This window comes from Ruditapes philippinarum, unplaced genomic scaffold (assembly GCF_026571515.1).
Source record: "Ruditapes philippinarum isolate M1 unplaced genomic scaffold, ASM2657151v2 ctg814_1_1_1_1, whole genome shotgun sequence".
NCBI lineage: Eukaryota > Metazoa > Mollusca > Bivalvia > Venerida > Veneridae > Ruditapes > Ruditapes philippinarum.
Window position 1 is genome coordinate 73 of NW_026853158.1, and position 144,142 is coordinate 144,214.

General features: G+C 32.0%; 6 protein-coding genes across 8 annotated transcripts; 1 reads left to right on the forward strand and 5 right to left on the reverse strand.

Moving 5' to 3' along the window:
• Window positions 1-3,563: 3,563 nt before the first annotated feature.
• Window positions 3,564-35,201, reverse strand: LOC132735419 (CD109 antigen-like). Of its 2 annotated transcripts, none has more exons than XM_060722365.1 (39): window positions 35,183-35,201; window positions 34,359-34,470; window positions 33,810-33,970; window positions 33,416-33,441; window positions 32,732-32,900; window positions 31,761-31,831; window positions 28,445-28,582; window positions 27,671-27,710; window positions 27,353-27,437; window positions 26,309-26,423; window positions 24,618-24,782; window positions 23,858-23,947; window positions 23,064-23,267; window positions 22,484-22,585; window positions 21,727-21,795; window positions 21,325-21,522; window positions 20,839-20,988; window positions 20,418-20,495; window positions 19,912-19,996; window positions 17,509-17,574; window positions 16,572-16,604; window positions 15,632-15,716; window positions 14,576-14,693; window positions 13,929-14,042; window positions 13,413-13,514; window positions 12,719-12,974; window positions 11,746-11,922; window positions 10,413-10,494; window positions 9,340-9,496; window positions 8,965-9,039; window positions 8,383-8,578; window positions 7,733-7,938; window positions 7,246-7,392; window positions 6,733-6,831; window positions 6,263-6,372; window positions 5,698-5,857; window positions 5,010-5,121; window positions 4,242-4,327; window positions 3,564-3,696 (listed from the first exon to the last, which is right to left on the reverse strand). In XM_060722365.1, the coding sequence occupies exons 2-38, from the start codon at window positions 34,421-34,423 to the stop codon at window positions 4,242-4,244; spliced, it is 4,392 nt and encodes a 1,463-aa protein (XP_060578348.1). In that variant the 5' UTR covers window positions 34,424-34,470; window positions 35,183-35,201; the 3' UTR covers window positions 3,564-3,696. The 2 variants fall into 2 exon arrangements, with proteins under 2 accessions (XP_060578348.1, XP_060578353.1); XM_060722370.1 differs by lacking the exon at window positions 17,509-17,574 and adding an exon at window positions 18,256-18,288.
• A 1,538-nt stretch (window positions 35,202-36,739) lies between these two features.
• On the reverse strand, window positions 36,740-44,796 carry LOC132735324 (uncharacterized). Its single transcript, XM_060722268.1, has 7 exons — window positions 44,500-44,796; window positions 43,910-43,997; window positions 42,750-42,871; window positions 40,064-40,148; window positions 39,610-39,731; window positions 38,475-38,601; window positions 36,740-37,913 (listed from the first exon to the last, which is right to left on the reverse strand). Exons 1-7 carry the CDS (start codon window positions 44,667-44,669, stop codon window positions 37,848-37,850), a joined length of 780 nt encoding a protein of 259 aa, XP_060578251.1. The 5' UTR covers window positions 44,670-44,796; the 3' UTR covers window positions 36,740-37,847.
• Window positions 44,797-49,435: 4,639 nt separating this feature from the next.
• On the reverse strand, window positions 49,436-68,029 carry LOC132735434 (cation-dependent mannose-6-phosphate receptor-like). Of its 2 annotated transcripts, none has more exons than XM_060722387.1 (7): window positions 67,881-68,029; window positions 66,128-66,218; window positions 52,457-52,584; window positions 51,815-51,899; window positions 51,097-51,212; window positions 50,716-50,842; window positions 49,436-49,724 (listed from the first exon to the last, which is right to left on the reverse strand). In XM_060722387.1, exons 1-7 carry the CDS (start codon window positions 67,940-67,942, stop codon window positions 49,662-49,664), a joined length of 672 nt encoding a protein of 223 aa, XP_060578370.1. In that variant the 5' UTR covers window positions 67,943-68,029; the 3' UTR covers window positions 49,436-49,661. The 2 variants fall into 2 exon arrangements, with proteins under 2 accessions (XP_060578370.1, XP_060578362.1); XM_060722379.1 differs by lacking the exons at window positions 66,128-66,218; window positions 67,881-68,029 and adding exons at window positions 53,005-53,095; window positions 55,149-55,585.
• Window positions 68,030-72,913: 4,884 nt separating this feature from the next.
• LOC132735450 (uncharacterized) lies at window positions 72,914-78,095 on the reverse strand. The gene is made up of 5 exons (XM_060722400.1): window positions 77,745-78,095; window positions 76,506-76,596; window positions 75,613-75,740; window positions 75,020-75,104; window positions 72,914-73,771 (listed from the first exon to the last, which is right to left on the reverse strand). Exons 1-5 carry the CDS (start codon window positions 77,903-77,905, stop codon window positions 73,586-73,588), a joined length of 651 nt encoding a protein of 216 aa, XP_060578383.1. The 5' UTR covers window positions 77,906-78,095; the 3' UTR covers window positions 72,914-73,585.
• A 2,684-nt stretch (window positions 78,096-80,779) lies between these two features.
• On the forward strand, window positions 80,780-89,605 carry LOC132735454 (uncharacterized). The gene is made up of 7 exons (XM_060722412.1): window positions 80,780-81,131; window positions 82,203-82,293; window positions 83,497-83,627; window positions 84,777-84,861; window positions 85,317-85,420; window positions 88,320-88,446; window positions 89,406-89,605. Exons 1-7 carry the CDS (start codon window positions 80,971-80,973, stop codon window positions 89,466-89,468), a joined length of 762 nt encoding a protein of 253 aa, XP_060578395.1. The 5' UTR covers window positions 80,780-80,970; the 3' UTR covers window positions 89,469-89,605.
• A 49,487-nt stretch (window positions 89,606-139,092) lies between these two features.
• LOC132735474 (zinc finger protein 679-like) lies at window positions 139,093-139,864 on the reverse strand. The gene has a single exon (XM_060722432.1). The coding sequence runs from the start codon at window positions 139,857-139,859 to the stop codon at window positions 139,383-139,385; it is 477 nt and encodes a 158-aa protein (XP_060578415.1). The 5' UTR covers window positions 139,860-139,864; the 3' UTR covers window positions 139,093-139,382.
• Between the last annotated feature and the right edge of the window lie 4,278 nt (window positions 139,865-144,142).

Here is a 144,142-nt window from a genome sequence, read left to right on the forward strand (position 1 = left end):
TTTCTTTTTAAAAACTCACCAGGAACCACTATCACGTACCCGACAGTGAGAACAAAATAATACAATTTCTTGTCAAGGCAAATATGTTTAGAAGAAACTTGCTGTATACATTTCTGCATTTTATGATTTTTATAGACAGCTTAATACAGATACTTAAGATGCAAATGACAACCCAGAAACAGATTTTCAAAATATTGATTTTGATAATGGGCTTAATGACAGCATAACAATATCTGAGATACAAAAAGCAATGGTCAAAGTTAAAAATGGTAAGGCGGCTGGTCTGGATCAAGTTACTAACAAATATATTAAGGGGAACAGTACTTTACTTATACCACTATATCAAAAATTGTTTAACTGTATTCTAAACACTGGTCTTTCTGACAGATTCTTGGTCGACAGGATGTATTATCTCAATCTATAAAAAATAAAGGTAATATTGAAATGCCTGAAAACTATATAGCTACTACATTGTTTAGTTATATAGGGAAATTATTTACAAGTATAGTAAATGGAAGATTGACAAACTATCATGAAAGTTATAATTTATTAAATTCTTAGGAAGCATCGTTCAACTGTTGATAATAATTTCATTCTCCAAATTTTAACAGATTACCTTAAACATAAGAAAACTATTATTTTGTGCTTTTATTGATTTTCAGGAGAGCAGTTGTTTGGTGTAAAATTGTCAAATATAATATTCCTGGAAAGAACTTGAATATAATTAAAAAAAAACTTGTATTGTGAAATCAAGTTATCTGTAAATGGCAAATTTTCATTTTTTTTGTTACAGGGGCTTTAAATATGTAGAAAATTTGACACCGGTATTTTTTTTTCTGTATCTTAATGACTTAGAGAATTACATGTTATGTAATAACGATGTTTCAATTATACTAGAAATTAATAACATTGAAATATTTTTGAAATTAGTTGTTTTGTTATATGCTGACGTTACCATTCTTTTTGCTAAAATTGAACAAGATCTTATATTTCTGTGTTGAACACCTTTTCAAATTATTGTCAACCCTGAAAATAAATGTAAACTTTGATAAAAGAAAAGTAATGGTATTTAGTGATAAAAGAAATAGACACAGGAATATTATGGTAGATAATCACGTTTTAGAGATCCTCGACACGTTTAAAAACCTATGTGTAGTTTATTCTAAGAACAGACAATTTGCGGTTGCAAAGAAACATCTTGTTGAACAAGCAAGACGTGCAAATATTTGGTTTTTATAAGAAAATAAGAAATCTACATTTACATATTTTACTGTCAGTTAAAGTAATTGGATCATACAATTCTTTTTCAATTTTTACTTATGGAAGTTTGGGACTATGCGTACATGCCGCTTATAGAAAACAATGCATACAGATTCCATTTAATATGTATTTCATGTTAAAAATGTAGAACGCATGTTATGGTTTATGGCGAACTTGGGCGATTCTCATTATCAATTACTATTTAAAAAAAGAATTGCTGGTTACAAGTACTTGTTAGATTCATTTGAGTCAACAAAAATTAAGCAATACAATTGTCGTCAAATATTTATAAGCTTGTATCCGAAGATTTTGTAAGAATAGAAAAGAGTACAAATGGTAATGTTAAGAGTATTTTTACGAAACAGGTATGAATTATATTTGGTTAAATCAGAAGTTTACTGGTTCAAATCACTTACTGTTAAATTCCTTGATATATCAATGTGTAACCAATATGTACAAAATTGGCGTATTATTTTCGATTCAATCCAAAAGTACTTAAATTATAAATGTACAAAACTGATCATTGATTTGAACCGAACCTTTGTTTACTCTCAGACAAACATTTAAAAACATTTTTTTAATTTTCGATTGTGTAAAATCCCCTCCCTACAGAAAGAGGAAGATGTTTAGGTATTGTTCGAAATGAAAGAAAATGTAGTCTTTGAAACTCAAATGATATAGGTAATGCATTTCATTACATTCTTTCATGAAGTTATTTTGAAAATAAACGAAAACGACTCTTACAACCAATTAATCAAATAACAAAAATATTTTAATGTTTAGGAAATTAATGAATGAAACAGATCCACAAAAATTAAACAACATGGTTCAATTTGTTTGTGATATACAAGAACGCTTTAAGAACCCACTTAGCAAGTCACCTTGTTTTATTTATAATCTATAAATATTTTCTGTTTTACAATATTTAGCATGTATACATACCGGTAGTTAGTTACATTGTAGATTATGAAATATTGTAGTCATAAATACTTTTTAAACCTGCAATAGTTCATTGAATTTGTATACACAACCTGATTACAAATTTGGCACATTTGTTTATATATTATTGAAAACCTCTTATCATTTGTTAATTGTTTGAGTGTATCAATAAAAACCTGAAATTTTGAAACTTGCAAATTTGATTAGATACAGGGCGATAACGTGGTACAGTTAAAAGAAGTGATTTACTTGGATAAACAATGTATATGTAATATAATTTGTTGGTATTCAACTATTAATATATGAACAAGAAAACACGATTTAACCCTGTTTTGTGTAATAAACAACTATAACCATATCTTGCTCTGACTGTCGATCCCAGTGTGTGACCTTGACCATGACCAAAGGCCTTAAGGACCTTTTTTTGCGTCTGCATTTGAATGGTGAATATTTGTGGCATTTTAGAATACTAAAATTCTATTGCGCAAGTAAAGTTTTGCTTAGAACAATCATTTTGTTCTAACCTTTTAATGTGATCTTGACCCTTGACCTGGCTATCGCGTATTTGTATTATCATCACGGACATTTGTATCCGGTCAATTTTGTGTGGCATTACAATTATGACTGAAAGAGAATAGAAAACATCCAGTTATCAATTTCTTATATTGCAAAACCAATATACATGTATTTTTGCTCGATTTCTCAAACATGGATTTGAACAGTAATGCTTATCTTCCATATAGAATCAAGTATAAGGTTTTCCATACTATGTCCGCCATCTATAAATTGCAAATCCCTTGCCTTTCTGTTGTGGGCGAATGTTTGTTTTTTTGTTTATAGAATGGTACACAGCGAACATATAACGTATGCACCACAAGCACAACAATGGCCTTAGTGTTCTGGACAAATGGACAAAAGTTAGATGTTGAAACATGACTTTTTTTTGCGACAGCCGGTTCAAAAAGATTATTGTTATTGTATCATTTTTTTGTGAGTTTTTTTCTCGTTATTTTGTTTTGTTTTTGTTTTATTTGTTTTTTTTGTGTTGTTGTTTTTTTCTTTTTTTGTTTTTTTTTTTGGTTTCTTTTTTAACTTCTTTTTTTTATTTTGTCTCTGAATTTTTCTCACAGAGAAGCCGTCACTGTATTTCTTGGGGTTTCAATATGAAAATGTTACATGTACAAATGAGTATCTTGAAATAAAGTGCTTGGCCCGATTAGTCTGATTATTGTTTTGGTGGCATGAAAGCCATTCATATGACCACCTGGCATGTTATAACTTTTCGTATGAAACAGTATCAATACAGCGAAAGAAATGTTGTTTGTACAACTACGGAAAATCAAACAATAAAAATGCAAAAAGCGTTTGTTTCTTTTTTTCTTTGCGAATTTAATAATTTAATCTTTAAGAGTACATATAAACACAAATGTCTGTTTATTCTATTCTGATTCTATTGATATTGTTGTTGTTGTTGTTTCAAACGTGTGCTCATTTTATCTGCAAAAGAACTTCTATGATAAAGCAGCAAATAATACAATTTGTAAAATATTTCTCATATCAAGAACATAAAAAATTCTTAGAGTGAACATAGTTAGATAGTGTTAGGATTAGAGAGAAACTTCCATATTCTTATGAATTTTAGATTCCCTTTTTTTCAGACCGTATTTATAGTGTGAGTAGTCAGTCAGATTTCATAATGGTGAGTTAAAATTTATGATGTTTTTTTTAAAAAAAAAAACCCTACACAAATGATTAATTGTATCAAAACACAATTCGTGTGGGGCCAAGTTATCAATTTTTAATCAAATGTTGAAGGATCTAAAACTTAGAAAACTGATTGCTCAAACGAAATAACGAAATAAATCAAACGCACTAATACCTCTTTTTCTGAATTCAAAGTATCTTTATCATAAAATTTTTAATCTGTTTTATTATTTTTATTATCATTTAACATATTTCAATTTCGCTCATTTTTGACCCTGTAGCTTAGTATAATGGATCTTTTTTTATGAATCCAACACTAGGTTTTATGTTATACGTACCTATGGACAACCGCACGAGCTACATATATCGCAGTAAGAGGAGTCTTTCAGAAGCTGGGACTCGAAGAATGCCAACGCGCGGTTATCTGAATAACATGGATCAATAAAATTATATAGCAAAAGTAGTAATTAGAAATGAATCATATACAAAGATGATCAATGATGATGATGATGATGATGACTATGCTGGTAGTACTGCTACTGTTTCTACTAATGATGATGATGATGAAATGGAGGATGATAATGATGAGGATGATTATTATTATTAAAGTATTATTATTATTATTATTATTATCATTATTGTTATTATTACTATTATTACTATTATTATTATCATTATTATTATTATTATTATTATTATTATTATTATTATTATTATTATTATTATAATGTTAACGACAACAACACTAACTCTGCTGCTAATGATGATGACGATGCTAATGATGATGATGATGACAATGATGGTGATAATGATGAAGATGATGAAATGGTTGGTGATTATTATGGTAACGACATCAATGATAATGAAGTTGATGATGATGAAAATATTTTATTGCATATTATGTAGTTTAACAAATGTTTCAGACTTTAATAATTATATCAATCGCAAATCTTTTCAATCTGATGTCTGGAACTTTGAATAATAACAATACGGTAAACAAAAACAAAGACAATTCAAATAAACCTTCAACATTTTTGTGAACAGTTCTGGGACATCTATAACCCGCGTCCTAAGTAAAATATCGGATGTTATTGTAGATATATTACCTGGTTCGTAGTAGTCAAATACCCGGATGGCAGCAGGTTTAGTTTTGGCAACAAGGTCTGTTCTGATCAGTTCTACAGTGGCACATGTTTGTGGATAGACGTTTGGTAAGATCTGATTACAAATATATAACAACAGTTACTTATATCAGCTTCTGATAAAACAACTATCTATTACTGGAATAAAATGTGTTTGGAGCAAGTTTATTTATTCAAAGAGCTGTTACATCACATATTTTAGTGGATACTCCGGACTGTTATTACGCATCAAAGAATTCAAAGTGTCCGCTTGAATCGCGACATGGAAAGAAATTCAAAAAGAAATAAATCAAACTTAATCTACAATAGCGTATAGACCTATGAGTTTAATTTAAAGGCACATTAAGCCATATAAAAGAATCAATACTATTTTCTGTAGAAAAGTTAAAACTGTTTCATAATGCCGTTGTAATGGACTTAGAACATATTAGATCCTAATAACTTGTATGAAGTAGTACTAAATGTGAAATATTCTGTAACAAACTCAGCCAAATGGGGGTATTTTGACTTCCATACAAAATATTAAATTCGTATACTAGTAACTGTACAGATTGACAAAACAATGGTTAAAGCTATAGCAAATATAAAAATTAATTTGTATTTCTGAAGCTTGAGGGGTCTTTAACTTGAAATAAGTAAAATAAAACCCTACCTGATCATAGTAAAGGACAACGGTCTTTTCATCTCTGATTTCAGATTTTCTAACTTTGTCAAGGTGCGTATCTGGACTCTCCAAATCAGCTGAGAAACCGGAAGGAAGGTCTATCTCTATAACGGCCATGCCAGGGTTGACGAAACGCTGTGGCAGGTATCTGTAAAAATAGAGATTTTTCAACTCAAATATATATCATTACAAATTTTACAATCTAAAACGAATATTCTTGATGACTTGATCACACTTCTTTCAAATATTCAAAAATAATTATTTGAACTATTATATAAAAAGAAAAAAGAAGTATGTCTTGTGTATTGTTGGGGTTTTTGAATTACATTAACTGACGACTGGCTTTGTAGTCAATATGGGGACACATTGCCAAAATATCAAATAACTTTTAACTGAACTAATTGCCAATCTGCAAAACAAAACAACAAAAGATGACTTAGGTATATAGCAAATGAGTAATTTTATAGAAACTGTAGCGGAACACCAAAAAGAAAAAAGCTTTTGAAAAAATAAAATGATGCATTTTTGAGAGTGAGACTAATTTAACTGGCACCTTGTACACGTCTTTAGGACAATCGAGCGAAGTGTTTCCCGTAAAATGGTTGTCGTTATGTTAAACGCTGGCAGGGATACTTCTGTTTCTACATTGAAAGTAACTGAAACCTGTCGAATAATAAATCAAAAAATGTATTAACATGCGTTAAAAGGATCGGTGTCATATATTTCTTTTACAAACACACTGATATAAAGTCATACATTTTAGACAATTAGTGTCACGATCGAATCCGGACCAGAAGATTATATTCGAGCGGATCTGACCAAGTGCGCGATGTAAAAATGATATGACAATTGAAAGAAAACCGTTCATATATAAATAAAATAGCATATACATGTAGATAAATACCCAACGAATAGAATTAATCAACGAATACATGTACTACTATTGCCTATTATTTCAATCATATAGAATTTTATTTAGATTTACAAAAAAAGTCATGTACTTCCATTATGAATAACTCTTACTTGAACTAAGGCAGAGCCGGTTCCGTGACCAGTTAAAGACACTGCTGGAGGATGGTTGAAACTGTTGTTCATGCGGGGACCAAGTGCATTTGCAGGAATCTAAAAACAAGAATATGTATGTAAAGGTATACCAGCAAACGGTTTGTTACACCGGTACTCTTTACACGCATCTAGATGAATGATGAAAGTGATATTTTTTTGTAGACCAAAGAAGCGAGATCGAACTCCACGTTAAGCCTTTTTTTATCTTTTTACTTTCATTCATTGGCTTGGTTCTATAAAAAAATTTCATTTGGTCGGAAGCCGGTAATTAGCGAACTTTTTATTATATATTCGTGTTAGAATAAAAGAATAAAAAAATTTCTCATTTAATAAATGTTCAATTTGTAGAGAAAGAACAGTGTTTCTTGAGAATATGTCAATAAATGCGATTAAATTACTAGTGATATGATATTATTTTCGTATTATAACGTCTTTATGTTCACATAATAAGCTATCAAAAATTAGACATACGTCGAGGAGTTTTAGGACCATGGCCTCGTTCTGGTTTATATGAATGTTCTTGTGAAAGGGACCAGACTCCACGTCAATTGTTAGATCTAGGTTATCTTTGAATATTGATCCATATTCCGACATAGCTTGCAGTCCAAGAACTGTATCCTGTAATCAGATTACATGTCCAAGAATGATTGCATAAACATTGCATTGTATATAAATATATGTTGAAAGATAGTGGTTCATCTTTAAACAATCTGGAAAAGATTGGGAGGCAAAACAAACGATTATATGGTCGTGTGCCATGAATTAACATTTATATATTTGTATCAACTGCAAGCTTAATATATAACACTAGACGTAAGACAAGGGTTATGTAGTTAACAACCCTTTATATAATCAATTATAAATTTATTGACAGGCTATATAAACGGTCGTTTGTATTTATTCATTTAATAACAATAGCCGTGTTTAACTAAACTAAATTAACTTATTTGACACTTACCTGTGTGGATCTGAAACCTCCTCTCGAGTTACGTTGAGCTACTAACCATTGTAGAATGGGGAAGCCTGTCTGAAGCTGCCTGCTATCAATAAGGTATAATAACGCATACGATGCAACCTCAATCTCTAATGGTGGACTCTGGTAATAACTGTACTGCCAGCTACTGAACTGGTGTCGCCTTGTCGAGTTCCAAAACATTTTCCCATCTACCGAAAAGGAAAAAGAAACATGTAAACATTTAGTAAAAACTTGTAAAATTCCGGCCAATTTCATCACTTTCCGCGTCATAATATTATAGATATCAAGGAAATGGCTGGCTTATTTCACCATGTTCAGGCAATATAGTGACAAGGACTAAAGACACTGTGACCTCATTCATTTTTTTAGAGACAATAATAATACAATAACTTTTGTGGTTTTATCAAAGAAAATGTTGTTTTATTATTTTTTTTGATGAAATGAAAAAAAATATGTCCTCTCCTAATGTGACACGTAATAATAAAGTATTAAAAACAGGGAAAGTTTAAATCATTAACTTTTTTCCCTATCACATCTATTAGTTTCTTTGCAAAACAAAAAGAACTTTAACGATTATAAAATTCAGTATATAAATATGTATGATTTAACATGAAAATGATGAAAGAATATACCTCCAGTTCTTACAGCCATTTTCTCAAGTTTCGTCCACGCTTTATATGAGTGGATACTTCCAGATTTGCTGAGCGCATAACTGACTATGGATAACTCGTACGGATCGTTGAGAGTGTCTGAGCGGACCGCATTCTCTAAATACGTCCTCGCTTTAACGACGCCATTGGCGTAGTTATACAAATGGTATGGACTGTTCTACAATACATTTTCATTGACATATTTTAATATTTACTCGATTTTAGAACAAAAATATAATTTATTCACTCTATAGTTGCTTGTTTTTTTTGCGATCTATTTTCCAGCTATTACAATTCTTGCAACAACAAGAAGCTTGTGATTCAGCATGAAGCCTTTTGACACTAAGGTACTTAAATTATTTGCTTAACTTACAACCAGTCAAACATATACCATTTTAGCCTGTTATCCTTACTCGAAACACAACTGATAAGAGTAGCATGTCGTCTGATTGTTCTTATACTTTTTATCGTGTCATATTTTTAACGATTTTCAATGATACTTAGCTAAGGTTTACGTTTCCCGAAAATATTTACGTATAGAAGTAAAAACAAATATAAAATTACATGGATGGTATTCTCGGCTTCGGCAAGGGCGATCAGCACGAACGCTGTGAGACTATAACCAGAGCTTGATCCTCCCTGAAACACAGTTGGCACGATGTTATCAGTCAATTTTCTAATCACATTAATAATGAGCAAATATAAAAAAAATGCTCTGAGCTAGCTGGGAAAACATTTTAAATGCATACAGTTTCATAGAGTAGACACATATAAGCAATCTATGTGAAATATTTAAAATTCAATCCTCAAAGCTGGTACAATTCAATATTTATGTGCTCATGACATCTTCTTCTTCTTCTTCTCCTTCTTCTTCTTGTTATTGTTAGTATATTGTTGTATGTATATTGTTTGTATATGTTTTTCAAAAGATTGTCTCACCCTAAGTGAAGAGCTATGTACGCTTCCAATTTGTCTGAAAGAACCGTCGTAGTTCTGGTAATTGAGCATCCACTGTGCTGCTCTACTTAAAACGTAATCTGACACATACACGTGCTCGTGTGCTTGGTGGAAAGACTTCAACACAAACGCTGTCAACCTAGTTTGGATAACAACAAAGATTTATCCGTCGTACTGTTAATTAATGAATGATTCAAAAATGGTTGACATGTGCTTCAATAATATTTATCTTAACATTTCATACAGGAAATTAAATAATATTAACCTTAATATTTTCACACAATTTGTAGCTATGTAAACGTAATTATACAGAAATTTATTTTGTAACGTACATTTGGAAAACACCAAAGCACACACATTTGCAACGAATCGAGTGATGAAGCTTTTCCACCACAGTGTCTATAGGACAAGACTGGCCTGTACATCCCTGCAGCCTGACCAGATTATATATACTGTTCTAGCCCTTTTCTTATTGTAATACTGAAACCCGTTAAACCTTAAGATAGGCTGTTCCAATTAATAAATAATGGGTAAATTCATTGTACAAATTAAGAATGTTAAGGCTTGAAAAAGGTTAAGGCTTGAAAAGGAATGAAAAAGGTTAATGCTTAAAAAGGTTTAAGGCGTAAAAATGGTTAAGGCTTGAAAAGGTTAAGGCTTGAAAAGGGTTTAGAATTGAAAAATGTTATGGCTTGAAAAGGGTTAAGGCTTGGAAGGCTAAAAAAGGCTGAAAAGGGTTAAGACCTCAAAAAAGGTTAAGACTTGAAAAAAAATTGATAAAGGTAAAGGCTTGAAAAGGGCTTAGACTCCAAAAGGTTAAGGCTTGAAAAAGGTAAGGCTTAGAAAGGGTTAAGGCTTCAACAAGGCTTTATAAAGGTTTAGGCTTGGAAAGGGTAAATACTTCATAAGGTTAAGGCTTGAAAAAGGGCTTGATACAGGTTAAGGCTTAAAGATGGTTACGACTTCGAAAAGATTAACACTTCAAAAAGGTTAAGGCTTGAAAAAGGGCTTGATAAAGATTAAGGCTTGAAAAACAGAAATTTTAGTTTACTCACCACATGCTTCCTACACTATCACGGGGACCCCAAATACTAAAAGAACCATCATATCTTTGGAAGGTCAACTCACGTTGATATCCTGGCAATAATATCATATGAGCCGTGTCACGACAAAACCAACATTATGGGTTTGCGACCAGCATGGATCCAGACAAGCCTGCGCATCCGCGCAGTCTGATCAGGATCCATGCTGTTCGCTTACAAACCCTATAACAAGTAAAGAAACTGATAGCGAACAACATGGATCCTGATCAGACTGCGCGGATGCGCAGGCTGGTCTGGATCCATGCTGGTCGCAAACGCACTATGTTAGTTTTGTCATGGCGCGGCTCATATATATACAATTTTCTAACATACAATATTGTTGTTTATTTTATAAAATGTACTACATGTTAAAGTGTTTGTCAAAATTAATGACATGATAAAGAAAATATGATTAGTCTTTTTATTTTTTTAACAAATGATGATCCCACCGCCTCTCCCCCCACCCACACACACACCGCTAATACTCCTTGTGTGTTTTGTTTACAACATGGTGTAGAGATATTTATAAAAAATTCATAATCATCATAATTTGAGCTGCGTCATGACAAAACCAACATAATGGGTTTAGTCTGATCAGGATCTATGCTGTTCGCTTACAAACCCTATAACAAGTAGAGAAACTGATAGCGAACAGCATGGATCCTGATCAAACTACGCGGATGCGCAGGCTGGTCTGGATCCATGCTGGTCGCAAACCCATTATGTTGGTTTTGTCAAGACGCGGCTCATTTCTTCTTCAAACATGCATTGCAATTGGAAAATCAAATTCTTTGTAAATAAAGAAAAAGGTTTTTGTCAAAAGACTAGAAAAGTCAATAAACAAATCCTTCAATTTATTCTGTCAGTCAAAAGGTACCTTCATCACAATACCCATATCACGTGACATCCCACGCGTTATTTTATTATTAGAGTCTGCCAGAAAGCCAATACATAAGACGGTCCCGGTTTTATTTTCTGCCGTAACCTTTTGTAAAAAAAATCAATTTATTTTCGAGATAAAGTGAAGAACCCGCTCATTCTATAATGAGGAAACCATACGGTAATTGTTTCCTAGGAAATAATTTCTTTTTCTTTAAGCGAAACCGCGTGAATATTTGATTGTTCAAACACAAAGATTTCTTTTTAAACATTCGATGTTACTCGTTCTACAATTAATTGTTCTTCATTTTATCTGATTAAAAGAAATGAAATATTTAAAAACTAATGGAAGAAAATGAAACTGGCACCGTTTATTGTTTAGTTTTTGCCAAAAGTGTCACGTAGTTTAGACACTGTGTTTATATACCTTTATACATGTAGTCTAGGGCCATTTCTGCAATATCTTGTTTCAACTTGTTTGTTTTTCGTAGATAATTGTAGACGAAAACATCCGGTGCCAGACTGGTCATCGTCTGCTCTCCACATCCGGTTGGCATTCTTAGTAAACTTTTTAGGTTCTTTATGGTGGGACCCATTGTATCGCCTGCATAAAAAGATATTTGTTATTTTTAATTGGTATTTGTAATTGACTTAATGATATGTATTTTTGTAGGAAACATTTGTTACCGATAAACCACAAAAAATATCAGTGAAATAGCATTCTGTTTATTGAATGTTTGTGCTGTTATAATAAATGTATTTATTTGAAATTGTTTTGGTTCTTTGCGGCAAGCGACATTGTCGTCAATGGAAAAAAAATTAATACGAGTGGTTTCAGGTCATGTTTTTTTTATGAAATATGTTTGCCTTACACAATGGTTATTAGCACAGTCTAAGAATATATTGAAAGCCCCTCGTAGTAAAGTTATACTTCATACCATTTCAGTCTTTGAAAAAAAAATGTTTTCGTACAGATATATTTTAAAGAAATATTCTTTGGCTGCTACTTTACCTATAACATATATATCTTAATTTAGGTTTTAACCTTTCAAAACAAAACGATACACTAAGCATACTTTATTTAAAAATATATCTACTTAACAGTTAACATTATTTTACAAGTGAAACTTAATGAAAACTGTGGACTTTTTCCGACAAAGCCTCATCATTATTTCACTCTACAACTGGTGTCTACAGATCAAAACCTATTTATTTTCAACGAATTATCCAAATAAGTAGAAGAAGTAAACGGCGACGGTAGATACAACCGACATGCGCAAAACTTGTTGTGTGTAAACTCATTCTGCAAAAAATTCTCTCTTAAGCAATGGGAGCAGACAAAATTTTCTTTCTTCAGTTTTACGTATTTTAATTTATAATAAAATAAAAAAATATTTTACCTATTGCTGACACTTGAATCTTTTGGGAATCTGTTACAAAAGTTGGCGGGAAACTTAGAGGAACATCTACTGAGGTGTCCTTGTTGAGAATCAATGGAACGTTGAAATGCATTGGTGTTCCTTCAGCTTCCACAATCAGTTCTCGCTTCACTCTATCAGCAGAGAATGGTGTTTGTGCCTTAACTGTGATGGTAGCAACGCCAACGATGTCCGCGACTATAGGTATAAACACTGATTCCGCCTGGCCGGCTACAATCTGTTAATGTGATACAAAATGATACAAAAAACTGAATAAGTTTCTATGTTTTGTCCGATTTCAAGCAATTTTCATCGTATTTTTCCATCCATTAAGATTCATATTTCATATATAATAGTCTTACCAATTGGACTTATATAAACACTTTTTGATCATTGGAATCTTAATAGCACAAAACGCAATTGATTTTACATTTTAGCTAGCATAGAGGATCTAACGGATTGGATTTTCACAGATATACAAACAGTTGTTAAAGAATTTTCCCTACTCTAAAATTCAACACTGGATTTGTATTTTTTTACTAACATACCAAAAATTGCTATTCGACTTTGCTATCATTTAGTCTAGCTTGCATAAAACTCATTATTATTATAAAAAAGTTACTTATTACGGTTAATGTTATACTCTGTAGAATAAGTACTGGAATATTATACTTACATGTATATTTTTAACAACTTCTTTGGCAACAAAAGTTACATGTCCGTTGGAGTCATTTAGTATCACTTTAAAGTCGCTAGATTGTTCCAGTGTCACAACAACCTGTGCCAATATCACACGAAACAAAATATAAACAAAGTATATGTTAGCGTTTATTAAGTGAAATTTAAACAATTAAGAACCAAAAAGAAAGCGACCGTCAGGAAGCAATTTCATTGAATGGCAAATTATGTTGAACACTTAATCCGAATTATTTATCACTCCAATGGATTTTATATTCATTAACACAAAATATTTAGTGAATGAATTAATCAATCAATTACTTATTAGGTAAAATAATGCGTCATGTCGAAATATTCGGCTCACAAATAGCTCATAATGTTTTACGGATACCACGATGCACTCAAAAGACTACACAAAAAAACGACCTTAAAATTATTTAAACTAAAATCCTTCAGATGGACTACATTTGTGAAGAATGGCCATAAAGAAGACTTCATTAGTTGCAGAACTTACGTCAAGATCTTGTCCCATGTAGTTAAAAACGTTGGCTTGTAGCACAACCTGTTCACCTCTGACAATGGAGTAGGGAAGGTTCAAGTTGATGAAAAACGGACGGAAGGTAACAAACTAGAAAAAAAAGAAGTAAATTAAAGATTTGTTTTCAAAATGCTAATATTTTATCATAAATGAGGCTCTCATCGTTTAAGGTTCGAGCCACACAAAAGTCGTCGCATTCTTCATGTGAGAAAGCTATCTAGCTAGCTGGTTCTACTCATGTGCCCATTTGTGCCTGAAATGATGTGCAGGAGAGCACTTGAGATCTTCTTTCACATGAAATGTAGAAAGTGTTTCACATGATCTTGACTGTGTTGGTGCGAGGTAAAACCAAACAAAATAGTCATAAGAAATATATAAAGTAACGGTATATATAAAGCAGTTAAAAGTCTTCAGCATACGAACACTTTCCCTATCATGGCGATGCATGTTTACATGCCGAACTTGCGGTAGATGTTTTTACACTTTAATTTATGACACGTGTACCCTAAACATTTGTGATATATCATTGAAACCTTAATTTATCACATATGTACGTTGTACATGTTATCAATTATTTTTTCTGTATAAATTAATTAAAATAATATAGATCTTATAAAATTAACCTTGCTAGGTCCATCAGTTACTCCCAACCCAGATTGTTTGTTGACAGAAAAGGCCGTGGTATACCAAGAGGTTATTGTATCTGGTACAGTGGTCGTGAGGACAGCATTGCCACTGGCACTGCAATATGATACAATCAGAATAACAAAAATATCATAGCTTTGAGCCATCGAATTTTGTATTAAACATGTATGCACGGAAAAGCTTCAATTTGAACTGTCTGGTTGCTTATTCCTCTATATGCTATGTTACAGAAATAACCGATCTTATTTTCTTGGTTTGAATTAAAAGTTATTTAATAAATATGCTGGTTTGGCGAAGATATCAAAGCATCTATCAGCTGTTTGTATGAACATGGAAATGAATGGTATACCTTCATAAAAACCGCAATATTTCACGGTTACACGAATATTGTCTCGATTCTATGATTCTTAAAGAGTTCGTTCTGACCTTTTACCAAATGGCGTTATATAGGACTTGAGCTATTTTCTAAGTGCTGTATAGGACTTGGGCTATTTTCTAAGTGGCGTAATATAGGACTTTGGCTATTTCCGAATGGCGTTATAACGGACTTGAGCGAATTTTTAAAAGACTTGGGCTATTTTCCAAGTGGTGTTATATTGGACTTGGGCTGTTTTCTAAGTGACGTTATATAGGACTTGAGCTTTTTTCCAAGTGGCGTTATATAAGACTTGTACTATTTTCCAAGTAGCGTTATATAGGACTTGGGTTATTTTCCAAGTGGCGTTATATAGAACTTGGCCTTTTTTCCAATTGGCGTTTAATAGGACTTGAGCTATTTTCCAAGTTGCGTTATAAATGACTTTAGCTATTTTCCAAGTGGCCTTATAAAGGACTTGGGCTGTTTTCAGTGGACCACTTCAGAACCGATTGATAATACAACAAACTAGTGTGTGAAAAAGGAAATGAAAATGTCATTCTAGAATCTATCTGCATATTTGCTATTTTCTTGATGTTAGACAACATTAAAAAACCAACAAAGGACCATTATTTATTCTACAAGTCAATGATGTTTTTGTTTAAAAGTGAATGTTTACCCAACGGTGATGTTTGTCCATAGCCATGTTTCAGGGAAGAAATCTCTAGTATGAGTGACCTGTTGAAGTTGGCTACCACCGCCCCCTATTGGAACAGCAAAAATTACAACCATAAAACACATTTCTATTATCCACGTTTATTTCGGTACACGTAGTAATATAAGGTAAATGCACTAGCCTCTATTACTGCCAATAATCAAAGCACTTAAAACGCTTTTTGCGACAGTTTCCAAAAATGGTATGCAAATAAATATTCTCGCTTAGCTTAACACGGCCTCGTGTTTACAAATCATATGCTAAATAGAATTCAAAAGAAAGGATAAATCAAAGCGTTAATGGTTTATGTTGGTTCTTATCAACAAGCATCCTTTTTACAGTACATCTGGGGAAGAAATTGTCTCTTACAAATTCTAAGGCATATGAATTATATGAAATAAATTATAATCGTCTATAAAAAATAGATGTATATTGTGTGATTTCTAAAGGAAAATGATATAATCATACAGTTTAAAAGGTATTTAGCATTTGATAAAGTTGTATGCAATTCATAGAAAGAATATGCCCAGTTTGCTAATAAGTTAATTTTTGTCACAGATTCGATTAACGTGCCTCTTATCTTACATTAACATAAAAGAAATATGTCATTGACACTTTTACGGTTTTTTTTTTTTGTTTTTTTTTTTTGTTTTTTTTTTTTGGTAAATCGTTTTTTATATTTAATACTGGCTCAATAATATCCAAATTTGGTTAATAACCGGTCCAGTATTTGTATTAAGAGAATAGATATATGATGTATGGTTTTATTACAAACGAAATAATGTGCATTCCAGCTTCTAGATTTACACTAGTTACGTCTTATACGCACTTGTAACGTACAATAACGTTTTAATATTGAAATTTCGGCTTGCAACAACTTAATTTAGAAAAAAAAAACGATTACCTGTTGGGACCTTTCCTGGTGCATAGGTCATACCTGTATAAATACAAATGTACTATAAATATAATAGTTTTATAGAAAAAAATCTTAGAATAATTAATATGTACATATTCTTAAGACATCTTTTTTATTTATTCTTAAGACCATGTTTTACTTATATTTTACATTTACATATGATAACTTTAGGTAACACTTTAGTTACCCTTTAAACACAGAATTTAACTTTTAAATGTACATACTTTAGATATCACTTTTGGTTTTTCTCTAAACTCAGAATTTAACTTTACATGTTCTAACTTTTCATATCACTTTCCTTATTCTTTAAACCCAATATTTACATTTACATGTTCGAATTTTATATATCACTTCACTAATTCTTTAAACCCAATATTTCAAAATGTTCAAAATGCACGAAGCGGACTTGCCAAGCGGTATTGACAAAGACAAATCAGTTTGTGTCGGAATATAATTTTCTAATATTTTAACAAATTTTCGATGATATTATTTCTCATAATATTAGTCTCGTCACGATGAAAAACAAAACGCATATATCAACCATTATGCATGCTTTGTGTATATTAAAGTAGCATGCTAATTTTCATGAACATTTTGAAAATGTATTTGAATGTGTAATATTGCGAGTTAACCATCGGAATCAATTTACACATTATCAATGGCACAAAGAAATCACATAAATTACCAAAAATGGGTCAAAATATGCATAAATAGACTTTAGCACGTAAGTTACCCAGTAGAAATAGAGTAGTAGATACTGAAAATTTAGTCATTAAAATATATTTTCGGACATAATATGTAAAATTTTACTTGAAAATTGACACTTTTTACTTTTTCTTACATCCTAGGACAAGTTTGATTTTATTGAAATGTTTGACTCATCTGCAGGCATTAGGTTTACAATAAAGCAAACAAAAAGGATTACCGGGTGCAGGTGTGGGGACCATTCCAGGCACGTATGTCGGGTACATTCCAGGCGCGTATGTCGCTCCTTTAAGAACAAACAATATACATAAATGATGTCTTCATCCGCCGGGATTTTATCAATCAGGTGCATGCATTATTTTCGTACTTTTATCTTTTCATGCTGTAACACGGTGAATTTTGAACGTGTTTCGATTCTTTATAACATCAACCATATGAGACGAAAACTTAAAAAAAAAACGTTCGTATAAATTCGAGTGTTTAAGATCCAAAGCACTATATAATGCTCGTACCTGACAGGGGTTTGCATTCTTTGATTCATTAATTGAAAAAAGTTGACATTTATCACCGTGTATATCTGGTAAAAATAAGACATTGTTGACATACCGTTAGTTTCAAAATTATAAAATTCCCTTTACAAATTAACGTTCTAGTAAAACGGTATGATGTTTTCCTGATAAATTGTTTCTACTGAAATGGGTTATAAATTTTAGTGTTCTTTGTTCTATAATGCATAAAGCTACAATCGCTCCTCATTCCAATCAGTTATACACGGTGATATTTCAGGGTTTTGTCCATGTACCCAGGTGGAATCACGTATTCTGCTTGTTTTTCTTGTCAATAATGGTAAAATTATCATGAAAAAATCTCCATGATGATTTGACCATTATTTAAAAGGTAAATGAGTCAAATGCATGAAGTTGGAGCATTAACCTTTATACAAGGCATTTTTATTATGGAAAATTACCTGGGTATGGTGCCATAGTTGTTGTAAACATTCCTACAAAATTTAAACTCATTAAGGCTTAAACTTAACTCGATACGTGTGTTTGTGTATATCTTATACTCGATACGTGTTTATGTGTACATTTTATACTCGATGCGTGTTTATGTGTACTTTTTATACTCGATACGTGTTTACGTGTACATCTTATACTCTATACGTGTTTATGTGTACATCTTATACTCGATGCGTGTTTATATGTACATCTTATACTTGATACGTGATTATGTGTACATTTAATACTCGATACGTGTTTATGTGTACATCTTATACTCGATACGGGTTTATATGTACATCTTATACTCTATGCGTGATTATGTGTACATCTTATACTCGATGCTTGTTTATGTGTACATCTTATACTCGATACGTGTTGATGTGTACATCTTATACTCGATACGCCTTTATATGTACATCTTATACTCGATGCTTGATTATGTGTACATCTTATACTCGATGCGCGTTTATATGTACATCTTATACTCGATGCGTGATTATGTGTACATCTTATACTCGATGCGTGTTTATGTGGTCATCTTATACTCGATACGCGTTTATATGTACATCTTATACTTGATACGTGTTTATGTGTAAATCTAATTATACTTGATATGCGATTATGTATACATCTTATACACTATACGTCTATAAATGTGTACATCTTAGACTCGATACGTTTATAATTATGTACATCTCATACTCGAAACGTTTTCTTGTACATGCTGACCTTATACCCGAAACCTTAATAAATATGTACATCCCATACTCGATACGCTTTTTGTACATCTGAAACGTTAATAAATATGTACATCTCATTCTCAATATTTTTACGTGAACATGTATACCATGTACTCGAAACGTTTATAAATATGTACATCTCATACTGGTACACTTTCTTGCATATGCACACCTTATACCCGAAACCTTAATAAATATGTACATCTCATTCTCGATACGCTTTTTGTACATCTGAAATGTTAATAAATATGTACATCTCATTCTCAATAAGTTGACATGAACATGTAAACCATGTTCCCGAAACGTTTATAAATATGTACATTTCATACTGGTACGCTTTCTGGCATATGCACACCTTATACCCGAAACGTTAATAAACATGTACAATTCATTGTCAATAAGTTTACTTGCACATGTACATATTATACTCGATACATTTATCTGTTAATACTATACATGAGCTTCATTAAAGTGCACATGTTTTTGCATGCACTGAAGGGAAAAAATTATAATTTTGCACATATCTACAACTTTACATTATCAAAAATACGAAATCAGCACATTTTTACGTAATGATTACTAATATTGAATAAATTTCATTTTCATTAAAACAAAATCTAATACATGTTTACGATTGTCAGTAGTAATACGCTATTAAGCATCGGTTAACCAATTATCATCTGGATTTTAATCGATAAAATAAACTTCATCTATAATTTTATCATATCGATATATTCAATATCTTTGTAAAAAAATATATACAATATTTTGTGTTCGTTCAGTATAGTTGAAAAGGTGAACACCATGAACAAATGATGAAAATTGAAAACGGAAAACGTAGTACCTTGGGTAAAGGGGTTGTTGTAGTGAAATAAGCCATACCTGGATTACAGTCGATCTGACGCTTGTAATACGGGTGAGCCCAACTAAATGTAGATACATCAGTCAGCAGCTGCATACCGCTTGTCTACAATAAAAAAACATGTTATTTTAGCCCGACCTTAACATGGACTTGTCATGATTTCAATTCAGAACGGATTTTTCTTTTTATATCTTTATTATTATGTCTTGCTTGAATTATTTTTTCTATCTTAAATGATTTCGGGTAGTACCATTTGATATTTTGAATTTTGAAGTGATCCTTTTTTTCAAATAGTATAATTGATAAATAAAATTGAATGCCGGAATTGTATTCCACTGAGGTCCGAAAAAATAAGTTTCGAATGTCTCCGTAGATAAGCAGGGACATTTAACACAGAAAGGTATGTATGCAAAAGATTATTAAGAGATATACTCTGCAATAAATTGAAAAACGTATTTTGTGCTATTTTTAGCACCATTCGAGTGAAAAGCGTTGTAAGTTCAAAATGAAGGGAACAAGTAAGTACCTTGAGAACTCGTTTCGGGTCATGGAGTTCACTCGAATCTGATGACGAGTGAGACTTTAATTTCAACGAAGAAATAACCTGAAATTTAAAAAAGTTGCAACAACGATAATTATCTGAAATGTAAAAAATGACTTTAATATAACATTTTTAATATATTTTAATGAAATACTTCTAATGTCCTTCTAATGTCTATTTGACAGCAAGCTTTCAAGGGTACGAGATAGTATATTCGTAAAGTGATGAAAAGAAGCCGAACTAAACGTTATTATTGAGTAATCAACCTTTTTTTCGCAATGGGCATTATTATTATTATTATTATTATTAATATTATTATTGTTATTATTATTATTATTAATAAAAGTATTATTATTATTATTATTATTATTATTATTATTATTATAAGATTTGAAATAATTCTTACATCCGCTTGTGTGACGTCATTTCCGGAAGCTAGTAACAGCACGCTCTGGTCAACCGCAAGAAGGTTAACCATCGATTGGGGATCACTTGTGATGGACAACCTTACATTCTCCCCTGGTTCTGCTTGATTTTTGTCAAATGACAAAGCAACCTAAATTATAAATGAAAAAAACAAAACAATTGTGTTAGCATTAAAACTGCAATAAAGAAAGTCGCATCGAAGATTTTCCAATAAGTTTACAATAAGAGACATAAAAAGGACTATCGTATAATTAACGCCAGGTTCTTGTAAGCGCACCTTTTTGAAAACACTTGAATTCTAAAGTAGCAAAGCGAAATAGAAAATGAAGGATTCGATTCATATTCAGACTGAAAAAAAAACTCAAAGTTCAAGTTGTAAGAAATGGTTGCCAGTTTTATTTACTTTCTACTAGTATAAGCTCCTTTTTAGACGTTAAAGGTTATTGTTTTAAATGCATAACTTCACCTTGTTTTTGAATTTATTAGCATCTTCTTTAACGTCGAAATAAATAGCGTCAGCATTCCAAAAGTCCGTGTCGAAATAATAGGCAATCAGTTTTCCGTAGGGCTTCATTATATCTGACACAGAGAACGTGATATGCAGCGTACTGGATCCATTATCGAACAGATAGCCGTTGTGAACCATACGATCGTTAGCGATAACCTGGAAAAAACAACCCATTTATATACATATACCTAGTTTTATACATAGTATTTATTTATCCTTATGCAGAAATGCTAAAAACACCACTCGTTATGATTCAGTTTTCAGTAAGCAAAACCATTAATTTCATTTATATAGGAAAATTTACCAGAAGTGTTACATGAGGGAGGTAACTAATGTCAGCAATTACTTATGAATACTTACAGCGTAAAATATTGGAATATGGCTGATACCATCTGACCGTTTCACGTTGAAATAAGCGTCCTGTCCTACCTGTATTTATATTTATTAAACATATCATAAAATGTTATCATATTTTAATATCGCCTTATGTCATAATTATATATCATCTATGTAAAAATCTTTATAACTAACGAATTATTGATGGACTGTTGTAATTGTATATGTACTATTGTGATGAGATTTTTATGCTTAAACCAAGAATTAAAATGTCTTTTCTGTTCTGTTCTGTTCTGTTCTGTATAAAAAATATCAGCCTTACAGACAAAGATATTGTTTTGCGAAATATTAAAATACAGACATAAGGGTAAAAAATTAAATGTTCTAGAATGCCCACTATGTTATCTATCTCTCTAAGAATACTAAACATCAAGATGCATTTTATAATCTACATGACACGATTTCGACCAATACGATTGTCATAAAAGATTTATTCTAGAATAACTATTGTCGTTTAACCTACTAAATTTATTTATCGATGTCATGGGAACATACTTTACATCGCTTCTGGCTAGAAGCTTCTTCGGCATTACGCAGCTTCTAAAGGTACTTATTTACACCTAGGTAAAGTTAGTCCAAGAAGGTATTTTTATTCAAAAAAAAAATAAAAAATAAATAAAATATGTACAGCGCCCTGGAAAAGTCTAGCAACCCGGAACCTTTTCAAGTATGCGTTTTGATTATTATTATTATTAATTTTCTTTAAAAAAAGCATGCTTACCACGATGTTGCTGGAGTTTTGGGACACTTGTATGTTTCCCTCATCTAGTAACCAGTATGGTTTGTTAACATTCAGGGTGTCGGATAGGCCTTGGTAAAATATCTGTAATATCAAAAGAGTTCTTCGTCATCCTTACAACAATGTAATTGCATCGTCTCTATATATATTTTTAAAACATATTTTCGGGTGCCATGTCCACACTGAGTTTTTTGTGAGAAGAAGGGACTGGAAATAATTGTTCGAGAGTTGTTTGCAATATAATGTAGGTCTTGGCTAATAACATATACATGTATGCAATTTTAGACCATTGATTTGTTTCGTTTTCCTACAAAAACCATTTCTACTGTGCAAATATTCCAAATGAAAAGCGTTGCTTGCAACTCTTTTCACTGAAACAGAGCTTAATGTATAAGACTTATAGGATGTTCTCTGAGAAACTTATATTTCTTTATCTATTGCAAAAAAAACATTAAGTGATCTTTAGATTTTTGTAAACAATTATATTTTCATGTTAAAATCAATGATTCTCCTTTAATGTAATGATCAGCAGTGTAAACGTTTTTACTTAAGAATAACTTACTTCTAAATGGAGAGAAGTTGCATTAACTGGTGGATCTACGAACACTTCAAGCGTACCAGTTGAAGGAGGAGAGTATTTCTGTTCTGTAAGGTACTGGGCTCGGTACCTGTGCGATGTTTCGTCATAGAATTTCACATAGCTCACAAGTCGAACATCTTCAGTGCTTGAAATGATTGGATTACCATTTGCTTGTGTCAGTGAAACCTGTAACATAAATCATGGACTATGGTTGTTGTTATTTAGTGTTTTTTGTTTGTTTGTTTTCTCGACAAGCCAAACACACAGAGTGTATATTAATGGTAATGTTAATATAGCCTGTAATACACCATGGATTTTTTTGGTCAACACCATAACAATATTTTGTCTTTAAACGGTTGTATCCGTCAATCTTTTTTTTGTTTGTTTGTTTGTTCTTAAAAGAAAGGTCAAGGCATAGACTTCTTCGTACATTTACATTTCATGTTTCGGGTTAAAGTCTTCAAAAAACAGTAATTTAAGGAGAATCAAAACCCAGAGGTTATGAGTTCGAGCCCTAATCGTGTAACGACCATGTTTCTTCATATGAAACCAGTATTGGTTGGGTTCAACAAGCGGACTTGAAAGTGATTAAGTTGCAAGAACTTATTTCGTAATCGAGCTTAAATAAATATAAAATTATTCAAACCAAATAACTTTGTCACAAAATTTAATAATATATGTTGTGAACAGTATGGCGCTGTTCTAAATGATAGAAACAAATATGGACTAGTCCGAAGATTTACAGGAAGGGAAATAAAAGCTAAAAAGTATCTTACGTGTCCGACATAGGGAAGCCCTGGTTTGAAGAATGACATGCTGGATGAGTGGTCAAAATTTATCTTGTACGGTTCCTGATAAAACACAACCTGTAAATAAACAAAACAAACAATTGTAAGTATATTTTATTTTGCTAGATTAATTTACTTTAGTTATAAAACAACATAAAACAAATTGTACTCTATTTTTATATGTATGAATTTGCTTGTGAAAACATTATGATTGGTTAAAAAAAAGGTGTTTCCATAATTAAATTAAATCTGCTGTACAACTGCACTATATATAAAAAAAATGTTTACTTCGTTCATCAATAGTAAACAATTTACGTTGATTTGTCTTCATCTACATTCTATACGGTGCCCCCACTGGGTGCCTATTGCCCTGTTGGCGGAATAATACATGGGCTGTCCGAGAGCATTACTCTCCCTTGCTTACCTTTTCTCTCGTATTACATTTTAAAATACTGCACTTTTGTTACGTCAATTTTCATTGGATAATCATGATGTTTATATATGTTTATATACACGGCTGCTGTCAATTTGTGAAGATTTTTTTTCTTTTTTTTTTTTCTGAAAAGATGATGTTTGCTGTATCATAAATTCGTTTCAAAAATTATGGACAGGTTATATGACTGTATAAAAACGATTGTTTGCAATATAACCATCACCTTGCAGCTCGGTTTTTTTCTTCTTCAAATTACCTTTTATAAAGGGTCATAAAACCTGTCAAAATTCTTTATAGCATATAATATATACAAACCTGTGATGAAGCATTTCTAGTTATATTGTTGATGCTCTCAGTTACTGAGGCTTTAATAAGAAGATGATAGCCTGCAAGTTTTTCTACAAGTGGCTGGAACGAATTCGGGTCAACCTCGTTTGTAATTCTGCTAAAAGGCACTGTAAATTTGGCTTCTCCATTGATCTGTAATTAAAACAATTATATAGTATTTTAAAGGTCCATTGTGCCCAAGAAAAGCTTTAATTTTTATTTATCAAAAGCTTTGTTTTCAAAAATGCTGAACTATATTTTGCATGCGTTTCCTTTTGGCAATTAGTACAGTTGTAGTAATTAAGTATTTTGTATGAAAGTCATGATACTATTTTGTTTACATTTTGCTACTTTTATGATCAATATTTGCAATTTATTCAGGTGAATGAACATCTTAAAAGCTCTTTGATAATTATATTTTAAGTTTACAAGACCCACTTTTTGACTTTCTAAATATCGAAATATGTATTCGTTTCTGAAACATTATGTGTCTTTTAACAGATTATTTATTAGTTCGGACGAGCTTTATTATGCAATTTATATTGCTCCAAAACAACGCTACTAATCAAATGTAAATGGGATTACATGGAATAGGGAATAAAAACTGGATTGATTCTGTTTTTCTATTTTAGTCATAAAGACGGATGCACAGTGCGAGTGTAAATGTAATTTTACGCAATTAGAGGTACTGATTCAATTCACTTGAAAAGCATTTTGATCAAAATTCATTTAAAAAATAGTAAGGCCTGAATAACAATGAGGGGTTAATTTACTTTTGAATAGTCGTATGAAGTTTTCAATGTTTTAAAGATCCTGTATGTTATGTGATTGATATTGTTAGTGTTTGTATACCACACTTGCAAAATATTAGAAACTAGGATTGAAGACGAGTATCATTTTATTCTTATATGCAGTGTTTACCATGAATTAAGAATTCGATTAATTAAACGTTATTTTTGTCATAGACACAGTATGTACAAATTCATAGAAATGCTTAAGTCAAACAATAAATCTGTTCTTAACAATCTTAGCAAATTAATTTATTTAGCCAATAAGAAAAGAAATGATTTATTGAATTCATATCCTAGACTTTAAGACTATAACTATATTCATTATATTCACTGTTAGACACTTTATTAGTGAAAAATTGCTGTTATTCAATATCTAATTCATGTTTATTAGAGCTTATTCTCCATATTGTATAAACTGAAACATTAATTAGTCTCTTTCATTTACCAACCGTGACAAAAAATTTTATATGTATTGAACTATAACGAGATACATGTAATATATGTATAAGTTAAATAAAATTTTCTTCTTCTTCTTTCTATATGTATATAATTATGCAAATAAAACAATTTTCAAACACCGAAGAATATGTAAAATGTGTACTGCAAATATTTATGCACATTATATTTAATCAATAAATTATATGCATTCATTTCTTAATGGCTAAGAATTTATAGAAAATAAATTTCTAATTACCTCCCTTTATTTACATGAAATTTTAAATTCGGTAACATCTTTATAAATAATGCTCATTGGAACTTAAATTATTAACAAATCTTAATTTGAGCATCATATCTTTGAAATAAAACCATGAAAAAATGTGTTACAGGATCTTTAATGTACATACGATGTGTGAAACATAGACAAATCGGTCAAATATGTAAACTTACATCAAAAGCAGCCTCAACCATGACTTCATCTCCATGATATTTCCATGGCGTATTGCTGTAGTCAATGTCAGCATATAACTTTACTGTGCCTATTACAGGCTTACCATATGTGTATCTGTGATTAAAACGGACATTTTTTTGCATAAATAAAAAGACACATAGGTAAAAAAAGTGGTACAAATAAGAATAAAATAATCATAAGCATCAGCGTAAAATACGTTAAGCATCAGCATAAAAAACGTACAAGTACAACAGTGCAGAATGTACGGAATACCGTTAGGGCTATCGTAGTTATACTTTATAATCCATAGAATGACAGTGCGATTGTGCGATGACAATAACACGATAGTGCGATTGCGACAATACAATAACGCGATGACAACAGTACAATAATGCGACAATGCAATAGCGACAATGCGTTACCTCGATGGAGACGGCATTGTCGCACTTTCGCATTGTCGTATTATCGTACTGTCGTCATCGCGTTATCGCACTGTCGCTATCACACTATGGCAATGTCGTCATCGCCCTGTCGCATCGGCGCCCGCTGGATTATAAAGTAAAACCACGATGGCACTAACAGTATTCCGTAAGAATGTCCTCTCTAATAAATACACAGATACAATTCTTCTTTCTTCAACTCTATATTTAAGATTTCAAAAGGTTTGATAAAAATGGCGGCACACGATATAAAAATGAATATGAACACTAGAACTCTTAAATGGAGGGCTGTTGTAAAACTTTTTTGTAAAAGACGTGCATAAAACAACCGATGTCTGCCAATATGTACACTAGAATTCTTTAATGCAGGGCCGTTGTATAACTTTTTAAAAGACGTGCATAAAACAACCGATGTCTGTCAAATACGAAAGACTTGTGATGACATATTAACTTCATTTTTTACTAATTTCATCTTCGAGAATTAACCTTTAACTTCGTGAATTCAGGTTTCCAACATACGAAAATTCACAAGTTCACGATTTCATCTTCATGAGCTTGAAATGTCCACACAGGTCTTTCGTAGTCAAAGGTTTATGTACTTACTTTGCTTTAACAGTGCCGTGCATTTCCTTGTCCCTGGTTACGACAAAGGGAGGTAACTCTACGCTCACTTCGAACTTCGGTAGCACTGAAGTTAGTGGGGGAAATGACAGTTATAACAGCCGAGTTTTTTTCACATATATCTATCAAACTCAAATACCAAAAATCATGAAGATCATAGAATGACATGTTGTCATAAATGTTTTTCGTGTGTTTTAAGTCAAAATATGTGCAGTACCAGAAATTCCAAAATTATTCAGAGCTGAAGTATCTAATTTTCATTTCTTTACAAAAAAATTCGCTCTTTTTAAAATGTATTACCATATTTGTCGACGGTGAAAAACTTTTCTTCAAGTGCACTCTGAAATAAAGTATATCCATTTTATAAATGAAATCTTGAATACTCCGAAATAGGAAGTTTAAAATTTTCAAATAACGTTACAGGCTTGTAAAGTTTTCTGTACCGAATTTGTTCGTCGAGACAAGAACTATACTTTATGTTTGTTTTATACCAAATTTTTTTTTCGTGATTGATATTACACCAAATGTTTGTATTATACCAAATCTATTTTTGTCGTGGTTGAAAGTACACCAAATGCTTGTTTTATGCCAAATCGGTTTTTGTCGAGACTGACTGTAACCAAATGTTTGTTTTATACCAAATCTTTTTTGTCGAGGCTGAACTTATACCAAAAGTTCGCTTTATACCAAATCGTTTTTGTCGAGGCTGAATTTATATCAAAAGTTTTTTTTATACCAAAGGTTTTTCTTTGTCCAAATGTTTGTTTTATACCAAATCCTTTTTGTCGAAGCTAACATTATGCCAAATATTTGTTTTATACCACAGTTTTTTTATGTGGCTGAATTATACCAAATGTGTGTTTTATACCCAACGTTCATTTGTTGAGGCTGAAATTCAACCAAATGTTTGTTTAAAACCAAATGTGTTTTTGTCGTTGCTGAACTTACACCAAATAGTTGTTTTATACCAAATGTTAATTCGTCGAGGCTAAAGTTATACCAAACGTTTGTTTTATACCAAATGTTTATTTGTCGAGGCTGAAATAATTAAATGATAAATAATGAAATTTATACCGCATGTTTGTTTGTCCAGACTGAAATTTTCCATTTTCCTAGAACTGGTTCTGTGTCCATGACGAGGAAGTCTTCAACAACTCCCCATTGTGATTCCGATACATTTGTCATCTTTTTCATCATGTTCCCTTTAGGATCCTTTATAAAAATAATAGAAATAGAAAAAATAAGACCTAGTTATAAATGTATGACTTATTTTGTTTTGTTTTATTTTTCTTCATTCGTGCTCGAGTGAATTCGTACTCGAGTGTTTTAATGCTGTTGTTGAGTCTTTTTTTACTTTGGTGTTTTCATCTTAATTCTTCTAGTTTACGTCTTCGTCGTCGTCGATGGACAACCTCCTATTATCCTCGGTATTTACATTTGCTAATTTAATTACATCCTTTATGGATTTTGAACAGAACAAGTAATTCACGACAGATTTTTTTTTCAATCTAATTAATTTACCTTTTTTTCTAACGGTTTTATATATCCAGGAAGGGTTTTTGCTCTAAAAGACGTACAAGTATTACAGGTATTTAGTAAAATTATTAAACTACCTGTAAAACCATCTGTCCACAGGAAATACCGAACCTCGGAAAACGATGAAATCGTTAGAAAATTTTAAAAATTACCAATTAAAAAATTAATCGAGGGAAAATTTTTTTATATACAATTCAAGTATGGCTTTTTTTAGAAAAAGTGTAAAAGTCAAATGGAAAGGGAACGGGACAAGAATTATGTCAGTTTGATTTTAAGTGATTACACACAGTTTGCAAAATAGCCTTAACTTTATGTACAGTTGTTTGCAAAAAAAAATGAGCACACTAGTATGGAAAATCGATATTTTTGTCTATTTTTTCACGTCTGTTTATCGATTCCATTACATTCTTATGCTGATAATGTACTGTTTATATGATATTTATTCAAATATTCAGATTCAACAATGCATTTTCAGTGTTTATTACTGTTCTTTTCCAACGGGCAAATACAGAGATTTAATTTCCCATTTGATTGAAAATCACAATATGGATGAAATAAAGTGTGTGCAGGGTCGGAAGCAGGGTCGGGAGCAGGGTAGAACCATCAAAATTGACGATAAAAATATTTAAATGCATGTCTCAAGAGAGACCCATCTCTGAAAAGAAGGAGAAGAAAAAAACATATTTAGATGACATTAATAATAGGTTTTTACAGAAGAAACTTATCGAACACACTTAGTAAAATATTGGCCCGAGGGCTTATGCCGTCCAAGGCATGCCGATAATTTCGTCTTAACCTTTTACTGCATGAGCAGGGTTATTGCGAAAAAAAACCTGGTTTTCATTGATTAAAGCCTCTTTTACAAGTTCAAAACTGCTATGAAACTAAAAAAAAATGCTTCAATACTGCAATCAAAACTGGCACAAATATTGGCATGGACCGATTAGCCTGTGGAACAAACCTTCACTCAATTTTAAAATTTCCAGTTACAATGAACAACGGGGAGGGACGTCTCAAATATTGCCAAAAATCTCTTTTTTTTGCGTTGGTTTTTTCCCCATCAAAACTGATTTCAAGGCTGCAGCATACTTTCTCATATTGATGCAAATTAAAGTTTTCTAAGATTTTCGGCGTGATTACACGGTACGTTTAAATCGTACCTGAGGCCATTTTTAGCCCCCCCACAAGTCCCAAATCTTCTCGGCGATAAGAGGGGCTACTGTCCCACTTCAAACCCCCAAACAGAAGGGGCACCCCCCTGTGGCACCCCCTTGATGTACCTTTTTAATGGGGGGGGGGGGGGTGGCGCCGAAAAAGTGATCACTCTTTTTAACAACATTTCTCAAACTCAAAATTTCTAAATAGCGCATGTTTTACACTATTTGAGGCCTCAAAAGGGGTGGGGTGTAAAGCCTTCAAATATGATAAACAAGAAAAGGAAAGGAAAGGCGGCGTTCAATGAACGCAACCCCCCTACGACCCAGCAACACGAACCAGTGGCAAGGAGTCCAGGCGGACCCCAAACAAAAACAGGACAGCACAAGACAGCCCTAAAACACGCCTTTATGAGGTAAAAGGTAATAAGGAACATAACCTTCTTATTGCATCTGCTGCCCTTTATCATAATCTTATCAAAATCCATTATTCGATTTTTTGAGCTGTACCCGCTCGGCAGTCATACGGTAACTCATTGCTAATGACGTAAAACATTTCATGTGCAGACGGTCTGCCGTTGCTAGAGTGCAGGTACAAAATGACCGAAAGTTACCTTTATATGGATTTTTGGCATAGTAGGAAGTCGGTTGATAATAGATATTGGCACACTTGCTCAATACCATCTAATATTGACAATCTTGAGGCAGCATTAATGCACTTTGGATGCTTTTTTTACTATTTAAAGTAAGATATGCAATATTCATTAACAAATTCTGGAAAGGTTGATCCTTCGATAGCAACGAGAACTTTGTAAACACAGAAAATTGCTGAGTTCGTTCGACTGAGATTTTTCATGAGCAGGAATGAAAATCTGGATTATTTGCAGATGTTTCCAGTAAAGTACCTCCGAACTCTGCATATTCTGCACTTATAGTGTAAATAAGTATACACAATAAGAAATATTTAAAATTAAATGTGGTAAATACTTTGTGTTTACTACTTGCATTTACTCTTTATTGATAACCAATACTCATTACACTAAAAAGCAATACTCGTGACACCATCGGGCAACTCCAACGCAATACTCGGTACACTGACATGTGTATTTATTCTCAAAATGCACTGTCATCTGGGGTTCTATTGTTGATTGAACATTTACATCATAAACATTATCATCATTATCACATTTCACTCGATTCAAGTTTTTCTTTTAAAGAAGTAAATGCACAAAAACATCAAATTTGACTGATCCGAGCTCATTTATCACGTGAGCAAACAGACGGATTTTACCTCCTAATTACATTTCAAAGCTATTTCTCAACATTTTTTGGGTTTCAGCAACTAGAGAAATTATCGAAGTATTTGTTTTTCTATAAAATTTATATCAAACAAATTCCAAATGACTAAATATCGTCACTGAACTTACCTCCTTTCTCGTTCAAAGTCGCGAAATGGGATGAAAGTCCTCATAATATCGAGCAATATCCGGGGTACGGTATACCGCAGTGATTATCGTTATTTACATTATAAGTATTAATAATTTCATGATTAATTATCATCATCATCATCATATAATTGTCGACATATTTATTTATTTCATTTTTTTTATCTATTAATTTACCCTTTTTCTCTCTACACATCTTGAGTATCACCAGGAAGTTTTGTCTAAATTTTTAAACTGTCTACATAGAATACTTACGCTTATAGTAATATTAAAATCACCACTGTATACCATCATGTCCGAGGATATCCCGAACGTTCGGAAACGAACTGAAAACAAAGAAGAATGATTTCAAATATTGTCGATGAACAATGTATTACTTATCCATGGCTAAAAATTGTCTTTATAATATATCAATTGAATTAATTGGATCGATTTTTTAAAAAAAAGCTAAAGATGCCTCAAATGGAAATTGGGGAACGGGACAAGAACTTATTTTCAGTTTGTTTTCATTCTTTTTCTCTAAAGTGATTATTCCACCACACTGTTGCAAATCATTTGCTTTCTTAATTACCAAAAACTATGAAGTTGTTTGTTTAAAATTTAAATAACAATACACAAACAAGTCATATTAAACATTCCCTAAATAAATAGTTAATTATATTCAAACTGTTTCTGAAACGGGCCGTTTTCTTATGTTGTTATCGTGTATAGTCAAATCTATATGCATATGCTTTTCTTTTCAAATGGTATATATTTATATTGTTTGTATGGATTGACATATATGATAGATTATTGCTTTTATTTTCATATCTCCAAACTTTATACGTCGTTGTACTTTTATAGTGTATAAAAATTTACTCTTTTGCAAATTACCGTAACCATCTTTTTTAACTGTTGCTGTTTTGGCAATAAGAACAGTTATAGTGAGTTAATATTTAAATAGAGGTCAAAATACTATTTTGTTTACATTTAACTACTTAAATGACATAATTTTTTACTTTTATCGCTTCTTTTTTCAGGTAACAAGCATCTAACATTTCCCTAAAACCATTATTTAACCGTTACAAAATTCATATTTACCCTTTCTATAGAAGTAAAATTAAGGCCTAATGTATCTTTAAACTAAACTATATTTTTGTTATCTTAATAACTGATTCCCAACTAAAGATTTGATTCTTATGTATTGTTTATAGAAAATAAATCTGTCGTTCAAAACGTTCACTTACCCGTCTGCCCAGGTTTATAAATGCCTTTGTCCGTCTGTATGTGAATTGCAAATTTTTCAGGCATAGATCCGGAATCATAGTGGATAAGCCCGTGCTCTTGAAAATACACCCCACTTAACCCGTTGATGAGCACGGTGTATGTATACGGATCATCACCAGTGCTTGGTACCTTCGTAGGAAAAATAATTTAGTAGTCATTGATTCATAATTTAGCCGCGTCATGACAAAACCAACATAATGGGTTTGCGACCAGCATGGATCCAGACCAGCCTGTGCATCCGTGCCTTCTGATCAGGATTCGTGCTGTTCGCTTACAAGTAGTTCTATTACAAGAAGAGAAAATGATAGCGAACAACACGGATCTTGATCAGAATGCGCTGATCACAGGCTGGTCTGGATCCGCAAACACATTACGTTGGTTTTGTCATGACGCGGCTCATGCTTTATACTTTACTTCTTTTGATAAGACCTTCCTATTATACGTTCTTCAAATGATTATGCTATCCGCTAAATGAGGTGACCATTGCTTATCTTACGCCAATTTCGAAATTTACAGTTAAATTAGGTACATTTTAGAAAGAAGTTTTTTCTGTTGTGTGTTTTTTTTTGTTTCTTCTTCTTTTCTTCTTTTTTAAATACAATTTGAAGATTTTTTAACATTGGTTAGGAGGAAACGAACCGTACCTGTAGTTGAATTATTTCAGATTTTGCTGAAACGAAAATAAATGAATTGTACAACTCTATCACTATATAATTAATTTGTAATTGTCAAGTCTTTGTTATTCAGACAGTTGCTGCGTTTATACACGAGATTAAATCGCAAAAACTTTACCAAATGAAAATCAGTCACGTTTGAATTGCAGCATATTGCACAAAGATAACATTTCAAAGTATGACTTTTTTTCGTCGTCAATGAAAATGTAAAACGGTAAATAACATTTTTTTTTAATAAAATAATTAATATAGACCCGTGACAGCCCGTTTGAATAATTTGTTATATCACCAGTACTTCTTTTGTTAATAATTTCTCATTTAAACAAAGGGAGATAACAAAGGTAAAGAATAACTTTCCGCTTACCTCCCTGGAATGTATGCCTAACTGTTGCCACGCGATGGTGATCGTCACGTATGAGATCCACTTGAACCAAAATATCAACACCGGAAGTGTTATAGAAATTAAAAGTTAGCGGAAGAGATGCCCCAGGGGTATACTTATCTGGAAACACTATCCAGTGAGTCCTGTATAGAATGAAATAAAATGAATATAGTTCATTAAGATCAAAATGATCAATTATTCATTTCAACAGAAATATATTTATTTCTTCTATTTGAGTTCTAAGTCAGTCCTACAGATTATGTACAAGAAATAATTACGTGATTTGATTGGATTTTATGCGATCAACCGTTTGGCTTTTTTAAAGCTGTCTTAGATAAATAATTTAGCATCCCAAAATGCACTGCATGGTACAGCTTTACGACGTCTATTTTGTGTCAAAAAAGGTAACTTAACATTGTACTCTAACCAGTAAAAAGTTAATAATAATTATTCTCTGACGTATTAACTGTTGACATTACAATCAGCCGCATAATTATCATTCATATTTCAAAAATGTAATCTTATACATACCCAGTAACTTTTGTCGTTGCCATGGTAACATGGGCGGCCGCTAGGAGGCCAAATAATACTAGCATTATTGTACTCCTTTTTGTTTTATTTGTACACGATATATGTCTGCAAACTGTACGAAATGCGAGTACAAATTACTATACAATGATAAAAGTTACATATTATTATTAATCGGTTTATATGTTATTTATCACTGATATGAAATTAAGCAGTACTTTTTTTTCATTTTAATGTTGTGTTTTTTTGTATGTCGAAAGGTAACGAGGAGGAAAAGAAGGTACCACCTTCAAATATGTTTTTTTTAAGTTCAAGCCAATAAATCATAAGATATTGAAGTGTAAATTTGACGACATGACATTCGGCACGTTGTCTCTCTCAACAGATAGAACATACGATTAGACATCAAATGGTTTATCTTCAAATTCTGAATTATAAACATTTTAAAAATTTGTGTTCTTATATTTGACATGTCAAGGTGAAACTCCCATTGTATAACTTTTTTTGTCTTCTTTTCAATAAGAATAAAATTTGTTCGGGTGTGGTCGATGGGGGTTGATGTTGACATCATCAGGAAGAACGATGGTTCTCAAAGGAAGGACAAAGCTAAATGCATGATTATATGTTGAATGTTTTTCCAAACTTTTATATCTGTTTTTTATATTAAAATAGAATCATGATTCTATGTAACTCAGGCGTTTTTGTTTTTATTCATTATCACCTTACTTCCATAGACTTTAAACTGGTTAATTTAATGACATTAAAACAATTTAGATAACTTATAAAAACAAACAAATGTTGAAATCAATATCAAAGACTCTACTTACATTAGAACTATCCTTAGCTTATTTTTACTATGTTTCAATGCGCATTTGGCACTATAATCCCTCCTTTAAATACTTTTCAAAACGTCAGTACTGTGTTGACATTAAACTGAATTATTTCAAAATATCGGAAAGGTCACTTACATCCGTTTAACTATTGTCGGATTCCTTATCTATAAACATTTTTGGCCTACCTTTAATAAGGCTTGTTTCAGGACACGACATATCTTATCATTGTAACACAAGGATATAGCTATCTGTCTTTTACACTTACTACTGATGAACCTCCGTATTAAGTATGTCTACGTGGGTTAAAGTAGCATTTAAATCTGAAACCACCCCTTGCCATCCCTAGGGAATTAAGTGTTATATCATTAAGTCAGCATGTACAGATTCATATTGGAACACCTTAGTGGCTTTCTTAATAATGACGTGGCCTTGCACTAGTTCTGTGACACAACGGATGTTCTATCGTTCATACAGCTAATTAAGGGCGGTATTTGATTTATTGCGGAACTTCATTGTTATAATACTAGTATTAGTAGTAGGAGCTAGAGGCGTGACCTTGCTAGAGGGCATGATATATTGTGCATCTTTCAGACTCACGTTTTTACTCTGAGGCATCATTCCTCTCAAAAGACTTCAACACTTTCAAGAAAGTTTCAAAAAACCCCTCGTGCATTCAAAAATCATCGTCAGCATATAAGGTTACTGATTATGAACTGCATATTAAATTGTATACGTAAAGAGAAGTTGAACGCCTGGTTTACCAGGCGATATTAACAATGCAAGAAGAGAAGTATCTAGTAGCAAAGCTGGAAAGTCAAAATATAATCGTCAAAAGTTTCTGTTTCATTTAAAGCCTAACCAAATAAATAACCATCTTGTTATCTGATCAGCATAAAACAAATGGTTTAGCCAATTGAATTTATCAATGATAGGGATTACAAAAAGCATGATACTTTCAGACTGGTATGACTTGTTCATATATATATTTTTTAATAAAAAACTAAATTGTATTATGGAAATGAACTCCGAAATATTACCTTACTTGTAAAGGGAGAAAACTATTACTGGCATGAACATTATGATATTTCCGGTGTTGTCTCCCTTCTAATAAAAAAGTGCATTAATGAAATTACAAGATGTATGCAACCACAAAACAAACAAACATACACGCACGTACGCACTCTTTAAACTTGTATAAACACATTGTTCATGCGTCGTTCAAATTAAAGCTGTACAGATAAGCCAATGAATGCGGTTCATTTTTTGGAAATAAAAACAAAATTCAAAACTATTTTACACACCAATCCTGTAAAACAGACACATTTTTCTATGACGTTTATCGGTAACCTATTTTCTAGTGACCAAACCCATGAGCTAGATAATTATCAAATCTTGTCTGTGCTTAACTTTACAAGCATCAACAAAACCGACGCAATCCCAGCATAGAAAATAGAACAAAATTGTAAAAGAAAAATAATATTTAAGGTAAGATGGTTGTTTTGTAAATACAACTTTCTCTTAAATATCGATATTTTATAATAAACAATGGCATAAATTTGACTATATTTATGAACAACGACAATATATTTAACTACAAAAGCGAACGATGTCATATAATTGACTATAATTAGATGTGATATAATAGACTATAATAAGATGTCATATAATTGACAATAGTTATGGGCAGTGTCATATACTGTATTAGTGGATATTTATGTTTAACAAAAAAATTGCGTATGTTAAAAAGTGGACATTTTGCGGGCAAATATGATTTCTTAAATTTTATACTGTATATGATATCATTGTTTGTTTGATAAGACTTGATCACACAATTTTTGTCATATTCTAAAACATTATTTTGTTATATGAATAACCTACTGTGTTATTAACATATATTTTGTTTCATTAAAACACTTGTGATTTTTTAAGACCAAACATAAACAACAAGCAATGAGGAAAATTAATTTCAGTACCTGAACAGTCAAACTTATTTATGTAAGATGATGTAAAAATCATGTTTTCAAATTATAGAAGAAAGTTTGCGAAAAAAGAAATAATTTTTGCGCCATCATATATTTGCAAAAGATTTCGAATCGCGAAAAATCGCAAATATTTCCACGTCGCAAATTAACCACTTATACAGTAATTCATAACATGTAATTGACTATAATAATGAACCATGTCATAAAATTGATTATCATAATGAAAAATGTCATATAATTGACTATTATAATAATTGATGTCATATAATGTCAATTTATATTGTCATCTAATAATGAATTATGACGAATACTCGACTTAATTCAACAATAAATTAATGTAAGTGAATTTAATTTTTAATTTTTTTTTTGGCATTATATCTGGTACAATGCTAGAAAAAAACAGAATATCATTGCTCATAAAATAATGACATAACAATTTAAAACAAAAAAATAGTCTTTAAAAAGTCATGTGTTTGAGTGTTTTAGAGTTGTTTTTGCTTCACATAAACCTAATCTCTTATAATAATGTAAGTTTGTTTTGTCGGATTTCATTGCAAAATCTTAATGTTTATATGTATATAACAATAATATTAACAAAATAATCTTAATTTTTTCCAGTTAATTTTCTGTTATCTTCCTTTGATGAATAAGTCGCACAAATGAAGCGTTGAGACTGTTCAATTTATGTCATTATACTGGTATTTCTTTGGCAAACACTTGCTGAAGGTAAATCTAAATCCAAGCTGCAATATGAAAAAAGAAAATCAAATTCTATTAACAAATCTAAACCACTGAATCCTAATACATAAGACGTAGATGTTTCATAGTTTTCATTCACCGGTTAATTCATAGTGATTTTTCTGAGATATATGCTTTACAGAATCAAAGTTCTCCTGCATTCTGATATGTTTTTGATATTGTTGTTTGCATGAAATTAACAATGCTTTGTACATAAAACGGCATCTCACCGAGGCAATTAATTACATTTAATAACTATACGGGTCTTAGATGCGAGATTTTTATCTAGTTAGAGAAGAGGTCCGGGTTATACAATTTGATTGGAAATTTAGGATTATCACAAATACGCTAAATGCCGACCATTCTCCACCTAGGTTTCGAATGGAGAAGTTGTCATATAATTGTCGGGTAGAGTATTGCTTTATTGAGATACAGGCAAGTATTCGGAAGGTATCAGTTCGAATCCAGGTAAAGCTTCAAATGTGTGCCACAATGTGTAAAGCCGAGCAATATCGTTAAGGGCAAACACTGCAAAAGTCATGGTGTAGTGAAAATGTAAGACTTACAGTTATTAGACCAAATAAACCTTTCCACCTGTCTTTGTTCGGAACGAGATCGGTTCCAGTCGCTTTGTACTTTACTTTTTGGAATACAGTACCAACAGCAAAATACATTAACGCAATACATAAGCATCTGAAAGCATAATTGAAAAAAAAAGAATGCTAAAGTACAGTTATGAATAAAAATAATAATACGTACACAGCGTTACTTTAAAGAAGCTCAACTAATATCCAAAGGCCTAAATTATAAAATCTTAAATTGTTATACATGTATGTATCAACTAAGACGCTTATTACGAAAACATACAAAAAGACAATAAAGGAATTTACTGAGCATTAAATGGAAAAAAAATGATTTTATGCGATTTTTTTGCCCGATTTGAAATAAAGCATTAAAGCCTGGAGGTCACGATTAAAATGGTTAATCTGGTTTGAAAATATTATTGGTCCAGACCTGAAACAAATGATATAATATTTTTTGTAAAATACATGTATAATGACAGCCCCGTCATGTCAAAAACCTCAACAGAGGTCCTTTAAAATCGGGAGTAAAAATGCATATCTATATTTCTGTTTTATTTTAGTTATGCTGATTGGTAATTAACCAGTTCATATTGTAATATTAAATTACTAATTTGCATAAATACCGGATGCATTTGTTATACATTTGAAACATACCGTATGCATATATTTTTCTTTTGGATATTTTGCAAATATTCTGTGGGAAAAAAAATAGTAAGAAAATAAAAAAGCATACTCCCGGAATCAAACCGTTTAGACAAAAAGCCTTTTAAACGAGCGTTTCACAAATGATCCAAAGAATTGAATTAAAAAGTAAATGTGTTTATAAGAGCATAGGGTCTTGTCAAGACAAATGATCCAGATCAAAATACACGACTTTAATTCTTTTTTATCTTTTTTTTATTATTTCATCTTTTTTTTTTTAATTGACTCACAGAAGAAAATTCTCAAATGCATTGTAAGCTTTCTGTTAATAAAACGAGTGGGACAGTCTTCTAATATTCTGGGCAGTTGTTATATATTATCCTAAGACTTTTTTTATTATCAAGCATTGGTCCAGTTCAGCTTAACCCGACAACGAAGTAGATGAGCATAATGTCACTGATCGAAAATAACTTACACAATTATAAATACATAGCCGAAACCTAAACCACTTCCGGTGCCGGACTTTGGAACACAGTTGATCGGTCCCTTCTCGTTGCATAGTCCAGGACACGCGCAAACATGAGTGAGCTGGAAATTCTTCAAAACAAAAACAAAAAGCAATTATATTTTTTTGACTTTTATTGTTATTTTTGTTGTTTCGTTATTTCAATAGCCATAATTATTATCATTACACAAATAAATTAGATTGTTATATAATTCACACTTCATTCGAGTAACATGTAGAAGTACGATACATATCTGTTATTCATTTTTCAGTTTGATTGATTTTCAAAAAAAAAATAAGCATCAAATGTCAGAATATACTATTAAAACTAACAAAAATGATATACTTTTAACCTTTGGCATATAAAGCAGAAATGAATACATCTAAAACATTTCATAAAATAATAGAAAATGAGAAAACTTACGAAAAGGCCTACAGTTGATTGTCCTTGAGGTAAAAATACAGGATCACACGCGGCCGGATCACAGACCAACTCAACTTCAGATACCCTGTAAGATATATGTTCAATTAATTTTAAACCTTAAATTGTAACAAACGAAACTAACATATATAAAGATAGGCAACTGACAAATTTATAAAAGATAAAACTAACAATACAACAATACAGAACTGACAATATATGTATTGAAACAAAGCTGACAACATATGTAGATATTTGATATACATAATAACATATATGCATAGCTGACACATAAAACATAAATATATAGAAAGCTGATACACAGATGACATATACAGACAGCTAACAAATATAACGTAAATCGATAACTAATATATACTGAAAGAAAAAAGTTTAGCAAGTTCGTATAAAATATAATATTTTGATATGTTTATATTTCATTGAACAAAAACTCAATGACATACATCTTCAAGCTTTTAATTCCATTTGTAAATCGAAAACAGATATTGAATTCTCTGGATTCTGTCGAGGTCCACGGAGTCTGGCAGCGTGAAGTCTATTGCGCACTGTCCTGTCACAAATTCTAGTACCGGTAGAATTTCTGAGGTGATGAGCCAACCTGCGACTAGCATAGGAACTCGAGAACGGGACCGCAGATTGCGGCGTATATTTTCGATCTTGTAACGGTTTTTAAATACGTTTCTGCTACATCTAAATATCTTTTAGTATTATCCGAGTGTATGGACTCAAAAAATATATTATCAATTGAACCCAATCTGTCTCTTTTAAAATTGGTCAAATTTTACGGTATTATAAAAAAAGACAAGGAGTGACATCCGCCATTTGCCGCAACGTTTTCGGCATGAGTTTTTCCCCTTTGGCTACAATTGATTACTATTTTTTCAGAATTTTGTTCCCGTTATTTTTGTCAACTATCAGGTATCGTCCGGATATAACGTTAACGGTTTATTGTTTGTACACGTGTTGACATGTATAGGCGGCATTATAACGGGCGTATTCGTGTATTGATTTGTTAAAATGGAGAAAACAGACACTTTAGTAATATGGTCCAACTGATTTTGTCTAACTGAAAAAAGGAATATTTAAACATGATCCATAGATAAATATTTTAGGCACTCATCTCGTATTCATTACTAGAAAAATTAAAACAAAAATCAAGCATATCAAGGGGGGTAACTTACGCCGAACGTTGCGGCAAATGGCGGATGTCACTCCTTTTCTTTTTTCAATATACCGTATATTTGACTGATTTTTAAATTAGCAGATTATATTTAATTGAGATTAGATAATTAAAGACCACCCGCTCGCATAATATGAAAAGATATTCAAAGGTCGGACAAACAATATGTAAAGCCGGTACGGATTCGGATTTATGCGCCGCAATATGCGGTCCTGTTCCAGAGTTCCTATGGCGACTAGACATTCATCGATTTCGCCGTGACGTCACAACAATATAACGGTCTTCTGCAAACGTTGATTTTCGTGGTCTACCAGAACGTAGCATATCTTTTACATCCCCTGTGAGATGATATCTAGTTTTGAGACGACTATTAGTCGATTCGCTTACGTGAAATTGTCGTGCAACTTCCCGCGCGGTCATTCCAGCATTTAGCATGCCAATAGCCATATGACGTCCCATTGAATAATTTCCAAAATTAAATGTGGTTAATTTGTTTATGGTATAAGACTGACAAGGCTATATTACGTTTGGATTTTATACATGACAGATTTCGTGCTGCACGTGCTCTCCATGGTTTACCAGTTACTACACGTTTTGACGTATCATCACCATAGATGCGTAAAACTGTACAGGGAATCTATGGTATAGGTCAAGCTAGACATTATAACCGCATAAAACATGTATACATACATTGTCCCTAAATCTATATGTACCCCTACAGAACTTGCTAAACTTATTTCTTTCAGTATACATAAAACAAATAACATCGATAGCTGACAGACATATCATATACATATTGCTGACACATATAACATATATAGATAGCTGACACATATCAAAAAATAAAAAGCTGACACATAAAGCATATATATAGATTTCTTGCATGGCAGCCAGTGTAACATATTTATAAGATTCAACATAAAACATATCAAGATAGCTGACATATGTAATATATGTTATCGATATCTGACACATACAACGTATATAGATTACTTACACATATAACACTTATAAAAACTTACACATATAACATATCAATAGTTAACATATGTAACAATTATAGTCAGCTTTCATATATACCGTGTATAGAAAGCTGTAATAAATAACATAGATAGATAGCTTACACAAATATTTATAGATAACTTACACATATAACATATATAGATAGCTTACACATATAAAACTGTTAGATATAAATTGCTGACATTTATAACATATATGAATAATTTACAAAGATAGCATACCTAGATTGTTTACATACATAACGTATATAGATAGCCTATACATATAAACACTATAACATATATAATAAGCCAACACATGTAGCATGTTCAGATATTTGGCACCTATAACATAGATGTATATTTGTCACATATCATATAACAATTCAAAATAACAAACACATATCATAGTTTAGACAGATGTCTCACATAATATGTGGATAAATGACACATCTAAAATGTATAGAAAGTTGACAGAGTTACTTACATTATAAGGCTACCTCTGACCACATATGCGGCCGTTACACTCTCGGTTCCAGGATCGTACTTGAACAATGTTCTCCCGGGCTCCCCAATCACTGTTTGATAACCCTCTTCTTGCATGCACATCTTAAAATACACATGAATAAATGATGAATAAATGATAACATGCAGCGTTTAAAAAAACTAACCGGTGCAAGACCTGAAAAACTCAGCTAGCAAATTTCTTTGGAAAGTGTCTGTAAGATACTCTTTTTTTTTCAGAAATTCTAATAGGATTGGATTTTTTTTTCAATATAAATAAATTTGTGTGGGTTGATTAAAGGGGACGACTTTTGGGAAGCGTTCAAGCTCCGTGAAATCTCGCGAGGATTACATTAAAGGGACTCAACTGAGGTAGGATAGTATATAATAAGTGAGTGTTTTATGCAAATCATGATAAATATAAGATAAACAAAAATTTAAACCATCATTAACCCATTACTTCATGAGCATTTTGTGAAAAATGGCTGTTTTCATTGAAAAGTCTCCCGTTACAAGTTCAAATTGCTATAATACTATAAAAACTGCTTCAACACTAATCAAACTTGGCACAAATGTTGACTGGACCATTGCCCTTGAAACAACATGCTCAGGCTTAAATTTTCTGTTACCATGGCAACGAGGGGACATCTCAAAATTGCCAAAAAATCACTAGTTTGCGTTGATTTTTTCCATCAAAATTGATTTCAAAGTGCTGCAACTTCTCAATGGATTGAGATAGAGTCAAATGCTTTTTAGCGTTGGTTACACATTACCTTATGATCAATCTGGGGTCATTTACAGCCTCTCACAAGTCCAAAATTTTCTTGGCGATGAGGGGGACTCCGCCCCCCTTCAAACCCCCCAAACAGAAGGGGGCACATCCCCCTTCTGGCAACCCCCTGATGTATCTTTTGGTTGGGGGGCCGCGCCGAAAAAGAGGTCACTTTTTTAACAACATTTCTCAAACAAAAACAAGTGTTTGGGCCCTAAATAAGGCATTTTTTCATCATTTGAGACAACAAAAAGGGGGGGGTGAAAAAGGCGTTAAAAGGCGTGTATATGAAGTAATGGGTTAATATATATTGTATATAATGTAACATACATCATTAATTAGGATAAAATTGTGACGTTAAAAACCCTTACAGCGGCATTAACACATTTTCCTTCTGTAAAGGCATTGCACGCGCTGAATGAGTAAACATTACTATCTTGTCCTTGAACATCTTTGAATCTGAAATGATACTCAAAAAGTTCAAAAATGTCAAAGTACTCTTAGTCAGTGAAGAAGCATATTAAGCGTTTACATAATATTGACTGAAGTACTCCAAGTAGATCGAAATGAATGTACTGATAAATTAGAAATAGCCCTCTTGAATAAGATGATGTGGGTTTTTTCTTGTATATATATCAGCTAGTTTTAACTCTTTATCTATATAAATACTGAAGTGTAAGTGATGTTAATTCTTAATTAAAAAGCATGGCCTTATGCTTTACATAATCAAGGCTTTTCCATTCTATAGCAGTATCATATAAAGGCATCTGCCCATCTTGAATATTCTTTTAAAATCATAGTTTAGTTTTCCCCTAGAAATCAGGTAAAAATAAGTGTGTTTTTTTTCTTCCACTTTATCAAAAATCACATGTAATGTTTCACAAAATTTAATTAAATCTGTAATGTTGTGAAAAATGTGTGGACACTTCAAATATTTGATTTCAATAATTCAAATATTTACCTTGGTGTATTATCGGATGTCCCAAGACTTGTCAGATCAATAATTCCACTATCGTCAGAAAACTTGCACGAACACCCCTGTAAATCGTTCGGCAAACACTCTTTAGGTCCTTCTGAATCAACACGAGAAACTCGTGCAAAAAGTATAAATAAACAAAGACACCACAGCATACTTGATAAGGAACAATAAAGTTCTTTAAAATTCTACATGTTAAAAGAATTGTTTAAATCTGATTTTTGCACAGGGTAAAATTTTACCAATATAAACAATTGCAGTTAATATAAATACAAGATTAGATTATTACGTCGATGATGGTTTTATCAGATTATCTATTTTTAGTTCGATATTGTAAGGTTAAATATAAGGTTAACATCACTGAAACCGAGGTCAATATTTATATGGATGTAATTGTTTATCTGTAAGATAGTAACTGATATGATTTTAAGCTTGACATTAATGTATAGTATAAGTTATAAACATTTGACAGTATATGGCGAGTTAAAGAAATGAATGTTTGCTATTATTAGGCTTTTAAACATAAGTGTTTCATAATACTGAAAGTTTTTAATGCTGCTTTTTTTTGTTGGTATTTAAATTGATTATAGTTTTTGATATATACTGCATGTAAACGCGTTGGTTCATATAACCGTGCCGCGTTTTATTTTTACAACATTATATAATTATGGCTCTTTCAATTTATGATAAAATCTCACTTTTTTCATAAATAGAAGTTTCTGTATTATAAATTCGTTATATTATTCCTAACAGGTTATATGACCGCATTTAAACGGGTTTTTTTTTGCAATATAACCCGAGCCGTTTATATAGAGCCATATAACCTGTCAAAAATCTTTATAACTAATAATATACATGAAAAAATTATATACGAAGAAATCTAATTTTTGCCTTTGAAAAGAAAGTGTGCAGCATCATAGATTTGTTATATAACTTCTTGACGGGTTATATGGCCATTTATAAACGATTGTTTGCAATATAACCCTCGCATGTTGTCTCGGGTTATATATTATATAAAACACCATTTATAAAGGCCATAAAACTTGTCAAAAACTTAATAATAATAATTAAACATGAAGCAACTGAGTGTTTTTTAAAATTAAATATAATTTCTTTTAAAACCCTTATATTAATTTTAATATAAATGGCTGATATTCTTAAAATTATAGTGCTGATTTTACAACACTTTGTCGCGTCAAATGGAAAGAATTGGCTTAATCGCCTGGTATGACTTGCGACCCAACGGTAAGCATTCGACAAGGCATGATTGATGCCTAGCTCAAAAACCAAGCGCAGAAGCAACATGAAAAATAACGCTGACTAATGTAACACGTGCGTTTGCAATGCCGATTGACAAAAGGCGATTACGATATTGTTTTGTATTGTCTAGCGACAACGGACGCACAAAAGTCACAAATCAGCCACCATAAAAAAATCGACATCCAAAGCTATAATGTATCGCGACGCGTCAAAATTGTGGCAAACAATCTAACTTCTAATTATCGGCATTGTTATTCCTAATGATTGTGTTTTTACCTTTTTTCTTAAAGACCTATTATGCCCCAAAAATGAGTTAACTCTTATTTTTTCAAAAGCTTTTTAGATTTGCTGTATTTTTATAGTTTCCAAAATGCTACATGTTTGCCAATAACCTGAACAATCTTTTTCTTCTGTTGCATATTGGCAATTATACAGTCATAGTGATTTTGTATTTTATATGGAAGTCAATAAACTTCTTTGTTTACATTGATACTTTTATGACATATTTTCAAATTAATCGCTACTCTCTTCAGATAATTAACATCCAACATGCACTAAACATAACACGCATGTTATAAAACTCGAGTTTTCCCTTTCCAAATAACTAAAATTCTATCTGTTTCTGATGCATAATGTGCCTTAAAAGTACACGACTTTTCAATCGATGACAATTTTCTTATGGAATCTAAAATCCTGCACTTACGAGCGCCTTTTATCATTGTTCACAAATATCGTGATGTGGGGGACATTCCTGTTGTCAGAAAGACAAAAAGTTATTTTTCACAATTTCATTTTTTCATTTTGTTTTCAAAATCAATTATATTTACTTCCAAAATTATTAGTTTTTCTACATGCTTGATAACGAGGTTTCTGCATTGTTCAGCGAACAAATTCAGGCATTCTTTACAAGTCAACAAATCCAGCTGGCATTTCATTCTGATCTTGGTTGAATGGCCTGACGCAACAATGTCACAACATAGGCTAAGTCCGTGCAACTTCTTGAAATAATTTTTCATTACACATTATCACAATAAACATGAGGTATCACTTATTGATAAGTCTTGAACAGAGTGATAGGATACCTTTGATTAAACAAAACAGATATTGAAATGTCGTCGCAGACTTGACGTCATTGTCTTATAATATTTCTGCAAAATCCAGCGCACAACCATTTAAGTCACCGTTTCCGTCTTAATACCAGTTTATGTCACGGAGACAACAATATTTATGGCAAGTTTTTTGGTCTTTGTTTCTAGCAATAACATGAGTTATTTCAAAGTAATAGCATCCTGACTTATTTATATATATCTTGAATAACTATTAAGCGATTATATTAGACACTGTGAAACAATATCATATGATACTGTAATGCGATAACATGATCTACTGAAAAGAAGTATAATAAGCTACTCATCGATTAACAGGACCTCATGTTATCGCTTTACACCAACATTACTATATGTTATAAGTAAGCATTTAACCATGTTGTCGGTTATATTACTTCATGTTATCACTTCATTTTATCATTTTTTTCGATTTAAAGAAACATAAGGTACTTTAAAGCGAAAAGATCATGAATTGAAGAGATAGCATGAAGTAATACTATAAGCAATAGCATAAGGTTTTGTAAATTAAGTACTGTAAAGTGATGACATAAGATAATGTAAAGAGATTATTTTGGGTACAGTGAAGCGATAATATGAGTTATTAAAAGGAAATCAGATAAAGTAAAACATATCATGTTTTCGATTTACTTGACCACATATTGTCACTTAACAGTCATGTTAACACTTTACATAATCTTATGTTATCCCTTTACAGTACCAAGGTTATCATTTTTACAGTAACTTTATAGTTCATTATGTTACTGACTAACAGCCCCTCATGTTTTATTATTGCAGTACTTAATGTGATTGTTTTTACAAATTCTACATCACCTCATGCTCTTGTTATACATAACCCAATGTGGTCGTTTTACATCCCCTTATCTTATTATTATGCATTAGTTCATATTATTGCTTTACATTACCTCGTGTTATCGTTATTATTGCAGTACAAAATGTTATTGTTTTTACAAATTTTACATCACCTCATGCTCTTGTTTTACATAACTCAATGTGGTCGTTTTACATCCCCTTATCTTATTATTATACATTAGCTCATGTTATCGCTTTACAGTACCTCATGTTATCGTTTCAAATTGCGTCATGTTACCACTTTACAATACCCAGTGGAATCTTCTGATATCAATTTGCTGTTCTTAATAATATTGTTATAATTATTGTTTATGTTATCGCCTTACATTCTCTCAAACTATCACTTTACATTGTATCATAGATTGTGGACGTTTCTGTTGAATTTGTGTCCGAGTTAAATCGTATAAATATACATGCACTGTGCGTTAACTGGAGCCCATTGATTGGCCCATTTGTGCTTGGGTTTACTTATTATTACGGAAGAGAAAGAGAAATTGATAGAAATATCATATGCAGATGTTACTTTTTCATGTTATTGTGATAACAATGAAGATGTTTCTATGTTTGACTATGATACAAAAGAGAAAGAATATCAAGACACTCGGCAATCTGATTAATATTCTGGGCTACGCCCCCTCGTACAAATCAGTTAGCCTCGTGTTTCGACGCCTTCCTATTACATATTTCGTAATTATCAAATTACAATACATTGTGCTCACACTTTACAATGGCATCGCTTTACAGTACCTCATGTTATCGCTTGGCAACACATGTTATAATTATCATGTTATCGTTGTAATTAATTAATTAATTAGTGTATCATAGTTTGGGGACCTTTCTGTTGAAAATGTGTCAGAGTTAAATCGAATACATTACATGCATGGTGCGTTAACTGGAGTGCAGGTATTAGTTACCCGCACTCTAGAGCATGCCCATTGATTGGCTCATTTTTGATTACTTATTGTGACAGAAGAGAAAGGGAAAGCGACAGAAATATCATATTCAGATGCTTGTTCATTGGTTAGTTTTTCCCGGGGTTTCATATTGTGACAACAGGAAACTGTTTTTATGTTTGACTATGATACAAAAGAGAAAGTACAAATTAGATAGCCTCGTGTTTCGATGCTCTTTCTATTACTAATAGCAGCAATTATTAGTTTATGTTACCTTATACATCATCACTATACGGTACCGTGTGCTCACAGTTTACATTACCTTTTGTAACCGCATTAAGTACTCCATGTTATTAGTACCTCATTTTAGTAAAAAAATAAATTACATGTAATTCCTTCTGGTACTTGAAGGAACAAAAGTTCTGTAAAAATTAATGTGACATAGGAAGTCATTATATATTGTTAAGAAAATTACTTATTCTATTGGCCTCGTACGCAGCTGCAAAACGAATATCAGACTCGGTCAGCCCATCGTCCAATATAGATTCAACAGTTTTGTGCTCGTCCAATAAATTCAGTATGGAAATCAGCAATGTACACAACCTCATATTACTAGAAGAAGTCAAACACTTATTTGTAAAAGGCAAAGTTTATTTGTTGATATGATTACTTAAGTTAAAACATGATAATGGTAAAAATAGAATTAATGTGATTGGAATTTTAAACAGGCAGATATATCTAATGAGAGAATTTTTGCGCACCATATTTATTGTATTCTTGTCAACTATTAAATACTAAACAATCCCACGTTTATTCATTATTATTTTTTTACATAATTTATCCCAAAATATAAACAACCGTAATAGAATTAACAAATAAATATTATTTATTGCACGTTAATTAAATTATAGAAGGTTTAAAATATCATTATATTGTATCAATATGGCGGCCTTTAGATCATATTGACTGGTTATTCTAACAGTATCCAACTCATTGTTTTTGTTTCCCTTTAATCCAATCAGATCTGGTCATACGTCGTAGGCTTTCTTGTAATTTTACTGATCACAAATTTGTTTCCATTCTGAAAATATAAATGTCTTTATATAAACTCGGCAAATATTTGAATCCTATGTAAATAATGCTTGCCGTTGAATGTAGGCCTATATAAGCATGTGTTGGACGTAATTATATCTGTTCTAAAATTAAGAATTTCCATTTTGAAAATAAAAATTTATATAGTCTATATATGATGAATATCCATTCTCCCTTATAGTAATGCTGTGAGGACAAATATTTAAAAGTATTATAATAATGCTGCCGGAACATATATTTAAAGTATATCAGTTTTATCGATTTAAGTCAATATAATTTATTTTGTACACCTTTTACCACATGAGCATATTGTGAAAAATGGCCGTTTTCATTGAAAAGCCTCCTGTTACAAGTTCAAACTGCTATTTAACTATAAAAAGTGTTTCAATACTGATGCAATTTGGCACAAATGTTGACTGAACCATAACCTCTGTAACAGCATGCTCCATCTTAACTATCCTGTTACCATGGTAACGGGGAGACGTCTCAAAATTGCAAGTAATCACTATTTTGCATTTTTTTCCCATCAAAGCTGATTTCAAAGTGTTACAACTTAATGCATTGAGATGGAGTAAGAAAACGGGCACTTCCCCCTTCTGGCAACCCCCTGATGAATCATTTTGATGAGGGGCCGCGCCTAAAAAGTGATCGATTTTTAAACAACATTTCTCAAACAGAAAACAGTGTTTGGGGCCGAAATAGGTCAATTTTTATGCTTGAGGCCTCAAAAAGGAGGGGGTGCAAAAAGCCGTCAAAACACGTCTATATTAGGGGCAAATATTACTTTTGTTTTTGCATATATATGAACACAGATCTTTAACTTTGTAGGGGGGGGGGGGTATCTTGAGAAAAATTTTAATTTCTGAATCAAAAACGAGTCTTAAAACTTCCATTAATTAACCGTTCCGTTATTTACAGGTATCTGTATTCGTATGTGTATTCACATAAGTTTGAAAAAGCATGAAATGGTTATTACTTACCACAACATTTCTCGGAATACTCGTCCATAAACTTTTATTTGGTATCAGGTCTGTCCCTGTCGCTTGGTTCTTGAATTTCATGTATAGTATACCGGCAACAAAGTAAATGACAACGAGGGTGAAAAATCTGAAATGAGAAATTTATTAATTAAACGACATAATTTAACAAACAAGAAGTAGAATTGCTCGGTCAAAAGATAGAAATGCTGATGATGATGTTGTTAGTGATGATAATGATGATGATAACTATTATTATCATTATTATTATTATTATTATTATTATTATTATTATTATTATTATTATAATTATGATAATAATAATTATTATTATTATTATACAATGATGATCTTAATAATTATGTAAAATAAAGGGATACGTACGCTATTAAAAGTATACTTCCGCCGCTGAGCCCGCTAGAACCAGATCCTGAGCAAGACGTAGGTCCATTCGGCCCACATTTGCCTGGGCATGCGCATACTGTCGTCAACGTCATTTCCTGTTGAAAGATAAGAATGTCAATTAATTAAATAAGAAATTATTGTTATGATGTAGTATAATAACTCACGGAATTCATATTTTATTTCACATTCCTAAAATAGACTTCATACAAGTCATAGATAATGAATAGTAGCTCATTTTAGCTCAGGAAAATAAGTAATCGAGAATAAGGTAAGAACCAAAAATATGAATTAATATGTGATAACATGTTATGAGCTTTGAATCTGATTGATCAAATTTCGATTTAAAAGATATGTCTACGTATTGAATGCATTGAAACATGAACAGAAAATGTATTGTTATTATTTCAGGCACGCATAAGCACCTAGGTAGAACCACCGATGTTCCATAGGCTAGCAAGATAGCTTCCTCACATCAAAGAATCCAAAGACTCTTGAGTGATTCCAAACAACAGCGGTAATGGGCAACCGATTTGAAGTCAAAGACCTTAACCACTCGGTTACAAACGCTCCAAAAGTTTACGTTTTGATATATAGAAAGTAATGATAATTAATTTCGAATATAATCGTCATTTTATTACATAATAATAATTTCATTTCTTTTTACTAAAAGAGTACACAAATCGGATAATTTATTTACAAATTGTCCGGCTCCTTGTTCACCTTCTGGCTGGAATGTTGGCGTACACGCATTTGGATCACATATTAGATTTACTGTTGACAACCTGCAAGTGTTACAGGCAATAATCTATATCTGATGTTTGTAAGATAAAATTGAACAGTGAAATAAAAAATGAACAAAGAGTGCATATAAACAAAGCACTATGAAAAATGACAAATTCTGTAAGTATATGGTAAAGTATTTTTCATTAAAATGTTCTTGCAAGTCAATACAAACGTGCAGCCAATATCCACCATAACTGATATTCAATAGTCCTCCCCTCCCTAGCATCAGTTTTAACTTAATTAAATTTTAAAGTTGGAGTCATTCAAGCTTATAAATCTGTAAATACCTTGTAGGGGAAATACAAACATTCATATTCTAATAAAAGTGTGTTTTACAGAGTAACAGATATGCTTTCCTTATCTGTCAACAAAAGAAACTAACTGAGAACCAACACTTCCTTATGAATAAATCTTCTATTTCATGACTAGTGTATACCAATAACACCGTATCGTACTTGTCACTTTATTTCAGTGGTCATACATGCTTTGATATTTACTCAAGACACGCAGCCAACTTTTCTTACAACTTACGATGTTTAGGCGAAAATTCCCATACCTTAGAACACCTTTGCCTGACGTATAAGCTGCAATAACATTGTTACTATCATCATCCCATTTAAAAGCTGCTCTAGAAGCGTCTCCAATCTGTTGTTGTTCAGACTTGTCTTGATTTGAAACACAAACCTGGAAAACACCTCATAACATTTCGCATTTTAAAGTAACAAAAATAACGATTAATTTTATGGAGAACATTTCCACGTAATAGCAGTGAAAAACAATTAGTTCTGCTTTCTCAAATCCGTTCCTTCAACCAACCAGTACTTAGCAATAAATGTAGATTCTTGCTCAAGGAAAAACGACTTGCCCATAACAGGGTTTGGACCCACACGGTCAGCAACCATTAAATAAGTAGTCCGACTCGTTAACCGCTTGGCCGCGCCGCCACCATTGATTTGTTAACTGACCACAAAATATATTACTGGCAAGGCCACGTTGTTTTGTGTAAACCAGATCAGACAGTCCTAGCATAGCAATTGGTATGTTTTCTATAATTAGAATTAGATTTTGATTTTCAATGGAAACAATAAAAAACATTAGACATACTGCGGCGTTAGAACAATCTCCTTCATCGAAACCTCCGCACGGGTTGTACGAGTAATAATATCCCTCGTCACTAAACAAAACGTCTTTAAACCTGAATAATATAATTACAACACATCATAGACAACTTCCACACAACCTATAATTCATGTAAAATGTACATAATAATGACATTAATAAGCTGTTTTTCAAGTCGCCCAGGGAACACATTTAAGTCTAATAAGGTTTCATTGTCCGTCAGTGTCAGTAATCAGCTTCACCAAACCACAACAAAACTGTTTTCGTCTTAAGATCTAGATTTACGATAAAGGTGAGTATCATGAATTTAATAAATCATTGCATGACATTGCAGATTATTTTTCACCAAAAACATTGTAATCGCAGCATCTGAAAATACTTTAAAATTGTATCTATCCGGCTAAATGTCGTACTTTGGATAGATAATGATGTCTTAAAACAATTAAGAAAACGCAGTAAACTGATTCAAAAAGCAAAGCCCTAGATGATGATTCTTCTCCACAGGAGTCCACTCTGTCTAAAATACATTTACGACATCGTTTCAAATATCCATGCAAATTTTCGTCCTATTGCTGACGACACGGGCCTCTACATAACTATCAAAGATCTACTCCTCAGCTGTACTATTGAGTTGCGATCTTATAGAATTTCTTTTTGTCAAAAACTTAGCTTTTCTCGATTTAATCTTAAAATCACAACATGTTATTTTCTTAAGAAAACGAAACAAACCTCAAGACCCTTGTCTTGTCTTTGATGATGTGAATATTTCTAATGTTAAAGAATCTGAGTTGGAGAAATGATATGTAGCCTTCTTAAACCTTAGCGTGATTTAGGATAATTGAACTGGCATTGAATAAGTACAGCATGAAGAAGCAAGAATCAAAGGAGCTACTAAGCTTTGTAACATCAACAAATTAATTAACTACCTCAGTTAGGATACCTTAGCTGAAAGAAAACAAAAACTATTTCTTCTATACAAACTTAAAAATGGTCTCGCTCTTGATTATCTCTCTGATCGGATACTAGTAAATGTTCATCAACTTTTTATCAACCTTACACTCTTCGCTCTAATACAAATATCCCATTAATACACAATAACTCCTAGTCATTTGTTACTTTTTTTTCTTCACCATACATTCGCCAATGGAATTTCTTACCTTAACATAAGAAAGGGATACATCCACAGTACGTGCTTTCAACAACAAAAAAAATCTTTCATACAAATGCGTCGTCTACAGCGACAAAACATCTGTGCATTTTGTAGTAGGAAGAATCAAGAAACAACATACGTTTCTCAGGCAGACTTGGATGCAGCTCTTTTAATTTTGGATTGACTAGCTAGAAGAACCTTAATTTCGTCTCCTTTGTGTCGTATGGTGCTACTGACACTGTCACTTTCTGCTTAATAGTACTAGGTATCACACCATATGTCAGCAATTCTTTAACGATCTACCCTTTGCACAAGGGTTAATAATCTTCTTTTTGAGCAGTGATCGCCTAAGTACGATCTTAAATAAAAACATGTTCACACTTGTTCAGGGCTTTATTGCAGCATCAAATCTTTCGGTTCATAATTCCCAGCGCAACATTTCCCACATCTCTTTCCATTTGCAAACTCTGCGACACAACTATTATATTATTATCATAACCATACTAAAAGGAATGGCTTAATAAATTAAAAGCCAGACCAAAAAAAAATATTATTCGAAATTTTGTTAATTCAGATCAAAGTTGAATTACAAAAACATGCACTGGTCATATAAAGTGATATAATGAAGAGGAAACTCTTTCAAAGAAAGAAATTTATATGTTATGTTTGTTTTCCAATCCATAAATATTGTGATGTTATATGAAACATGCCTGTAAATTTACTAAACAAATCATTTTAAAACCTAACACGATTGGTCGACCCACTCCGGTAGTTTAAATTTTGTAGCCAATTATCAATGCATATTTGTGAATACACAACTTAGACAACGGAAAATCGATGCGGATGTACCGTACGTGTTGGGAATGTATTTTATTCCGCTGCAAATGAACATAGATTCCTCAGCTGCTGCCTCACGAATAAATAAAAATCATTTAAAAAAAGCCAATAAATTTAAAGTAATCTCCCTTATCATACTTACTTTGCCGTATTATCTGAATTTCCAAGACTTGTTAGGTCCACTTTACCACTGCCATCATCCATTGAACACGAGCATTCGTCATCTAATGTGCAGTCCTTACACGCAATATACGTTACATACGTTACTAGACAAAACAGCAAAAATGTTGCTCTCAAACCCATTGTGATATCCTGGTACGAACAATCCTACCTTATATTGTATTATTTTAGTTTTCAGTATCTTTTAATGAATAATAGTTATATTCTTTACATTAACATATAATCCTTTCTTATCATAAGCATTGAAATTTAGTCCAAAAACATTCTATAGCGAGCGTAGGGATTAGGTTTTGGAATAAGTAGATATATACATAAAATATGAGTTGACATTTAATTAGCGAATATTAGTACATCAATGTGTATCACATGATAAAACACAAAGATAAAGCTGTTCAGATATGTATACATTTGTATATATTTGTATATATGAAAGATAAATTATTTTCAACTCTATATGTTATGTCGAGTAGTTATCTACATCGAGTCAATCAGCAACTTGATACTGGGTGCAGTATAAACTTATCGCAAGGTTATGAGATAAAATATTTTGAACATATATTCCCTATAGATTAAACCATTTATAAATTAATTATTACTTATAAAATAAGTTTTGCTGTGACATTGTTTTTTATTAATATTTATTACAAATAATTTTTTCTGTGAGTATAAATTATAATGCTTTATTTTACTGCTCGTGCCTGAAATAAACAGTTATGACTATACGACTTATAATTAGTCCCTGCTTCCATAACTTTGTTTGCTCGTGCGCCTATTTGATGCCTATTTAAGTGTCGTTTCTTTTGGATATTGTGAGGACTTCGTTTCATGAATATTACCCTTTGTTTTCATATGACGCCTTAACAATTTTAGTCATTCATATTATTGTCTCAAGTACAAACATCGTCAAACAATGCTTTCATAAGCTGAGAAGAAAAAAATATGGTTGAATAAATTCTTTTGCTGATTCAATTAAGAATGCCTTTAGTTCTATACTTGTCATGTCCTTCAAAATTGCCGCCATCTGCCTAATCCACCACTTGATTCTATCACTACAATTTTAACTGCAATGTGGACACTCATTAGATACGAATGAACTGAAGACCCAGTGACATTTCTCGAATTATATCTCTTCTTTTCAGACACTTATATTTTAGTTTATGGGGTAAGGTAAAAGAGAAATGGAAGATTTAAGCTGACGGTTAGTTTCTCAGACGCCAAAACCTAGGACACAATGTTTGTCTTATGAGTGAGAGCTTTATGGGTGGGTACAACGTCTTGCTAAAGGCGAATTTGTAGTTGAGTTCAATTGTAGGCTACAAAGATGCTTTATTTCTTCCAATCCATCTTACGTAGCGTCACAGGATTTTTCTAAATACAGTGGACTCATGCTTACGATTTTGTTATGGACCAACTGCCCTTTGTTCATCCGGCATTTATTTTCAGAATATATCAAATGTTGTCGATACCACTCTTAATTATGTTGTTGCAGGACGACCTGCCCATCATGTATTTAAACTGCACGTACTCGTTTCAAAATTAGGCCACACATACATCTATGGGATATTTGGTCATCGTTTTTTCAGCGTGGTCATTGCAGACAATTTGTATTTCTTGAAAAGGTTTCTATGCATTATCTAGTAATGATTTAACAAATGATAACTATGCTAATTACTATTTCTTGTATTTACGATTTCTAGGAATCGTGGAAACACATTCAAATAAAATTTTGAAATTTTAATAATTGCCAAATCCTAAAATCATTTGGTATACATTGTTCTTACTTACACTTTGTTTTATATTGGCCGGTGCAATCAAGTAGGCACAATCAAGGAAACCCATTGGAAAAAAGATTTCGGTGTTTCCTGGGCAATCCAAGGTTGATTTTTAATTTGTTTCTGTAATATTTCAAATAGAGGTCTTTCTAAAGATCTTTAATTTTTAATTTATTATATAAACAAATAAGTTACTATTTGTGATTATTAAATTCATATTGTTCAATTGACACTTTTGCTAGTGGTCATTGCTGTTCTGTACCTTAAAATGTAATTTAAAGGTTTAATATAAGAATTTTATTTGGAATGTCCCTATTTCTTGTCAAATTGTACTATAATATGCTTTATAGGAGCTTCTACCTCTAGTTTGATCAGCTGCAGTTGAAATACCTTATTTCATTCGTTTTATTTAATTCTACATTTGCATCATTGTGGGTCGTAAACCGCCGTTAAATTTTGTCCTGCAATTTCTTTTCTTAGTTATTTAAAGCATCCCAATAAAAAGTAAAATCTATAGGTCGTAATTAACCTGCTGCAAAAAAACATACTAAGCAAATAAAATCCAAACGAGCAACGGAAACTAAGTATTTACATACCAGAAAGTACAGCATTTTTTATTATTATTATTAGTGTTGTTTAATATGCTTTATTACTTAAAGACAAGAACGCTTTGCCTTAACCTTAAACAAAGGAAATGTAAATTCCCTTCATTTAATTTGGTGTCTCTTTTGATTGTTTTGTTTTTCAGAATTTCATTCATTGTTGACTATAACTATTGTGAAAAAGTCCATTTGAGTTGTGTGCTGTCGCGATTTCACTCCCCGTGTGGTGAAATGTTTTAATAGAAGTCTTGAAGGTTCATGAAGGACTAAATTAGTAAAATTAGTACTTGTATATCAATCTGTTTGTTTTGTACATTTCTTTTCTTAAAGGTTTGCTATCAATCGGTGCTGATGAATTGACTTTATGGTCATAACCTTATCCCTAATTAAAAAAATCAGTTTATATTTAATACAGGTACAAAAAAACGCCAAAAAAGAAAAATTGCAAAAATTCTTCAAGATGGTTAATTGCCATTGTTTTGATATTACATACACAATTGTTCTAACATTACAAAAAATCACAATTGTTCTAATATTACATACACATGTATTTTATGATTTTGTTGTTGATGGTGAAGATGAGGACAATGACCATGATGATAATGCTGATGTTATTTCTAGCGTTGAGTCCATCCGCACCGCTACTGCAATAAGAATTTATGGATCCGCTTGGACCACAATTGCCTGGGCATGCGCATATCGTCGTCAACGTCATTTCATGTTGTAACACGAGTAAATAAGATTCAGATTAAAAACGATTTTTGCATTTTCTACTCTAACTGCTTCCCTATAATTCCTCTGTTCCGATGTTATAGAATCCATAAAATGAATGCTTTTATTTCAATATTCCAAATGAACTAAATATAGAAGGAAAAAATATCTTAGTTAACAAAATAAAATCGAAATCCACTTTATGATTTATTGCAAGCTTTTCTAATTGAATTTCATAGATAAAAAACAACTGTATTATGTTATTTATACAGAATATTGAAAATGACCGTATTCTTAATTTCTGCATATATGATGATAGTATGTGATCTTTGATACCATGGTAATACATTTTCCTCCACTGCGCGTATGGAATTTGGAATAATTATTCTTATCTACTCATGCTACTATCATTTTTAATAATTTTGTTAATTCGATGTTTATATAATTTTTCATGTTTAATCATCTTCTTTCAAGAAAGTTCTGTTCATGTTCATTCTGGAATATTTTTTCTCTAAGTAGTTGAGTATTCTAGATTGTTCATTGATAGTATATATATGATGAATGTTTGTACTTCGAGGTGTGTGCTAATTTATGATATTGTGTGATACTGATTGTGTGCTACTATACTGCTTACATAGTAATATATAAGTTTGGATTCTGTAATTATGTGGGAAGTATTTTTGATAGTCTGCAGTGGACATTGGACAGTGATTAAATTTGAGTTGTATACAATTGAATTTCGAACTGTGAGTTAAATTTTAGGACATTTGTTTAATTCAAGGTCTTGGATAATACTTTGTTAAACTTTATTTTCATATTTTCTTATATTATTGTAAATAACTGTTTTTCTTTAATTACAATAATTTATTTTAAAATTTGTTGCTGCGTTATCTTCTCTGTTGCGTTTAGCTCGTAACATCAGTGATATTAGATGATAAAAAAATATCAAAGCATGTTCTTTGTCTTTTCACCTATAATAATACTCATTTTCTACAAATAGCAACAACTAAAAATGGAAAGAAATATAAAAATCCATATGTAAATAAGCCAAAACAAAAAACTTTCATCGACTTTATTTTTCAAAATGTCCTTTACATGTTTCGCGGCAAATGGTATATCATGATACAATAAGAAAGGCATTGGTGCAAAACATCAAATGGCGTCCAAGCAAGAATTGCAGTAAAATGGGGTTCATCTAGTAGACATCTGATGACCAGATATTCTTATAAATTGTTCAATGGTTAATTGGATTTTACCAGAATTGTATATTATAAATAAATGGGCGGACAAAAGACCTTGTTCATCATGAACGTTGGTAGGCTATCTAGAGATTAGAATATTAAATGTATTTTCTGTGGAACATACAAAACAGTAGTCAAAATGAACAAAATCTGTTTTTGTTATTGTTATAATTGTATCAGATATAAAAAATAGTAACAAAAGGGACTTATATAGTAATATTTCATGCATTTTTAATGTCTTATTTAACAAAAATGGTTCCTATCAATACCTGGGGCTTAAGACACAGTAGTTATATGTCAATGCCCAGATAAGTACTAAAAGTAGAACACACACTGGAATGGAAAATTTGGGATGAATTTCAAAAAGACCAAATTCAGGATTTTTTTGTTATGCACGTTATATGGTTAAACATTATTTATCATTACAATGGAAGACTGTTACCTGAATTTTAGACAGGTATGAGGAAATTCACTAACATCGTATCCGTGCGTTCTTTAATAAGATATAAAAGGTACTTGTCATTGGTGATAAATAAAGGGCTATCATTAACTGATTTATTGGAAGATCAATCTACTATTTTCTTGAATTGCTTCAAAATCCTCGTCTTATTACATTCCTATCAATAAACCTTAAACACCTCATGTTAAAAGTGCAGACGAAAGTTTCTGTTCTTAAAATGTCACAGTATTCGGCAAATCAACATTCCATTCAAACCACCATAAAACCGATTGCCTTAAAACAAAATAGAACGAAAATTCGAGAAATCAGGGTCGATTTAAATATTTAGGGCAAAAAAAACGTCAGAAGTGCAAGCAGGGCCGTTAAAAAGAAAGGTACTTAAATAACTTAAATAACTGAAGCGTTTACTCACGTATTGTACGGGTCCCGGTTCACCTCCTGGGTCACAAATGAGATTTACTGTTAACAACCTGCAAGTGTTACTTACGATCACATGTATGTAATGTACGAAAAATAAATAATAAGAACGACGGAAATCCCTACACAGAAAGAAAGAAAGTTTGTTACAAACGTTTAACAAATGTTTATGAACAAATAATAATCCTTCGATGCGCATAGTGCAAAAATAAAGCCAACTTCATTAATATCCCTCCCTAACACCGACGAGTTAATCAGTATTTTATATATTTTATAACTGGAGGTACTACGCATACATATACAAAGCCAAGTATCGACCTACCTTTTATATAGGCCTTAATTTCGAGCACATTTTTAGCTCTTTTTCCCAGGCATTTTGTATGCAGTCTAACGAAATTTGGAATAACGTGTACTGTCAGTGACGTTATGAGAGAGATTTCGCTATGTTCCGCACAAGTGGTTATACTGTATCGACACGTGGTTACTTTAATCACGGTTTTCATTCTTTTCGCGAGATAATTAAGCTTCACTTGCAATTTTTTTTTTCGAACGCCTCTCGTAATTAGAGAATTTTCGTGCACCATATTTATTGTATTCTAAACAATCCCACTTTTTTCATTAATTTATTCTTTCATTTAGTGTGGTGTTTAAAAAATATGTTAATAGGTGTTTCTAAAAATAGAAGTAGGCTTGTACCCTTCTTGGCACCATTGTTGTGGTGTTGAAAATCAAAAGCTTTTTGTTTCTATAACAAGTTTTTAATTACTTATTTACTTATATTTACTTTTAACTGTTCTTAGTTTGCTCAGGCGTACTCTTTAATGGGATAAATCTAATCATCAGGTTGACACAACCCTTTGAATGCAAAGGGAATAAATCACAAATGTTGAATAAGTTTAAATCAACCAAATTTTCAATAAACTAAATTTTTATTTACACTTTACTAAAAGTTACTTAAAGCTTAAATAGTTTACAAAAATCACTTTAATATATACTGTTCTTATTTAACCAAAAATATGAAAATCAGAAATCTAGTTGAATAAAAGATTTAAACCAGATGAAAGTTGTTAAAAATGTAATAACTGAAAATATGAAAAATAACCTTAATGATTCTGTGCTATTAAACTAATGAATCTGAATAGTAGCAAGCCCTGTTTTAATCTATATCTCTAATAATTCAAGATGGCTGCTACTTAAAACAAAGAAAATATATTCATTAATCTTAATAAATTCTGTAAAAAAATAATTACTTAAATTACTTACAAATTTATCAAAAATGTTTCAGTGAGTTTAGATAATCTCTAAGGTTCATTTAAATGCCAAAGTGCCTAAAATAAACTAAATAATTGATTAATTAACCTTAGAGAGCTTTTAGAGAAGTTACTTTTCCAAAAATTAGCAGCAGAATGTCAAAATTCTCTGAGATGCCTGGTTAAATGAACTGCTGTATCCCAGAGGTAGCTATCATCTACCTTCAGGTGGCACTGTATGTAGCAATTTATCTGATTGGTCAAATTACAGCCAACCAGAATTTACTTAACAAATGCTCTAGGCTTATGAGTACTTTACATAACTATTCTAAAAATAGATTATGCTTCATTGAAAAGATTAACATGAAACAAATAAACATACACTAAAAAGATGATAATAATGAATAAGTATTACAAAGTAATCAAAAGAATCACAATACTACTAAGAAAGTAACATAGTTATAAACATAATTATGTAAATGCTAAATCTACAACTTGTACTTCACTAAGTTTAAAGGCTAGTGTAAGTAAAAGTAGAACCATTCTCTATATTTTTGTATATAAAGAGTCTTAGGCTATACAAAGTTGCTGTTAAAGAGTGTTTCAATAATTTCTACAAAGTTACCTAATACAATTGTAATCAACATTAAACTAGTAAATGATAAGAATGAAATGTCTGTAAAACAATACATGTTTGATATCATTAAACTTTAGAATAAGCTTAAATCTCAGTTAAAGTTTAAACCCTTTATTTTTTGAAAAGTATTCCTTAAGATATTCCTTATATATGTTATACTTCTTAAGTAATATTATACAACATTATGTTATGAATATAACCTGTTGTAGTTGGAATCCATCTTTACAACACATTCTTTACACCGAAATAATAACAACTGTTATAAAGTTAACAAATAATTATTATTTATTGCACGTTAAACAAAATATATAACATGTAATTATAAAAGTTAAAATATCATTATATTGTCTCAATATGACGGCCCTCAGCTAATATTGACTGTTTTTTTCTAACAGTATCCCACTCATTGTTTTTTTGTGTTTTTTTTTTCACAAATTATCTTTAATCCAATCAGATCTGCTCATTCGTCATAGGCTTTTTTGTTATTTTAACTGATTACAAATTTGTTTCCTTTCTGATCATATAAAAATCTTTATATAAATTCTGCAAATATTTACATCATTTGTTATTAATGTTTGCCGTTAAATGTAGGCCTATAAAATCCTGTGTTGGGCGTTATTATTTCCATTCTGAAAATAAAAATAAATATAGTCAATTAATGTTGAACACCCATTCCCCCTTAATAGTAATGCTGTAAGAACAAAATTTTTAAAGCCGGAACAAATATCTAAAGTATATCATTTTTTTATTAATTTGAATTAATTTAATATATTTTTTATTCTTTTTTGCATATATTTGAAAACAGATTTTTTAGCATTTTTATACATCATATATTGGAATCAAAACCCGAGAGGTATCAGAAAATTATTACAACAGTGGCATGAACATCTGGACATCTGAGTATTGTAGTGAGATTAACATTACTGAATAGGGGAGATAACTTTTGAAAAATCTAATATCTATAAAAGAAAACGAGTCTAAAAACTGTCCATTAGTTAACCGTACTGTTCATTACAGATATTTGTTTTCTCATGTGTATTCAAATTAGTTTTAAAAGGCATAGAATGGTTATTACTTACCAATACATTTCTTGGAATACTCGTCCATAAACTTGTATTTGGTGTCAGGCGTGTCCCTATCGCTTGGTTCTTGATTATCATGTAAAGTATACCGGCAACAAAATAAATGGTAACGAGGCTGAAAAAATCTGAAATGAGAAATTTGTTAATTAAACGACACAATTTAACAAACAAGAAAATTGATCTGTCGGAACAATAAACATATTTTGTCTTCCGTTATTGTTTTCATGATGATGATGATGATAATAACGATGATGATTATCATTATTACAATGATGATATTAATATGTATAAAAAAGGGGATACGAACGCTATTAAAAGTATGCTTCTGCCGCTGAGACCGCCCGCATCACCAGAGTCAGAGCAAGACGTTGGTCCGCTTGGCCCACATTTGCCTGGACATGCGCATACTGTCGTCAAAGTCATTTCCTGTTGAAAAGAATGTCAATGAAGGATAAAAAAAGGGAATTCGTTTTTAGAGACGGAAGTACATATAAATCGTTTTAAACAAAAAATATTTACTGAAGTTTGAATAGAGAACAAAAGAGTCCCACTCATATATGCAATGGTACTTTAATTTCAACTAGATATGTAAATGTGTTAAAGATATGTTTAATTTCGGACTGGAACGTATACATTACTAACACAGTGACTTTCCAGCTTTAAAGGTGGAAGAAGACCTCTATTATTTTAGGCACGAACGGACATCTGAGTAGAACTATCGACGTTCCGTTAGTTAGCTAGTTAGTTAGTTAGTTAGTTAGTTAGTTAGTTAGTTAGTTAGTTAGTTAGTTAGTTAGTTAGTTAGTTAGTTAGTTAGTTAGATAGCTTCCTCACATGAAAAAATCAAATTTTCCTTAAGGGATTCCAATCAAAAGTGGTTAGGGGCAAGAGATTTGAAGTCAACTACCTTAACCACTCCGTCACGAACGCCGCAAACGTATACTTATAAATATGTATCATTAATGCAAATTAATTTCGAATATAATTGTGCGTGTACTAAAAATAATAGTAATTTTATTTCTTTTTACTAAAAGAGTACACAAATCGGATAGTTTACATACAAAATTTCCGGATATTTGTTCACCTTCTGGCTTGAATGTTAGCGAACACGCAGTTGGATCACATACAAGATTTACTGTTGACAAGGTTCCGTCTGGTGTGTGTAAGATAAAAATAGAACAGTGAAGTAAACAATGAACCAAGAGAAGACTTTTACCGTGTATATAAACAAAGCACTAAAAAAAATGACAAATTCTGTAAGTATATGGTAAAGTATTTTCCATTAACATTAACTGTTCTTGCAAGTCAATGCAAAAGTGCAGCCAATATCCACCATAACTGATATTCAATATTCTTCCCCTCCTTAGCACCGGTTTTATCTTAATCAAAATTTTAAGTTGGAGTCATTCAATTTAAGCTTATAAATCTTTATATATACTTTGTAGAGGCAATACAAAACATATATATAAAAATAAAAGGATTAAAATGTTATTGTGTCTTTACAGCGTCACATGTATGCTTTCTTTCTTGGTCAAGAACAAAAAAACTAATTGAGCACAAAGCACTTCCTTAAGAATAAATCTTCTATTTCTTGAATTGTGAATACCATTAATACTGTACCGTACTCATTACTTTATTTCAGTGGTCGTATATGTCTTAAAGTCATATTTACTCAGGACACGCAAGCGAACTTTTCTTACTCACGATGTAAAGGCGAATTTATATGAACCTTTATACAGGTTGCGTTTATTGAAAGCCGCCTTTCCTTGTTGATCTTGTTTATCATATTTTGCCTCACCTTACAACATCTTTGCCTGACGTATAGGATGCAATGACATTGCCACTATCATCATCCCATTCAAAAGCTGCTCTAAAAGCGTCTCCAAGCTGTCGTTGTTCAGACTTGTCTTGATTTGAAATACAAACCTGGAAAAAGTCATAACATTTCGCACAGAAAAATCTAAAAGTAACAAGAATAACGATTACTTTTGTGGAAAACATTTACACATTCAAGCAGTGAAAAACAATTAGTCCCGCTTCCTCACATCCGTTCCTGGAAAACAACCAGTACTAAGGAATTAATGAACAGGGTTTGAACCCGCGCGGTCAGCAATCCTTAGATTACTAGTTCGACTCGTTAACCACTTGGCCGCGCCGCCACCAATGGTTGGTTAACTGACCACAAACTGAATCACAAGCAAGGCCACGTGTTCTTTTGTGTAAACCAGGTCAAACAGTTCTATAAGGTCCCATAAAATTGAAGCAGATATATAGATTTAGGGTTTTATCTAGTCATATGAAATTGGTTATCAATAGATTAAGCGTAAAACAATTTACAATAAGTATATTAATTTAATTCAATATGTTATATTATAATTGCAAAACCAATGTTAATCTTTAGGACTCTTCTTTCTTTGTTTTGTTAATATTACGCATCAAACTTTAGGTTTGCCTGTAAAGAGAACACAATTGCATGAATGCAACTGAAAGAACATTATTATTGAAGAGTTCTAAAAGTTTTCTCAACCAAAAGACCTGTCATACTACGAATTATGTGAAATTCGGCGATCTTCGAGCCCCGTTATAACTATTTTGTATACATGTATTTTAAAGATCAGATAATAAGTAAACGTGACTTCCAATTACTCTAAAATTGTTTTAGTCATTTGCTGTTAGATATATAAATATCCATAGATAATTGATATGTCTTCCATAATTAGGATCACATTATGATTTTCAATGGAAACAATTCAAGAACATCAAACATACCGCTGCGTTAGAGCAAGCTCCTTCATCGAAACCTCCGCACGGGTTGTATGAGTAATAATATCCCTCGTCACTATACAATACGTCTTTAAACCTGAATAATATAATTATTACACATCATAGACAACTTTCACTCAACCTTAAATTCATATACAATGAATATAACAATGACATTAATTAATATGCCTTTTGTGTGATATACGTTTGTTTATAGCCGCCACCGGGAACACATTTAACCCTAAAAAAGGTTTCACTGTCTGTCAGTGTCAGCACTAAACTTCACCAAACCACAACAAAACTGTTTTCGTCGTAAACTTTGGATCTACGATAAAGATGAGTGCCATGAATATAATTAAACATTGCAGATTTGCATCGCCCAAGACATTCTACACGCAGCATCTGATAGCATTCCAAAATTGTATCTATCCGGCCCAATGTCGGACCTTTGATAAATAATGAAGGAAAAGAAGCTCTTGCAATATTTTGTGATATATCATGAACCCGTCTACAAACGTTCTTCAATTGGCATGCAATGTTCTTTACTTCAGTGGTTCTCATCTTATCTTCTTGATAGAAAGCAAGAACTCATTGTATGTGATACCTCTTCCAAACTTTATTTATCAATGCTTGGGTCCTCCCACAGGAGTCCACTCTTTTTAATATAAATTTAAAACATTGTTCCTAATGCTAATGCAAATTTTCGGCTATCTGCTGACGACACTCGATTCGAAGATCCTCTTCTGCAATATTGAATAGCGATCTATTAAAAAAATTGTGCTCCAAAGCTTGGCTTGTCTCATTTAATCTTAAATTCAGAACATGTTCTTTTTTCAAGACCCTTGTCTTGTCTTTGATGATGGGAACATTTCTAATGTTAAGGAATCTTGGTGTCATAATTTCTAAAAATGGTAAATGGCCTTTACATAATACAACAAATGTCAATAAAGGATTGCAGGATTGCAGATAATGCATAGATCCCTTACCCGTATAATTAGTGGATTAGTGGATACAATACAATTTTCACGACAACATATTTTCTGACAAAAGAGTACATGTCAATGTTTGTGGTTTAATCGATTATTATTCAAGTAAAAGGTCAGGGTAGGGATCTATCAATTGGTATTGAAGTCTGAAATTTCTTATTTTATTTCTAGAGCTGAGTTGTAGAAATTATATGTAGCCTTCATTAAACCTATGCGTGATTAATGATAATTGCAGTAATGACCTAAAACTGACACATTGAATCAGTACACCATGAAGCAGCAAGAATTGTAAAAGGAGCTTCTAAGCTTTGTGACATCAACGAATCAATAAACGAGCAAAGTCAGGAAACCCTTGCTGACAGAAAACAAAAAGTAGCTCTTCTATACAAAATTAAAAATGGTATCGCTCCTGATTATCTCTCTGATCCATATATATTAATCAACCTTTTATCAACCTTACACTCTTCTAACACAAATATCTTATTAATACACTGTTACTACGAATCATATTCTACTTTTTTCTTCAGCATATTTTCCGCCAGTGGAATTCTTTACTTAAACATATAGAAAATGCATCCACAGTAAGTGCTTTCAAACAAAAAACTCAACTCGTCTTAAACGACAAAACATCTGCACATTTGGCAGTAGGAAAGTACCAAGAAAACCATACATGTCTCAGACAGAGTTGGATGCAGCTTTCTTAATTTAAGATGGAAGAGGAGAACCTTTATTTTGTCTCCTTTATGTTAAGAAATCTCCCTTAGCATACTTACTTTGGCGTATTATCTGAATTTCCTAGTCTTGTTAGGTCCACTTTACCACTGCCATCATCCATTGAACACAAGCATTCGTCATCTAATGTACAGTCCTTACACGTAATATACGTTACATACGTTACTAGACAAAACAGCAAAAAATGATACTCTCAAACCCATTGTGATATCCTGGTATTCTTTTTTTTTCAGTTTTGTTTTTAATTTTTAATAAATAATTGTTATATACTTCACATTAACATATAATCCGTTCTTTTATAAACTTTGAAATTTAGTCTCAAAACATTCTATAGCGAGTGTAGGAAATAGGTTTTTGAATATATAATTTAGATATATACATAAAATATGAGTTATGATTCAAGTAACAAATATTAGTACATGAATGTGTATCACATGATAAAAAAACAAAGAAAAAAACTTCGATATAAAATAGATATAAAATATATATAGACAAAGATATAGTTATCTATATATATAGAGACAATCAGCAACTTGATACAGGGTACAATATAATAATTATCGCAATGTAACATGGTAAAATATATCATATATATCTCATCGATTGAACTGTATTCAATTCATTAATTTATAATAAATTATAAAGTTTGCGGTGACATTGTTTTTTTTAAATTTTTATTTCAAATAATTTTTTCTGTGAGTAAAAATTATAATACTTTATTTTTACTGCTCGTGCCTGAAATAAGCAATTGTGAATATACGACTTATAATTTGATCCCTGCTTCCATACCTTTGTTTGCTCTTGTCCCTTTTTGATGTCTTTTTGAGTGTCGTTTCTTTTGGACATTGTGAGGACTTCGTTCAGCACGTCATTATTGTTGTCCTTGTGGTATTTTTAGTTTCAATTTTTCGGCATTTTCTAGTTGGGTGGTTCCAATATTCCTACTTGAATAATGTTGATTCACCCGTAGGATATGTTGCCTACTTTTTAAATTTGTCTTTTGACGTCTTATCTGTGATACGCAGGCCTCATAATCTCTGATCCCCTTTCAAAATTCCATTTTATTAAGTTCTGCCCATTGTTTTCTCGTTTAGGGCACACGCTTTTTATTACTTGGGGACCATACGCCGCTTTTCATGGAATGGCACGGAAGTGTCACATTGAAGGTTCCATGATAACCGCCGTATGAACACATCTGCAGATGTTTCTAAATTCAAAATTTTACTGTATCATGTTTAAATGTTGAATTCTGCTTAAGCCGGTGCTAGGGGGCGTGGACGGTAACTTGCACTTTCCAGTACCGTCCATGAACAGGCTCAATCAAACCGAGCCTGCAACATTTTCAATTTTGCCGTGTTGGGCTTTCTTTAGGGATTCTGTATTTATCTATTTTATGATCACATCCGTGTTATTTGTGCCGTGTGGCGGCTGTAAAAAGTCTCCCCGTACATTTAATCAATGATGTTATATTTTCGATCCTTGAAGATCGTTCAGCACGTCATTATTGTTGTGCTTGTGGTATTTTTAGTTTCAATTTTTCGGCATTTTCTAGTTGGGTGGTTCCAATATTCCTACTTGAATAATGTTGAATCACCCGTAGGATATGTTGCCTACTTTTTAAATTTGTCTTTTGACGTCTTATCTGTGATACGCAGGCTTCATAATCTCTGATCCCCTTTCAAAATTCCATTTTATTAAGTTCTGCCCATTGTTTTCTCGTTTAGGGCACACGCTTTTTATTACTTGGGGACCATACGCCGCTTTTCATGGAATGGCACGGAAGTGTCACATTGAAGGTTCCATGATAACCGCCGTATAAACACATTTTCGTTTCGTGAATATTGCTCTTTATTTTCATATCCTTATCAAGTTTTTATCATTCATATTTTTGTCTCAAGTACAAACATCGTCAAACAATGCTTTCATAGGCTAAGAAGAAAAAATATGGTTGAATAAATTCTTTTGCTGGTTCATTTAAGAATGCCTTAAGTTCTATACTTGTCATGTCCTTCAAAATTGCCGCCATCAGCCTCATCTACCATTTGATTCTATCACTACCATTTTTAACTGCAATGTGGTCACTCATGAGATACGAATAAACTGCAGACCCAGTGACATTTCTCGAATTGTATCTGTTCGTTTTAGACACCTATATTTTAGTTTATGGGGAAGAATAAAAGAGAAATGGAAGATTTTGGGTGACGGTTATTTTCCCAGACGCCAAAACCTCGGACACAATCTTTGTCTTATAAGTGAGTGCTTTATGAGTGGGTACAATGTCTTGCTAAGGCGAATTTGTTGTTGAGTTCAATTGTAGGCTACGAAAGTGGTGCTTTATTTCTTTCAATACATCTTTCGTTGAGTCACAGGATTTTTCAAAATACTGTGGACTCATGCTAACGATTTTGTTATGGACCAACTGCCCTTTGTTCATCCGGCATTTTTGTTCAGAATATATCAAATGTTGTCGATGCAACTCTTAATTATGTTGTTGCAGGACGACTTGCCCATCATGTATTTTAACTGCATATACTGATTTCAAAATTAGGCTACACATATATCTACGGGATATTTGGTCATCGTTTTTTCAGTGTGGTCATTGCAGACAAATGGTATTTCTTGAAAATGTTTTTCTATGCATTATTTAGTTATGATGGGGGTTGCGTTTATTGAACGCCACCTTTCCTTTTTTATCTTGTTTATCATATTTTAACACATGATAACAATACTTTTTGCTATTATTGTATTTACGATTTCTAGGAATCACACTAACACATTCAAACTATATGAAATTTTGAAATTGTAATAACTGCCAAATCCTAAAATCATTTGGTATGCATTGTTCTTACGTACACTTTGTTTTATATTGGTGTGTGCAATGAAGTAGGTATAATCAATGGAACCCATTGGAAATAAGATTTCGGTCTTTCTTGGGCAATCCAAGGTTTGTGTTTTTTGTATGTTTCTACATGTATAATATTTCATATAGAACACCTGTCTAAAAATCTTTGATTTTTAATTTATTATACATGTATAAGCCAATAAGTTACAACTTGTGATAATTATAATTGATACTTTTGTATGTAGTACTTGCTGTTTTGTACCTTAAAATATAATATTAAGGTTTAATATAATAATTTCATTTTCATTGTTCCTAATTCTTGTCAAATTGTAATTTAATATGGTTTTTGGCAGCTTGTACCTCCTGTTTGATAAGCTGCATTTGAAAAACCATATTTCATTTGTTTTTCCTAATTCTAAACTTGTATCATTGTGTGTTGTAAACCTGAATCAAATAAAATTTCTCTTTTATTTATTATTTCAGCATGTTCTTCCCAGTTATTTATAGCATATCATAAATAGTAAAATCTATAGGTCGTAATGAACCTGCTGCACAAAAGCATACTAAGCAAATAAAATCAAAACGAGCAACGAAAACTAAGTATTTACATACCAGAAAGTACAGTATCTATTATTATTATTATTATTATATTATTATTATTATTATTATTATTATTATTATTATTATTATTATTGGTTTATATGCTTAGTTACTTAAAGACAAATAAAAATTTGATACGAACTAGAAACGTTTTGCCTTACCCTTAAACAAAAAGAATTGTTTATTATCTTCATTTATTTTTGTGTCTCCTTTGATTGTTTTTATTTATAAAAAAACAAGTTCCTATTCAAAATACATTTGATTTACATTTTAAACTAAATAGAATGGTTCACCTTTCTGTAATACTCAAACTATCAATATGTATTGACAACTTGGATTTGTAAATATAGACTTATATTATTCATGACCTGTGAAGATTGTTCTGTAAAATTAAGTGAAACATCTTTTCACTAGAACCTGAGTTCTGCCAACCCCACTCATATTTTGCACGACTATGTACAGTACTGAACCCAATGCGAGAACTGTAGTTAAATATCATAATGTTAACGATATCTCATGTGAATTGTGTAATCTATAAGATGTAGGATATTAATGCTGCATCGATACTTATTTGACTAGCAGCTGCTTGCTCTTCTAAATGCTATACCTCTTTCTCTTAAAGCGGTCTTCAGCTTTCTTCTTTTTTACGAAAAAAAAAACAATCCTGTGTTGTATCAAACTAAGTATTTCAGTATTTTATACATGTTAATGTAATCCTTCTTTAAAACAGCGTCCCGATAGTATTTTATTGACGACAAATTTCATTTCCAACCTTCATTTTTTTGATTTTACAATGATATGAAACGATTTATCTAACAATATTATACCCTTAGAAAAGCTAAAGGCCGCTTTAAAAGACTGCCTCGTTGATAATGGTACTGCCAGAAATTATTAATTTAACGCTTTCATTTTAGTTAAGTTTATCATTTAAGTGAGGATAGTTGTCTTGTGAAACTCGAGATGGGAAATATTTGAATGTCTAGCTCACTGTTGATTCTAAAATACATTGTTAATAAGCGGATATCAATAATTGATTTGAATCTTGATTTTTAGCTGGACTCTGAATGTCGAGTGTTGGGTTTTGTGTTACAAAAGCAGTTTCTGAGCTCAAACTCAGATTTCAAGTAACTTATTGGTCTGAAATTAGCACAGAACGTTTTCTGATCAATGTAAACCATTACATTATAACCTCAGTGCTTGGTTGTCTTTCAAAGTTATTGCACATTTACATGTATTTGTTTTGGCTTACTTGTTTTATTTTATTTATGTGACGAAAACAGGCTGGATAAAAACAAGGAATATTAACGTTTAATCAATGTATCGTGGTGTACTTTACACATTGTCAGCAATAAGTCTGTTCTACATATGTTCGCTGCATCTGGTTTGCGATATACTTTAATTCTCTGTGCTGAATGCTTTCAATCAAATGTTTACATGTATTTGCGAGACATTAAGTAATGGATTCCAAACATCGTTGGGAAAGTATATACCGTATTTCAGATTTAACGTTAAACAAGTGTAGCCTAAGAGACATTCTGAGTAATATAAATGTAGTAACAGAACAGGTTTTTCCCCGTGACATCATTATCGTTTACTAAAAAAAGCACGAATCAAAGAAAAACAACAACAAAATAGCTGTATATCTAGATAGTTATAATTATAACCACTGATGTGAAAAGATATGTGCAGTGCAAATTATTCAAACATCCGTTGCCATATCTAAAACAAATATAAAAGACAATAAGGAGTAAATGAAAAAGGAAACATCGGTTTCCCTGTTTATTATTATCAAAGATAATAAGGAGTAGAACAAAAAATAAGAGTTTATTGAACTTATATTGTAAAAGCAATTCACTGTTACTTGTGCACCTCGCATGTTTATTCAGAATTCATTCATTGTTGAAATATAACTATCGTAAAGAAGTCCATTCGAGTTGGGTGCCGTCGCGATTTCACTCCCCATGTGATGAAATGTTTTTGTCAAAGAAGTCTTGAAGGTTCATGAAGGACCTACTACAGAAAACTGTTTAATGAAAATATATAACTAGAACTTGTATATTATGTTGTTTTGTATATTTCTTTTCTTAAAAGTTTAATATCAAGTCGGTGCTTTTGAATTGATTATATGGTCATAACCTTATCCCTGTGTAAAATAGTTTATATCTAAAACAGGTACAAAAACAAGAAAATGCATTTAAAAAAAGAATTGCATTAATGTCTTCTTCAAGATGGTTCTTTGCCATTGTTCTAATATCACAAACATAACTGTTCTAATATTACAAAAAAATCACAATTGTTCTTATATTACATACACGTGAGTGTCATAATATTGTTGGTTGTGGTGGTAAGCATGAGGACAAGGAACATGATGATAATGTTGATGTTACTTCTAGAGCTGAGTCCACCCGAAACGCTATTGCAGGTAGAATTTATGGGTCCGCTTGGACCACACTTGCCCGGACATGCGCATATCGTCGTCAACGTCATTTCCTGTTGTTACACGAGAAAATAAGTTTCAGATAATAAAAATAATTTGTTCATTTTCTACTCTACCTACTTTCATAGAATTTCGACGTTTTAACAAACGTGTTTTATAATCCATAAAATGTATGCTTTAATTTTAATATTCCAAAGAAACTAAATTAAAAAAAGTCTTCTTGAAAAAGAAAATAATTTGAAATCCAACCTTTTTTTTATCAAAATCGTCATATTTGAGAATGATTTCTTTTCATTGCTCCTTTAATTAAAAAAATAGGCGGAGATATATATGAGCCGCGTCACGACAAAACCAACATAATGGGTTTGCGACAAGCATGGATCCAGACCAGCCTGCGCGTCCGCGCAGTCTTATCAGGATCCATGCTGTTCGCTTACAAATCCTATAACAAGTAGAGAAACTGATAGCGAACAGCATTATCCTGATCAGACTGCGCGGATGCGCAGGCTGTTCTGGCTCCATGCTGGTCGCAAACGCATTACGTTGGTTTGTCATGACGCGGCTCATATCATAATGCAATTTTGTTGCTCTCTTCCACAAACTGTCATATTGTCAAAGCGGCCTCCAGCTTTTTAAAAGTTAAATATGTTATTCTTATATAAATCTGTTCATATAATTTTCAAATAAAAAAATAAGGTAGAAAATGAGATTTTCGACGTAAAAAAACATAAACAATAAGGAAACCCCTCGATACTTCAAATCTTCCGGTCAGCTCTCCAAATTAAATTAAAAAGCATAGCATTCGTTTTTCGATCTTTTATTTTTAGAAACGAATGTCACTGACGCGTTTTTACAGTTTACTGGAGGGAAAGAAAATACTGGAATATTTAGTATGAAACAACACAGAATTATTTTCCTACAAAACTTAAAAACTTGAGGCCGCTTTAAACGAGGCTGCAATTTTTAACATATCAAAATACTTAAGATAATCGTCTCTTTAACTACAATCTATAGTCATACTATGATCTATTTTTAAACTTGTTATTCTAAGAAAATATAATAAAAAAGCATAAAGTATTATCATATTTCATAAGACAAAATTAAAACATCTATCAAGTTATGTTATCATATTTGACACAATGAAACCTGAAATGCAGTTTTACTTCATTACAAATAACAAAAATACATCGCAATAATTAAGTCATGAATATCAAATGAAAATCCTACAAATAAATTCAAAAACAGTTTTAAAAAACGTTGTTTTATCGCAATTTATAAACAAAAAAACGGTGATTACTTACAAATTGCCCGGCTCCTTGCTCACCTTCTGGCTGGAATGTTGGCGTACACGCAGTTTGATCGCATACAAGATTTACTGTTGACAACCTGCAAGTGTTACAGGCAAAAATCTATATCTGATGTTTGTAAGATAAAAATAGAACAGTGAAATATAAAAATAAACAACGAGTGCATATAAACAAAGCACTATGAAATACCTACTCAGGAAAAAAAGAAAGAACATGCAATAAAAACATTGCAAACTCGATATGATCATAAGTGCAACTAAGGTTCGAACAACTGTTCGATGCAAAAAAAAGTGCAACAATAAAGCCGATACCATTAATATCTGAAACTATTGTTCCTCCCTTCCACAGGCAAATTAATTAATATTTGAGATATTTTATATAACAGGAACTTCTAAGCAAACATATACGAATTATAATAATTGATACTGTAATTGCAGCTTTGCACCTTTGCTTTCTCTGTCAGCACGGGTGACCAACGTGTCCAAATATATAAACCTTGTGTTGTACACGTGCTATCGTATGTAATTAAATTACTTACGGTCATACATTTTTACCATATACGCACGTGCGTTCAACGTTTGTCTCACCTTAAAATACCAGTGCCTGACGTATAAGCTGCAATGACATTGCCACTATCATCATCCCATTTAAAAGCTGCTCTAGAGGCGTCGCCAATCTGTTGTTGATGAGACTTGTCTTGTTTTAAAACACAAACCTGGAAAATATCTCAATGGAAAATACAAGAATAACAATAATATTGTTTCATCATGTAAAAAATCAATGAATATAGATCCTTTTGAATTCAATATATTATCCTTTAATTGCAACAAAAATTAAATGTATTCTCCTCTTTTCTCCTTGTTTTTGCATAAGCTATGTAAGGGCAACATAAAGAACATTTTAAAAGTTGCAAATTTTCCATAAAAAAACATGCTTGCAACATTTTCTTTATTATTCAAGAGTCCCATTTTAACTGTTTTCGAGTATCAAATAATGTGAGTTGAGTAAAATACTGAATTCTACCCTTTCGGTGTTGTTTAGACCATGTGATCTCAAATTTGTATCATTTTCAATCTAATTTTATCAATTATGTTTTCATTGTCCGAGTCCAAAAACAACATATTTAAATCCTTATCATTATTAACGGAATTCTTTGATAATCTAAAAGAATAGTTTGTAAAGTTATATAATATTGAGCAGAGCTGTAAAACCTATATAAGATTCAGCTAGCATCTCGTTCAATTTAGACTTGACAACTGAGAATAATAGTCTGTATAGTTTTATAATATTGAGCACAGCTGTAAAACCTATATAAGACTCGTCCAATTTAGATTTGACAACTGAGTACTGTTGAATTAAGAATTGAACTAAACAATGTATATTAGCCTTATATTGCTTTGTTTATGCAATTATGTATAAATTATCAATATAGATAAGTTTATATGATGCTCAATCGAGAAAAAAACAACATCAAACGTACCGCAGCGTTAGAGCAAGCTCCTTCATCGAAACCTCCGCACGGATTGTACGAGTAATAATATCCCTCGTCACTATACAATACGTCTTTAAACCTGAATAATATAATTATAACACATCATAAACAACTTTCTCTCAGCCTATTATATATGACAATGACATAAATAACCTTTATTTTTTATATATATATTTTAGTTTAATTTAGAGTCCCCACCGAAAACAAATAAGGGCGGTTAACTCCAGCAGTCGCAACTTTTTGGTCCTTTCTATTAAACTACGTGTAAGGACCTTGAATTTAAGCAGAACTGATACGGTGTTTCAGACAGACCTACGCTGCGATATTTACTACTGTATATTTGCTGCGTTATTTAATTTCATTATATTGTGTATAAGTCGTTTAAGATATAACGTACATTGCTTATTTGCTCATTATGCTAATAGCCGAAAAGTACAAATGACATGCTCATTTATGTAATTCATATATTATTATAAATGTATGACAATGGGTATTGTACGAGTTGATTCTGTTTTACAGGCATATTCTTAATCATATTATTACCGATATACAATTATATTTTAAAACGGATGTGAAATTGATTCATCCTTTACTTAACAAGCTCTGTCTTTGTCAACATAAAAAGTTAAGTATTAGATCTATATGCACTTTCAATCCGTATTATTTCCTTGATGATTACTTATTATCCGCCAAGTGTTCCGAATGTCACTCCAGAAGACCAAACTTCGAAACAGTGGTCTCCCTTTGCTTCGCTACACAGAGCGTAGCCAATCAAATGACTGTGAAGAGTTTGCCTGAAGACTGTGAGTATTTCTATTTTTATAGCAAACTTTAGTGCACAATCATAACGTCAAGACTCAAGCAACATCCGGTGTTGAAAACGGAAAATCAATCCGGATACTTTCATTTTTCTTGATATTCAAGACAAAGTCGGTTTTGTAATTAGATATAATTAAGATCATTTTTCTTAAATAGTTTTACATAGGCCACCAATATATGACCACTTTGTCACCGACCAAATTAAATTAAAACATGCAGCAGGGACATAAATTAACCTTTTGATATAACTTTATAAAAACAAATGAAAGTGGACACAAGCAAAAAGTTTTAAAGCATGGACTATAATTAATTATTTGTAAAAAACCACTGAAAGTGCAACATTTTTAGCTCCCCCCCCCCAGCACCGTCATCAGCGGTATACAATATGTTTAAACATATGATACTTACATTGGCGTATTGTCGGATTTTCCCAGACTTGTTAGGTCCACTTTACCACTGCCATCATCCATTGTACACGAGCATTCGTCATTTACAGTACAGTCCTTACACGTTATATACGTTACATACGTTACCAGAAATAAAAACAAGGATTTCAATCTCAGACCCATTTTATTTCTTAAAACGAACAACCCTGCCTAAATTATAGATATTCGTTTGCCGATATTAAATAAAACAGTAAAACTAATGAAAGTATCCAAACTTCAAATTTGATTTCAAAAAATTGAAATATACATGAAATATGAGTCAAGATTAAATAAGATGAAAATTATTTCAAAATCCTTAAGTCCATTTATCTGAGCGAGTCAATCAACAAGGTGATACAGGATGCTGTATAATAATTATCAGAAGGTTATAAGATAAAATATTTCATATTCAACTTAAGGACAAAATCATTTTCGAATAATCATATATTTGATTATTTAAATTATTAACAAAATTTAAAAAAGTGATCATTTATTTTGACTTTCCGTTCCCGTTTCTGCTTAAAAAAAAATTTCGGATGAACTTTTTTACGGAAGAGGATGGGACAGGAGGAAAGGGTAAGGGTGTCAAGTTTTGAGTTCTAAATCTACCGATCCGACCTCTCGAGATAAATTCCAATCCCCTCAAAATCAATAACAATTGGTAAATGTATTGTAAAATAAAGTACAATAGAAAATGTACTGGTTCCCCTGATTTTTTTGTTGTAACATGCGTTTGATTTCGTTTAAAAGATAAAAAAAAAATCGTTTAATCACAAAAAGAAAGCAAGAAAAAAAACAAGACGTATTATCGTTAAATATTATTCAAACAGAGACTTACATCACTGAATAAAGTTCTATGGTTTAAACAAAAATAAATTTAAACAAAATAAGATATATATGACATTAAAAGTGCGTATAATGCCACTTAAGCTATCTCTTTAATTCTAAAATAAAATTTGAGGAGGAAAATAACCTGTCGTAGTTACTTCAGACATAAATGTAAATTACACGTTGGACACGTTAAAATATGTAATGCGCGACATTTTTATAAGAAGATTCTCGTTTATCAAAATATTTAAAATGGGACACTACATATATTTAACTATGTAAAATATGAAAGTATTTAGACACATTCATGTGATACACTGAACGCAGTTACTATCTTGTGACAGAAGAGGTATCTGTATCACATGTTACTCACTTGACACATTAAAAACATTGTATATCTGGACATTTGCCCCCCGGACAATTGCCGTCCTATTTCTTAGAGGCGGCCGTTCGCTTCCTCATATCTCATATCAAAAATTTAAGGGGACACATGTCCGCCCTTTCAAAACATACGATGGGGCAAATGTCCGCCATCGCAAAAAGGGGAGGGGGGGCAAACGTCCGGGACCAAATGTCCTAGAATCGTATTTTATGCGCGACATAATTTTATTTAAAGGAACTTGATAATGGAGATGTTTTTGACATTAAAGGACCGGCAAAATGTTTTCGAGACTTTACTATTTCGTGTAAATCTTGTAAAAAAATCGTGTAAAAATGGTCATTCCCCTACTCCGTGTTTTTCTTCAGATTAATCATTTAATTGATTAAAATGACCCACAATGAAAACGGTTGTAACGTTTTTACTCAAATCGGCCTGAGAATGGCGCAAAAATCTATTATCAATTTAATTTTAAAAAGATGTCTTCATTATCGTTTGCAGATTTTCCATTGTTAAGCTACAGTCTCACTAATCGCGGCAGAGCCCCGGCAGAGCCCCGGTAGACGTCCGGGGTGATCCGGGAACGACCGGGGTTCGACCGGGAACAACCGGAGTACATCCGTAACTCTGCCGGCAACGTCCTGGATGATCCAGGATGATTCGGGAACATCCGGCATTCGACCCCGGATGGAATAAAATATTTAATATCACCGGGGTGGTCCGGGATGATCCGGGAAGGTATAGCTTTGCCGGCTTCATCCTTAGCTCTGCCGGGAACGACCGGGGTTATACCGGGGAAGCACCGTAGCTCTGCCGGCACAAACCGGATATGATCCGGGGTATGATATAGCCGGTAGAGCTACGGTAGAGCCCCGGAAAATGCCTGCAGAGCCCCGGCAACTACAAGCAGAGTCCCGGATGATAAAGGTAGGGCTACGGTTGATCCCGGTAGAGCCCCGGCAAAGCCCGGATCATTTCAAAAGAATAACGACAATTTGCGATGATTGCACTTGCTGGTATTAAAACCCCTCCCATTTCCCTTCTATCCAGTATGGCATAAGGATTTTTCAGAAAATCATCATGCATTACTATTCTGGAACAATAGATATTATATTAAATAAAAATTATGTATCAATGTTATCATTTTCGGGCGTTTTCAATCCACCGGGGTTCTACCGGGGCTCTGCCTGGACCGTCCTGGGCTCTGCCGGGGCTCTGCCTGGATCGACCGGGGCTCTGCCTTGGTCAACCGGGGCTCTTCCGGCGTCATCCGGGAACGACCGGGGAAGCACCGGCATGAACCGTAGCTGCACCTGGGCGCTGCCTGGATGATCCGGAGCGCATCCTGGGTGGTTAGTTTAGAACTACCGTAGTGCTGCCGGGGTAAGTGTGACCGCTATAATTTCACCCCGGATCGTCCCGGATCATCCCGGTAACTTACCGGGATGGTCCTGGGCTCTGCCGGAAGTAAGTGAGACCGAGGCTTAAGCGCATCACTGGATATATATGTTTGATATTCGTATCTCATTTGTTACGGCTTTTTTAACCTCATTTTAGCTCCTTTGATATATTAGAATGAAATGTCACTCAATGGATATCAAATTATTAAATTAACGGTTATTATAAATCAGGCGCAGTTTTTATATTGAAAAATGCGATAATGAATTTCGGTAATTTAGATCTATACGATGTAATATCTAACACGGTGCGACCAAAGTTTTAAATGGCGGTCCTATTTCTAATCTTTATTTTGATAAAATTGACGCTGAGCTATTAAAATATACGAGCGTACATGTAAACTTTACTATAATGATACAGCAGTCTGATATACATGTATAAATATCTACACTGATTAGATACTGTATAATTAAATTTTACAATTTTCGATCCTGAAATTTAGGTTTTAAATAAATTTTATGTTTCAAAAATAACGTATTTTGGATATTAACATATGTTGTTAGATAAGGAAATTTCTCTGTTTATGTGATAATCAATTTTGACGATGATTCGGGTAAAAATGATTTTAGGGATAGTCACATGCGTTTTATATTTCGGTTCGGTAAGACTGAAGGATTGTAATCAGAATTCTCAATGCAAGTGTACATATGATGACGGCGGTGTTGTTGATTTAACAAGTCTCGGGAATACAGATAATACACCAAGGTATTGTTTCCATGGAATCAACGGTCATACTAGGTTTAAAAGTCATGTGTCGCTGACACAAAGCGATGACATGTGTTCGGCGCGTCGATTGGTCGCTACACCCCACCCTCCCAATTTTACCCACTATACCACCCTCCTATTACGGACCCTAATGGTCACCGATAAGAATAAGTTTTTATAACTCTTTTTCTTACCTAGATAGTATAAAACAATTATTTTCCAACTGACTATTTCTTCTATGAATGAAAATGATGCTGTGATGATCTCTTTTTCTATTCTTAATTTGCTGCTCTCTATTCTTCACTTAAAACACGTTTATTCAGAATTATCTAGCATGCCATTTTTATGTCTTTAGTATGATAACTTATTTATTCATTTATTCATTTATTTATTTATTTATTCATTTATTTATTTATTTATTTATTTGTTATTTGCCTTATTCAAACACTCACACTTCGTACTTGATGTTTCATTTTTGCCTTTTTCAAACAAGTACTGTATGTTTTAATATTGGCAGATTTGATATTTTATTGTAAGTGTCATTTAAATTAATAATGCTAGATTAAGATATGCACGTTATGTGTATAACTAAAATGTGTACTTTGTATTGCATTATGATAAGTCAACGAGCGGGGCCGAGTGGTTAAGGTCGTTGAATTCAAACCACTTGCCCCTCACCGCTGTGGGTTCAAATCCCGACAAGGACTTTGGATTCTTTCATGTGAGGAAGCTATCCAGCAAGCTTACGGAATGTCGGTGGTTCTACTCAGGTGCCCGTTCGTGCCTGAAATAATTCACGGAAGGGCTCCTGATGTCTTCCTCCACCAGTAAAGCTGGAACGTCGCTAAATGACCTATACTGTGTCGGTGTGACGTAAAAGCCAGTCAAACAAACAAACAAAAAACAAACAAACATTACAATAAGAAATAAACATGTGAATCTTATTTAAATTTTTGTCAGATTCAAGCATGAACAATGTTTCAAATTCATCTTTATTGTATACTTCCCAGATATACTTTATATTTATAATTTTTTATATTAATTTACTTACTTTACTTTCTATATTATCAGATTTAAAGATATATTGTCAAGTAGTGAAGGCAATTTTTACTCCTATAACCCGTGCACACCGTTTCAAGAGGAAGAATGCACGGACGCTGCGGTAAGAATTCAAATATATTATATCCATAGTACATCAGCCACAGCCCCGTTAGCTCAATGGGTAGATCGTTGGACTGTTTATCGGGCGAACCGGGTTCAATTCTCGGACGGTGCGAGTCTCTTTCGTTGTGATGTATCATGAAATTTTTCTTACGGTCATTCATACTGTACCTCTGGTCTGGCAAGTACAGAAGTCATCAGTTCATTGCGAAAGTGTAGGCAACTAATATTTGTAAACTGTCTGATAGCTTGCCCAGGAACGATGCGATGACTGAATTGAGCTCTTGTAAATCCATTGTGACTTACTGCTGTGATCCGGAGTGAAAACTACCATCACCACTCCGTAGAACATCAGTCTTATTATACCTGTATCACATTCTATCACAACGTTTATCTCCCCTTGTTTGTTACTGTATCATAACAACAACGCGTTTAAGTTCAATTGCGCACGTGTAATACAACAATTTCAACAATTTCAACTGTTTTCTTAAGAGAAATTGCCAGTATTGTGACTATAAATGTACAAGTAAAGACTAAAGAGCACATTTTTAAAGTATATGCGGAATCCGGTTCATTTCATTTCAAAGCTCAATGCCTCCAGATGTGTTCAACATATTTCAAAAATGTCAAACTTGAGAAAAATGTACTTAGATTTTAAGAAAAGTAAAACAATGCCAATTTCAAGTAATAATTTACAAATTATGTGCAATTAATGGCACCATTACCCTATTGCTACTGAGTCAGACTAACGCAGTAAGGATTTTTTTACATATTTTGACATCTGTTTGGTGATTTACGTTAATTGTAAGTACCGTTGAAAATGCATGCTACTTTCTATGTTCACTTCACAATATTTTACTCTTACATACAAAAATTTTATGAAAATTAGCATAAATCTGGAGGCATGCTGCGTTAAAGTTGTCGCTCTTTGATTTTGCTGTAGGCCAAATGTCAAACTATACGATATATAACAATTAGACATGTATAGACATAATACATAATTTATGTTTGTTGTTTTGTTTCTTTCTCTCATTTTTCCTTTCATTTTGTTTGTTTCGTGCTATTGCTGTTGTCTTTAATGCTACTTATGTTGTTTTGTCAGTAAAAAGTTCATCCCTTGGTAATTGATCTTTGTTTACATATTTTGGTATACATACTTGTTTTCAATTTTGACTGAAAATACAATATTTGATGTTTATTTAAGGTATGTATCATAAATCCAGACAAAACACAGTCAATCACCATAGGGGACGCAGCAAAGGCCGCCTTCAAGTATGATGACGACAGTGGGAACCTTATTGCAGGATATACTTCTGGTGATATAACAAACTTAAGGTAATATAACCATTTTGTAAAACTTCGTCATTATTCGCCATTTTTCCGTCATTTTCCCATGTCGTAAATAGAATAAACAAGCGTTGATATGACCTGAAAAACTTACCCCGTTCCAGAATTGCTAGAATACCACAAGAATATAATCGTGATATCCCTGAATTGGTTGACTGAGTTTGTTTTCAAATTAATACTAGACGACGAAGCTTACAAATAATAATCGTATCATCTCATCGCTTTTAAAAAATGATTGTTATAAACGGAAATTGGCGAAGTTGGCCGCATTCATGCGAAATACACATGTTTAAGGAATATACATGTTCCTTTATGTATTTAGAGAATTATGGAGTCCAAAAACTGTCGACGCGATTTATTATTCAAATGTTTGATGATTTATTAGAGAGAAGTATTATGATCAAAGATTGCAGCTTCCCCGCAACCTAGGGATCGTCGGTTCGAGCCCTATTTTGGGTCACGACCATATTTTCTCATATCACCCTAACACTGGTTGATTTAGGATATATACCCACAAATGGTCCAAATATCATTTAAGCCTTTATTACAATTAAGAAAAAAAATATGTTTATACTCGTCTGATATGTTTTTATGCTTTAGCTTTTTTAATTTTGGTTGTCTTTTAAGAGGCGTTAAAGTCACATCATGATTCGGAAACGATTTTTTTAACTTTCTTTAGGAAGAGCAAACATAAGTATTATAAAGTTTAAACAATGGAGTTAGAGCATTTTAGACGCGTACCATCTGACGAAAATATTTATTCATCAAGAAAGTAGTAAAATGTAAACAAATGTAATATTATGACTTCCATACAGAAAACTAAATCAATGTAACTGCACTAATTGCCAAAAATCAACAGAAGCAAACTGGCCAGATTTTAGCTTAATTGGACTCTATATTTAGGCATACACCAAATAAATCAAACTTTTGAGAGAAAAAAGAAAAACAAAATGGGCCTTTAGATAGAAACATTTATTTATAAATAATTTATTTATTTATTTGTTTTTTGTTTGCTTGTTCGTTCGTTCGTTCGTTCGTTCGTTCATTCATTCATTCATTCATTCATTCATTCATTCATTCATTCATTTATTCATTCATTTACTCAGTTATTTATTTATTTATTTATTTATTTTACAGACTTTCTGAGATTATTTTAAAGTGTGACCAAAGTGCATGTGATCCGGAAATATCGGCAGACGGTCAGCAGAACGCGGGCTTTTTTGTAAGAATTCACCTTAATTGTGTGTTTGTAAACAGTTTAAGTACAATACATGCTTGTATTTTACCTTTTGGGTTACTTTCATTATCATATAATCTTACATGCAAAATCATACAGAATCTGGATTGTAACAAATTGATGTAAAATACTTTTGGTGTCACCATCAATCTGTCCCCTGGTGCTGCTTTAAGTTTGTAACACACTAGGTTAGTCAAAATCATATTTCCTGTTTCGGTGCCATATGACCTAAATTGTGTCTATGGGCCGTAAAACGAAACAAAAATACAAACAGACAAGAATGCATCTTATGTGACAGGTATCATTTCCACTTTTAGATTTCACAGGAAGTATTGATGATATTTACGAAAAAATCCACCTTTGTAATTGTAATCGCCCTATTGGATGAGCTTTTGAAGACAATTTCAAAATCCGAACATCTTCCATGTTATCTCTTTTAGCAAATGACGCTTACATCAGTCTGCGCATGTCCAAATGGCTGCAGTGCTTCCGGTCCAAAAAACTGCTCAAGCGGGATTTCTGTTGGAACAATCCTTTGCATCTTGTAAGTTAACACTCATTAAATTTTATTTCATAAAAATCAGAATGATCCAATTTATTTTCATGAATTAAATACTTTTAGAACCTTGCAGGTTCTTTCAAAATGACCTACGAAAGATGCAAAATTTGGCGATTTAGCTCAGTTTCACGCATATATTCTGGAAAAAAAAATACTATCAGAATATTCAAATACATGCACCGAAATAATTGTTCTATGCTGAAAATTTATACCAATTTTCACAGCGCTTAGTTTATAAACAAAGTTACAGGCAAGTTTTGAAAAACCTGTGTAAACCTTGGTAAAATTACGCCCGTGTGATTATTACGCGACACCGGCTGTTCCAAGGGGGCAATACACAGTTTTCAAGGCTTCTCGTCAAACAACTGACTGTGCCACAATCAAAACCTCACACACAAGTCTGTAATCACACACCTGAAATAAATGCATTTCATATTTATCATATACATATGTATCTCACAGCAAACAATTAAAAATACATGTCCACCTTCTAGTTTTCTGGCACATAGCCCTGTGTTTTCCATTGTTTTGGTCGCGAAAATCAACGACAAAAAGAGTGGATTACCCCTATTCGCATAATAACCAAAATATATTAACGTCAAAAGATTAAATCACAAGCTATGGTGATTCTTCCTTCTTAAACAATGCACAATCTGAAAATAACATCCAAAACGGGGAGTCATGCACCTACTTTTTTCACTGTTCTAAGTCTTCTGCATACCCTTTAAATTGAAGAGCTGATTTACCGGCTAGCTACAAAAACCACACGTTCGCATCCGACAGGTACTCTCTCAAAAACCAATTTAAGGGTCAACACCACTAAATTCAATTTTACTAAATAACTGAAACACAATACTAGTCATTGAAACTTGAAATATAGTAACTATAAACATTTAGAACCTCAAATATTCACTTCAATTTCAAAACTGTCTCTTATTTGTAAATTTGACCCTGGCCAATTCGAAACTAAACGGCCGAAACTGTGTACTGCCTCCCAAGATCGCATTGGCAACAACAGGAGTCAGGATAATGCTAGTTAAAGTCTATATGGCATGACATCGAATGATATAAAATTAATGGGAAATTTTATGGGAGAAACGCTGAATGAATCCATGTTTTTTTTTAATACTAAATAGATTTTGATTTTTTATAAGATTTACAACGCAATAGATCATGTTTAACAATCTCGATTGCTCATAATGGTTTTTAATTTAGCTCTGATTTACTGATTTAATGGATTCCTGCTCTGATCTTTTACTTGAATAACAATAGATTTAACCACAAACATTGATATGTGCTCTTTTGTTAAGAAATATGTTGTGGTGAAATTCTTATTGAAACCCACTACTCTGATAATTAGAATTAGACAGGTCAGGGATCTATGTCTGGACTCCACTCTGACATGGTATTGTTAATGTGCTTTCAAATTGAATCGGTTTATATTCCCTAGGCGTCACTTATTTTACATCGGCTTATATACGAAAATACATTTAAGCCTTTTTTCTGAAACACAAATGACCACAGCTTAGATATTTGAATGTGGCATTGTCAAGTTAACCTCTACAAAAGTTCTATAGATCATGCCCTTGGGGCAAAATTGGTCCCGCCCTATTTGTCAGTTAGTTTACATACACGTATAGTAAAACTTTTTTTCAAATTGTATCGGTTGTCATGTGAACACACATGTATATATTTGGAACAGTTCTTGTATATCACTCAGAGGCTGATTCTTACAATAATCTGCTCCGGCTTTTTTATTTGAAACAAAGATCCTAACCATGAGCTAACATTCTCATTTATTAATACATAAGTTGTGGTAGGACTGTGGATAACAATAAATTTTATTTGATACAGTTAGAGAAGAAAAGGTTTAAAAAAAACAACGATGAGAACAAACAAGAGGGCCATGATAGCCCTTATATCAAGGCCCTTATATCGCTCACCTGATCATTGAGGCTCTGAATTATTATTGTTAGCAATGAATGAACGGCAGATATAATGCAATAAACTTAAACTGATATCATAACATTCATATCTGCATCTGAAATAGTGCAAATGTTAATAAGATTTGTTTCATATCTGCCTTTTTATGTGCTGTAACCTTTTTTTTTACCACAGATGACCCTTATTCAAACAACCTTTCTGACCAATGTGCAGGAAATTTGGGCTAAAATGCAACCTCTAGAGTGAAAACAGATTTTTTCCATTTTTGGTCTTTGTAAGCTCGATTTTGACCATGGATTACCCATGTTCAAAGCTGAGTTAGATATCATCAAAACAAACTTTCTGATGAAAATAGTATGCCCAGAATGTATACAATAATTTTTTTATAATCTGGGTTATGTGACTCAGTTTTTGACCCCAGATGACCAATATTTATACATGACCTAGAAACCATCTAAACAACCTTTCTGACTGATTTCCAGGATATTTGGACCTAAACAATATACTGAACAGTGTTAGCAAGGTTCTTCCAAATTTGGGCTGCGTACCCTTGTTTTTGCCCACAGATGATTCATATTCAAACTTGAGCTAGAGAATATCTTAACAACCTATCTTACTCTTTTCCAGATTATCTGGACCAAAACAGTAGCCTCTAAAGTGTTAATGAGGTTTTTACGTATTTGAGCCGAGTGACCTAATATGAAATTGCTCTAGATATCATCAAAACAACCTTTCTCATTTGTTTCCAGAATATTTAGACTGAAAAAGTAGTATGTAGAGTGTTTTTCTATATTTAAAATATATGCCCCCTCCCCCGAATCGGCGCGAATTTGACACTATAAAGAACTTTGAACTTGGGCGTGATCCTGACTTAATAATAAAATCTTGAATTTTGAAATCTTGATATGCTTCAGTGTGTTGTGTTTTTTGTATTATTCAGGGCAGTGTCAGTCTTATTTCTGTATTTTGTGGTTGGTGTGGTATTTATGAAATTCGTTAAAAAGAAAGAGGGAGCAGAAATTGTGCCAAATATCATATTTTGGAAAAGTTTACCAGTTCTAGTTAAGGTACTGTAAAATATTTACATTATATGTTTTATCTATGACCATTCTAGTGCAAGCTTAATTTAGGTTCGTGTACCTTTAAGTCTCATTCTATGTAAGTTTGTTGAAATTTCACATCCATGTTGTTTTTAATATGCTATGTCTTACAATTACACAAGATAAGCTGGCTATTTTGACTCTCTTTTGGCTTTCAAGAAAAGCCAGTTCTAAGTAACTAAGCGGCAGCAATAAATATCATAGCATACTAGTTCATGACGTCATCCAGTGATTGATGATTGCCAAAGCCTGTGCTGAGGGTTTTAACTGTGTAACATTTACCATAATGACTTATCAATAGATATCTAGAAAAACCGAGTCTGTATTCGATTCTGTAAAAAATTAGTCAAACCGAGTCTGAAAAGAAGCATTCAAACCAAGTGTGTACAGATTTAGTCAAGCCGGGTTTATACAGATTAAGTCAAACCGAGTCTTTATTGAATGTGTGTAGTAGTCTATGCTTAATGAGGGTTCATCCGCCCTTTCGGGCACAAAATGCAGCTTTCGCTGTCGAGTACGGAGCCCGGACATGTCACCAGTCATGCCCTTAAAGAGTTAATTTTGAAGCACAAAGTGGTGATAATTTACCTCCATGCAATTTCCACGGAGTATTAGCCAAAGATATGAATTTTGAGTTAAAAGTAGGTCACTGTACGGCGGTCAATGAGAACCTTAATGTACAGTAACCTGTGACAATAACCTGTGACAATATGAAAGGATCTTTATTGATTTAGCCAAACTAAAGCTATATAGATTGAGTCAAACCGGACCTGAATATAGAATCATTCAAACCGACTGTATCTAGATTATGTCAAACCGAGTCTTTATTGATTTAGAAATCCTATTCTGTATAGATTAATCAAACCGAATAATAGTTGTTATGTATGATTTGAAATGTAACCAGTACATTGTTCTCTTTATTTCAGTCTGGCGGTGTGTTTATTGTAAGTAAATTCCAGAGAAAGGGAGATTCGTATAATTCTATATGACTTAAAACATGTCACGTGATATGCATTGTAGTGTAACAACACCATGTTGGTATAACAATTTGATGATGTAGTAACATATTTGTTCAAAGAACTTATATTTGTTATATAAATAATTCTAATAAATCGTTGTTCTAATTCGGCATCTTGTTGTTCAGATAAAGTACACGTTGTTTAAAAGCTTATAGTTTTTATAATCAAACACTCTCTTTTTCTTTTCCTTTTTATGCTTGAGTAACACGGCATGTTTTGTCTTGATTAACACTTTTGTTTAAACAATATTTTATAAAATTTTATATATAATCTGTTTTAAGAAATAACATATGATCGTTTTTAATAACGTTTATTATTTTTAATAATGTGTTTTAAACAGCTTCTCATTGTTCTATACGTTGCCGTAAAATGTCATGTTGTTCTAATTTCTCATTGATATTATGATGGCTCATTTTCTTCTCTGAACATTCTCTTTTATACCTTACTGGCTGATATTTTCATCATGTTGTTCTAATTTCTCATTGATATTATAATGGCTCATGTTCTTCACTGAACATTCTCTTTTATACCTTACTGGCTGACATTTTTCATCATGTTGTTCTAATTTCTCATTGATATTATAATGGCTCATGTTCTTCACTGAACATTCTCTTTTATACCTTACTGGCTGACATTTTTCATCATGTTGTTCTAATTTCTCATTGATATTATAATGGCTCATGTTCTTCACTGAACATTCTCTTTTATACCTTACTGGCTGTCATTTTTCATCATTTTGTTTTTATTTGTCGTTGATACTCTAATGGCTAATTGGTTGGGGACCACCAAAACCGAACAGTCACCAAACTCGGACGAAGCAGAAAATGTCTGATTTAATTTTTTTTCTTTGTTGAATTGTTGTCAATCTATCAATCACTTTTAAGACAATAAATGTACTAGTATATTTATTCTATAATTAAGTAATTAGATTTATTTGAACTTATGTAAACAGTAATATTTTCATGCCTGTTTCAAGAACGTTGACGCTGAAAATTTGGACATCAAGAGAGCAATACTACTAGCTTTAATCATTTGCAGAGTAAACAATAGAACATCAAAAACTTCAGTATTTCCTGCTAAAATATTGAATACCACGTTAAAAATAAAACACCCAAGCTTTTTATCTAAATTAAATTAGTGCCATTACATATCTGTCCGGACACATGGTACTGTAGTGTGGACAATTTAGGTAAAATTTGATGCCCTCCTTGATGGGCCATAGATATAAGTGTCAATATATTCATAAATAAATAAACTAGTTTGTTAATTAGAAGAAGAACCTAGCTGTAATGTGTCAAATTTTCATATCTCTAGCTTTAAATTATAAAATATGTATGGAAAATGTTCAAAAAGGGTCCGGTTGATGGTCCCCGACCAGTAATGCTTTTCACTGATTATTACTGACTTTTTTCCAAGTTATCATACATATTTTCCCCCTTCGAAGCGCATACAAACTTGATATTTATCATCTATCAATCTTGAATCTTATTTTTGCCCGTATTGTTTATCTTAAACAATCGTATTTACAATTATGTTTTAAAGCTTGTCAGTTAAATGCAAAAGTGTATAAGTAAATATAAATTGCCTCACATAACATTAATCTTTCCATTGTTCACAGCTTATCTGTGATATTCAGACTTCGCAAATTCTGATCCCCATACAAAACTTTTTAAGGCTTATCGTCCTAATGTTTTTCTTTTGATTTTTTTCGGGCACAAGCATTTTGAGAATTATTTTCAATATTTATTTTATTTTCACTTTTCCTGGAATGGCATGATCGTGTCTCATTGAAAACTAAATGAAAACCGCCGTTTGAGAATTTTTTCAATTCAACACTTTGCCATTTCATGTTATAAGTTGAAATCTGCTTAAGTGCAAAGGGACCTGGTTATTTTACTCCAAAGTGATATATGTTTTTAAAGGCCAAAGTAGAGATTAACGGACACTCTGATAACCAGAAGTGAGATAATTGTAGCTACAAATCACGACCATGATATACCATATAAAGATATGCTCTAACTCATTTAAATGAAAATGATTTTCATATTCAATTAACAATTGACGTTATTCTTTTTGTGTAATTCATTAACATGCTTAAAAGAGCAAAAATTCATTAAATGATTATAATTACAATATTTTCTTTTATGAAAACAAGTTTAAAATGCTTAATTGTCTCAGTATAAAAAAGTAGCCTATAAAATTGATTTCTGTCGGTAACAAAGTCTATCTTCATTTAATATTTATGATCTATCAAAAGGTCAATTATGCGAGCATGGAACAGTGTGCTCCCAAGATCCATGTTATCTTATCTGAATGCAGACGCAATGTTTGCACTTGAATTACATTGTTTATATTGTATAATTTTATATATTAAACTAAGACATTATTACAGAAATACTAAAGACATATTTTGTAAGACTGTCCTTAAATCACGAAAGAGTATAACTGAACGTGGCCTAAAATTAATCATTGCTGAACCTCATTATAAATACAAAATATATGCATCAAGTAGTAAATTGTAATTCAACATGTAACTGACTGTCATTAAAACTTTATTTATTGATGAAAATAGATAGTATTAGATACAATATATGGGGAAAAAGCAGCATCTAAGTAACCCTCCCCCCCCCACACACACAAACACATACTCCTACTGATTATTAAAAGCAGTGACAAATATTAAATTTCACAACTTAAACCTGAATCTAACTGCTTATGGATCATAGAATATTAATCTGTAAATCAAGATTAGTTTTGATTTGGATGATATATATGATTTGCAAATTTGGTGGCCATCTGAGTTCTTCAAATCATGACCATCATATACCCTTTTAAGTAATGCTCTCACATATTTTAAACAAAAATATTTTGAAATTTAATTAGCAATAAACATAATTCCATTTGTGCACTTCATCAATATGCATGAAGGAGATTAAAGACAATAAATAATTATAATTGAAATGGGGTCCTTTACGATACCAGCGTAATTTTGAAATGATCAAAGGCAGTTTTACAACTTGCTTCTGCTTATTGGTCATTGACTCAAGAAAACAAGATTGCTTTTAATTTGGATGATAAATATGACTTTTACGGGTTGTTGTTGTATTGTTTTTGTGTTGTCGTTTCGAAAATAAAATCTATATTTGATATCGTTTACTTACCTTTAAATATATTATTTGCTTTACGATCTTCCAGTTGAGTTGACTTAAATGCACTTTTCTCCTTAGACATCTAATATCATGCTTTACTAAGATTTTTCTTTCAATTCCTTGTAAACATTACATATTAATAAGAAAAATAAACATTAATGTGTAAGGTCTATCCTTAACATTATTTTATAAAATCATTTATGTGCAAAATTTAAAACTGAAAATTTTTGTGTTGTACAATTGCTGTACAACAGAAAACAATATTATGAATCATGTTTGTCCCCCACCTTTTCAAATGATAAAGGAGGATATCGTGTCAAGTCAATAACTAAGACATTCATCGAAGTAATTTGAAACTTGGCACAATGTTTGTTACTATAAATGCAACACCCAGACCCTTCCTCAAAGGTCAAGGTCACAAATGGTTATTGAAGGTCACTATTGTCTGTTAGAGGGTATTTGTCGTGTTCGGGCAATAACTTTCTCATCCATCAAGGAATTTTAGAAATACGTGACAAAAATGCTCACACTAATAAAACAATGTATCATGCACAGAGCCTGACGCTTACATCCCATGTCAAGGTCACACTTGGGCGTCAAAGCTTAACATTGACTGTTAAAAGTATATTTAGTTTCCGGTCCATTATATTTCAAAGATCAAGGGATTTCAAAATCACTAGGCACATATATTTGCAATAAGAAGACGATTTGTCATGCGCAAAAACCGGAGGTCAAAGCAAAAAATGGTCTGTTACAGGGTATGATGCAACTTCAGGACCAAGCAAATAAAATGTCATCAGTGAGACCGCCGAAATACCTTGATCGATAAAAAATTACGGGCCTGACACAAAGTATTCCCGGTAAAAACCATATCCGTATTGATTTTGTATTTGTCACATTTTGTGGTTTGAAATGGTGATGATAACTGTACAAATGTATTTCTATTGACACATACACAAGAGTTATTTCATTCTATTTCTTATATTAAATTATTGTTGCTTGTGCAGATGTAGCATTGATCAATATTGTGCACTGAATGTCCAGATCTATGTCTCAGTCTGTTGGAATAGCACGATCGTGTGCATCATGAAAAACTTCCTCTAGGCGTAGGACGATGGTAACTCTGTTGCAATGTCTTGTGTAGCTTAATTGGTTTGTCACTTTTTGCAAAATGTTTGTTGTCATAGGTCATTATAATATTTATCCCAACGAATACGCTTCATAGCGTTTTAAAGTTCGTTAATCATTCAGATGCTACGAGTAATGAGTTGATAATTTCTAATAAATATATCATTATTCAACCAACAAACAGTTTAAATTACTATTGAAGGTCAGCACTGATAAAGTAAAAACTACACTCAAATTCCACACCTAGCAAGAAAATTATTTCGACATATTGACACTGGGTGTTGCAATTTCAGCATATTGGATTTTAATTGGTATTTTAACTTTTAGCAAGTCACGATTACACTGTCATCATTCATGATTTCACCTTCAAAATAACGTTTACATAATATTAGCCTCGTGAATTCGCTTACCACATTTTCACGATTTATTTTAATGAATTCGCAATTTCAACTTCATGAATTCACGGTTTTAAGTTTATCAATTTTCGATTCAAACCCCATGAATTCATAACCAAGGCTCCGTGAAATTGTTATTGTGTATTCGTGAAGTCTAATTTGTGAAGTTAAAGCTTAAATTTCTGCTGTAAGCATAAGTTTTGTGAAATTGTGAACTCATGAAATTAAATTTAACGTTTGAAATTGCGATCACTTGAAATTGAAATAGTGACATTCTGAAGTCTAAATACCCCTACCATTATTCTATTGCATTCAGAACTTTTTTTATGCAGATGACATCAAAAATAACAAAATCTGATTAAGCATGACAATACATTTTAATTGATTTCTCATACAATACAATAATATCTAAAGCAGGCAGGTGTATTTAGATTTTCATTAAAGGGTCTAGGAATTTATAAATTATTCATCTAGCAACATTCTGTACCTTTAATCAAATAAAATTAATAAAATCAATTTCTAAAAAGTGTAAGTAAACAAATAATAACCATCAAAATCTACAAAATACTAAGGTTATTTATAATTTTAAACGATTATGTGTTTAAACATACAGTGATAAGGGTGTGCAACCTTTAAACAATAAGCCCAGCGTAGACATTAGAGCAGATATAAAAATGAAATTCTTTAAAGGAACTCCATTGATGTCCAACAGCCTAAAAGGATAAAATTTGAATTTTACGTCACGTAAAATTAAGTGGTTATGGATTGCCAACTTCCATTTATATTTGATGCATTCGTTTTCTATTAAATTGGTTATTCTATTATATAAAGAACGAACAAGTTCAACAAGAATTGTATATATCAATGTTTAATAGAAGCACAAGAGCAAGGATAACATACTCATTGATGAGACTTGCATATTGACAGAAGAATTAATTTGTATTTTCACAAAGGGCCATATTTCATTAAAAATGATTTTTGACCTTTGATAGTGAAAGAAAGTATTATTTGATTTCAAGTGAATACATCAGTACATTTTTAACATAAAAGAAGCTCCACTCTGGTCGAAACCCATACAACTTGTAATTCTTGCAAATATCGAGTGATGCACTAAAATGGAAGTTTTTAAAGATAATGAAGAAATAATGAAGAAAATTAATATACTAAATGTTAAACTAAAATCGTTTTTCCCCTCGATGTTAAGCCTTTTTTTTAATGAAATTGGAAACCGCTGAACATGATTTGTCTGGGAAAATCAGAATGAGGGAATGACCTGAAGTTTTGTGCTCAAGTTACTTTTACGTACCTTAAATAATGGTTCTCAGATCTTAGGAAAATATTCCCAGTCTCTGCATATCAAAACACTTCTATGGAGTCCCTTTAATCTTGACCAAATAAAACAACGCTAGCAGGGTACTCAGAAGGCATTAGATTAAAAACGGGTAATGACACAAAGGAGAAAAAAGGGGATAAGGTTATGTAATGAGTGAAAAGGGAAGAACTAAAGGAGACCGATACGTGAATTTATGGGACACGTTTTTGTGTACGGAAAAGAGGTAAGGGAATGTAGGGGTATTGGAACGAAATACCGCTAACGACAAATTTATCAGATAGGACATCACACAACGTGTAAGCATATAAAATATGTAACAACTCATAAAACATACATGTGAAACATGTAAAGGATCATAGATGGATACCGCCAGTAATAACAATATGGGGAGTTAGATAACAAGTTTTAGGAGCGCCAATCCTCACTCTACACGCCAATACGACGAGATCTTATCAATAATAAAATAAATTAAGGAATAAATTAAGTTCATATAGGACCATAAAATTCCAAGTCAAAGTTATAAGTATCCGTTAGTGACCACAACACATGATCCGGAAGACCTATAATTTATGTTTGAAATATCTTTAATAAACGCAAAAGATATTTACTACACAAAGGGATAAAGTTTTGTCACATTGAATACCATAACTATGGCCTTTGAAAGTTAAATCAATGGTCATCAGGATGTATTGAAATTTGTCAATAATTTGTCAATAAATCACTTTCAGTCGTACTGTTAACCAAACATTAACCAAGAATTTGGAAAACTTTATATCCATATCAGAGTAACGGGCATTGAAGAGTTACCTTTAATTAAGATTCTGAAAACATGTGAGCAGTTTTAAATGAATACGTTTGAAGAGTGAGGCAAAAAAAACAAGACTAATTGACATAATCTGTCAAAGTCTATGCTTCAGTTATGAGCTCCTAATATAATCCTTAAAATGCAAGTCAACAGAAAAATATATGCCGTTGTTTAATAACAAAAACAAATAACACAATTTCGCAATTTGAAATTTTACACACATTATATCAATTCCATATATAAATAAACAACTATTTATATTAAGTTAACACAAAAATGTTTCCATTAACTTTAAAAATGTATTATAAAATAGGTAAAAAATAAAATATAAACATAACAAAGACAGTAAAATATGATAGACAAAACTGATGATATAACTTGCATCTTGTCATTGTCAATTATATCTTCTCAATTAATTTTGAATTAATTATATGCGTTCTTATCTTTATATATATTTCGGAACGTGGTAGAAGTTATTCTAAAGCTTTTTTCTATGGCTAGCACCTCGTCAAATATAGGTTTAATAGCTGTGTACTCGCAAGATTATCAGGCTGTTTTAACTGATATTCACACATGGTATAGACTTGATTGTTTTAGGAAAATTGTGTTGATACTTTTTGAAGTTATTTATTTGTTGTAGAAGAATTATGTGATTAGAATTAAGAATTCTTAGCAATGAATAGAAAATTCTCAGTGAAACAAATAATGTAAAAAAAAATCATATTATTTTTATCAGACAGTTCCGTCAACAATTAATGGAGAGTGACTATCATTTTCACAAACAGCGTTTAATTTCATCTGATTTTTATTATATGCATGTTTCAAATTAAATTTAACTATTTTTCAACCTCATTTTTTTAGAATATATCCACATGTACCGTCTGAGATTCGAACAGGGTTGCCCGATTCATACTCCAACGCTTTACCTATTTAGCTAACTAGACGACTCGATTCTATTGACTTTATTCGATATTAAACATTGTGTGTTCCCCTACGTAAAAAGCGCACAATTTGCTGAAATTATATGCGACAAATGATATTCTATTGTAGCTTACTTTTTTTTGCAGTATGTTTACTCATTGAAAAAAACTAAAGGCCTCAACAGACGGTAGGATTTTAAAGTACAACACCAATTAAAACTAAGATGTACAGACAAATCTTAATGTGTGAAGGCTACTACATTGTATTTCTTAATTTCGGAAACCCTAAGTCTAGATGTTAGAGGTAGGACATGTTCTATTTTGAACATCTTGTCGTACAGATTTTTGTCGACCTCCCACAATGACAAGTAACAGATAACCAAAGTATCTCCTGATAATGGGTGTAATGAATGAAATTCCAGAACAATTAGGGCTAAAAGGTAAAAAAGGTAGTAAGATGGGGTAAAAATTATGTTGAAAAAACTCTTCAGGAGACCCAAAGTTGTGTTATGTTCGAACCCCAAATTATTCCGAAAATGATTATGTCACGTTATTGAATTGTTCTCTTATTAGGGGAGGGGAGGTAGTTTGTTGGCGGCCAGATAGCTAAGTCAGTAGAGCCGCAGTACGGTATTCCGAGGGTCCCATATATATATTAAAATGGAGATGTTTCAATCATTTCTCATGGCGAAAAAAAGTATTTAGTAAGTGAAGTATGTAAAGGATCAATGTAAAGAGAACCTTTTTAGGGGAAACCTCAGATTATTCTTACAGTATATAATTACCGTCTGCATGTAGGTATTGTATAGCTTTGAAAATTGTTATTTTATCTCTAATTAGTGGTGTACAACTAAATCCTACCGTCTATTGAGGCCTTAACCATGTTTTTGATAATTCTTTTAAACTTGCAAAATGACTATAAAATGAAAATAATTTGAAATAAAAGTATCAGTATGCTCAATTTTGATTTAAATGCTACTTAAAGCGACCTAAGAGTAAAACATCTAATTTCTGGTACAGATAAATAGCAGTTAACCCAACATTTTTTCATCATTTTGATTTGTGTCTGCATCATTCTTTTTAATCATGCAAAGTTTAAGAAAATCTTAAAATCGAAGCGCGGCGCCCTTTTATGGAATGAAATCAGATTTTGTGAAAGGGCGACAGCAACTTCTCGAGCCTTTTAGTCGGTCATAATAAAAGCCGATCATTCCGATCGGTATGAGGCTGCTTGATTATTAATTAAAAGTGAATGTCGCGATATGTACAATGAATAGCGTACTGGAGAATTTCGCAATGCAAACATTTTCAAATGAAATAACCTTTTCCGTCAATAAATCACGCTCTTCGGGTTTTTTTTATTTTTATTCATCATAGTACGTTATTGTTGTACATGTATCCGAAAGCTATAAATAGAATGATGAGTTGATGACCTAAACATTCCGAAAATCTATTTATAGAGGAATGTACTCCTATCGGAACATCCCGGTCTCTCCCGGTCTATTTTGACCGGGATTTACTAGTGACCGGCGAATAGTATCACACGTTTATTGTCCGGTCTCTCCCGGATTTGGGGTAGATGTTTGATATCGTTACAGAACAGAACAAATATTTTCCAAAACGAATGTTTGTCACTTAGTTTGGTTGCAATAATTAATAAACACAGATAAACTCTAAAATTAATTGATTATTATTATACATAAACGTCATTCGAGAAAACAACAACAACAATAGCATGTTTCATTTTATCTTCATGAGATAAAAACAATAAATATGTACAATCATTGAGAAAATAGGTACATTTTTATGGTATTAATATGACACTATCAACTTTGAAACATTTTATTTAATTTGTTATTCGTGTTTAGTAAATATGCCGAGGAATTTTCAAAGTTACAAATTAGATTATATGAATTATTCCAATTTAAAAAATAATAAAGAAAAATACAAATGTACATGTACATTGTTGAAGAATAAGCAATATTATATCTTGAAAGATTAACCATAATTTACTGACTTTTTCCAGTTAAGTTTTGACTTATAATCATCGGTCAATATGACAATTGAATTCTTAAAATTTATTTTACAATTTAATAAAAAAAGGGTAGAAAACATAAAATCCCAGTATTGAAATAGCAGATAAAACACGAAAAAGAAAAGAAAACAATATTCAAAAAATCTGTATTTTTTTTTATTAAAATAGATATTATAATTATTGTATAATAAACAATTATGCTCAACATAATCAACATGGTAATATAACCAGTGTCATATTTTTACTAAGTGTGAGCAGATATACCTTAAGAGGGGTCTTCGCTAAAAGCGATAACATAATGAGGGACAATTACACAAGTGTGCTGTTGATCATACGTTACACATATGGATTATAAATGATTGTTTACATGTATATCCGTTGCTATTAATAATCACGATCATAAAGAAATAACAAGTAATATTCTAATTTCTAACATGCCAATCAAAGTTCATAATGGACAAAGTCCGTTCATTGATAAGTGATATACAATTCTGGTAAAAACCAATTAACAATTGAAAAGTTGTCATCATAATTATGTCTACTAGTTCATCTTCACTTGCTGCATTTCTTGCTTGGACGCCCTTTGATGCTTTGCATCAATGCTTTTCTTGTCATTTCTTAAATTGAAAGCTGGAGAATCTTGCAACAAATTCTGAATGTGCACTAATGATAACTGTTCTTCTCTGCCTTAAAAGTGTCCTCTCCACTTCAAATATGGCGTTTTGTACTTCTTTGTCATTTGCAAGGACCTATAGAAATGAATATAATTGATTGATTTGGCACTCTAAAATAACGTTAAAAGTCATTTGCTGCCATTTTCATCTGATTGTCTTGAAATCTGATCGTGTAAAAACAGCTAAAAATATTATTGTAAGCAAAATCACAATGAAAGCATCGGTATTGCTCTTGTGTAACTGTTACTGACCCCGGTATCACAAAGCTGTGCAGATGAAATCGTTGCTTTTAATGTACATGTATTTTAAAGACACGATTGTACGATATATACCAACAGGACTGGAATGCAAGTTTACAGGAATCATCAAGAGCATTATTTTACAGAACAATTTCTAGTTTTAATTTTCAGAATTACTTACATGTTTTAAATGTAGAAAAATATAGAAAGGCAATGTCTAGATTGAGAATGTCATCCCATAGGTTAGAAATTGAAACAGGTAGATGGAGAAAACCTATAAGCACACCAATTGAACAAAGAAAGTGTAAATTTTGCAATGTACTAGAGGATGAATTTCATTTTATTATTGAGTGTACACTTTACGCTGATCTCAGGCGTCAGTATATAAATAGAAATTACTGGGTTCATCCAAATTATATTAAATTTGTAGAGTTGATTAATACCACAAATGTAGTCGACATAAAGAAGTTAGCAGCTTATATTTACAATGCATTTGAAAAAAGAACATTGCTGCTATCAACAATTTAGTTATATGTTTAAATGTTAAAAAAAGAAATGTACACATGTGGTTATAATATTATACTAACTATGTTGACATGTTTTCTATAAATAGATGCTTTGTCTCTCCCTACATGTATGTTAGTATAGAAATGAAATGTAGAAATAAATCTGTCATTGATATATGATTACCTACATGTATAGCCAGTACAATATTGTTAACACCTATATAATTACATATTGTTTTCAACATTGAATGTTATATTGCTGCATGTACATGGGCCATAAATGGCTTACTACTTAATAAAAGATATATACATGTAGCTTAACAATTATTTTACCGGAGCCACCAACATATTCGTTTTTTAGCAAAGACGATACCTAACTCTCAATTGTGCTATATTTAACCTTCAAGTTTTAGTGAATGAAATTTATACATTTAAATTAAGGGCAGCGCTTAATAGTTTATATCCAACATATAAACTTCACTTTTTTAAAAAATGATAAAAACAAACAAATATTTTCATGTGATGCAAGAAACAATAGATCATAAAAATGTTAAGCAATAAAGAGGAGAAAGGTGTTTTCAATTTATTTCTAACACCCGATATTGATGTTTTGATTAAAATATAAATAATTACAATTGAATTGACTGAAAGTTTTGTATGCCCCCACCCTGTATGTTCCTATTTGATTAACCGATGTTACACTCACCCCTTAAATAATATGAATAATAAATCGGCATTAAGAATTTTATAATAATTTTGCACCTTGTAAACGTATTTTTTTCATAAATGATTGATACCTTTTTCCAGAATAATGATTAGAATGATTGAATATCAAATTATTTGCATAATTTCAATACTGGATGATCATCCTTTTGCTCACAGAGAACAATACGAAAGTGATTTATTCGGACGACTGAAAAGAAATGAAAGTAAAAATATTAAATCAATGTAGCGTTTAAATTGAATTTGTAGTTTGTTGACGTATATTTTGAAAACTAAATTTGTTTTGATTTGTTTTGATTGATTTCTTAAATCATTAGGATGATTTTATCTTCATTTATTTGCATTATGTTTATACATAAGCTGAGACATCTATCTTCCTTTCGCTTATTGTGAACCTGAAGAAAAAGACTTATTTAATATCATATAAATATTTCAGTTTGAAGAAAGTACAGTGTAAATACATTACATTTGTACATTTATATATTTTGTATAAATATTAATGTATCATAAAGATCATTATGTCCGGATTTTTAGAGAAAACATATACTAGTATTTCAAAATATATTATCACAATTCATCAACATTGACATTGTATAGACATGTAGATTAACTTGCTTAATTATTAACGTTGACAGTAGTCACGCGTTAATCCCAGGTGTATGATGTTTAATGGCGATGAAGGAAAACTTTAGTCAGTGTACAGTATATTAAATTTTAAAAATCCAACTTCCTTTCTTCATCTATATAATTTTATAACATAAGCAAAAATCATAAAACTCAAATCAAAATTGATTTTGCCTAATTAATTTATTCTTTTTTTTGTGTTCGTGGTCCTTACCTTTATTGTTTTTGTTTTTTTTGTTTTTTTAATTTTTGAAGTTTATATGTATCTTTACTAAATATATTTCTTTCTTTTCTTACTTCTTATATATACTCGAACCCCATGATACTGGTGACTCCACGGTACCGGTATATTCACATATCTCGCGATATTATTGTGAACGCCACCTACCGAGTGTTTATATTGACATGCTCCCAGTAATATTGGGTATTTCAAAGTTTTTAAATATTTTCATGAGTTTCAGAAGGAAATATATCACATATCCTACATTATTTTTATTTTACCAGATTCTATCCTATTCAGTGTAGCAATACCACGTGACTATGACGTCATTTTCGGCATCATTTCCAAGACAAATATTGCTCAATTCGGAAAAGAGAATAGCCGTCAATTTTTCATTTCAATACCAATTTCTTTGGGATATTTTTCAGTCTACGGGGGAAAATATAAGCTTTCTACAGAATATTGGATCTTTGTCAGTTTATGAGCCGTTTTATCAAACACTTTGCATAACCTTAGAAGTTGCTTGTATTAGAGCGGGCTTCTGTTGCAAGCTATTTCGTTTTCTGGCGTTATCTGGTCTATGCCATGATTAAAAAGTCAGGTTTACATCAACTGGGAGTACGGAAGGCAAAACTCTAAATATGTTCATATTTTTAATATGAATGACATTAATCTTACATTTTTTTCAATAGTCAATTCTGGCACCAGTTACAAGTCGAAAAAAAAGGACTACAGTTTAAAGCCGTTGCAAATGCGAAGTAACATGCCTACCGTTTTCTTCCTACAATTTAGTTTTTCATTGTTGATCTTTCACAGAGAGATTGCGAAAAAACTAATTGTTCCTTAAAGCAATAACACTTACTTGTATCGCAATAGTGCAAGTCAAATCACTGTCGAACAATAATGTTTTGGATTCGTTTCGAAGATGTTTAAAGTATTGCTCATCTTATCCTACGTAATAAAATGTGTTTTATTCTATTTCACAATTGCAAAATTGATAAGAAATATACGAGTATGTGCTCTCAGTGAGAGAAAGAGTTAAAATAAAACAAAACAATTTTTGTATGCTACGGAAAGGGTTACACTTTAACGCGGGTGTTGTAAAGCTTAAGGTAATTAATTTTTTCAGTCTATTTTTTGTAAAGAGAAACTGACACTGACACTCGTGAATGTGACGAATAGGTTATTCTGTCCTCAAAAGAGATACTTTTAAAATGTGTATATTTTTTTTCTGGAATTGCCGTATAATGTTTGATAAACGAAATCATAATTTGAAGTACTATGGACATGTATCGATATTAAAATCATGAATCTAATTGTCGCACGTATTAACATGACGTTGACATTTGATGCGTATTAAACTATATTCTAAAAGCACTTTCATCATCAGTCAGATTTTGTTCTCTGTGTAGAATAATCTTAAACATTATTACATCTAACTTGGAACTTTGCCATGTAAACATGATAGTATTGTTACTTTGTTGCATTACTTATGATTCTCTATTTATCAAAAAAAAAATAGCCATGAGTAGCCAATAAAGAACGAGAAGGGACGCCATGTGGTGTAAACAAAGTAGAAAATAGTAAACAGATAAATGATTTTACAAACCAACAGCCATCGATCACAGTCACATTTCTTGAAACAAAACATTCAAAAAAGAAGGAGATAACAATGATTATCAATACTTATATTATATTAATATTTACATTAACATCTGTAATAGCACCACCAAGCAAGATCAACATATGACTGGGATCTATATGACACTGATGCGTCAATTGAATTATTGATAGCTTATATAAACTTAGAGAAATTACGATGACATATGAAGAGTATATTCAATTCTATCCTTCAGCTGTCAAATGACTTACTTCTTTATTTACATATCAGTAAATCACTTATTTGGCATATGCATTATGTTTATTATGTTTTAGATTTTAATATGTGGTCCTTTTTAAATTTTAAAATGCTACAAAAATCTTGTTGAGGACATCTGCAGGTCATGCCCCGTGCAATAATCCATGCATTTACAGCCAATGACCACATCGATAAGAAATAATCCCAAATAGCCCTATCGTTTTTATTCAGTTGAAAGACACGTTATGTTAAAAAATTCTACTCGATTTAAATGTTTTCAAACCATAAATATTCCGTTCCCTTCCTCTCTTTACAATGTGTATTGGTGAGCTCTCTGATAAAGCTGGGTTGACTGATATAATTATCTAAATTTGTCAGATATGCAGTTTATCAGCAGAAATAAATACAATAATAAAATAAATACTATTAAGTGTTCTTAAATGAACGAAGTTATATCGGATCCAGTTCACGAAAAACGGTTTCCGTAGGTATGAAAACAGGATGTAAAAATATTTTTTATCAACGAGTGCCATTGTATTAAAAAGCTGAATCTATCATACTAAAACATTGTTACAGGCTCTACCAAGTATATATATGGTTACACATATAAATAACTCTTTACAAAAGAATAACATTTGACTTAAAAATGCTGCGTTGAGGGGTAACCCTTTTCACAGCATACAAATGGAAGTGATCCTGAATGTGCACGTTCATTGGACAGACTAGCTAAGTCAAACCGAGCCTGGAACATTTTCAATTTTGCCGCCGTTCTTGGGCGATATTGAGGGCGTCCGTTTTTTCTCTATTTTGAATATTCCACGTTTAGTGTTGCTACATGACACTAACAGATTTTTCATAATCATTACCGTGAAATAACAATGATTCAAGAGCAAATCAATTTCTTTACAAATACAGACAACCATTTTACGACTTTTAAAATCACTTATAGCGCAGCGAGTAAAAAGCATTTAGATATTCATTTGTGTTAATGTAAATCGTATTGTAAATAAAATGTTTTTTATGGTTTACATAATTATAGAAAGAGAACGTAGGCATGTTGCTTTGCATTTGCAACGGATTCTAAAATCTGCTTTAAACTGTAGTCCGTTTTTTCGACTTGGAACTGGTGCAAGAATTGACAATTGAAGAAAAAGGCAAGATTAACGCCAAAAACAATAAACATATAAACATATTAAGGTAGGATTTGCTGTCTGTACCCCCGGTTGATATAAACCTGACCTTTTAATCATGGCGTTCAAATGTAGACCAAATAACGCCAAAAAAAAAGAAATAGCTTGCAACAGAAGCCCGCTTTAATACAAGCAACTTCCGAGGTTATGCAAAGTGTTTGATAAACAGCTTATAAACTGACAAAGATCCAATATTCTGTGGAAAGCTTATATTTTTCCCCGTAGACTGGTGCATATCCTAAAGAAATTGATACAGAAATGAAATATTTACGGCTATAATCTTTTCCGAATCGAGTAACATTTGTCTTGAAAATGATGCCGAAAATAACGTCAATATCACGTGGTATTGCTACACTGCTATTCCTCCATAAATTGGTCTCTCTACAAAACACCTTTTTTCCAAAAAAAAAAAAATATGACGTGCTGACGTCACTCGACCTCCATTACATGTCACTCGACCTTTTTACATCATTTTTGGCGGGAAAAAATAATCTAAGGAAAGCCATTAGTGCACAAGAAATAGTTTGTGAAAATTAAAAAGTCAGTTTCATACAGTCTTATAAGGGATCCTGTGTAAAGTGCAATATTGATATTTAATCTTCATCATATAGAAATAAAATAGATTCAATGATATGAAAGGACCAAAAAATCACAAAAACACTAAAATTAAGTGAAGGGGAATTTTTGGGGTTTTTTAGATATGAATTATACTTAAAAGATATTTTTGCTATCAAAACTGCAGTGGCTTTCCATATAAATAACATTTTTACCCGTGCACTGGTAGCATGCAGTCTGTTAAACTACGTCATACAAAATGGTCGACCATTGTTTACATTTGTACTGAGCGAGAATTTCATAGTAACAGAACTCTGTGATTAATTTTTAAGAGGATTAAATGTTAATGAAGTTGTTTGTTTATTCCTTCTGTTTTCAAGTCAGTAAAATTTAATATGAAAAACACCTTGTTTGTTTATTCCTTCTTTTTTCAAGTCAGTAAAATTTAATATGAAAAACACCTTGTATAAAATATGTACACCGGTATCGTGGAGACCCGGGCTAAGTAATAAGAGTTAATGTTTCAATGAGACAAATATTTCATCATTTTTCCTAACATTTTTGTCTTATTACATACTAGTATTTTCATTTATGCAACTGAACAGAAGTGATATTTCTGATTTACTGACTTTAAAAAAAATTCTACTGCCGGCGTATGAATATTTAACTTGTATTGTTTCTGTTGCAAGTACCTTACACGAAAGAGAAATTAACATAAAAAGTTAAAAAAAAGAAAAACGGTGACGATTGACTTGCTTTCCTATCCACGAAATTGTTTGCATGTAGATGTATAAAATAAGCATATAAATGAACACAGCTTTGCATGTGAAATTAAAAAATATTGTTCCAACTAAAATTTGACTTGTGTTATTATTACAACTAATTGCACTTTATTGAAATCAAATTAATTAAGAATGATAAAATACATTACTTGCAGTAAAATTTGTCGTCTAGCATAGACAATATGAAACAATTTTTGTGAATTTTCATGTTCTCAATGTAATCGGCTTACCTTTATTTGTTTGTCTTTAATAACGAGTGAAAACATGCATTCAACCAATGGACACATGGCTTGCCATTCGAAAGCGAAATATAAAACATTACTTCCAGGGGGTACGATGTTCAATTCCGAATATCTCTCTTTCACGCTTAAGAATAAAAAACACTATTTTTGAAAACAGAATAAAATACATAAATCTCATTGTTCTTATGTGAACTACACAAACAAATATATGAATCATGAGTAGAACATTTTATGTTAGTAGCGTGAATTCAACAATATCCGTTATTAATGAGGTAGATAAAGACATCAAAAAACGCACAACAACCACTTTAAGATTAATGAAATAAAGTGAGACTTGAGCTAGAAACCTTAAAATAAGAATAAAGTCATCTATATAAGTTTTATAAGGATAGTTTACTCTTTTTTGCATTTTTTGTACGTTTCAATAAAAATTTTCAAGGAATGGTCATAATGAACTTAAAAATATAATAAGATGCATTATAAAAAGTGTGTGCACGATTGTGTGTGAGTGTGTGCGTGCGCTAGCGCGTGCGTGCGTGCGTGTGTGACGAATAACTAGCCAATAAAACACGCTTACCAGTGTATGTGCGTTTTATCAACCACTTTTAATTCAATTATAATATGACTATTACCTGAATACAAATGGAAAACCATCTCCCAAATTGTCAAAGGATAACCAGAAAAAGCTTAAAATAAGAAAAACAGTAATAGTTAAACACGATTTCATTAATATCATTGTATGAAAAATCAATTTACCTACGATCAAAAACGGGGGCTTTTTCATTCTAAATTACTATTTTATTATGACTGAAAATGTTAAAACAAATCAAAAGCATAGTAAAAAGTTTTATTCATTAAAATAAACCATTGAATGTCAACTTAACTTGACGACATAGTATTGGTTAAACTACGGTCAACATTTCGTCATACGGGCGGGTTCGTTTTGTTTTTATTCTTAGACAGATATTTTGGTCCCTTTGAACAGCTAACAGTGTGAGTAAAGTTATTCATTGTGCGAAAGATTCCATTTGTATCGCAAATAAAAACATCTTGTATACCCCTTGTATTTTTTATGCAGGTATCATTTTAATCATACAAAAGTCTTACTATTCCGTAGGTGGCTTTCGAACAAAACTGAAGTCTAGCCTAGACCACATTGTGAGGGGTAAGTTTAGAATGTTAAACAAACCATCACTTGGATTCATTAGATCAGTTGAAATCTTAAAAAAAACATAATAAAAAAACCAAACAAGTTAAGATGATGGCTTTTAAATTACATATATCTTGAAAGTTATACTCGAAAATACGATTTGTAATTAAAATATTTATTCTATTTCAAGGTCTTTAATTTTTAAATAATTATTGTAAATGACATGAATGTGACATATTATACAGGGTATTTCTGAACGTACATCTGAAGAGATATTTCAATTATTTCCAAGAACTTAGTGAAGACATAAATAAAATATGTACCGCTGGTTGAAACTCTATTTTAAAATACAACTTTTCTAGGTATTCATATCCTGGTTCAACAGTTGTATATTCATCTGCCAATTTCTCGCATTTTCCTGTCTGATCAGATATTCGTGCATCAGCAACATTGTTCTAAAGGTCAAAAGATTAGTCACACAATATTCTAAATAGTTATATTTTTTATCCTAGGTGCGGTGTGGCCGAGCGGTTAACGCTTTAACCGTCGGACTAGAAAATCTAGAAGAGAAGTCAAACTAGTTATCTGAAGATAACTTGCCGTTTTTTTGGTTCAAACCCCATCAGGCAAAACGTTGTCTCCTTGGACAAAGAACTTTACACCCATTTCTTTGTAGTGCTACTGGTTGGTGGAATGAACTGATCCCAAAGTATAAACAGCTTATAGCTTCTTACACATCAACAACATGTTAAATAAATCCATATAAAATAAATAAGAAGTATCAAGAAAGATCAAGATCCTCGGCTGAAGGCCGAAGCAATAATGGTTTACTTGCATTCTATGTTTAAGATACTTGTTTTTACAATTTATTTTACAAATTTTATAATTATATGCACCATTGACAGTATTTTTTGTAATAATCAGAAATGAAATATTGCAAATAAAATGAAGAACAATGGATAGCATAAAATCAACAAATGTTTCATCTTTAAATTAATTGTATTGTATCTATGTTGAAACGAAAAAATATAAAACACGGTAAAAACTTTGTGAGCCGGCCTTGGTGTCATAAACAAAAACAATTGTAAAACAAGAGGTAGACCTTAAATTGAATCATAACCTCATCAACAACATATATTGAATGAAAGTTGGGTCTGAAGCCAAAATTAAATTCCTTGTACAAAAAGAGAATAGAAACACTAAAAATCCGTCAAAAGTCATAGTAACTTTCGGTATGTACAAAAAAAATGACAGAATAATCGATGGAGTTATTAATTTTGAAAAATAACAGATTGTAATATGAATGTGTTCCTTAACAAACCTGTCGTGTTTCGGTTAATGAACACAATTTCTAACACAAGCATCTACACAGTCAGTAGATGATTTAGATTTATTATTTACTTGTTAAATAAGCAAACATATATGTAAAATAAAAACATTATATCAATTAAACATAACACAATGAAATTGATGGCACCTGATTAGTTCGTAATTTTGGTGTATTTTCAATACTTTCATGCACATGAGAAGAATAGAGAGAAATAAGAATCCCTAAAGAAAGCCAAACAGGGCAAAATTGAAAATGTTGCAGGCTCGGTTTGATTAAGCCTGTTCATGGACGGTACTGTCAAGTGCAAACTACTGTCCATGCCCCTAGCACTGGTTTTAGTAGAATTCAACATTTAACATGAACTGGTAAAATTTAGAATTTTGAAACATCCGCAGATGTGTTCATATGGCGGTTATCATGAACCTTCAATGTGACACGTTAGTGCCATTCCATGAAGAGCGGCATAACTGACAGGAGTGTGGGTCTCGGTAAGTTATTGTGTACGTTCCGAAGTAAAATAAACTACAAGAAAATGCAATGAGGTCTAAACTTAGTGTACATTGGTAAGTGGGAGGAAGTATGGTTAAACAAAACTTAAAAATTTGCGCAAGATAAATGCTATCTTGAACAAATTATAGTACTATCCTTTATATTTTATTTCATAGTGGCAAGAACCATCTTTTACATTTTAACATTTTAGAACTGGCAAAATATATAGTTTACATTTTATTTTAAAATTGCCAATGAGATTTCCAGATTTCAGTTTGTGATTTCAAAATGACCAATAAAATTATTTTTATATTTAGTACATTTTGCTAGTTTTAGAGAGCATTCGGCAAAAATAATATCTTGCTAGGTTTATTGCTACATTTTACGGAAAGCACTTGAAGCTTTCCTTAACTAAAGAAAGCCACAATGTTAATCTTGTAATTATGTGAATAAAGTTTTACCTATTTAGACAATTAATTATTAATCAACAATTAAAATCCTTAAAACTTTGTCAGCCAAATAAATTTTGATAATTGACTAAATCTGTTGGAAATTCTATTCTAAATCATTTTGATCATTTCAAATATACAGGCTGAGATAAAACAAAAAAGGTATTTCACATTATTGATATGCTGTCATCTGTTCAGCATGGTACATTCCAATGTTTCAGTTTTGTGATATGTGATTTTGTTATTGAGAGTAAAGATTGCATATCAAATCTTTATTGCAATTGAAAAAACAAAGTTCTGTTTAAATGGTTGTGTGATACAAAGAGGTCATTAAACATTGATGGGAACAAAAATGATTCAAAACCTATATCAGACGTTCGCCTTCGCAAGCTCTGAATGCATCCAATAGACTTATAAACTTATAAAAACTTTACAGTATTACGCAATACTATATAAAAAGGTCATACTGGAGATATGTTTTAACTCTTTTTAGTTAGTGTTTGATAAACAATGTTGTTTGACATGACTCATTTTAAATACAAACAATTTGCCTTTGTGTTTGAACATTTAATGATGTACCACTATATCACAATATTTACTGAAATAATTTTTCTATATTTGCTCCAAAGAGAAAACGTTGCAAATTTTTAAATAGTCACTACACTTTTTATGTATTTTAATTTGACAACTAATAAGTCACAGTTTTACTCTAATAACACTTACAACACTCAATATTGTATCTTTAAATCTGGATAAAGGCATTTATTACTTTCATTGGACATTAAAAAATATGTAGTGACATGATGTGCCGTGGTCGCATCTGCAGCATCAGTTGCTGACAGAAGGCTAAGACAAAATGACTGTAAAAACAAGATGTGTTGTTAAAAACTAACAAATGTCCCCAATCAGAGTCAAGAGGGGAAACGTAACCTTTCATTTACAACAAGCAATGGTTTAAAAACAGTGTCACAGGAATATGGAAATATTAAATGCTCTTATGCTCAGTGTGCCAAATTGTATTTTTTAATCAACATTCATGAATGAATAAAAACTGATACACCAGTTGTTATGTATGCAACATATTACATGTACAAGTTGGTATTTCCAATATTATCGGCGTTCTATTTTTAAAACATAAACTACATGAATGTACAAGATGTTTCTTAACTGTTGTAGAAAATTCTAGATTATGATTAATGCTTTATATATAGATAGAAATTCGAGATTATTCTTTATTATTTAAGGTGCTAGATTATGATTACTGTAGAATATAAGAGACTGATCAAGAATGAGCTTAGCTAGTATATATTAGGGGATATTTTTCATTTTCTGTTCAGTAATCAAAACATTTGGATTATCATTCAACTTGGATATTAAGTAATTTATTGGAGCTTGGATTTTAAAATAGATTAAATTATTCTTGTGGACTTTATTGTGGAAATTTATTCTAAGGTGTTCTTGGATTTAACTAGGATTTATCTGTGCAGTTTAAAGGGGATCATTCCAGGATCGGACTAGATATTTGAGATTTACATTTTTATTTGGACTTCAGGTATTTGTAAGCATAAATTGTTATTTAATTTTTCTTCAATAATTTTTCTGTAAGAAATTTGTTATTGTTACAAGTTTGTTGCTGCCTTTTCTTTCTCGTTACGCCTGGCTCTTAACACAGTGTATAAGTATAACTTTTACCATTCTAGCTGTAAAACGAACTTTTGCATGTGACTTATTGTCCTAATGTCCCGCATTAGCATGCCTAAATATTTCAAAATAAATTAATGAATGACAGAATGAAACAAAACCTTAAAGGTAATAGCTTAATTTTAAACCAGTTTTAAAGTACAATCTAATATTAATTGTAACATATATAAAAAAAATATTCTGAGAAATAAAGTTTGTTTAAACTAAAGTTACAATCTTGTTCTTACTTATTACAAATTATCTTGAAGTATTAAATATTGACCATGACTAGCAATGCAATTATGTCATGACGTTTGATATTCAAGAATGAACAAGTAATTTTGAAATATATCCAGGAAGGATATAAATGTCATAGACTTGTAAAACCAAATTGACTTTGAAATTTGATATATAGATGAATGTACAAATTGTATTTAAAAAACAAATAGACTGTGTTAAACATATTCACAGTAGGTGAAACGAACAAATTGTATTTAAAAAAATAACACCTGTGTTAAAAACATACTCAGTTAAATAAACTGGCCGCATAGAAAAAAACTTTATATAGAATTTGGAAGAAATAAATAAATAAATAATTAAATAAATAAATAAAATAAATAAATAAATTTAATGAATAAATAAATAAATTTAATACATAAATAAATAAATAAATTGAATAAATAAAACTGTGAGTAGAAAAATTAATAAATAAACATAAGAAAAAGATAATAGAATACAAACTGCCCTAGAAATATAGATCGCTTTTATGTGAATAAAGGAGATATTTTTTATTGAAATAGCCGAGATGTTTTATTATAATTTAATGTTATACTTACAATTTGTAGAATTCCCATTGCACATTTACGTATGTCCGGGTGGTTACGAGGTACTTTATAAATGGCCGTCTGAATTTTAACACCATTTGCAAAGATAATAATGTAGATTATTATGTAAACAAACAGCTTAATGAGGTAAACATCCATGACTCGAACGAGATCTTAAAGCAGAATAAATTCTCTATCCGATCCCGTTTGCAATTCAAAGCAAGAAACATTTGAAGAGACATGTGTCTTACTATGACATCATACATGTTGACACACCTTTATTACCAGACAAAGCTCAAGACATTGGGTACGACCTTAGGAATGGTTTATTTATGATTTGCTTTGAGGTGTTCGACATGTTTATGTATACAGTCATGTAAAAGCTTAACTTAGATAAATGATACGACGGAAATGTCGATCAACATTGCTTTATTTCTAAATAAGCTTAATATTATAATGGCATTTAGTCTCTTATATTGATGTTTATTTATGGTAACTAAGAAGGGAAATTAAGTTTGCTTGAATCCTTATATAAATATCTTTCGGATGTAAATTATGATATTTTTCAAAATGAAAATAAGGAGGCATATGGCAGACACCACACTTTTGGGGCTCTATTTATTACATTTTAGTCCTAATTGTTCTGGAATTTCATTCATTACTCGCATTAGTAGGCGATAATTTTGAATATGCCACTTGTTACCGTGGGAGGTCTGTGCAAAAGAAATTATAAAACAGAACATTTCCTATCCTGTAAACATAGTATTAAGTTTTATGAATTCAAGAAGAAGTAGCACAATTTGATTTGCTTGTACATTTGAGTTTTAATTCATCTAAATCCAATTCTACCGTCTGTTGAGGCTTTAGGTTGTGGGAGATTACGAATTATGAGAGCTTTTGGTACAATAGTACTAATCTACAAGTAGAGTATGATTAAATGTATAACTCCCTTTAAACTTGAGTAAAATAATTATTTCATTATCAAAATCTTTAAACTGTTAATATCCTTCACAATGATTTGACCCCATATAATCTCTACACTTAATATATAATCATCTTTTGTCCAAATGTGCATGCATAACATTTGTGGCACAAATGGGCACTGGTGCTCGTCCAGTCTTGGGGTTACCCTACCTACCCGTTTAAAAGTGATTTTTTTTTTCGAAAAAAAAAATCCTAAATAAACCTTTTATGATATACAAATAATTACAAAAAATAGTGATAATAAATTGTCCCTCTATACCTGTAGGATAACTCAAAACTTATGATAAAAATAACATGCACAGTGGTTTCGTACCCTATTACATCTAATCATACAAGGCCATCTTTTTTTTGCATTTCATCATATTTTCTATATGGAGAAATATTTTTGCCAACAGTTTAACATCTTTTTGACTAATTTGTATCAATATAATAATTTTTTTAAATCTTGGCAGCAATACAGCCGCTGCTAGGTGAGGAGAGTAAGGCTCTTGACACAATTTAACCGACTCTGCAATTCTATACATTATTGTTGCTTTTGTGATTTCCTCCAAATTTGTATTGGTTTTCATATACTCGCTTCGTGTAAAAGAACTTTGGATGTGATAATGAAAACATATATTACTTAAATGATAACTAACGTTTTAATGTTAGCAGTGAATCAAGTTATCAAAGTAACATAATAAACATACAATATGCTGAAAGGCGATGCTTTTCCAATGAATATATTATACAATTGGTTCATAGTTATTTTACAGTTACATGATATTTCAGTATGAATAACAAAACATTTATTTCCTTTGGTTCTATCTACAAACAGTCGTTTTCTTTTATGCAATAATGAACACATACCGACTGAAATGTTACGTAAAATGTGTTAAAAGAGCTTTTAAAATTCTTCATAAAAATGGCCATTAGTAGTCTTTGTTAGATCGGACAAGATAGACATGAAAAGAATACATGTATTATTTGAAAATAAGATATTGTGACGCTTGATTAAAATGATAAATTATAGATTTCCAAAAATAAGTCTCAAAGAATACGATTGAGTTTAGGAATTAACAACGCGTAATGTAATGACACTTTTATTATTGAAGCATATAATTTCTGTGTTTGGAATCTTAACTTTTAACCAGCTTCTTCGATATTGGCGTGTTTCTTCTCGCCCATGAAATATATGTTGAAGCTATTCGTTTTTGGAAGAAAATATTACCTATGATATCCTTAACACCACATATACCACGAAATATACAACATTTTCCTTTTAAATAAAATTATAGTGAAGAAAATTAACTGAAAAAATTAATTGAAAAAATGTACCACATTGAACGTAGATCAAGCGCCTTTTACACTTGATATCTTTAAGTCATTTGTTGCAAAACATTTTTATATGTATTGACATTTTCTTCAAATGGAAAACAATGTTTTCTTATCTCCGCATACAGGTAATGGACTGTGCAACTGTCTGTAGTTTACCGATAATTAATATAGTGGAACCGGCTCAAAAATTTTACTTTTACTTTTTACTTTTAGTAAAGATGAGCATAGTATATCTTAAAAAAAGTTTTCTTAAACCTCATTCATAAAATATTTCAAAGTTTAGTTGGAGCAATGGTTTACTAATTCAGCAAAAAAATTTTACTTTTTTTTTTCTTTTTACCTTATCTGAAGCTAAAATTCTTAAATGGACTTGTGGTTGGTTTTGGAATGTAGTTTGTCCGCCTGAAGTATGATTATACAGAAATATTACAAGAAGATATCATAAAATCATTACATAGAGTAATGTGTATTCGAGAGTGGGGTTGACATTTTGCTGGTTTTAAAGGGGGAAGAGGTCGTGAATCAATATTTTGTAAGATTGTCACACAAATACATCATATATGCACCTCCTGTCATTACTTCTAGCACAGGAAAGGGTCTACTAGCATATACAGCCTCTCATTATAACTGTAGCAAGTCTTTTTCAGCTTAAATATAGTAACAATATATAAATAGAGAAATTTAGATTTATTACATTTATATATAGAATAATCTGCCTGAGACTTCTGAGTACTTCATGTCTGATTTGAAATAGGGACAAGTTTATATCATACTATCTGAACATTTAGTTTACGCATTATATATTACTTTTTGCTACGCTACTTTTTTAATCAATGTATCAATTAGATCACCTGTCAACAACAGTTACGACAGTCCCTTTTCAACACAACATATACACAAATTGGAATTTACAAACTATGGTACAAATATTTTAAAAACAAGAGAACAACGAAGGCAGTGCAATATATGCTAAAATGAACATTTGATCGAAAAATCAAAATTAACTTTACCTATTAGGAAAAAGCCCATTCACAGAACATGACCATCAACAGTTATCTAAATTATTCTTAAAAGGCATAAAAACCTCCAAGTTGGAAGCATTTTGACCATATGCTTATGATTTTTAAAACTTATGTTGAGGTCAACACGACAATGTTGCATGTCAAATATACGAGGGTTGTCGTAGAAATAAAAAGACTTTTCTCAAAAATGCTGTATTTGCAGTCGTTCGTGTTAAATATTTCTGCTGGAATATAGTTAAGTATGTATACCATCTTTAACACCCTCTAAATGAAAATTTTTTTTTTTCCTACTTAAATAATCGAAGCGTTTCCCAGGTAACATTTGTGACTGGCGGCGCATGCACTATTATATGACGCCAAAACAATTTACCCTTTTACATGTTTTAATACATTACAAAGACGTAATAACACGCGTAAAAAGAAGCGTGACGTTACAATATCATTGCATTGTCTGTTTTTTGAACTTCAAAACATTATCAGTAGTTTAGTAACAGCGTTTTTTAATAGTACACAGTCTACGGAAAAAATCGTCATGACGTTAAGCTTCGGGCAGTAATTCAGATTGGGAAAACACCAACAAAGACATATAACTTACAATTGGTTCAAGAGGCCGGCAAGTATAAATACTGCCTTTCATGAGTGTTAACATGGCATTAAGAGTTTGAAGATGGTTGTCAGCTATAGAAGACGAACAGAGAGATTGTCGCTCTTCCAGTAAAATCAGACTTCCATAGACCGCATGTTTACAATAAGAAGGTTAGTCTCAACACGGGGTTCGCCTTAAGATATAGTTTTTCGGAAACTGAAAGATCTAAACATGAGCAATGTCAATGTGAATGCGCTAAATACTCCGACTATTTTTCACCGACGACTATATATTTGGATATGTTTTAGCTGATCAAATATAGCATATATTTAAAATACAGAAAGTAAAAAAGACCTGCAAACAAATTTCAGTTCGCTAAAATAATATCAATTTTCCATAGCTGTGGTGATTTAATTCACTCCCCTGTAAACATGCAGTGGTTGGGCCAACCACGGAAAATCGTTATAGGAAAATCGTTGTTGGTCTATGGTTGGCCCAACTCTAATTAACATGTACTATAAATGCAGTTTTCAACGTCGAACCAACCGTAAGCTAACGCCAGCGGCATTTCTGCATTGGCCCAATAACGATAAATATGTACATGTACTTTAAAACAGACGTTGGGCCAACGTTTGACCAACGATACATTTTCGTCAAATGTATTACTTCACCTGGCCAAAAATTTATTTTTTTAAAGACAGATATGCATATAGATTTTGTACTGTATATAAACAGTACACTACAATGAGTAAAGACTAAAGTTTATAAAGTTTTTTGAAGCCATGTTAAATAGTGTCATATTCAAGAAATACTCAAAAATAAAATGGCGGAATGCTAACGTGATGTACATTTTTTTCCCGTAAATAAACGTTATATGTCAATTAAATTTGTCCCATGTTAGTATTTTTTAGTAAACAATAGACATATTTATAGCAAGAGAGTAAAATTGGATCAATTTTTTTGTATGATTTTTCATAATTCAGTGTCAAATTTCAACATTTTTTTGGTAAAATCTGAGACCAAACCATAAATTGATGAATTTGCAGTTTTAAATCGTTTGATATTTAAAAAGTAGAAAAAATCATGTTTTAGAAATAGGTAGGGTTTCTTTTTATTATTGAAAACCATAATTTGTTATCTGAATGAAAAAAAACATCTTTATAAAAATTTATAGATTCCTTATCTGTGTCATTTGATATCATGAAGGATATCCTGTCATGGTGTCAATTGTTATTTGCATATTCATAGTCTTTTTCTTTTGTATAATAAGTATCAATCTCAATTGCAGGTTTATCGAAGATTGAAAACTTTCCATCAGATGCTTTCTTCACAAATTATTTTTTGCTTGAGAATACCAGTAATGATGAACAAGTTACTGAGTGTAAGGTCACATTAGATACCATGAATTTGTCGATTCAGATGGAAACTCTGCAAATGAAGTTTATGCCATTCAGTTATCTTGATTTATGACAGTGTTGCAATCAGTGATTCGCCAAGGTTTAAAATATGTATTCGTGTCACCGAGAAAATGAAGTTTGACCTACTTGTGCATTCATATATCTGATGAAACATTATTTCAAAGCCGCATGCCTCCAGATGACCCAAAATATTCCAAAGAAATTACACTTGGAAAAAAACATACTAAAACTTTATGAAAAGTTAACAGATTAAAGATTCAAGTGATAATCTATATCTTATGTGCAATTAATGACTGTATTTTGCAGTATTTATCACCATATTTATACTGCGTTACTAACGCAGTAGGGGCCATTTATGCATATTTTGACTTCTGTTTGGTAATTGATGTAGATTATAAGTGCCGATTTCAATGTGTCAAGTACTTTTTTTGTTCATTTCACAATATTTTACACTTCAAAATTTTCTAAAAAAAATAGGATGAATCTGGTGGCTTTTAGTAAAATTACAATGTGTTCATAGCGTTTTGGTATTTCATTGAAAAGTTATAATAAAGAATTCTCCATTATAATTATTAAACACACACGAATTTGTATGAAATAAAACATTCAACACACTTTTATTACTATTTATTGTGCATTTTTTGGCGCATATCATCTCATTTTGAAAAAAAACGGGATTATTGAATAATGATATATATCATCAATATTGTTTTTGCAATACCCTGAAATCAAAAGTTGGTATGAAACGAGTATTAGTGATTTTTTTGTTTTCCAATTACTTTTACATTTGTACAGCTAATATTCATAAGATGAAATAAATATTTTTAAAAATCTTTTGTAATGTGTAATATTTTGATAGGGTGTTTTTTTATCAACTAGGTAGTCCTTTATGATGCATAGCTTTTTAATAAAAGTGTAAAAGACTTTTAATGAGTCAGTGGTTTAGTATAAAAATCACAGATATTGTCCACTGGTCTGATGCATATATATACATACAGAAATGTCACATGACAAATGGGTCAGAACTGGAACTATAACAATGGGTATGTAGGTTTATGAACAGTATGCTTACAACTTCACCACAGTGGCCTTTGCAAATATGAATCTTAGTTTTCATTTTATATATGAACATTGCATCTTAAATTCTATCTTTTTGAGTTATAATTTATAATTAATACTGTCATTCAACAGCATTTTTGAAAAGGACATTGTTGTCTGTAGTAAGAAATCAATCTATTCAAGAATGAAGATGAAAGCTTAATAAGAACATAATTACAAATATATGTGAAAAATATGTTAAACATCAAAAGGTTTTCTAAGGCCATTTACATACAAACATTAATAAAACAATGGTCAGATATTTCATTAAATCAGAAATTATAACATGTTATAATCATGTTTATTGCAGCTGTACACTTTAATTACATAATTAATAAGCCGTCCCAATACAAAATAATTTCTATGTTTATTGACAAATTTTACATAATGATATCATATAATTTATATAAAATAAAGTCAGAAAAAAACAATATATTGAAAGGTATTTCTAAACGTATTTTATTACAAAACGTAAATTTTCGATCATAATTAAATGTGAGAAACTTTTAAATGCCAATACTTTTCTGGATTTGTTTAATATTTATTCATATTTTCAAAATTGATCAAATGAAAAAGTTTTTAAAAAACGGTAAATTTACCAATAACCTTTAAAAAAAGATGACCTCTTAAGGACACGGACCTGTCCATTTTCGTCCTTCTTTATTCTATAGTAAATCTGTCACATTTAAAGCTTCATTCTGGACTTCTATTAAACTCAGCAGAATTCTGTATTTCATAACTTTAAACATTAACACTAGACAAGTTAGTCGAAGCCCGAAATGTCCTATGTTAGCCATCTAGATTTCACAATATTTCTTAATTTGTTATGTCACTGTCAAATTATCAAAGTTTCAAATGTCATGTATGCTGGCGTGTAGTACTTCTCCAATCCTTCCACCAAGAAATGAGATCCTGCAGAATACACAAAAAACAACTTTTAAAGTCATCAGAAATGACACTAAATGTACACTGTTACAATAAATACACTTAAAATGTAACCAGTCACATCAAAAATGACTTGAAATAGGGCACTTCAAAATTTCAAAGAACTATTTTCTAGCCTACAATGGGCTGGGTCTAATTCCGTACCGGGGTGAGACCTAAATAAATCCAAAGTTCAATTTAATCAAATATTTTTGTCCGTTTTCTAGTAATTTAATGATATGCAAGTAATATTATACAAAAAACCAAGGTCTATAACATGAAATATAAATACAGGACCATTTCTAGTTTGGGGACCATTTTGCAGAACTTCAGGCTCGGCCAATAGAAAAAATGATAAAAAAGTGATGTTATAAAAAATGTAATATCTTTTGAAATAGGCCATGGAATTTTATGAAACAAAGTTTTATGTGACCGGTTTATGTTATAGTATGAAATTATACAATAATTACACCATAATTCTATAAAATGGTAACAAATTATCCATTTCGACATTAAAAAACATGAAATTTTGGCTAAAAATATTAAATAAAAGGCATTAAATGTGCAATTAGTATGACTTTTTTTAAAGAAAATCTTTATAAAACTTTCTGATTAATACTTTTACATAAATATATAGGTAAATAAAGTAAATTTCAAACATCTACTGACTTCACTGTTTGTTTAATATATCAAGAAAGGGCCACAGTATTTACAAAAAGATTAGCAACTTTGTTGTTATAGTGTTAAATAACATAAGTACACTCTAACTTAAAATAAGGTCTGTAGAAGAATAAAATACAGTTCTCCACTTCAAATAAATGTTACTTTTCAAACAGAAAGCATTAGATAACTTTTCTTATCAAACTGACCATCATTCTTGAAAACTATTGATAAGCAATATGGGAAAGAGACGCGCTAATATTGGAAGTTTCAAGAAGGGACACAAATTTTTACCTTCTAAGAGTGCTCCTGATGGGACTGCTTTTTTACCAACTGGTAATATTTCTTGTGTAGATCAAAGCCAAGATCAGGTTCATTGTTACAGGAAACCAGTACTTCGGTCACAGACATGTCTGCAAATAAACAATAACTCTGAAACACTGCTAGGAAATAGAGTGATTAATTTAAACAAACAAATTGCAATGATGAACCAAATTTTTCAAGATCACAGTACTCAGAAATGTGATCAGTTTTACATCAAATTACTATCTGAGCAAAAACTTGGACTTGGCTCTAGGCTACAATTCCAGTGTACATCCTGCAAATTCATTACAAGCAAAATGGACACATTTACTAAGTGCCCTGGAAGTAACGGGGCGGCTATTAACATGCTAGTTGCTTCGGCACTCCAGGATACATCTATTGGAATTGAGAAAGTAAACTTGTTATTTACATCAATGGATATACCAGCCCCTAGCAGGAGTTATATGCAGATTTTAATGAATACTGCAAGTCTAAACACAGTACAGCTCAACAATGAATATATGGAGGAGAAAAGGAAACTTGTTATCCAACATAACAAGAAAAATCAAGACCCTCATCCGAACCATCTGGACTTGTCCTTTGATGGCCGTTACAATGCTACCAGAATGGTTTCATCATACAAGCCTGGGCAGGCTGCTTCGCAGGCTTATGGTGTTGCCATTGAAAATCATACCAGCTATAACTATATAGTGGGACTAGCAGTGCAAAATAAGCTTTGCTGGACTGGTGCATATATGCGAAACAAGGGATTCGAAGTCAGTTGCCCTGGCCATTTTGATTGTACAGCAACAATGCCATACATGCAGCCTCATTCGGAAAGGCAAATGGCATATGACATTGCCGAGCAGCTTTCAAAGGAAGACATATTGGTTCAAACCCTGACAACAGATGGCGATGCAAAAGCCCACCTTGGAATGACTGACTTCTACAACAAACTAGGAAGCGCATGGAAGGTTGCTCGTCAAGCTGACCCTCATCATCTAGGCAGTCGCCAAATTAGAAAGGCCCGAGCTTCAAATTGGAGCACAACATTGTTTCAAGGAGAGAGACTATCTAGCAGAGCAAAACAGCAAGCTACTGTAGCTTTCGCAAAGGATATAAAAGCTAGATGCAGTGCCATTATTGAAAAACTGCGATTAAAAGAAAATGGTCTCAAAGGAAATCTTGATAAGTTACCTGCAATCCGCAGAGCCACATTGGAGTGTTATGCTGGAAGCTGTAACTTCTGTCCAGATGACTCGCTAGTTTGCACTGGCATAGGGGAAGTTGGGGACTGGTGGTACAACTCTTCCTATCTACCAACACATGGTATTCATCATCTGAAAATGACAAAAAATGATCGTGACCTTTTGTCGGCTATTCTAGAGATACGTCTGAGTGAATACGCTGTCCAAAGCGTATCAAAGAACTTCTCCACACAGAAATGTGAAGGATTCAATAGAGCAGTGTTATCAACCTTGCCTAAAGAAATAAATTTGGCAAGAAACTTTGCCGGCAGTCTTGCCTCAAAAACACTGCAGATAAATAATTCACTGCAGGTCTCTGTTCAGAAAAAAGTCAGCAGCATAGCAGGTCATACTCTGTCACCCAGAGCTGGCAGATACCTGAAATCAGCTTCAAAAAGGCTACAAAGGCATAAAATCTACCAAAGAACACTGCAATTTAAGAAAAAGAGAAGACAAAGGCGATCCAAATTGGAGCACATGTACTATCTTGCTAGAAGTACAGGCCAGTACACTGAAGAATACAAAAAGGGACAGCTTGACGAGGCAGGGCCTTCAACATTGTAGTGTTTCTCAGAAACGCTGCTTTGACGGTGCAAATACAAGTGAAATAAAAGCAAGAATGAGCCCCGTCACATTCATGGCAGAATGTCTGATGATGACCTGATTTGCCGGTCGAAACGGGAAAGCTCAAATATTACAAAAAAAAAAACAACAACAAAAAAAAAGAAAAAAAAACATGTAAGCAGCGAGAAATAGAACAGAAAAAATTACAACAATCACATTATCCCCATGGTCCCTAACAGCAGTCCAATTATCTGAAAAATATATAAAAACTCATTCAAATTAACAAGTCCCCTGTAATAACACTATGATGATAAATGCACTAGGCAATGTGGTAATAGATTTCCATCTGCATCAAAATGACCATAGCACCTACAATGAGAAAAACAATTTTTTCTTAAATTATTTATACTGCACGCCTCAAGTACAAGATGATTAATATTGATACATAATTTATTGTTGCATAAATGAGATGCTTGTTCACTTGCTGGAATATCAAAGTCCCTGAAATGAACCATTAGAGCAATACGATGACTTGTTCGGGTCCTATATCTACGGCTGTCTCCGTCTCTTGGATCTCTGTAGCACAACTGTCCATAGCCTTGCTTATTCACACATCCTGTCCAAAAAACACATTCTCCATTTGCATGTATAACACTTTTACTACTCAATTTCTTTCGGCACACTTCTATTACTGCATCCATACCTATATATTATCAAACTTAGCCTTATGGAATAAAGCAATTTAGAATACTAAAACAGGTCAATTCTAAAATAAAATTTAATTAAATTAAATATTTAAAAATAAAATAATAGCTTAATTTCAACAAAAATGTCAAAATAATATTTGTATTTTATAGAGATATAGCCCAGTATTGTTTCTTTATTTTTTTCTGATGATCTAAACAATTGCAGACGACTATTTATCAAGGGGAGACGACTCCAAAACATTTTGGGCATATTTCAATATGTCAAAATTTAATTTTTTTAATAAAATCAAAAATTCACATACCTGACAATAATCCTCTTTGGTGCTGATTTTAATGTACCAAGTCTACAAGCATGCCAATTTTCATGTAATTATTATCAGTAGTTTTGATGGAATCCAATTTTACCATATTTTATATTGGACACGGACCTGTCCATTTTCGTCCTTCTTTATTCTATAGTAAATCTGTCACATTTAAAGCTTCATTCTGGACTTCTATTAAACTCAGCAGAATTCTGTATTTCATAACTTTAAACATTAACACTAGACAAGTTAGTCGAAGCCCGAAATGTCCTATGTTAGCCATCTAGATTTCACAATATTTCTTAATTTGTTAAGTCACTGTCAAATTATCAAAGTTTCAAATGTCATGTATGCTGGCGTGTAGTACTTCTCGAATCCTTCCACCAAGAAATGAGATCCTGCAGAATACACAAAAAACAACTTTTAAAGTCATCAGAAATGACACTAAATGTACACTGTTACAATAAATACACTTAAAATGTAACCAGTCACATCAAAAATGACTTGAAATAGGGCACTTCAAAATTTCAAAGAACTATTTTCTAGCCTACAATGGGCTGGGTCTAATTCCGTACCGGGGTGAGACCTTAATTCAATGCCCAGCTCCCGAAATCACCAGAAAATTTTTGTACGGAATATATCCGATAAATCCGGCATGTACCGTGATTACGGCGTTTAAACACGGCGCTTATCGATCGATCGATTCCAATTGGACACCAACATTGGCACTGATAAGAAAGCGCGAGTCGCATATCCCGTTATCGTATATCCCAGGTTGCACAGGCACAAGTATCGGACCTGGGAAGAAAAAATATGACCCGATAGATAATTAAACCTGTGTTCATCTTTAAAAAGTCAAAAACCTAAAAAATTGTGAATTATTCCCCCTTTAAAAACATACTATAAGTTAAGAGAAGGCCAGAAATTCCAGATTCGAGTCTGCAAGCAAGGGATTCACTTCCCGGGCCGTTGTGAAAACAATTGTCCAGACAGTTAAAAAAAACTTTTATCACTTTCACGTTTGTATTAACCTTTTCCCTTATATAAGCGTGTTTCGACGGTTTTTTGTCCCCCCTTTTTTAGGCCTCAAACAGTGAAAAAATGCCCTATTTAGGCCCCACACATTGTTTTTCGTTTAAGAAATGTTGTTCAAAAAAGTGACCACTTTTTCGGCGCCGTCCCCCATCCAAATATTACATCAGGGGGTTGCCAGACGGGGGATGTGCCCCCTTCTGTTTGGGGGGTTTGAAAGGGGCGGAGTCCCCCTCATCTCCAAGAAAATTTTGGACATGTGACAGGCTAAAAATGGCCTCAGGTCAATCTTAGGGTAGCTAGTAACCGACGCTGAAAAGCCTTTTACTCTATCTCATTTCATTGAGAAGTTGCAGCACTTTGAAATCAGTTTTGATGGGAAAAAAACAATACAAAATAGTGATTTTTGGCAATTTTGAGACGTCCCCCCGTTGCCATGGTAACAGGAAATTTACCATTGAGCATGCTGTTACAGAGGTTATGGTGTAGTCAACATTTGTGCCAAGTTTTGAAGCATTTTTCATACTTTCTTAGCAGTTTGAACTTGTTACAGGAGGCTTTTCAGTGAAAATGGCCATTTTTCGCAATATGCTCATGGGGTAAAAAGTTAAGCTTCCAAATGGGACCGACCACAAGTCTTTAGCCCTTCCCGTTCATGAAATATCTATCGGGGAAACAAGCTCATTCGTGCTAAAAATCCTTGGTAAACAAAATTACGGCACAACAATTCGGTACGTAAACATAGACTAATACATCGCCATGTTTGCCAGCCGATTACGGGTCATAATTATATTGTCACTTTGCGCAATAACTTACTTAATGTATATGTATTTTATAATTACTTATTAATGTATTTTCATTTTATTGTAAATAGGCCATCAAAAAGGCTGTATTTATCGGATAGTGGCACTGATGAGAATGAGACAGACATAGAGAGTAGGCCACCACAAGTTATTGACCAAGCAAACAACGCCCAAACAGGCACAAAGCCTACTTTCATCTCCGCCTCGCTTATCTGCACAGGCATTTCGAGAGGCCGGCAGTGATGTGCAAAGTGCTTCTCCAATACAAGGTGCTTCTGATACGCCCTTTCCGTGGGCAGATTATTGGGCCCAGTAAGTATAAACTTCAGAACTGTAAATATATTTATTATTACAGTACATACTTATTAAATGTTCTATCCTCATAACACGCTTCAATAAATGTTAAAACAAGCTGGAATTTAGTGACACAACAAAATGGAAATTTTTCACATTTTGACGCCCCTAGTTCAGAAAAATGTTCAAAAGAAATTGATGTTACTTGTGTAAGTCTTTATCATGATGTGAATTTGTGCGCATATTGTGCCTGACCCACTTACTGTTATCCAAAATTACCGCCCTGGAAGAGTCAGGAATGTTTATTTTCACCACAAATGAAATGCCAAGGCTAAAAAAATATGTTAAGTTTTAATTCATGATTTCGTATCATTTTCACATTTTCTGACCTTGCACACTCAACACATCCTTTTAGATTTTTAGCGTTAATTACTGTTAAAGCAAGGAAAAATTTAAAATCTGGATTTTTTCATTTGTAATTCACATAGCTCTAAAAGTATATGGCTTAGAATTTATGAATCCTTTTTTTCAGCACAGATTCTTTTCACAGATTTTTTGTTGCACAGATTCTCCGAGTCTTGGAGACAATGCGAGAGAAGAATCGTGAAATTAAGAGGATGGTGCAGCGAAATTCAATGCTGTTAAGGTCAGCAGCAGATGACCAACCGTGGCAACTTCCGAAAGATATCTCATTCCCGAATCGTTCTCCTGAGCAGATGGAAGCATTCGATGAGCTTCTGGGAGATCAGACAATGCTCTCATCTGTGCTAAGCATAGTGTTAGTCATGTATGTTGGTCCATTAGAAATTGAAAAAAGTATACCCCATATCCACTGGCCTAAAAGCGAAATAACATAATGGTCTGTGGTGAGCACTTGATGATAATGTATTATCATTCTGCTATATTTATGTTGGAAAATATTGCACAGTGGACAAACACTTTGCTGCATTAATTTCAGAATTAAAACCTGGCATGTTTTAATTTTTTTATTCATATTGACACAGTTATGTTATTATTTAGATATGCTATAATAGCCATGAGCACAAGACATGGACAGTTGGCCTCGTTTTCAACATTGATTATTAATTAGGACAAGACAGTCAATTCATTAATCAAAATGCTGGCAGCTTTCAAAATACCAGGAAAATGACTAGTACCCACAAAATCCAGGAATTGACCTGTTATTATATTATCAAACATTATTCTGTGGATATTGTATAAACTCTTGTGTAAAAAAAAACAATGATAATGTGCCCCATAACACTCAGTGGAGGGGACAAACATAAAGGCACAAGTCACTAAGGTGTTGCCCTAGGCTGTAAATATATGAGGAAAGATTTTTAATTTGTGAATCCAAACAGTTTTCTTGGCAGATCATGTTTTTGAGGTCCAGTTGACAATTATTTGTCATTTGGTGACTTGCAGCCCATCATTTAGTCGTGTTAAAATTAACAATAAAAAGTGTATGTTCTGCTTTATTTAAGGTGCGGTTCCTCTCAATGTTTTGGCAGATGTACGGGAAACTGTTGACCGCTTGATGAAAGAAACCATGTCAAATGAACTGGCAAGAATGTACAATATGAAGTGACTGAAGGGGAAGAAAAAAATTGTGGGCCTCTAGATACTGAATGTTATGTATAGTAAGTGCTATTTTACGAATTTGCAAAGTGGTGTCTTTAAAATAGATATATTATCCAAGATCTTGTTATTGTGTCTTCGGGTATCGCTTTAATGAAGGAAAATGCTTGACTAGCTTTTATGGAAATTAATAAGAGAGAATATCTTACATGCTGTGTGGTTTTGATCCCATGCATTATATTGTGATGCATAATATAAGCAGAAATCACCTTCCTGTAAAGAAAGTTATTTGCTTACATTAACATTCTTTACTGATACACACCAATAAGATGATCTCAGCTTACAAATGACTGCAGAGATATCACAGAAATATTTTGTAAAGCTATGTAAAACCGGGACACAAACATCTATATTTGTTAAAACATACAAGAATTAGTTTATATTCCAATTTATACTGCTCAAAATGCTACAAGGTGACTTGTGACCTTTGATTGGTTCAATACTACATTTCACTGTATTTCATTTCATTCTTAAGGACTAAGGATGTCGTTTTTGTAGAATGTGTTCAAGGAACTTGCTGACAAAGACTGCAACGAGGAAGGATGTAGAAATAGAGGTTTCAAAAGTGGCTGGCTGGGGCGCGGGACCGCGATAGGGGAAGGAAAGCAAGAAACACTTTGTCCGAGACTTACCTGAAGCAAATAAAGGAAGTGACTAAAACATGTTTTTATTTTAAAAAATGCAAAATCTATAGAGGATATTTGAGTGTAAGATGAAATTTTATATACATACAAAGAGTTAGCTTTAAAACTTGTATTCTCACAAGTGAGAATAAAAGTAGAAGGCAATGAACAACTATACCTCATAATTAGCCTAACTTAGATGGATATATATAAATAATGATATAAAAATTAATACACATAACAACAACAATAATACTATATAGTATGATATGAATTCCTCAATATTAACTTTAAAATACTTATCTGCTATTTCAACCCTTTAACACTCAATTTTAGAATCGACATTCGGTCAATTTCTACGTATAAAATACTGAAGTTATTGCTAAGGAAAGTATAGACACAATCGTTGCGTATGCATCTTTATAATTTTACTCTCAAACAAAAAAATGAATATCGACTTAAAGTAATTAATAATAACAAGGAGAAAAACTCATTCATAAGAAAAGAAAGTAAACCATCAAAACCTATATTTCTGCTTATCAGAGCAAAAATCTTATAAAATATGTAGGACATGGCTTTGATAAGAATGTACAGCAGACGGGACATTTTTAAAAAGCTGATGTAATAAAAGGAGAAGAAAAATTCAATGATAGATTATCAATCAAGAGGACAATCTTATTTGAGATTACCGACCGATCTTAGAAACAAGTCAAAAATAGATAGATATAGTACAGCAAAAATATAGAAAATAAATTCAAATAAACGAAAAAGAGAAATAAAATTTAAATAATTCGTCATTTTGAAAAGTTTTGAATTTGGGATCACTTTCACTGTAATTCATCAAATAATATAATTTCACGACACATTCGAGTAATGTACACTCAAAGCATTAAATGAATGATTTTTACATACCAACCCTTTTCTTATAGACTATAAATTATTCAAGTTTGAAAGTCTAGCTATCAAGTATTTTTAAATGTGATAAGATCAGAACTACAGTGGAACGCATCAATGTTTGATCTTGTATACATTTTGTTGCTAATTTTATGTGTTGAGGTCTATCAGCTTCATTAGCATGTCTTTTTGTAAATGCAAAATTCTTTGCCTTCTAGTCAGTTTATTCTGCTGCTATGTTATATTTGTTGTTGATATTATATGCTGTTTTTCTGTTGTCTATATGCTGTTGTTGTTTTTTTTTTCATTAAACATTGTTACTATTTAAATCAAGACATTAAATGCTTCGGGATTGTTTTTGATACTGATCAATACAATTATAACATCTTATCCAAACTTAACACTAACAGGGAACACATATATAGATATGGTATTTACCTTTAAAATCAAGTTGAAATACTTTACAATGATGCTTCTTGTAATCTTTATTTTTGTTATTGATAAAACTTTAATAATATCAGATAAATTACTGAAACAACTATTTTTACTGACAATTTGTTAAATGAACTCCTTCACAACAAATTTGATCTTTGAAAATAATTTTGTTAAATCAGTATTATTTCACATTTTTAAAGGAATATATCCATAATTAATTACTGTTCTGTGAGACTGTGATAAATAGGATAATTGATTTTTTAGGAAACTTTTTATCAGGAAGCATCGCAAAGATGAAGTCATTTTAATGACGTTGTCGTCATATTTTTTTTCCGGCTTTCAGTATACTTGGTCAACTTTTTTGATATTTATCCAGTTATCAAATTCGATGATTTTTTTCACAGAGTGGCTAGTGAGTCAGGATATAATTCAACGTTAACTTCGGTAAACCATTGAAAATTAGATAAAAGCTTAATGAAATTCTTACTGAGAATGATATTAGCACCACAGAAAACTGATCCCAACAGTAACGTTTCACTGAAGGTTACTACAAAGGTATAACTATTGATATTAACATTTGAAACGCATTATATTGTAAATACTATTGTTATTTCTTGCCTTAATTGTTATTGTTGATGAAGATATTTGAAATGAAGCTTGTTATTTTTACAAACTGGTGCAAACTATTTGTTACTTTTCATCAGCTGCATATTTTGTTTACACGTCTATAAACAATATTTCTATGTGCCAAGGTTTTGTGTATTATATTTCAATTTGTTACTTTTCATCAGCTGAATATTTGTTTACAAGTCTATAAACAGTATTTCTATGTGTCAAGGTTTTGTTATTATATTTGTTACCTTTCATCAGATTTATATTTTGTTTACACATCTATGAACAGTATTACAACTGTGCCAAGGTTTTGTTTTATTATATTTCTTACATTTCACGAGCTGCATCATATTTTTTTCTTCAGCACTACCATGCCAGAGTATAATATATGGTTGTAATGAACAACTTTTTATATTTATTCGACATGTAGATCTATTTAATTTGTCCAATACAAAGAAAACTGAAAATTTAAATATCATACAAATGTATTATATAGCATAGATACTATTTCATTTGAAAATGAAAGTTATTGGTAGATAGAAATTTGTAATGAATTACAATAAATGTATAATACTTTTCTATGAATTATATAGAAATTTAAAAAGACATTTGGGGTCATACTGTTGATTCACTGAAATTTAAACATTATACACATATATTTTTTGGAGTTCCAAAGACCTACTGTAAAGTTTTACCAGTGTCTAGCATAAGTTTCGTTTTTCCTTATTGTGATCTGTAAGGTAACTAATGTTATAAAACTGCATGTTCACACATTATAAACAGTTTTCCATTACATTTTGGTTATTTGGTGTACCAAAGTAATATTTACTATACATAGGACTTTTTGAATAATAATTAATATTTCTGTATTTTTGAATTAAAAACTATGTAGTCAAAATGAAATTCTGTGGATTTACAAATAGGTACAGTTTACTCGGATTTTGATATTGTACACTTTTCAAGTTTATTTACATAAGTAAATGTTTCTTTGTTGACATCTAAATTCACATAAAAGGCGTCCACAGAATGTTATTGAGCTACAGAAATAGGTTTGCAGTTGTGTCTTTGAGAATCTGTATATATATGTTACACTCTTACCATAAGTGAGATTACTAAATAAAGTTACATTGTTAAAGCATATATATTGTGTATTGTTTTCTTGCATGATCATATAGGCTTTGTGCCATAATCTGTCTGTTCCAGGAAACAGAATGAGTTAAAACATCACTTGAATATTTAATGCAAGTACAAGAATCATGCCCTGTAGCAAGCGGTTGCTATCTTAACGTCCAGCAACATTATAATTGAAAATAGATCTACCCAGAATTCAAAATCTACCCATAATAGAAGTATCTGGGCTTCCGTTTGAAACCCATATTTAGTACAAGGGCTGCCCATATGGGGTCCATTTAGGACCCATATTGAGTACATGGGCTGCCCAGATGGGGCCCATGTGAATCCCACATTGAGTATAAGGGCTGCCCATATGGGACCTACTTGGAACCCGGTTGCACTTCCCATGTGGAGCCCATATGGGCAGCCCAAATGGGACCCATTTAAGTGCCCATATGGGTATCATATGGGTCCCATATAGAATGCTATCTGGGCAAATCCGACGCATCAACAAGCCCCGGTGATGGGGCACGTTGATAACGGACTCGGGGCAAGTTTATATATGCAATACTAGTAACTATGTCAGAGTTTAACATAATAATTTTAAATGTTACTTATTTGTATTATCTGAGACTGATTCATTGATATTTGTTGGCATATTTTGGCATATTTTGAAATACTGATTTACAAAAGAAAGTGTGTTGCAAAATAAGTTACAAAACGTTCATGTTATAACAGTGAAAGATGAAGAAAGGGATTTCATTTCAATTTGTATTCCCTTTCATATTTATTATCTGGTGTTTAAAGACACCAAACATTGACAATCATTTTCAACTAGCGTTAATTTTTATGAAACGGTTGTTAGAGACGGACATGTCTCACAACAGATCATTTATTAAAAGTAATAAGTAATAAAAACAATCAAACAGGCAGTAAACAAACATATATTTTGAATATATATGTTATGGTCATACATAAGAGAATTTCGATTCTCATTTAAATATGTATTTTATCAAATATATCTTGTGTTAAATGATGATCGAAAATTTTTCGATAAAAATGTTTCAGTTGGCTAGATACTGGATCCCTAATCCGGTAAATATTTTTGATATTTTTTGTATCAAAACATGTTACCTTATATGAATGAACATATTTTTTTGTTATCGATTTTTGTTACGTAAAATGATATTCTTGTACGAGGGAGGAACTGTGACACGAACAATGGAGTTCTTACGACAACTTGTCAGAAAATCTTATGACAACTGTGACGGAATTCCTGGAAAACGTTACGAATTTAGTATGATAACTTATTCATATAGCGAAGAAACACACGTGAAAAGTGGCGTTTTTCTCTTTTAAAAAGAGAGTTTGTAATGCTCACTTAACCTTAAATGATTACTCTTGCCTTACAGATTGTTATTACTGTTATGTGTCAGAAATAGCTTTTTAGTCAATTTTTAATCGCATCTTGCTTAAGATCTGGTAGTTTTGAGTAAAATTTCCAAATTATTTGCACTGACCTTTTCATTTGTGATCTTTTTCGTTGCCATACTTAATTACCTAATCATTATGTGGAAAGTTGTAGGCATAAAGCACCTACAGTACTTGTCTATTAACAAATGTATGCATTTTTTTCAAAAGCCATGGAGTTCTTGCAATAATTCTGAAGATGTCCTAGAATTCTAATGCCAAAAGTCACAGTTTAAAATTTTATTTGCAATACGGCAGGTATCAGCCTTTGGCAAAACAAACATCAAATGCCTTAAAGGCCATAATGGCTTACGACAGAGCTCCAGATAATATTTCAAGCAATTGGTCTAAAAGTTATTGATGATTTTTATTACAGATTTCAAATTTAAATAAGACTACGTGTTGTTTTTTTCAATTTAATAATTTTATTTACATAAAATATAAGATTAGCGATGTCACCATCTGAATTGAAAGGCTCAATTTTATATGAATGAAGGAACTTTTATATTATTTTACATTACAATGCATATATTGTGTTTGAATTATTTTAAGGATATCGACAATTTAAATACAAATCAAAGCAAACATCTAAGCTTTTGTTATCATGCTACCCGAAGGGGGCGCATATAGTCGCTGCCTTGCCCGTCTGTTCATCCGTTTTGTCCAGAGCATAACTTGAAAGAAAACCCTTGGACACAAGTTGTTTATACTGCTCATAGTGGTAGAGGGCATTGAGGCGGAGTGCAGGGCGGCCAGGCTCTGTCTTGCCTAATTTTGGAATTATTGCCCTTTGTTCATTATTACATTTTGAACTTTGTCCGGGACATATCTCTTACACTATAAAAGATATCAACATGAAACTTTGTAGGTATATAGATCTCATTGAGAAGAGGTACAGTGCAAAAGAACCATAACTTTGACATCCCTAATTTTGGAGTAATTGTCTTTTGTTCATTTTTTCACTTTGAAAAATGTCCGGGACATAGTTCTGAAACCATAAGAGGTACCAGCAAGGAACTTATTAAGGAAGGAACAATGAAATAGAAGTGCAGTGCAAAATCATTACTCAGTCTTGCATAATTTTGGAGTTATTGCCCTTTGTTCTTTTTTCGACCTTGAAGTGTTTATTGGACACATAACTCTGTCACTATAAGATTTTCGCTTTTAAAAACACATACAGTTTTAGAACATTGATCTTTAGACTCCACTTACAGAAATATCTCGATATTGAGTTAATAATTTAATATGAGTATATAAACTATTTATATCCGTTGTAAGCAAAAGCAATATAAAATAGCAAAATGTATTTATATAACAATTTAATATCTTGTGGTGACATTTACTCTAACACTGTTCAATATCATTTATAAATAGAACAAGAGGGTCATGATGGGCCTGAGTCGCTCACCAGAAACAACTGCTTTTTAGTGTTGGAATGTCAATATATTCTAATATTTAATTTGAGCATAGAATATGTTTAAACAATAATTTGAAGAAATACCATGACCTTGGCCATTTAAGCTTTAGCTTAATTGAGGCTAATCAAATTAATATGAGCAAATTTGATAAAAGATTACTCAAAAATGCGACAGACAAAGTTTGGTGATCATCCATTAATTAGTTCTGTAGTAGAAGATGTTTAAAGTGTTTTATTTTCTATTTTTAGCATAAGCGGCCCCTACAAGGGGCTTATCAAATTCATATGAGCAAACTTGATAAAAGACTTCCTAAGAATGCTACAGACAAAGTTTGGTAATCATCAATCAATTAGTTCTGTAGCAGTAGATGTTTAATGTATATCTTTTTTTTAATTTTAGCAGCCCCTTTAAGGGGCCGATCAAAATAATATGAGCAAACTTGATAAAAGACTTCCCAATAATGCTACAGACAAAGTTTGGTGATCATCCATCCATTAGTTCTATAGAAATTAACATTTAAAATTATTTCTATTTTAGCTTAAATGGCCCCTTAAAGGGGCCAGTTAACTTCATATCAGCAAACTTGATAAAAGACTACCCAAGAATGCTACAGACAACGTTTGGTGATCATCTATCAATTAGTTCTCTAAAAATAGAAATTTAAAGGTATTTCTATTTTTAGCTTTTGTGGCCCCTAAAAGAAGCCAATCAAATCAATATGAGCAAATTTGATAAAACACCACCCGAGAATGCTACCGACAAAGATCATCCATCAATTATCTCTGTATACATATAAAAAAAAGTGGCCAATCAAATTAATATGAGCAAACTTGATAAAAGACTACTCAAAAATGCTACAGACAAAGTTTCATTAGTTCTATAGAAGATGTTTAAGGTTCTTATATATTTAGCTCTGCTGACCCCTAAAAGGGGCAAATTGGAATGACATATGGGCAAATTCAAGTGTGACTGTCTCAAGGATGCTACAGACCAAATTTGAAGTAAATCTGCTTAGTAGTTTCAGAGAAGACGATTGTTGACGCCTGACGACGGACGATGGACGCCGGAGCATTCCCCTTTGATACTAATATTTTGGCTCTGGTGACCTAATAAAAAGCAATTAAGGGTGATAATTTGGTTCTCCTTGTTTTAAGCCAATGGTAACATCGAAAAAAATCAGCATGCAATTTTGTATTAAGTATTAGACAAGTTAGTACAGATGTATATATAAACTTTATTATATTTAAAAGTTTACAACATAGACCGAACATACTTATAACAACTATTAATTGTTATTGTTGATGTGCTTCTTGTGCTAATAAAGTTACGGCACGTTTTATTATTCAAAATATTAGGTGTGTAAATCTTTATGAAACGCAATACGCTCATTCTTAGCATAACAATTGGTCATATCATGTTGGTTCTGAGTGTATTTTAGTTCAAAAGATATTTTTATAATAAAATTTATACGAATTCATTTTGACATTATAAAACCGAACGAGTACACTAAATGTCGTTTCTGTGTATATTGCTCGTGAACTTTAGTTTTATGTCTCAAGTTTTCTTTGAAATGTAAACGCTGAATTTACAGCACCTACCGTACATTGTTCTTGTGAAGATAGGAATATGTATTGGGCATTATTTCTTCGCATAATAGACATTCACATCTACGTGTATTTTATGATGATGAGGGCGCTTAGGTAAATTATGTGGTAGTTTCTTGTGGGTCAAAAATAAAGGTCATCAGAAAGAACATTTTTTAGGATATATATGTGTTTTGGAGATTTCATATACATGTAGACATAAATGCAAAAATAAAACTATTCTGAAGAACTTCTTTACACATGGCATGTTGTAAGTATGCTAAGATTTTGAAAGTATTTACTATACACGTATAAAGAACATCAATGATAGCCCCGAGTACGGACAAATTTTGACCGAGGGCTTTTATTTGAACAAACTTGGTAGACACACACTAGAAGAAGTTCATGCTAATTATCAAAGCACAATCTGTCTAAATTTTTTTAATTTAAAGAACTTTTTAAAGTTTTTTACAATATACATATAAGGAAAAACAATTCCCCCCTCCCGGGGACCTAGCAAATTTATACCTCAGGTCTTTTATTTGAACACACTTGGTAGACACTCACTAGAAGAAGTTCCATGCCAAATATGTAAGCTTTAATTCTTTAAAAGAAGATTTTTAAGTGTTTTTTTTTCTTCTGGTTGCCATGTTAACCAAAGATTTTCATGGACTTAAAATTCTTTGAACATTTTTTAAAGAAACCAAAAGAACGTTCCTTTTAAATTTGAATGAAATTGGCCTAGCGGCTTATGAAGAGATGTCACTGAAAATGTTCTCTTCCTTCGAATAAAAAATATACCAAAATCTTTTTCCCTCCATCTTACAAAAACTCTGAACAAAAATTCATTTCAAATTTGTTGTCTTCATCTGAACCAAAAATATAAGAAACGTCTTGTTCGTCTAATCGAACAAAATACATTTCATTAAAGAACAATTTGAGCTGTCATGCAAGTGACGAATGCTCCCGAAAAAGTTTCTTAAGCAATTGAAAGTACATGTATTATGAAAAGAAAAGAGAATGAAAGTTACTTATTTCTTAATATCGTTCTTGTGAAATGAAGTGCTATTTATAGCAAACTTTACACCTTGGGACAAGGGTCTTGGATGCGACACATCATCATAATGCCAAGTTATTTGAAATCCTCCTATGCATGACAATGTTACAGTTTGGAAACTAATGTGTGACTTCAAACTCTTCTTATGGGCATAAGTACCTGCAGACTATTAGTGACCTTGAGTTTGGAGGTAGGAACATTGGTCTTACACACGTCATCTTGATGTGGTAATCATTTGTTCCAAGTTATTTTAAAACTCTTCAATGCATGACAAAGTTATAGTCCGGACACGAACGTGTGTACCTATAATTTGTGCCAAATTATTTCAAAATCCTTCCATGCATAACAAAGTTACAGTCAGGACATGAATGTGTTTCTTCAAACTCTTCTGGAGAGAATGAGTATCTTCAAACTATAAATGTAACCTTGACCTTCAGATAGGGACGTGATTCTTGAACACGACACAGTCTTGATGTTGTAGACAAAGTTATTCAAAAATCCTTCAATGTAGGAAAAAGTTACAGTCTGGACACGAATATGTGTACCTAATAACTCTTGTGATAACGTGAAACTTAAAAATGTTCATGTTACCTTTACCTTTGACGTAGGAACTGTTCCTTCAACGCGACACATCGTCTTGATGTGGTAGACATTTATGTGGAGTTATTCCAAAACCCTTCAATGCTATGTGTACCTATATTATTACGACATTGACCTTTGAGGTTGGGATATTATTCTTGGACGCAACACATCATCTTAATGTGGTAGACATTTATGCCAAGCTATTCTTAAATCCTTCAATGCTTGACAAAGTTACCATCCGGACACGACTGTGTGCACCTATTAACTGCGATTATTTGAAACTTCAAAATGTTAATATGACCTTGACCTTTGAGGTAGGGACATGGGTCTTCAACGTAACAGGTCATCTTAATGTGGTAGACATGTATGCCTAGTTATTTTAAAATCCTTCAATGCATGACATAGTTATAATGTGTGTACTTATTAATACTTAATTACGATAATTTTGAAACTTAAAAAATGTTAGTGTGACCTTGACCTTTAAGGTAGGTACGTAATTCTTGAATGCAACACATCGTCTTGATGTGGTAGACATTTATGCCTACAGTAGTAATTCAACAAGAGGGCCATGATGGCCCTGAAATCGCTCACCTGTATATAGGCCCCTGGGCCAAAGCCAATTTTAAACCAGTGGTTTTTATTTGAACATACTTGGAAGACACCCATTAGAAGATGTCTCATGACAAATATCTAAGCTCTACCTCTTTGGGGTTTTTATAAGAAGATTTTTTTAAAGTTTTAACCATATACATATAAGGAAATCAATGGCCCCCTGGGGGCCAATTTTGATCCGTAGGCTTTTATTTGAACAAACATGGTAGTCACTCACTAGAAGATATTTCATGCTTAGTATCTAAACTTTTTTAGCAGACGATTTTTTAAGTTTTTACTATACACTAGTATAAGCTTATAAGGAAAATCAATAACCCCCTTGGGGCGGGGCTAATTTTTACCAAAGGGCCTTTACTTGAACAAACTTGGTAGACACCCATTAGAAGATGTTTAATGCTAAATATCTAAGCTCTAACTCTGGGGTTTTTAAAAGAAGATTTTTAAAGTTTATACTATACACATAATAGGAAAATCGATGACCCCTGGGGCGGGGCCAATTTTAACCCAATGGCCCTTATTTGAACAAACTTAGTTGACACCCATTAGAAATTGTTTCATGCTAAATATCTTAGCTCTAGCTCTTTGGGGTTTTTAAAAGAAGATTTTTAAAAGTTTTTACTATATACATAAAAGGAAAAACAATGAGTCAGTGAATGACCCCCTGGGGCGGGGTCAATTTTTATCCAGGGTTTTATTTGAACAAACTTAGTAGACACTGACTAGATGGTGTTTCATGCCAAATATTTAAGCTTTAGCTCTTTCGGTTTTCTAAAAGAAGATATTTTCAATTCTTTCTTTCGGTTGCCACAGCAACCAGAGTTCTGCTTGGAATTAAATTCTTTGAACAATTTTTAAAGTTGACTACCAAAGGAACATTCCTGTAAAGTTTTGATGAAACTGGCTTAGTAGTTTATGACACCAACAAATATGTTAAATAGAAACACAAGTTCTTACTATATTGAACATAAAAAAGAATGAAAAATAATATAAAAAGATAAAAAAAATTTTTACTTGTTCAAACTGATAAAACCAAACAAACATCTTATTCTTTCAATCAAACAAAAAGTAAATCATATTAATAGAAATCCCTGCTTAAAAAGTGTGATCAATCATTACAAATATGCTTATTCAACACATGTGTGATTTAAAAAATGATAAGTTACCACTTCGAATACATGTTTTTATCACCAGTGAAATGTCATATGTTTGTTTAAAGAACCTGGTTTATAAAAGCTTAATCACAAACATCACATGATAATCTATGTTTTCCTCTTGCCAGCATGTTTTTACATATGTGTCACAGCATCATTTATTAATTTATTCTCACTATTGTGTATGCTTATATGTGTCTGTAAAGAACTTTGCCATAAAAACATTTTATCACACACTTCACACTTATGATTTGTCTTGCCAGTGTGTATTGTCATATGTCTTATAAGATTACTTCTTGCAGAAAATGCCTTATCACACACTTCACATTTATGATTCTTTTCGCCAGTATGTGTTGTCACATGTATCAAAAGTTTTCTTCGTGTAGAAAACGCTTTGTTACACAGTTCACACTTATGATTCTTCTCACCAGTGTGTATTGTCATATGTCTAATAAGACTACTTCCTGTAGAAAACACTTTATCACACACTTCACATATATAATTCTTCTCGCCAGTGTGTGTTGTCATATGTATGATAAGACCACTCTGTTGAGAAAATGCTTTATCACACACTTCAAATTTATAATTCTTCTCACCAGTGTGTATTGTCATATGTTTGATAAAGACTACTCCGTTTGAGAAAATGATTTATCACACACTTCACAATTTATATTTCTTCTCACCAGTATGTAAATTGCCATATGTGTGATAAGGGATTACCTCGTGTAGAAAACACTTTATCAACCCTTTTTAACATACACCTTTGTTTCTTCTCACCAGTTAATGTATTGTCATATGTACGATAAAGACTACTTCCTGGTAGAAAACTCTTGTTATGCAACATACTCACAACTTATGACCTTTTATTAAACCAGTGTGTATTGTCAATATGGTTCTTGATAAGACTATGTCGTGTTAGGGAAAGGGCGCCTTTATCCACACTATACTTCAAAACTTATGTTTTTTCATGCCAGTGTGGGTATTGGGCCATTATTGATTGGATAAGATAAGTTTCTGTAGAAAATCGCTTTTATAACACACTTCACACTCATGAATTGCAATTGAGGAGATCAACTTCTCACAAAGTGTGTCTTTACTGTCCACCATCTTGTCAAGCTTGTTATTTCTTTGCTTAGAAGTAAGACCCTAAATAAAAGATAATAATATAATGTAACTTTATACATTTATTCAGAAACATGCCACTTCTTATAGTTATTACTTTAAACATTAATAAGTTCTTATTCTGATTTAAAAACTCTTTATTATTTTTACTTAAAACATTTTATAACTTCTTAAATAGTCCTTAAAACCAACTTCTTTTTTATCTTTAAACATTTATAACTTTATAGTATCCAATCCATCATTTACTGACACCTTAACTCCACAAAGAATGTTTACAAAAGTTTAATATATCGGGCTTTTCATTTTTCATAATTACTGCGTTACCGGACACAGGGCCAATATATGCTAAGGAAAAGATAATTCATTAATGAAACCATTGCAATTACAAGGGTGTTTGGGGGAGTGTTTTTTCAGACTGGTTTACTTGGGTAAAAATAAGTGATTAGCAAGCTCTTTTTCCAGAGATCTTAAGGGGTCAACAAGCACCGGGCCTGGGAAAACGAACAAAGCACCATTGTACCCTATTTGCCTCAATATGGACCACACATTTATAAGCAATGATTTTCAGCAAAGGGATTAATGCTGCAATAATCAATAGTAAATATTCACTAAATGACTTTTATTTCAATGAAAGCCAGAACGACAGCTGAACAGGGTAAATATATAATTACAATTTTTGGAAATAAATAGGCATTTTTGTGTGGTTTGAAACTTGAACTTTTTGTGCTTGGCAGCTAGGGTTTTTGGCTTTAAATAACACATAACAGAAATTTTCTAGTCATTTAACTGTGAAGTTTATAAAATAATTGACTCATTAGAATTTAACACAGTCGATGTGAATTGTTGTTGTTGTTTATTGTTGAAGCTGCTAATATACAAACAGTTAAATTAGGTTCAGTTTATAATGTCTAAAACTGCTATTGTCAGGCAAGAATTTTTAAGCACCACAATATTTGGCTTCTCCTATAGATGTAAATCAGAAAATTCAAACCATTAATTTGGACATTATTTTCTTTCTTTTTAGATATCAGACATACACCATGAATGACTCTTAATAATTCCTTTAACTTGTTACATAATTTTTCAGCTCTTGCAGTTACCAAAGCCTGGGATTGTGTATAGGCCCTTACCTAATCCTGGTTCAGGTCTATGGAAAACTCCTACCAGTTTGGCAGCAGCTTTGTCAGGCTAAATTGAGAAGGTAACTGCTCCCAATGCTCATGCAATATTTGGTTTATACAACAGACCTTTGAAATTCTATCAAATAACCAAATATTAATGGTAAATATCCAAATATACCCCCCTATATACAATCTATAAAATAAACCACGTGTTTATTTATAGTATATAGGGGGTATATTTGGGATATTACATTAATATCGTTATTTGATAAGAATTTTCAAGTTCCTGTGGTTTATATTTGATGTTATATCAAGAGAAAAATTTCTCCAATTCTGACTATTTTAAAAAATGTTTTTCCGAAAAACGTTTAAGTATCAGTACCCGTGATATCATAGACCCCGGGCTAGTCTTACTGTCTAACAATAATTACTATAAGAGCTTTGAAGGTGGTGCCTTATTCACATTATCTATAGAATTGAGCCAAAGTAAATAATAGGTTAATAATTTGAGGACTACGAAAATAATTACTTACTTACCTGATATCTTTATAAGATAAAAGCCTTACACTCCACAGTCAGGAGAGAGAGTAAAAAAAAAACAATGATAAATAGTAACCATGTAAAAAAAACTAGTGTTTAAAAAAAAAATCGTTATACTTTACCGTAAGAAATACATTTAAGGGTTGATTGACACTGGGTAACAATATTACTAGACAACTCATGGACGTATAAAAAAATGTAATTGAAACTAAATCTATAACTATTTAGTATTAAACCTTTGTACCTGAATAATCTAGTGAAACAAGGGTTTTTAAAACTTGCAGTGCAAATGAGGATCACATATTTACACAAAGGGGAAGTTAAACTATTGGAGTGGGTTACGTGCGCATGGGGCGCGCGAAGAACAGTCGTGTTTTTCACGAGGGGAATAAAAAAACCCTCTTAATTTAATTAATTTCCTTGGCTACAAGTGACTTTTTAAAATTACAAACCAATTACTTTGCTAAATATCCCTTTTTAATATTAAGAAACATGTGTTTTGTGCTCACGTAAGTCAGGTATCACCTGTGAACGAGTTTAAAACCCACGAGGCTGTGCACCATAACCCCACCCATCTGCCCACAACGCTACACGAGGCGCCGACTCTATCGCCAGTTTTTCGTTTCCCTTTTACTGTTGGCATTTCTTGAGAAAACCATTAACTTACAGCCAACAACAGACCCCAAAACATTATATCAAACATGGGATGTGTCAAATGTGTCTTAAAAAAAACACAATGAAGGTTTTTTCCACCATAGAAAATAGGCCCTTCCTAGACCCGAGGGGAAGACTTTATCTGTCTTTTTTATCTTCTGTTACTTGGCTGGCGAATTGAACAGAACCTGGCCCAGGTGATAAAAGTTAACAATGGCCATGTGCATTGTGGTGAACCATGCCGGTCAACATGGGACCCCAGCAAAAGGAGTATGAAATGTTTTGAATTGTGATATTCTGGTACCATTCAGTCCTGTCTATCTATGTGATGGTGAAACCGTGAAAAAAACCTAGACAGACCGCTATGCGTAGTTATGGAAATGTTGTAAATGTGACAAGTTTTAAAAGTTGTGATAGTTTATTTTCCCACAGTTATGAACTACAGTTTATGCCAATAATTTTGAGCCAATCTCAATGCTAGATTGTACTCTTGAACATGCAGTAAACAATGAAGTTCTTTCTCCCCTCTCCACACCAGCAGTCCTAAGGCTAGCCCCCAAACACCAAGTAACAGTATAACCCATAAGCTCGTTAACAAAACCACGGTCTAAAAAAATCAACTCTACATGAGGACCCATATAATGTACCAAAGAAACAGAACCTTCGTCATCCTTTAACGTTAATTGCAGGACAGTATTCGTGATAAAACCTCGGAAAAAATTTAAAGCTGCTGTGGGAACTAAATATAAAACCAGATGTAATCTGTGGGGACAAGAGTCTTGGCTCCATCGGAGTAAAACCAAGGCAAAAACCCAAACACTAAAATGCCAATTAAAATCAATCAGAAATATTCCCTGAAAACTACGTTATTCTATAGAAATGACAGAGGAAAACTAAAGGAGGTGGTTGTTTTTTTTAAGCCATACATACTGACTTATTCTTCCACAGAAATGTTGTTTGGAAAATTTGTGACGGATTGTGAACTTTCAGTGGCCAAATATGTGTAAAATTTTTTAAAAACTATATACGTTAGCAACCTTTTTCTATATGCCTAAAAAAGGGAACATTAAGACAATTAATTAAAAAACCCTGAAAAAATTCCCACTTTCGAACTTTTGTAAATAAAATGAAAGGGGTAAACCAAAAAGAAAAAAAAATTATACTAAAAAGTGTTTTGAAATTAACTTCCCAAAGATTTTATGAAATGGGTATAAGGCCCTGAAAGTGTTAAATTAAACCCAAAAGTGCCGCAAAGACCAGAAACTGTACAGCAATTGAAAATTGATATAACATCAGAACAGAAACATCCCGTCACACAATCCACCAAGAGGAAAAAAACCCCAAAAAAAGGGGACCAAGGGGGAAAAACCCCCCCAAATTTAAGAAACCGATTTTTTACCCCCAAAATTTTAACCCTTTGCCTTTGGAAAAGCATCCTCCCCAACCGCCCTGGCATAT

Coding starts and splice junctions, on each gene's coding strand:
- LOC132735419 (XM_060722365.1), bottom strand. CDS start 34,423: ATGCTAGTATTATTTGGCCTCCTAGCGGCCGCCCATGTTACCATGGCA. Junction 21,796..22,483: donor AAAACTCCAGCAACATCGTG/GTAAGCATGCTT, acceptor ATATAAATACAG/GTAGGACAGGACGCTTATTT. Junction 17,575..19,911: donor TCAGATCGACTGTAATCCAG/GTATGGCTTATT, acceptor TTGTTCTTAAAG/GAGCGACATACGCGCCTGGA.
- LOC132735324 (XM_060722268.1), bottom strand. CDS start 44,669: ATGCTGTGGTGTCTTTGTTTATTTATACTTTTTGCACGAGTTTCTCGT. Junction 42,872..43,909: donor GAAAATGTGTTAATGCCGCT/GTAAGGGTTTTT, acceptor GTGTATTTTAAG/ATGTGCATGCAAGAAGAGGG. Junction 39,732..40,063: donor AATCAACTGTAGGCCTTTTC/GTAAGTTTTCTC, acceptor TTTGTTTTGAAG/AATTTCCAGCTCACTCATGT.
- LOC132735434 (XM_060722379.1), bottom strand. CDS start 55,309: ATGGGTTTGAGAGCAACATTTTTGCTGTTTTGTCTAGTAACGTATGTA. Junction 51,900..52,456: donor TCAGGCAAAGGTGTTCTAAG/GTATGGGAATTT, acceptor TAACACTTGCAG/GTTGTCAACAGTAAATCTAA. Junction 50,843..51,096: donor GGAAGTATACTTTTAATAGC/GTACGTATCCCT, acceptor TTCTCATTTCAG/ATTTTTCACCCTCGTTGTCA.
- LOC132735450 (XM_060722400.1), bottom strand. CDS start 77,905: ATGGGTCTGAGATTGAAATCCTTGTTTTTATTTCTGGTAACGTATGTA. Junction 76,597..77,744: donor AAATCCGACAATACGCCAAT/GTAAGTATCATA, acceptor TATATTATTCAG/GTTTAAAGACGTATTGTATA. Junction 75,741..76,505: donor GAGCTTGCTCTAACGCTGCG/GTACGTTTGATG, acceptor GATATTTTCCAG/GTTTGTGTTTTAAAACAAGA.
- LOC132735454 (XM_060722412.1), top strand. CDS start 80,971: ATGATTCGGGTAAAAATGATTTTAGGGATAGTCACATGCGTTTTATAT. Junction 81,132..82,202: donor AATACAGATAATACACCAAG/GTATTGTTTCCA, acceptor CTATATTATCAG/ATTTAAAGATATATTGTCAA. Junction 88,447..89,405: donor GTTTACCAGTTCTAGTTAAG/GTACTGTAAAAT, acceptor TCTTTATTTCAG/TCTGGCGGTGTGTTTATTGT.
- LOC132735474 (XM_060722432.1), bottom strand. CDS start 139,859: ATGACAATACACACTGGTGAGAAGAATTATAAATTTGAAGTGTGTGAT.